We start from the raw sequence: 144179 nt of genomic DNA, 5'->3' as shown, positions 1-144179 counted from the left end.
CTTATTTAACAAACGTTTAGGCCCTGGGGCATAGGCTAGGCGATGAACAGCTAGGATTGTCTCTGTACAACGCAGGGAATGAGGAGACACAGCCCCGGTCAACTTATCACGGTACTGATTTAATTCCAATCACATTAACAGTCAAACTGCTGTTAACCGCTTGATAATGCCATGCTTTTAAACAGCCAGCTGCTTGTTTTAAGACCTATAGTAAACGTTCCATGTTCAGTTACAGTAGATTGGAAAACACCACAGGTCAGTGAAGACACTTCATTTAGACTGGACCAGAGAAGTCAATAGACCATTTAATATCCGAATACCCGTTTAGCGTTGGCACATTTCAGATCCACCAAACTGTGTGCCAGGTTGGGGTTAAACTGGATAGTCTGTGTGCCAGGTAGAGGGTTAAACTGGATAGTCTGTGTGCCAGGTTGGGGGTTAAACTGGATAGTCTGTGTGCCAGGTAGAGGGTTAAACTGGATAGTCTGTGTGCCAGGTAGGGGGTTATACTGGATAGTCTGTGTGCCAGGTAGAGGGTTAAACTGGATAGTCTGTGTGCCAGGTAGAGGGTTAAACTGGATAGTCTGTGTGCAAGGTAGAGGGTTAAACTGGATAGTCTGTGTGCCAGGTAGAGGGTTAAACTGGATAGTCTGTGTGCCAGGTAGAGGGTTATACTGGATAGTCTGTGTGCAAGGTAGAGGGTTAAACTGGATAGTCTGTGTGCCAGGTAGAGGGTTAAACTGGATAGTCTGTGTGCCAGGTAGAGGGTTAAACTGGATAGTCTGTGTGCAAGGTAGAGGGTTAAACTGGATAGTCTGTGTGCCAGGTAGAGGTTTAAACTGGATAGTCTGTGTGCCAGGTAGAGGTTTAAACTGGATAGTCTGTGTGCCAGGTAGAGGGTTAAACTGGATAGTCTGTGTGCCAGGTAGAGGTTTAAACTGGATAGTCTGTGTGCCAGGTAGAGGGTTAAACTGGATAGTCTGTGTGCCAGGTAGAGGGTTAAACTGGATAGTCTGTGTGCCAGGTAGAGGGTTAAACTGGATAGTCTGTGTGCCAGGTAGAGGGTTAAACTGGATAGTCTGTGTGCAAGGTAGAGGGTTAAACTGGATAGTCTGTGTGCCAGGTAGAGGTTTAAACTGGATAGTCTGTGTGCCAGGTAGAGGGTTAAACTGGATAGTCTGTGTGCCAGGTAGAGGGTTAAACTGGATAGTCTGTGTGCCAGGTAGAGGGTTAAACTGGATAGTCTGTGTGCAAGGTAGAGGGTTAAACTGGATAGTCTGTGTGCCAGGTAGAGGTTTAAACTGGATAGTCTGTGTGCCAGGTAGAGGGTTAAACTGGATAGTCTGTGTGCCAGGTAGAGGGTTATACTGGATAGTCTGTGTGCCAGGTAGAGGTTTAAACTGGATAGTCTGTGTGCCAGGTAGAGGGTTAAACTGGATAGTCTGTGTGCCAGGTAGAGGTTTAAACTGGATAGTCTGTGTGCCAGGTAGAGGGTTATACTGGATAGTCTGTGTGCCAGGTAGAGGTTTAAACTGGATAGTCTGTGGCCAGGTAGAGGGTTAAACTGGATAGTCTGTGTGCCAGGTAGAGGTTTAAACTGATAGTCTGTGTGCCAGGTAGAGGGTTAAACTGGATAGTCTGTGTGCCAGGTAGAGGGTTAAACTGGATAGTCTGTGTGCCAGGTAGAGGGTTAAACTGGATAGTCTGTGTGCCAGGTAGAGGGTTAAACTGGATAGTCTGTGTGCAAGGTAGAGGGTTAAACTGGATAGTCTGTGTGCCAGGTAGAGGTTTAAACTGGATAGTCTGTGTGCCAGGTAGAGGGTTAAACTGGATAGTCTGTGTGCCAGGTAGAGGGTTATACTGGATAGTCTGTGTGCCAGGTAGAGGTTTAAACTGGATAGTCTGTGTGCCAGGTAGAGGGTTAAACTGGATAGTCTGTGTGCCAGGTAGAGGTTTAAACTGGATAGTCTGTGTGCCAGGTAGAGGTTTAAACTGGATAGTCTGTGTGCCAGGTAGAGGTTTAAACTGGATAGTCTGTGTGCCAGGTAGAGGGTTAAACTGGATAGTCTGTGTGCCATGTAGAGGGTTAAACTGGATAGTTTGTGTGCCAGGTAGAGGGTTAAACTGGATAGTCTGTGTGCCAGGTAGAGGGTTAAACTGGATAGTCTGTGTGCCAGGTAGAGGGTTAAACTGGATAGTCTGTGTGCCAGGTAGAGGGTTAAACTGGATAGTCTGTGTGCCAGGTAGAGGGTTATACTTGATATGGTTCACTGGCTGGTACATTGAGCAGAATGGTATAAATTCAACTCATACCAGGTGTATTTGATAGCTATAATAACGTGCCTGGAATAGTTATGGTTAATATACATTCAAACCTGGGTTTGAGCATGATGTCTGCTTCCCATTTAGTGGGAAGCCTTTACAGTGTGGCTGGTTTTCCTGGATTTTTATTTTAAATAGATCTAAGTACATATATATATACACTTCCGGACAAAAGTTTTAGAACAGCTGCTCATTCAAGGGTTTTTCTTTATTTTACTATTTTCTACATTGTAGAATAATAGTGAAGACATCAAAACTATGAAATAACACATATGGAATAATGTAGTAACCAAAAAAGTGTTAAGCAAATCATAATATATGTTATATTTGAGGTTCTTCAAATAGCCACCCTTTGCCTTGATGACAGCTTTGCACACTCTTGGCATTCTCTCAACCAGCTTCACCTGGAATGCTTTTCCAACAGTCTTGAAGGAGTTCCCACATATGCTGAGCACTTGTTGGCTGCTTTTTCCTTCACTCTGTGGTCCAACTCATCCCAAACCATTTCAATTGGGTTGAGGTCGGGGGATTGTGGAGGCCAGGTCATCTGATGCAGCACTCCATCACTCTCCTTCTTGGTAGCAGCACAACATGATAGCAGCACAACACATGGTAGCAGCACAACACATGGTAGCAGCACAACACATGGTACAAACATAACTGGGCACAGACAACAGCACAAAGGGCAAGAAGGTAGAGACAACGATGCATCACGCGAAGCAGCCACCACTGGCAGTAAGAGTGTCCATGATGGAGTCTTTGAATGAAGAGATGGAGATAGAACTGCTGGTTAGTAGATCACAACGGTAATATAAAGACAGCACTGGAGGGGAGGGAGAGAGAGAGAGGGGGAGAGAGAGAGGGAGGAGAGAGAGAGAGGGTGAGAGAGAGAGAGGAGGGAGAGAGAGAGAGGGGAGAGAGAGAGAGGGAGGGGAGAGAGAGAGAGAGAGAGAGAGAGAGAGAGAGAGAGAGAGAGAGAGAGAGAGAGAGAGAGAGAGAGAGGGGAGAGAGAGAGAGAGGGTGAGAGAGAGAGGGGAGGGAGAGAGAGAGAGGGGGAGAGAGAGAGGGGAGGGAGAGAGAGAGAGGGGGAGAGAGAGAGAGAGAGAGAGGGGGAGAGAGAAGGCAGGTTGCAAGAGGAGACACACAGCACTAGAGGGGTCAAATGACCTGTTAGGAAGGCAGGTTGCAAGAGGAGAGGTATTACATTAACATTTACATTTACGTCATTTAGCAGACGCTCTTATCCAGAGCGACTTACAAATAGGTGCATTCACCTTATGATAGCCAGTGGGACAACCACTTTACAATTTTTTTATATATATATATATATATATATTTTTTTTTATCATTTTTGAGATTTCTTTCAAACATTTTTTTTTTTAGAGTATGTTTTTAATTTTAATTTGTTTTATATATATATATTGTTGTTTATTTTTTATTTTTGTGGTTTATTTATTTTTATATGTTTATTTTTTTGTAATTATTATTATTATTACAAATGCGTTGTCTGATTTTAAATTAAAAAAAATTCCCAACAACGTTTTCATCAGAGGAAGCACTTCGGAGGGGGAAATTAGAAGGGGCAGGGGGGGATCATGTAAGCATAATATTGTTGGTGATATAAAACACTAGATTGTTCCATCACTTTTTTATAATCTCTCCCTCTTTGCTAAACACAGGAAGAGGTATATTAGACCCTACAGTGGTTTATTTGAATATCTGTGAAAGTCCAGAAAAGGAGAGCGAGAGAGAGATAGAGGAGAGAGAGAGAGAGAGAGAGAGAGAGAGAGAGAGAGAGAGAGAGAGAGAGAGAGAGAGAGAGAGAGAGAGAGGAGAGAGAGAGAGAGAGAGAGAGAGAGAGAGAGAGAGAGAGAGAGAGAGTAAGAGAGAGAGAGAGAGAGAGAGAGAGAGAGAGAGAGAGAGAGAGAGAGAGAGTAAGAGACTGTTAACATAGTCAAGAAACAGAGGTAATAATGAGTATCTGGTGGTTCTGTCCCTCCCTCCCCCTCGTGTGATGTTATAATTGGGTCAGACCCAACATCTCCACCTCCATGAGAATAGAGGTGATTCATTCACTAACCTATCACCACCCCCTTAGCCAACCAACCCCCTGATAACTAACCTATCACCACCCCCTTAGCCAACCAACCCCCTGATAACTAACCTATCACCACCCCCTTAGCCAACCAACTCCCTGATAACTAACCTATCACCACCCCCTTAGCCAACCAACCCCCTGATAACTAACCTATCACCACCCCCTTAGCCAACCAACCCCCTGATAACTAACCTATCACCACCCCCTTAGCCAACCAACCCCCTGATAACTAACCTATCACCACCCCCTTAGCCAACCAACCCCCTGATAACCAACCTATCACCACCCCCCTTAGCCAACCAACCCCCTGATAACTAACCTATCACCACCCCCTTAGCCAACCAACCCCTGATAACCAACCTATCACCACCCCCTTAGCCAACCAACCCCTGATCAACCAACCTCATCACCACCCCCTTAGCCAACCAACCCCCTGATAACCAACCTATCACCACCCCCTTAGCCAACCAACCCCTGATAACCAACCTATCACCACCCCCTTAGCCAACCAACCCCCTGATAACCAACCTATCACCACCCCCCTTAGCCAACCAACCCCCTGATAACTAACCTATCACCACCCCCCTTAGCCAACCAACCCCCTGATAACTAACCTATCACCACCCCCTTAGCCAACCAACTCCCTGATAACTAACCTATCACCACCCCCTTAGCCAACCAACCCCCTGATAACTAACCTATCACCACCCCCTTAGCCAACCAACTCCCTGATAACTAACCTATCACCACCCCCTTAGCCAACCAACTCCCCTGATAACTAACCTATCACCACCCCCTTAGCCAACCAACCCCCTGATAACTAACCTTTCACCACCCCCTTAGCCAACCAACCCCCTGATAACTAACCTATCACCACCCCCTTAGCCAACCAACCTATCACCACCCCCTTAGCCAACCAACCCCCTGATAACTAACCTATCACCACCCCTTAGCCAACCAACCCCTGATAACTAACCTATCACCACCCCCTTAGCCAACCAACCTATCACCACCCCCTTAGCCAAGCAACCCCCTGATAACTAACCTATCACCACCCCCTTAGCCAACCAACCCCCCTGATAACTAACCTATCACCACCCCCTTAGCCAACCAACTCCCTGATAACTAACCTATCACCACCCACTTAGCCAACCAACCCCCTGATTACTAACCTATCACCACCCCCTTAGCCAACCAACCCCCTGATAACTAACCTATCACCACCCCCTTAGCCAACCAACCCCCTGACAACTAACCTATCTCCACCCCCTTAGCCAACCAACTCCCTGATAACTAACCTATCACCACCCACTTAGCCAACCAACCCCCTGATTACTAACCTATCACCACCCCCTTAGCCAACCAACCCCTGATAACTAACCTTTATCACCCCCCTTAGCCAACCAACCCCTGATAACTAACCTATCACCACCCCCTTAGCCAACCAACCCCCCTATAACTAACCTATCACCACCCCCTTAGCCAACCAACCCCCTGATAACTAACCTATCACCACCCCCTTAGCCAACCAACTCCCTGATAACTAACCTATCACCACCCCCCTTAGCCAACCAACCCCTGACAACTAACCTATCACCACCCCCTTAGCCAACCAACCCCCTGATAACTAACCTATCACCACCCCCTTAGCCAACCAACCCCCCTATAACTAACCTATCACCACCCCCCTTAGCCAACCAACCCCCCTGATAACTAACCTATCACCACCCCCTTAGCCAACCAACCCCTGATAACTAACCTATCACCACCCACTTAGCCAACCAACCCCCTGATTACTAACCTTTCACCACCCCCTTAGCCAACCAACCCCCTGATAACTAACCTATCACCACCCCCCTTAGCCAACCAACCCCTGATAACTAACCTATCACCACCCCCTTAGCCAACCAACCCCCTGATAACTAACCTATCACCACCCCTTAGCCAACCAACCCCCTGATAACTAACCTATCACCACCCCCTTAGCCAACCAACCCCCTGATAACCAACCTATCACCACCCCCTTAGCCAACCAACCCCCTGATAACTAACCTATCACCACCCCCTTAGCCAACCAACCTATCACCGCCCCTTAGCCAACCAACCCCCTGATAACTAACCTATCACCACCCCCTTAGCCAACCAACCCCTGATAACTAACCTATCACCACCCCCTTAGCCAACCAACCCCTGATAACTAACCTTTCACCACCCCCTTAGCCAACCAACCCCCTGATAACTAACCTATCACCACCCCCTTAGCCAACCAACCTATCACCACCCCCTTAGCCAACCAACCCCCTGATAACTAACCTATCACCACCCCCTTAGCCAACCAACCCCCTGATAACTAACCTATCACCACCCCCCTTAGCCAACCAACCCCCTGATAACTAACCTTTCACCACCCCCCTTAGCCAACCAACCCCCTGATAACTAACCTATCACCACCCCCTTAGCCAACCAACCCCTGATAACTAACCTATCACCACCCCCTTAGCCAACCAACCCCCTGATAACTAACCTATCACCACCCCCTTAGCCAACCAACCCCCTGATAACTAACCTATCACCACCCCCTTAGCCAACCAACCCCCTGATAACTAACCTATCACCACCCCCTTAGCCAACCAACCCCCTGATAACTAACCTATCACCCCCCCCCTTAGCCAACCAACCCCCTGATAACTAACCTATCACCACCCCCTTAGCCAACCAACCCCCTGATAACTAACCTATCACCACCCCCTTAGCCAACCAACCCCCTGATAACTAACCTATCACCACCCCTTAGCCAACCAACCCCCTGATAACTAACCTATCACCACCCCCTTAGCCAACCAACCCCTGATAACTAACCTATCACCACCCCCTTAGCCAACCAACCCCTGATAACTAACCTATCACCACCCCCTTAGCCAACCAACCCCCTGATAACTAACCTATCACCACCCCCTTAGCCAACCAACCCCTGATAACTAACCTATCACCACCCCCTTAGCCAACCAACCCCCTGATAACTAACCTATCACCACCCCCTTAGCCAACCAACCCTATCTCACCACCCCCTTAGCCAACCAACCCCCTGATAACTAACCTATCACCACCCCTTAGCCAACCAACCCCCTGATAACTAACCTATCATCACCCCCCTTAGCCAACCAACCCCCTGATAACTAACCTATCACCACCCCCCTTAGCCAACCAACCCCCTGATAACTAACCTATCATCACCCCCCTTAGCCAACCAACCCCCTGATAACTAACCTACTCACCACCCCCTTAGCCAACCAACCCCTGATAACTAACCTATCATCACCCCTTAGCCAACCAACCCCCTGATAACTAACCTATCATCACCCCCTTAGCCAACCAACCCCTGATAACTAACCTATCATCACCCCCTTAGCCAACCAACCCCCTGATAACTAACCTATCATCACCCCCTTAGCCAACCAACCCCCTGATAACTAACCTATCACCACCCCCTTAGCCAACCAACCCCTATCACCACCCCCTTAGCCAACCAACCCCTGACATCTAACCTATCATCACCCCCTTAGCCAACCAACCCCCTGATAACTAACCTATCATCACCCCTTAGCCAACCAACCCCCTGATAACTAACCTATCATCACCCCCTTAGCCAACCAACCCCCTGATAACTAACCTATCACCACCCCCTTAGCCAACCAACCCCCTGATAACTAACCTATCACCACCCCCTTAGCCAACCAACCCCCTGATAACTAACCTATCATCACCCCCCTTAGCCAACCAACCCCCTGATAACTAACCTATCATCACCCCCTTAGCCAACCAACCCCCCTGATAACTAACCTATCATCACCCCCCTTAGCCAACCAACCCCCTGATAACTAACCTATCACCACCCCCTTAGCCAACCAACCTCCTGATAACTAACCTATCACCACCCCTTAGCCAACCAACCTATCACCACCCCCTTAGCCAACCAACCCCTGACAACTAACCTATCATCACCCCTTAGCCAACCAACCCCCTGATAACTAACCTATCATCACCCCCTTAGCCAACCAACCCCCTGATAACTAACCTATCATCACCCCCTTAGCCAACCAACCCCCTGATAACTAACCTATCATCACCCCTTAGCCAACCAACCCCCTGATAACTAACCTATCATCACCCCCTTAGCCAACCAACCCCCTGATAACTAACCTATCATCACCCCCTTAGCCAACCAACCCCCTGATAACTAACCTATCATCACCCCCTTAGCCAACCAACCCCTGATAACTAACCTATCATCACCCCCTTAGCCAACCAACCCCCTGATAACTAACCTATCATCACCCCCTTAGCCAACCAACCCCTGATAACTAACCTATCACCACCCCCTTAGCCAACCAACCTATCACCACCCCCTTAGCCAACCAACCCCCTGACAACTAACCTATCATCACCCCCTTAGCCAACCAACCCCCTGATAACTAACCTATCATCACCCCCTTAGCCAACCAACCCCCTGATAACTAACCTATCATCACCCCCTTAGCCAACCAACCCCCTGATAACTAACCTATCATCACCCCCTTAGCCAACCAACCCCCTGATAACTAACCTATCATCACCCCCTTAGCCAACCAACCCCCTGATAACTAACCTATCATCACCCCCTTAGCCAACCAACCCCCTGATAACTAACCTATCACCCCCTAGCCACCCAACTAACCTATCATCACCCCCTTAGCCAACCAACCCCTGATAACTAACCTATCATCACCCCCTTAGCCAACCAACCCCCTGATAACTAACCTATCATCACCCCCTTAGCCAACCAACCCCCTGATAACTAACCTATCACCACCCCCTTAGCCAACCAACCTATCACCACCCCCTTAGCCAACCAACCCCCTGATAACTAACCTATCATCACCCCCTTAGCCAACCAACCCCCTGATAACTAACCTATCATCACCCCCTTAGCCAACCAACCCCCTGACAACTAACCTATCATCACCCCCTTAGCCAACCAACCCCCTGATAACTAACCTATCATCACCCCCTTAGCCAACCAACCCCCTGATAACTAACCTATCATCACCCCCCTTAGCCAACCAACCCCCTGATAACTAACCTATCACCACCCCCTTAGCCAACCAACCTATCACCACCCCCTTAGCCAACCAACCCCCTGATAACTAACCTATCACCACCCCCTTAGCCAACCAACCCCCTGATAACTAACCTATCACCACCCCCTTAGCCAACCAACCCCCTGATAACTAACCTATCATCACCCCCTTAGCCAACCAACCCCCTGATAACTAACCTATCACCACCCACTTAGCCAACCAACCCCCCTATAACTAACCTATCACCACCCCCCTTAGCCAACCAACCCCCTGATAACTAACCTATCACCACCCCCTTAGCCAACCAACCCCCTGATAACTAACCTATCACACCCCCTTAGCCAACCAACCCCTGATAACTAACCTATCACCACCCCCTTAGCCAACCAACCCCTGACAACTAACCTATCATCACCCCCTTAGCCAACCAACCCCTGATAACTAACCTATCATCACCCCCTTAGCCAACCAACCCCCTGATAACTAACCTATCACCACCCCCTTAGCCAACCAACCTATCACCACCCCCTTTAGCCAACCAACCCCTGACAACTAACCTATCACCACCCCCTTAGCCAACCAACCCCCTGATAACTAACCTATCATCACCCCCTTAGCCAACCAACCCCTGATAACTAACCTATCACCACCCCCTTAGCCAACCAACCCCCTGATAACTAACCTATCACCACCCCCTTAGCCAACCAACCCCCTGATAACTAACCTATCACCACCCCCTTAGCCAACCAACCCCTGATAACTAACCTATCACCACCCCCCTTAGCCAACCAACCCCCTGATAACCAACCTATCACCACCCCCCTTAGCCAACCAACCCCCTGATAACTAACCTATCACCACCCCCTTAGCCAACCAACCCCCTGATAACTAACCTATCACCACCCCTTAGCCAACCAACCCCCTGATAACTAACCTATCACCACCCACTTAGCCAACCAACCCCTGATAACTAACCTATCACCACCCCCTTAGCCAACCAACCCCCTGATAACTAACCTATCACCACCCCCTTAGCCAACCAACCCCCTGATAACTAACCTATCACCACCCCCTTAGCCAACCAACCCCTGATAACTAACCTATCACCACCCCCCTTAGCCAACCAACCCCCTGATAACTAACCTATCACCACCCCCTTAGCCAACCAACCCCCTGATAACTAACCTATCACCACCCCCTTAGCCAACCAACCCCCTGATAACTAACCTATCACCACCCCCTTAGCCAACCAACCCCCTGATAACTAACCTATCACCACCCCCTTAGCCAACCAACCCCCTGATAACTAACCTATCACCACCCCCTTAGCCAACCAACCCCCTGATAACTAACCTATCATCACCCCCTTAGCCAACCAACCCCCTGATAACTAACCTATCACCACCCCCTTAGCCAACCAACCCCCTGATAACTAACCTATCACCACCCCCTTAGCCAACCAACCCCCTGATAACTAACCTATCACCACCCCCTTAGCCAACCAACCCCCTGATAACTAACCTATCACCACCCCCTTAGCCAACCAACCCCCTGATAACTAACCTATCACCACCCACTTAGCCAACCAACCCCCTGATAACTAACCTATCACCACCCCCCTTAGCCAACCAACCTATCACCACCCCCCTTAGCCAACCAACTCCCTGATAACTAACCTATCACCACCCCCTTAGCCAACCAACCCCTGATAACTAACCTATCACCACCCCCTTAGCCAACCAACCCCCTGATAACTAACCTATCACCACCCCCTTAGCCAACCAACCCCCTGATAACTAACCTATCATCACCCCCCCTTAGCCAACCAACCCCCTGATAACTAACCTATCACCACCCCCTTAGCCAACCAACCTATCACCACCCCCTTAGCCAACCAACTCCCTGATAACTAACCTATCACCACCCCCTTAGCCAACCAACCCCCTGATAACTAACCTATCACCACCCCCTTAGCCAACCAACCTATCACCACCCCTTAGCCAACCAACTCCCTGATAACTAACCTATCACCACCCCCTTAGCCAACCAACCCCCTGATAACTAACCTATCACCACCCCCTTAGCCAACCAACCCCTGATAACTAACCTATCACCACCCCCTTAGCCAACCAACCCCCTGATAACTAACCTATCATCACCCCCTTAGCCAACCAACCCCCTGATAACTAACCTATCACCACCCCCTTAGCCAACCAACCCCCTGATAACTAACCTATCACCACCCCCTTAGCCAACCAACCCCTGATAACTAACCTATCACCACCCCCTTAGCCAACCAACCCCCTGATAACTAACCTATCACCACCCCCTTAGCCAACCAACCCCTGATAACTAACCTATCACCACCCCCTTAGCCAACCAACCCCCTGATAACTAACCTATCATCACCCCCTTAGCCAACCAACCCCCTGATAACTAACCTATCATCACCCCCTTAGCCAACCAACCCCCTGATAACTAACCTATCATCACCCCCCTTAGCCAACCAACCCGATAACCCTATCACCACCCCCTTAGCCAACCAACCCCCTGATAACTAACCTATCATCACCCCCTTAGCCAACCAACCCCCTGATAACTAACCTATCATCACCCCCTTAGCCAACCAACCCCCTGATAACTAACCTATCATCACCCCCTTAGCCAACCAACCCCCTGATAACTAACCTATCACCACCCCCTTAGCCAACCAACCCCCTGATAACTAACCTATCACCACCCCCTTAGCCAACCAACCCCCTGATAACTAACCTATCACCACCCCCTTAGCCAACCAACCCCCTGATAACTAACCTATCACCACCCCTTAGCCAACCAACCCCCTGATAACTAACCTATCACCACCCCCTTAGCCAACCAACCCCCTGATAACTAACCTATCACCACCCCCTTAGCCAACCAACCCCTGATAACTAACCTATCACCACCCCCTTAGCCAACCAACCCCCTGATAACTAACCTATCACCACCCCCCTTAGCCAACCAACCCCTGATAACTAACCTATCACCACCCCCTTAGCCAACCAACCCCCTGATAACTAACCTATCACCACCCCCTTAGCCAACCAACCCCTGATAACCAACCTATCACCACCCCCTTAGCCAACCAACCCCCTGATTACTAACCTATCACCACCCCCTTAGCCAACCAACCCCCTGATAACTAACCTATCACCACCCCCTTAGCCAACCAACCCCTGATAACTAACCTATCATCACCCCTTAGCCAACCAACCCCTGATAACTAACCTATCACCACCCCCTTAGCCAACCAACCCCCTGATAACTAACCTATCACCACCCCCTTAGCCAACCAACCCCCCTGATAACTAACCTATCACCACCCCTTAGCCAACCAACCCCTGATAACTAACCTATCACCACCCCCTTAGCCAACCAACCCCCTGATAACTAACCTATCACCACCCCCTTAGCCAACCAACCCCCTGATAACTAACCTATCACCACCCCCTTAGCCAACCAACCCCCTGATAACAACCTATCACCACCCCCTTAGCCAACCAACCCCCTGATAACTAACCTATCACCACCCCCTTAGCCAACCAACCCCCTGATAACTAACCTATCATCACCCCCCTTAGCCAACCAACCCCCTGATAACTAACCTATCATCACCCCCTTAGCCAACCAACCCCCTGATAACTAACCTATCACCACCCCTTTAGCCAACCAACCCCCTGATAACTAACCTATCACCACCCCCTTAGCCAACCAACCCCCTGATAACTAACCTATCACCACCCCCTTAGCCAACCAACACGGATCAGTCGTCCTGGTCCCTTTGCAGAAAAACAGCCCCAAAGCATGATGCTTCCACCCCCATGCTTCACAGTAGGTATGGTGTTCTTTGGATGCAACTCAGCATTCTTTGTCCTCCAAACACGACGAGTTGAGTTTTTACCAAAAAGTTATATTTTGGTTTCATCTGACCATATGACATTCTCCCAATCCTCTTCTGGATCATCCAAATGCACTCTAGCAAACTTCAGACGGGCCTGGACATGTACTGGCTTAAGCAGGGGGACACGTCTGGCACTGCAGGATTTGAGTCCCTGGCGGCGTAGTGTGTTACTGATGGTAGGCTTTGTTACTTTGGTCCCAGCTCTCTGCAGGTCATTCACTAGGTCCCCCCGTGTGGTTCTGGGATTTTTGCTCACCGTTCTTGTGATCATTTTGACCCCACGGGGGTGAGATCTTGCGTGGAGCCCCAGATCGAGGGAGATTATCAGTGGTCTTGTATGTCTTCCATTTCCTAATAATTGCTCCCACAGTTGATTTCTTCAAACCAAGCTGCTTACCTATTGCAGATTCAGTCTTCCCAGCCTGGTGCAGGTCTACAATTTTGTTTCTGGTGTCCTTTGACAGCTCTTTGGTCTTGGCCATAGTGGAGTTTGGAGTGTGACTGTTTGAGGTTGTGAACAGCTGTCTTTTATACTGATAACAAGTTCAAACAGGTGCCATTAATACAGGTAACGAGTGGAGGACAGAGGAGCCTCTTAAAGAAGAAGTTACAGGTCTGTGAGAGCCAGAAATCTTGCTTGTTTGTAGGTGACCAAATACTTATTTTCCACCATAATTTGCAAATAAATTCATAAAAAATCCTACAATGTGATTTTCTGGATTTTCTTTTCTCAATTTGTCTGTCATAGTTGACGTGTAACTATGATGAAAATTACAGGCCTCTCTCATCTTTTTAAGTGGGAGAACTTGCACAATTGGTGGCTGACTAAATACTTTTTTTCCCCACTGTACGTCTCGTGTATGAGCCGTTGAATTGGGACTCCACTTTGTCTCTGTACTGACATTTTGCCTTCCGGGGGGCATAACTGGACTGTTTGTATTCGACCATATTCCCAGTCACCTTGCCGTGGTTAAATGCGGTGGTTCGTGTTTTCAGTATTGGGCAAATGCTGCCATCTATCCACGGTTTTTGGTTTGGCTAGGTTTTAATCGTCACAGTGGGAACAACATCCACTATACACTTCCTGATGATCTCAGTCACCGTGTCAGTGTATACATCAATGTTATTCTCAGAGGCAACCCGGGAACATGTCCCAGTCCACGTGATCAAAACAGTCTTGAAGCATGGATTCCGATTGGTCAGACCAGCGTTGAATAGACTTACTAGCATGGGTACTTCCTGTTTGAGTTTCTGCCTAGGGGAAGGGAGGAGCAGAATGGAGTCGTGATCTGATTTGCCGAAGGGAGGGCGGGGAGGGCCTTGTAGCCATCCCAAAAAGGAGAGTAACAATAGTTGAGAGTTTTTGAAGCAGGCGATGTGTTGATAGAACTCCGTTAGCGTCTTTATTCCTATCCACACGATCTACTGAGAACCCAGCTGGCTGTATGGACGGGGTCAGTATATCCGGAGAGAGCCATGATTCAGTGTTACAGTCACTGATGTCTCTTTGGAAGGAGATCTGAGCTCGTCTACTTTATTGTCCAGGGACTGAACATTAGAAGGAAGCGGTGGATGATGTGCATGCCTCCTGAGACGGACTAAATGTCCATTCCGAATACCTTTTCTTCGCCGGCGGCGTCTTGGAGCAGCCTCTGGGATAAGTTCACATTTTAGAGGCCCCCATCTTGGCAGTGTAGAGACATTGTAGCATTTTTAAAGCTGCAATATACATTTACATTTAAGTGATTTAGCAGACGCTCTTATCCAGAGCGACTTACAAATTGGTGCGTTCAACTTAGGATAGCCAGTGGGACAACCACATCTTGACCACAGTAAGAACACTTCTTCAAACAAGCAGCTGTGAGCAAAGTCAGTGCAATCAGGGACAACTACATTTCAATCACAATAAGTACATTTCTTTAAACAAGTCAGTGCTAGCAGGTGAAATAAGTCAGGTGTTAGTTTAGACAAAAGACAGTGGTAGTAAAGGGGGGGTAGAAGGATTACTATTACACTATTCCAGTTATTCCTTAAAGAGGTAGGGTTTCAAGTGTCTCCGGAAGGTGGTCAGTGACTCCGCTGTCCTGGCGTCGTGGGGGTGCTTGTTCCACCATTGGGGTGCCAGAGTAGCGAATAGCTTTGACTGGGCTGAGCGGGAACTGAGCTTCCGTAGAGGTAGGGGGGTCAGCAGGCCAGAGGTGGATGAACGTAGTGCCCTCGTTTGGGTGTAGAGTCTGATCAGAGCCTGAAGGTATGGAGGTGCCGTTCCCCTCACAGCTCCGTAGGCAAGCGCCATGGTTTTGTAGTAGATGCGAGCTTCAACTGGAAGCCAGTGGAGTGTGCGGAGGAGCGGGGTGACATGAGATAACTTGGGAAGGTTGAATATGTTACTTTTGGGGCACCCCACCAAATTCATATAGCAATTGAGTTATAGATCTGTCATCCTCATTGAAAGCAAGTCTAAGAAGTGGTAGATCTGTTCTATGTGCGCTATTTCTATGCTTCACGTTCTTTTAAGTTTAGTTTTTTCCATCTTTTACTTTCAGTTTTGTACACCAGCTTCAAACAGCTGAAAATATAATATTTTTGGTTATGGAAAATATATTTCACAGCGTTTTAGATGGTTTCAATGATTCTCTACACAATGACAGCTTGTTTTGTCACATAAACTGAAATTAGGCGAACTATTAGAATTTTTGCAACCAGAGCGATTACTGCATATTGCACCTTTAAGCCAATTTCCTGCAATTCAAACATTTTCTCCATGGAGCTGAGAGAAATGTTTGCACTTTTAAAGGTAATTTCCTGCAATTCTATGTTTTTTGTCACTGTCTAGCTTTTATTTAGGTGATTGTTAGTTCTCAAGATTATGTGATGTAAAAAATATATAGGTCTATTATCTTTTATACATATGTTATATCTGGTTATAGTCGTTTAAGTTTATTTGGAGGACTGCTTGACTAGGGTTTAAACTATGTAGGCCTACTCGACTAGGGTTTAAACTATGTAGGCCTACTTGACTAGGTTTTACACCATGTATAACTACTTGACTAGGTTGTACACTATGTAGGACTAGTTTACTAGGTTGTACACTATGTAGGTCTACATGACTAGGGTTTAAAATATGTAGGCCTGCTTGACTAGGTTTTACACTATGTAGGCCTACTTGACTAGGTTGTACACAATGTATAACTACTTGACTAGGTTGTACACTATGTAGGACTACTTGACTAGGTTTTACACTATGTAGGACTACTTGACTAGGTTTTACACTATGTAGGACTACTTGACTAGGTTGTACACAATGTAGGACTCCTTGACTAGGTTGTACACCATGTAGGACTACTTGACTAGGTTTTACACCATGTAGGACTACTTTACTAGGTTTTACACTATGTAGGACTACTTGACTAGGTTTCACACTATGTATGACTATTTGACTAGGTTTTACACCATGTAGGCCTGCTTGACTAGGTTTTACACTATGTAGGGCTACTTGACTAGGTTTTTACACCATGTAGGACTACTCAACTAGGGTTTAAACTATGTAGGTCTACTTGTAAATGTTTTACACTATGTAGGACTACTTGACTAGGTTGTACACAATGTAGGACTACTTGACTAGGTTGTAAACCATGTAGGACTACTTGACTAGGTTTAACACCATATAGGACTAATTGACTAGGTTTTACACTATGTAGGACTACTTGACTAGGTTGTACACTATGTAGGACTACTTGACTAGGTTGTACACCATGTAGGACTACTTGACTAAGTTTTACACCATATAGGCCTACTTGACTAGGTTTTACATGATGTAGGACTACTTGAGTAGGTTTTACACTATGTAGTCCTACTTGAGTAGGTTTCACACTATGTATGACTACTTGACTAGGTTTTAGACCATGTAGGCCAGCTTGACTAGGTTCTACACTATGCAGGACTACTTGACTAGGTTTTGCACTATGTAGGGCTACTTGACTAGGTTTTTACACCATGTAGGACTACTCGACTAAGGCTTAAACTATGTAGGTCTACTTGACTAGGTTTTACACTATGTAGAACTAGTTGACTAGGTTTAACACCATGTAGGACTACTTGACTAGGTTGTACACATGTATAACTACTTGACTAGGTTTAACACTATGTAGGACTACTTGACTAGGTTTCACACTATGAATGACTACTTGACTAGGTTTTACACTATGTAGTCCTACTTGAGTAGGTTTCACACTATGTATGACTACTTGACTAGGTTTCACACTATGAATGACTACTTGACTAGGTTTTACACTATGTATGACTACTTGACTAGGTTTTACACTATGTAGAACTAGTTGACTAGGTTTATCACTATGTAGGACTACTTGACTAGGTTTTACACTATGTAGAACTAGTTGACTAGGTTTATCACTATGTATGACTACTTGACTAGGTTTTACACTATGTAGAACTAGTTGACTAGGTTTATCACTATGTAGGACTACTTGACTAGGTTGTACACCATGTACCACCATCACCACTGGTGTCCCCCAGGGCTCAGTTCTAGGCCCTCTCCTTTTCTCCCTATACACCAAGTCACTTGGCTCTGTCATATCCTCACATGGCCTCTCCTATCATTGCTACGCTGACGATACACAACTAATCTTCTCCTTTCCCCCTTCTGATAACCAGGTGGCGAATCGCATCTCTGCATGTCTGGCAGACATATCAGTATGGATGACGGATCACCACCTCAAGCTGAACCCTGGCAAGACGGAGCTGCTCTTCCTCCCGGGGAAGGACTGCCCGTTCCATGATCTTGCCATCACGGTTGACAACTCCGTTGTGTCCTCCTCCCAGAGTGCAAAGAGCCTTGGCGTGACCCTGGACAACACCCTGTCGTTCTCCGCTAACATCAAGGCGGTGACCCGCTCCTGCAGGTTCATGCTCTACAACATTCGGAGAGTACGACCCTGCCTTACACAGGAAGCGGCACAGGTCCTAATCCAGGCACTTGTCATCTCCCGTCTGGATTACTGCAACTCGCTGTTGGCTGGCCTCCCTGCCTGTGCCATTAAACCCCTACAACTCATCCAGAATGCCGCAGCCCGTCTGGTGTTCAACCTTCCCAAGTTCTCTCACGTCACCCCCCTCCTCCGCACACTCCACTGGCTTCCAGTTGAAGCTCGCATCCGTTACAAGACCATGGTGCTTGCCTATGGAGCAGTGAGGGGAACGGCACCTCTGTACCTTCGGGCTCTGATCAGTCCCTACACCCAAACGAGGGCATTGCGTTCATCCACCTCTGGCCTGGGTTTAACACTATGTATGACTACTTGACTAGGTTGTACACCATGTAGAACTATTTGACTAGGTTTAACACTATGTAGTCCTACTTGAGTAGGTTTCACACTATGTATGACTACTTGACTAGGTTTTACACCATGTAGGCCTCAGAGCTGGGTTCAAATACATACACATTTGAATATCTGGTATTTTCTGTGTAGTTTTATTTGAGTATTTGAATGGTTATTTGTAAAAACCAAATACTCTACAAAATTGCATTTGAGAGTATTTTCACATATTTCTTTGAGCAGCTGAGGCCATGTCATCACAGTGCTAAAGGATGGCCTTGTTATTATCCTGTGATAGATGTGTGTTGATGTTCACGAAGACCGGTCAGATTATTTACATTCAATTGGAGGGTGTTTGGGACGTGAGCCATGCTTCAGAGGACCAATCCTTATTGTTGTTGAAGAGCTTCCTGATGATGATGTAAAGACCCAGGGTTATGAGGTTGGGGGGAGGGAGGGGATGAGTGGATGAGTGGAGGGGTAGGGAGGGAGGGGTGGAGGGAGGGGGAGGGAGGGAGGGGAGGGGTAGGGAGGGGAGGAGTGGAGTGGTTATGAGGTTGGGGGTAGGGAGGTAGGGAGGGAGGAGTGGAGTGGTTATGAGGTTGGGGGGTAGGGAGGGGAGGAGTGGAGTGGAGGGGTAGGGGGGTATGGAGGGGAGGAGTGGAGGGGGTAGGGAGGGAGTGGAGGGAGGGGAGTGGAGGGTTATGAGGTTGGGGGTAGGGAGGGAGGAGTGGAGGGGTAGGGAGGTAGGGAGGGAGGAGGAGTGGAGTGGAGGGGGTAGGAGGGGGGGGTATGGAGGGAGGAGTGGAAGGGGTAGGGAGGGGAGGAGTGGAGTGGAGGGGTAGGGGGGGAGTGGAGGGGAGGGGAGTGGAGGGGTTGGGGGTAGGGAGGGGAGGAGTGGAGGGGTTGGGGGGTAGGGAGGGGAGGAGTGGAGGGGTTATGAGATGAGGGGTTTAGAGAGTAAACATATACCTCATTACGTTCTTCTGGTGGAGATTTGAACTGTTATTCTCGGCTCAACACACTAACGTTGTTATTCTGAGAAGACGCTCTCTTTGAAATGCATCGATGTCACTAATAGTGGAGCTATCTGCTATTTTAATCAAATGAATTATTGTTTCATTGTTCCTTCCTTCCTTGTCAGACAGCAAAGCAACACTATTAAAAGGAGAGATCGCGGTTGTTTGATCTTTCATTTATCTTTTAGAATGAGAGACAAATAGGTTATGTTTGAGAAGCCAGTCAAGCCTGTGTGTGTGTGTGTGTGTGTGTGTGTCCACACTGTATTAGTGAACATGACTCCTCTGACCACAACAGAGAGGGATCATTGGGAGCCTCTAGCTGCTAACCCAGAGCAGAGCCGAGCCCACAGCAGTAAGTAATCACAGAAGGGGGGGTAGTAAAGAACAGCTTTTATAAGAATGGCTCTTACAGCCGTTAAACTGCCCCCCACAGTCTGACTCCCAATTGGCACTCTGTTCCCTATATACAGCTGAAGTCGGAAGTTTACATACATTCAGGTTGGAGTCATTAAAACTCATTTTTCAACCACTCCACACATTTCTTGTTAACAAACTATAGTTTTGGTAAGTCGGTTAGGACATCTACTTTGTGCATGACACAAGTCATTTTTCCAACAATTGTTTACAGACACAGATTATTTCACTTATAATTCACTGTATCACAATTCCAGTGGGTCAGAAGTTTACATACACTAAATTGACTGTGCCTTTAAACAGCTTGGAAAATTCCAGAAAATGATGTCATGGCTTTAGAAGCTTCTGATAGGTTAATTGACATCATTTGAGTCAATTGGAGGTGTACCTGTGGATGTATTTCAAGGCCTATCTTCAAACTCAGTGCCTCTTTGCTTGACATCATGGGAAAATCAAAAGAAATCAGCCAAGACCTCAGAAAATATATTGTAGACCTCCACAAGTCTGGTTCATCCTTGGGAGCAATTTCCAAACGTCTGAAGGTACCACGTTCATCTGTACAAACAATAGTATGCAAGTATAAACCTCATGGGACCACGCAGCTGTCATACCGCTCAGGAAGGAGACGCGTTCTATCTCCTACAGATTACATTTACGTCATTTAGCAGACGCTCTTATCCAGAGTGACTTACAAATTGGTGCATTCACCTTATAGCCAGTGGGATAACCACTTTACAATGTTTTTCTTTTTTTTTGGGGGAGGTGGGGGGTAGAAGGATTACTTTATCCTATCCCAGGTATTCCTTAAAGAGGTGGGGTTTCAAATGTCTCCGGAAGGTGGTGACTGACTCCGCTGTCCTGGCGTCGTGAGGGAGCTTGTTCCACCATTGGGGTGCCAGAGCAGCGAACAGTTTTGACTGGGCTGAGCGGGAACTGTGCTTCCGCAGAGGTAGGGGAGCCAGCAGGCCAGAGGTGGATGAACGCAATGCCCTCGTTTGGGTGTAGGGACTGATCAGAGCCTGAAGGTACGGAGGTGCCGTTCCCCTCACAGCTCCGTAGGCAAGCACCATGGTCTTGTAGCAGATGCGAGCTTCAACTGGAAGCCAGTGGAGTGTGGGGAGGAGCGGGGTGATGTGAGAGAACTTGGGAAGGTTGAACACCAGACGGGCTGCAGCATTCTGGATGAGTTGTAGGGGTTTAATGGCACAGGCAGGGAGCCCAGCCAACAGCGAGTTGCAGTAATCCAGACGGGAGATGACAAGTGCCTGGATTAGGACCTGTGCCGCTTCCTGTGTAAGGCAGGGTCGTACTCTCCGAATGTTGTAGAGCATGAACCTACAGGATCGGGTCACCGCCTTGATGTTAGCGGAGAACTACAGGGTGTTGTCCAGGGTCACGCCAAGGCTCTTCGCACTCTGGGAGGAGGACACAATGGAGTTGTCAACCGTGATGGCGAGATCATGGAACGGGCAGTCCTTCCCCGGGAGGAAGAGCAGCTCCGTCTTGCCAAGGTTCAGCTTGAGGTGGTGATCCGTCATCCATACTGATATGTCTGCCAGACATGCAGAGATGCGATTCGCCACCTGGTTATCAGAAGGATGAAAGGAGAAGATTAGTTGTGTGTCGTCTGCGTAGCAATGATAGGAGAGGCCATGTGAGGATATGACAGAGCCAAGTGACTTGGTGTATAGCGAGAATAGGAGAGGGCCTAGAACTGAGCCCTGGGGGACACCAGTGGTGAGAGCACGTGGTGCGGAGACAGCTTCTCGCCACACCACTTGGTAGGAGCGACCGGTCAGGTAGGACGCAATACAAGAGTGAGCCGCGCCGGAGATGCCCAGCTCGGAGAGGGTGGAGAGGAGGATCTGATGGGTCACAGTATCAAAGGGAGCAGACAGGTCTAGATGGACAAGAGCAGAGGAGAGAGAGTTAGCTTTAGCAGTGCAGAGAGCCTCCGTGACACAGAGAAGAGCAGTCTCAGTTAAATGACCAGTCTTGAAACCTGACTGGTTTGGATCAAGAAGGTCATTCTGAGAGAGATAGCAAGAGAGTTGGCTACAGACGGCAAGCTCAATAGTTTTGGAGAAAAAAGAAAGAAGGGATACTGGTCTGTAGTTGTTGACATCAGAGGGATCGAGTGTTGGTTTTTTGAGAAGGGGTGCAACTCTCGCTCTCTTGAAGACGGAAGGGACATAGCCAGCGGTCAAGGATGAGTTGATCAGCGAGGTGAGGTAGGGGAGAAGGTCACCGGAGATGGTCTGGAGAAGAGAGGAGGGGATAGGGTCAAGCGGGCAGGTTGTTGGGCGGCCGGCCGTCACAAGTCGCCAGATTTCATCTGGAGAGAGAGGGGAGAAAGAAGTCAAAGCATAGGGTAGGGCATTGTGTGAGCAGGACCAGCAGTGTCATATGACTTAACAAACGAGGATCGGATGTCGTCAACCTTCTTTTCAAAATGGTTGACGAAGTCATCCACAGAGAGGGAGGAGGGGGGAGGGGGAGGAGGATTCAGCAGGGAGGAGAAGGTGGCAAAGAGCTTCCTAGGGTTAGAGGCAGATGCTTGGAATTTAGAGTGGTAGAAAGTGGCCTTAGCAGCAGAAACAGATGAAGAAAATGTAGAGAGGGGGGAGTGAAAAGATGCCAGGTCCGCAGGGAGTCTAGTTTTCCTCCATTTCTGCTCGGCTGCCCGGAGCCCTGTTCTGTGAGCTCGCAATGAGTCATCAAGCCACGGAGCTGGAGGGGAGGACCGAGCCGGCCGGGAGGATAGGGGACATAGAGAGTCAAAGGATGCAGAAAGGGAGGAGAGGAGGGTTGAGGAGGCAGAATCAGGAGATTGGAGGGAGAAGGATTGAGCAGAGGGAAGAGATGATAGGATGGAAGAGGAGAGAGAAGCGAGAGAGAGAGCGAAGGTTGCGACGGCGCATTACCATCTGAGTAGGGGCAGAGTGAGTAGTGTTGGAGGAGAGCGAAAGAGAAAAGGATACACAGTAGTGGTCGGAGACATGGAGGGGAGTTGCAGTGAGATTAGTAGAAGAACAGCATCTAGTAAAGATGAGGTCAAGCGTATTGCCTGCCTTGTGAGTAGGGGGGGACGGTGAGAGGGTGAGGTCAAAAGAGGAGAGGAGTGGAAAGAAGGAGGCAGAGAGAAATGAGTCAAAGGTAGACGTAGGGAGGTTGAAGTCCCCCAGAACAGCCATCCTCAGGAAAGGAACTTATCAAGGCGTCAAGCTCATTGATGAACTCTCCAAGGGAACATGGAGGGCGATAAATGACGAGGATGTTAAGTTTAAATGGGCTAGTGACTGTGACAGCATGGAATTCAAATGAGGAGATAGACAGATGGGTCAGGGGAAAAATAGAGAATGTCCACTTAGGAGAGATGAGGATTCCTGTGCCACCACCCCGCTGACCAGATGCTCTCGGGGTATGCGAGAACACATGGTCAGACGAGGAGAGAGCAGTAGGAGTAGCAGTGTTTTCAGTGGTAATCCATGTTTCCGTCAGCGCCAAGAAGTCGAGGGACTGGAGGGTAGCATAGGCTGAGATGAACTCTGCCTTGTTGGTAGCAGAACGGCAGTTCCAGAGGCTGCCTGAGACCTGGAACTCCACGTGGGTTTTGCGCGCAGGGACCACCAGGTTAGAGAGGCAGCAGCCACGCGGTGTGAGGCGTTTGTATAGCCTGTGCGGAGAGGAGAGAACAGGGATAGACAGATGCATAGTTGACAGGCTGCAGAAAATGGCTACAATAATGCAAAAGAGATCGGAATGAAATGAACTAAACATCTGGGAAAGGAGAGAGGGGGGCCTCCCTCACCATAACACCCAAATATAACTCTCCCAACTTCCACCTCAGAAACTATAATTGTTGTAAACTACAGCGGTTCAATGTTTTCTAGGAATAGACTAACTTAGTTTATTCAGCTAGCTAACTTGGTACAGTATTATTCCGTGAAAATCGTCCAGGGCACCTAGTCATAAGACGCCACAGCCAGCTAGCATGCCGGACTCCAACAACACGGTTTAGCACCAATACTCGGCCAAAACAAACCACCAGTGTGTCAACATGCCAAGCAGATCGTTCGTGTCCGTGTCTAACGTTGTGGGTTAGTCCCGACAGCTTGGGCGAGTCCGTCGTCAACTTATTCAGCCAGTTAGTTAGCTAGAATAGTTAGCATACTAGCTAGCCATTGCTTTCAGACAAAGAAGAAACCCCTCCTTTCACGGCACGAACACACAGAGAGAGCCAAGCTAACGTTAACTAGTCACCCATGTCCCGAATTCCTTGAACAACTCTGGCTACCAATATGTAAAAACAAAACACAAATGTAGGTTATGACTTACCCCTAGCAGCTACTGTTAGCTAGTCAAGTGCAAAGCTAGCCACTGAGTTGACTCAGCCAGTTCGCGTCTGTTCGCTAGGTCGTTCCAGCTATTGTTTACTAGTAGCTATCCAGGTAGCAACAAGCTAGCTAAATTTCAAGCACAGTAGCCACTTACTACCTAACGTTAACGGTTCAGACAATCAGGTTAGAAAACAGCTGAATGGTAGGCATTATTGTATGTAATTATTGTAGGCAGCCAGCTGGCGTAATTACAGGCACTCTTATGCGTGAAACAACTATACCGTTGCTAATAGTTGCCAGTAGCTACCCGCCAGCTAGTCCAGGTAGTGGGTTAGCTAGCTAGCTTCGTGCTTCACCGGGCTCAGCCAAATACAATACTAACCTACAATAATTACATACAACAACCCACGATAACTACCTACAATACCGAACTACAATCTAAATACATAGTTTAAGCTTTACTCGACAAAGCCCAAACTATGTTTAAAGCCAAGCATACCCGACGACCTCCTCCTGCTTGCACCCGTACGATGAACAAATCAATCCCAGAACAACAGCAAAGGACCTTGTGAAGATGCTGGAGGAAACAGGTATAAAAGTATCTATATCCACAGTAAAACAAGTCCTATATCGACATAACCTCGGCAAGGAAGAAGCCACTGCTCCAAAACCGCCATAAAAAAGCCAGACTTCGGTTTGCAACTGCACATGGGGACAAAGATCGTACCTTTTGGAGAAATGTCCTCTGGTTTGATGAAACAAAAACAGAACTGTTGGCCATAATGACCATCGTTATGTTTGGAGGAAAAAGGGGGTTCTTGCAAGCCGAAGAACACTTCCAACCGTGAAGCACGGGGGTGGCAGAATCATGCTGTGGGGGTGCTTTGCTGCAGGAGGGACTGGTGCACTTCACAAAATAGATTGGCATCATGAGGAAGGAAAATTATGTGGATATATTGAAGCAACATCTCAAGACATCAGTCAGGAAGTTAAAGCTTGGTCCCAAATGGGTCTTCCAAATGGACAATGACCCCAAGCATACTTCCAAAGCTGTGGCAAAATGGCTTAAGGACAACAAAGTCAAGGTATTGGAGTGTCCATCACAAATCCCTGACCTCAATCCTATAGAACATTTGTTGGCAGAATTGAAAAAGCGTGTGCGACCAAGGAGTCCTACAAACCTGACTCAGGTACACCAGCTCTGTCAGGAGGAATGGGCCAAAATTCACCCAACTTATTGTGGGAAGCTTGTGGAAGGCTACCCGAAACATTTGACCCAAGTTAAACAATTTAAAGGCAATGCTACCAAATACTAATTTAGTATATGTAAACTTCTGACCCACTGGGAATGTGATGAAAGAAATAAAAGCTTAAATAAATAATTCTCTCTACTATTATTCTGACATTTCACATTCTTAAAATAAAGTGGTAATCCTAACTGACCTAAAACAGATTAAATGTAAGGAATTGTTAAAAACTGAGTTTAAATATATTTGGCTAAGGTGTATGTAAACTTCCGACTTCAACTGTAGGTGACTCCCAAATAGCACTCTGTTCCCTATGTAGAGCACTATGCAGGGCCCTGGTCTAAAGAAGTACAGAGAATAGGGTGCCATTTGGGATGCAGAAACCGAGTCCACAAAGTCTCCATCAGACAAGCTGAAAGAAACAATAACAGCAGCACTAGCAGCCTGGGGTTCTTCTTGTTGTCTAAGGCACTGCATCGCAGCGCTAGCTGTGCCACTAGAGATCCTGGTTCGAATCCAGGCTCTGTCGTAGCCGGCCGCGACCGGGAGACCCATGGGGGTGGCGCACAATTGGCCCAGCGTCGTCCAGGGTAGGGGAGGGAATGGCCGGCAGGGATGTAGCTCAGTTGGTAGAGCATGGCGTTTGCAACGCCAGGGTTGTGGGTTCGATTCCCACGGGGGGCCAGAATGAAAAAAATATATATAATAATGTATGCACTCACTAACTGTAAGTCGCTCTGGATAAGAGCGTCTGCTAAATGACTAAAATGTAAATGTAAAATGTTGATTCCACTAATGGTTGCAATTTTCCTAATTCCCTCTTTGTGCGTGCGACAAAACTATGGCCTGTAGGACCTGCCTTGTTGATAGTGCTGTTAAGAAGGCAGAGCAGCGCTTTATTATGGACAGACTTCTCCCCATCTTAGCTACTGTTGTATCAATATGTTTTGACCATGACAGTTTACAATCCAGGGTTACTCCAAGCAGTTTAGTCACCTCAACTTGCTCAATTTCCACATCATTTATTATAAGATTTAGTTGAGGTTTAGGGTCTAGTGAATGATTTGTCCCAAATACAATGCTTTTAGTTTTTGAAATATTTAGGACTAATTTATTCCTTGCCACCCACTCTGAAACTAACTGCAGTTCTTTGTTAAGTGTTGCAGTCATTTCAGTCGCTGTAGTAGCTGACGTGTATAGTGTTGAGTCATCCGCATACATAGACACACTGGCTTTACTCAAAGCCAGTGGCATGTCGTTAGTAAAGATGGAAAAAAGTAAGGGGCCTAGACAGCTGCCCTGGGGAATTCCTGATTCTACCTGGATTATTTTGGAGAGGCTTCCATTAAAGAACATCCTCTGTGTTCTGTTAGACAAGTAACTCTTTATCCACAATATAGCAGGGGGTGTAAAGCCATAACACATACGTACAGTACTACACAGAGCCATGACTACATGGAACTATATTCCACATCAAGTAACTGATGCAAGCAGTAAAATAAGATTTAAAAACAGATAAAAATACGGAACAACGGGGACTGTGAAGCAACACAAACATAGACACAGACACATGCATACAAACACACGATAACATACACACTATACACACACGTACACATAGATTTTGTACTGTAGATATGTGGTAGTGGTGGAGTAGGGGCCTGAGGGCTCACAGTGTGTTGTGAAATCTGTGAATGTATTGTAATGTTTTTAAAAATGTATAACTGCCTTAATTTTGCTGGACCCCAGGAAGAGTAGCTGCCTTGGCAGGAACTAATGGGGATCCATAATAAATACAAATACAAATACAAATTCTCTGCACCAGGCCCAGTCAGCACAGTACCAGGCCCAGTCAGCACAGTACCAGGCCCAGTCAGCACAGTACCAGGCCCAGTCAGCACAGTACCAGGCCCAGTCAGAACAGTACACCCAGTCAGCACAGTACCAGGCCCAGTCAGCACAGTACCAGGCCCAGTCAGCACAGTACCAGGCCCAGTCAGCACAGTACTAGGCCCAGTCAGCACAGTACCAGGCCCAGTCAGCACAGTACCAGGCCCAGTCAGCCCAGTACCAGGCCCAGTCAGCACAGTACCAGGCCCAGCTACTGCTGCTGCTGTAAAATCAACCCTCCTTTTATTCCCACTCCTTACTTTGCAATAACAGACAACAGGATCTATCTTCTCTCTCCCCCATGTTCAAATATACTAGAATTTGGAAAGAGGAATGTCATTTATACTGGTGTTTTGGCCCGTGCCCCATAATAAAAGTCTTGCAGGAATCGCACAGTGGTGAAAGTGCAGTACATATTTGGAGGCTGGGAGGGAACTCACGGTGAAGGATTGCTGCTGGGTCATGGCCTCAAAGTAAACACAGGTGTTGAGGAGGCAAGTGACTGGGGTTAACCCCATCCAGTAGCTAAAGAAACACTCAGTCACACTTGGAGGGGGGAGTAATACCTCGGACAAATTACACAGAGAGATGAGCGTGTTTAAGTTTCCCTCCGTCGACAAATCTCTTATCAAGGCTCATTTGAGAGGATGAACAAGCCCTCTGCCATTAGGTAGGGCTGTGGGTTAGGTAGGGCTGTGGGTTAGGTAGGGCTGTGGGTTAGGTAGGGCTGTGGGTTAGGTAGGGCTGTGGGTTAGGTAGGGCTGTGGGTTAGGTAGGGCTGTGGGTTAGGTAGGGCTGTGGGTTAGGTAGGGCTGTGGGTTAGGTAGGGCTGTGGGTTAGGTAGGGCTGTGGGTTAGGTAGGGCTGTGGGTTAGGTAGGGCTGTGGGTATTAGGACTAATGACAGGGCCTCAAACTACACTCTTAGAACAGAAAGGTGCTATCTAGAACATAAAAGGGTTGTTCGGCTGTCCCCATAGGAGAACCATTTGAGTAAACCTTTTTGGTTCAAGGTAAAAATCATTTTGGTTCCAGGTAGAACCCTTTTGAGTTCCATGTAGAGCCATTTCTAAGGGTTCTACATGGAACCCAAAAGGGTTCTGCCTAGGGATGGGCATTTGAAATGTTTTGACTGCTTGAGTACTCGCACTGGAGAAAAAAAACAGTTTACCATTACAGATAACAAATCCTACTTGTTAAATTGCTCCATATATATTTAATGTGCGGCCTACTTTTTTTTATAGACATTATAGGCATTTATTTCTGTCTTGTGTTGGTCTGATGCAGAGCTCTACAGCCTCCAAACAGAGCTGGGGGTGAAGCAGAGCTGGGGATGAAGCAGAGCTGGGGGTGAAGCAGAGCTGGGGGTGAAGCAGAGCTGGGGGTGAAGCAGAGCGAAACAGAGCTGGGGGTGAAGCAGAGCTGGGGGTGAAGCAGAGCTGGGGTGAAGCAGAGCTGGGGGTGAAGCAGAGCTGGGGGTGAAGCAGAGCGAAACAGAGCTGGGGTGAAGCAGAGCTGGGGATGAAACAGAGCTGGGGGTGAAACAGAGCTGGGGGTGAAGCAGAGCTGGGGATGAAGCAGAGTGAAACAGAGCTGGGGGTGAAGCAGAGCGAAACAGAGCTGAGGGTGAAACAGAGCCTGGGGTGAAGCAGAGTGAAACAGAGCTGGGGGTGAAGCAGAGCGAAACAGAGCTGAGGGTGAAACAGAGCCTGGGGTGAAGCAGAGTGAAACAGAGCTGGGGATGAAGCAGAGCGAAACAGAGCTGGGGGTGAAGCAGAGCGAAACAGAACTGGGGGTGAAGCAGAGCGAACCAGAACTGGGGGTGAAGCAGAGTGAAACAGAGCTGGGGATGAAGCAGAGCGAAACATAGCTGGGGGTGAAGCAGAGTGAAACAGAGCTGGGGGTAAATCAGAGCGAAACAGAGCTGAGGGTGAAGCAGAGTGAAACAGAGCTGGGGATAAAGCAGAGTGAAACAGAGCTGGGGGGGAAGCAGAGTGAAACAGAGCTGGGGGTGAAGCAGAGTGAAACAGAGCTGGGGGTGAAACAGAGTGAAACAGAGCTGGGGATAAAGCAGAGTGAAACAGAGCTGGGGGGGAAGCAGAGTGAAACAGAGCTGGGGGTGAAGCAGAGCGAAACAGAGCTGGGGGTGAAACAGAGCTGGGGATAAAGCAGAGTGAAACAGAGCTGGGGGTGAAGCAGACTGAAACAGAGCCTGGGGTGAAGCAGACTGAAACAGAGCCTGGGGTGAAGCAGCGTGAAACAGAGCTGGGGGTGAAGCAGAGTGAAACAGAGCTGGGGTGAAGCAGAGTGAAACAGAGCTGGGGCTGAAGCAGGGTGAAACAGAGCTGGGGCTGAAGCAGAGCTGGGGGTGAAGCAGAGCGAAACAGAGCTGGGGGTGAAGCAGAGCTGGGGTGAAGCAGAGCGAAACAGAGCTGGGGGTGAAGCAGAGTGAAACAGAGCTGGGGTGAAGCAGAGCTGGGGATGAAACAGAGCTGGGGGTGAAACAGAGCTGGGGGTGAAGCAGAGATGGGGATGAAGCAGAGTGAAACAGAGCTGGGGGTGAAACAGAGCGAAACAGAGCTGAGGGTGAAACAGAGCCTGGGGTGAAGCAGAGTGAACAGAGCTGGGGGTGAAGCAGAGCGAAACAGAGCTGAGGGTGAAACAGAGCCTGGGGTGAAGCAGAGTGAAACAGAGCTGGGGATGAAGCAGAGCAAAACAGAGCTGGGGGTGAAGCAGAGCGAAACAGAACTGGGGGTGAAGCAGAGTGAAACAGAGCTGGGGATGAAGCAGAGCGAAACAGAGCTGGGGGTGAAGCAGAGCGAAACAGAGCTGAGGGTGAAGCAGAGCTGGGGATAAAGCAGAGTGAAACAGAGCTGGGGGTGAAGCAGAGTGAAACAGAGCTGGGGGTGAAGCAGAGTGAAACAGAGCTGAGGTGAAGCAGAGTGATACAGAGCTGGGGGTGAAACAGACTGAAACAGAGCCTGGGGTGAAGCAGACTGAAACAGAGCCTGGGGTGAAGCAGAGTGAAACAGAGCTGGGGGTGAAGCAGAGTGAAACAGAGCTGGGGGTGAAGCAGAGTGAAACAGAGCTGGGGGTGGAGCAGAGTGAAACAGAGCCTGGGGTGAAGCAGACTGAAACAGAGCCTGGGGTGAAGCAGAGTGAAACAGAGCTGGGGGTGAAGCAGAGTGAAACAGAGCTGGGGGTGAAGCAGAGTGAAACAGAGCTGGGGTGGAAGCAGCGTGAAACAGAGCTGGGGGTGAAGCAGAGTGAAACAGAGCTGGGGCTGAAGCAGAGTGAAACAGAGCTGGGGGTGAAGCAGAGTGAAACAGAGCTGGGGGTGAAACAGAGCTGGGGGTGAAGCAGAGTGAAACAGAGCTGGGGCTGAAGCAGGGTGAAACAGAGCTGGGGCTGAAGCAGGGTGAAACAGCTGTCAGTGCTGAGTCTCTCTCTCCTTCAGTGTGTTTACAGCCATTATAAACACTGCATTAGAATGAAGGATGCTCAGTTCTCACCACCACCCGATCCAAGAGGACCCAGTCGGTCGTTGGACCTTCTCTCACCCTTCCGGAACGAACTTCTGTCAAACAATTTATTTAGCAAATGGCTTCAGCATCTCTCTGGTGACACATAGCCTACACTCCGCTAAGACTCGACAACCCCGTGGCAGTTGTTTTGAAGAGCCAGCCACATGTCTTCATCTTCTGTCTTGGCACCCATTTGTTTCACCGCAGAAGTTTGTAGCCCATGAAAATAAACAGAGAAGTTTTAATAAAGAATAAAGAAAATGTTCTGCAGAGAGAGAAGCATCTGATGAATGGGGGAATGTGTGACAAATTGAATGTTATTTCAGGTAAGTGTACCTTTTAATAAGCCCACCAAAATCAACATTTTTTTATAAGATATTTAAATATTTGATAAAATATGTGAATAGTCCGGACTGGGTTTAATGTAGTACCCTTTAAGCCCATAGGTGTTCCAAATAAGCCCACCTCTTAAATAATCAATTTTAATTCATTTCTAAATGTTCAAAAGTTACAATCTGACATTTCTTATGTAAAATGTAATTATATGAAATTATACTAAAGATTATTTAAAAAATAAACGTATCATTACTATTCATCATGAAAATAGCACTCACTACAGGGGAGTGTCCAATCAGAGATCAACACGGTCAATCCGGACCCTTGCATTGGGCCGTACAGCATTAACAGCAATATGGTCTCTTCAGAAGTCAGGGCATTCATACTTGTTGCACTTAGCAGAGCAGCGCAGAGCTGTTGCACTTAGCAGAGCAGCGCAGAGCTGTTGCACTTAGCAGAGCAGCGCAGAGCTGTTGCACTTAGCAGAGCAGCGCAGAGCTGTTGCACTTAGCTGAGCAGCGCAGAGCTGTTGCACTTAGCAGAGCAGCGCAGAGCTGTTGCACTTAGCTGAGCAGCGCAGAGCTGTTGCACTTGGCAGAGCAGCGCAGAGCTGTTGCACTTAGCAGAGCAGCGCAGAGCTGTTGCATTTAGCAGAGCAGCGCAGAGCTGTTGCACTTAGCAGAGCAGCGCAGAGCTGTTGTGAAGGAACTTGTCAAGGAAGTGAGTTTGTGTTTATACAGGACCTCCCGCTCCCCACCTACAGTCAACCAATCATGTCAATGCGGAGCTATACAGAGCTGGGGTGAAGCAGAGCTGGGGATGAAACAGAGCTGGGGGTGAAACAGAGCTGGGGGTGAAGCAGAGCTGGGGATGAAGCAGAGTGAAACAGAGCTGGGGGTGAAGCAGAGCGAAACAGAGCTGAGGGTGAAACAGAGCCTGGGGTGAAGCAGAGTGAAACAGAGCTGGGGGTGAAGCAGAGCGAAACAGAGCTGAGGGTGAAACAGAGCCTGGGGTGAAGCAGAGTGAAACAGAGCTGGGGATGAAGCAGAGCGAAACAGAGCTGGGGGGTGAAGCAGAGCGAAACAGAACTGGGGGTGAAGCAGAGCGAACCAGAACTGGGGGTGAAGCAGAGTGAAACAGAGCTGGGGATGAAGCAGAGCGAAACATAGCTGGGGGGTGAAGCAGAGTGAAACAGAGCTGGGGGTAAATCAGAGCGAAACAGAGCTGAGGGTGAAGCAGAGTGAAACAGAGCTGGGGATAAAGCAGAGTGAAACAGAGCTGGGGGGGAAGCAGAGTGAAACAGAGCTGGGGGTGAAGCAGAGTGAAACAGAGCTGGGGGTGAAACAGAGTGAAACAGAGCTGGGGATAAAGCAGAGTGAAACAGAGCTGGGGGGGAAGCAGAGTGAAACAGAGCTGGGGGTGAAGCAGAGTGAAACAGAGCTGGGGGGTGAAACAGAGCTGGGGATAAAGCAGAGTGAAACAGAGCTGGGGGTGAAGCAGACTGAAACAGAGCCTGGGGTGAAGCAGACTGAAACAGAGCCTGGGGTGAAGCAGCGTGAAACAGAGCTGGGGGGTGAAGCAGAGTGAAACAGAGCTGGGGTGAAGCAGAGTGAAACAGAGCTGGGGCTGAAGCAGGGTGAAACAGAGCTGGGGCTGAAGCAGAGCTGGGGGTGAAGCAGAGCGAAACAGAGCTGGGGGGTGAAGCAGAGCTGGGGTGAAGCAGAGCGAAACAGAGCTGGGGGTGAAGCAGAGTGAAACAGAGCTGGGGGTGAAGCAGAGCTGGGGATGAAACAGAGCTGGGGGTGAAACAGAGCTGGGGGTGAAGCAGAGATGGGGATGAAGCAGAGTGAAACAGAGCTGGGGGGTGAAACAGAGCGAAACAGAGCTGAGGGTGAAACAGAGCCTGGGGTGAAGCAGAGTGAACAGAGCTGGGGGTGAAGCAGAGCGAAACAGAGCTGAGGGTGAAACAGAGCCTGGGGTGAAGCAGAGTGAAACAGAGCTGGGGATGAAGCAGAGCAAAACAGAGCTGGGGGTGAAGCAGAGCGAAACAGAACTGGGGGTGAAGCAGAGTGAAACAGAGCTGGGGATGAAGCAGAGCGAAACAGAGCTGGGGGTGAAGCAGAGCGAAACAGAGCTGAGGGTGAAGCAGAGCTGGGGATAAAGCAGAGTGAAACAGAGCTGGGGGTGAAGCAGAGTGAAACAGAGCTGGGGGTGAAGCAGAGTGAAACAGAGCTGAGGTGAAGCAGAGTGATACAGAGCTGGGGGTGAAACAGACTGAAACAGAGCCTGGGGGTGAAGCAGACTGAAACAGAGCCTGGGGGTGAAGCAGAGTGAAACAGAGCTGGGGTGAAGCAGAGTGAAACAGAGCTGGGGGTGAAGCAGAGTGAAACAGAGCTGGGGGTGGAGCAGAGTGAAACAGAGCCTGGGGGTGAAGCAGACTGAAACAGAGCCTGGGGTGAAGCAGAGTGAAACAGAGCTGGGGGTGAAGCAGAGTGAAACAGAGCTGGGGGTGAAGCAGAGTGAAACAGAGCTGGGGGTGGAAGCAGCGTGAAACAGAGCTGGGGGTGAAGCAGAGTGAAACAGAGCTGGGGCTGAAGCAGAGTGAAACAGAGCTGGGGGGTGAAGCAGAGTGAAACAGAGCTGGGGGTGAAACAGAGCTGGGGGTGAAGCAGAGTGAAACAGAGCTGGGGCTGAAGCAGGGTGAAACAGAGCTGGGGCTGAAGCAGGGTGAAACAGCTGTCAGTGCTGAGTCTCTCTCCCTTCAGTGTGTTTACAGCCATTATAAACACTGCATTAGAATGAAGGATGCTCAGTTCTCACCACCACCCGATCCAAGAGGACCCAGTCGGTCGTTGGACCTTCTCTCACCCTTCGGAACGAACTTCTGTCAAACAATTTATTTAGCAAATGGCTTCAGCATCTCTCTGGTGACACATAGCCTACACTCCGCTAAGACTCGACAACCCCGGTGGCAGTTGTTTTGAAGAGCCAGCCACATGTCTTCATCTTCTGTCTTGGCACCCATTTGTTTCACCGCAGAAGTTTGTAGCCCATGAAAATAAACAGAGAAGTTTTAATAAAGAATAAAGAAAATGTTCTGCAGAGAGAGAAGCATCTGATGAATGGGGGAATGTGTGACAAATTGAATGTTATTTCAGGTAAGTGTACCTTTTAATAAGCCCACCAAAATCAACATTTTTTATAAGATATTTAAATATTTGATAAAATATGTGAATAGTCCGGACTGGGTTTAATGTAGTACCCTTTAAGCCCATAGGTGTTCCAAATAAGCCCACCTCTTAAATAATCAATTTTAATTCATTTCTAAATGTTCAAAAGTTACAATCTGACATTTCTTATGTAAAATGTAATTATATGAAATTATACTAAAGATTATTTAAAAAATAAACGTATCATTACTATTCATCATGAAAATAGCACTCACTACAGGGGAGTGTCCAATCAGAGATCAACACGGTCAATCCGGACCCTTGCATTGGGCCGTACAGCATTAACAGCAATATGGTCTCTTCAGAAGTCAGGGCATTCATACTTGTTGCACTTAGCAGAGCAGCGCAGAGCTGTTGCACTTAGCAGAGCAGCGCAGAGCTGTTGCACTTAGCAGAGCAGCGCAGAGCTGTTGCACTTAGCAGAGCAGCGCAGAGCTGTTGCACTTAGCTGAGCAGCGCAGAGCTGTTGCACTTAGCAGAGCAGCGCAGAGCTGTTGCACTTAGCTGAGCAGCGCAGAGCTGTTGCACTTGGCAGAGCAGCGCAGAGCTGTTGCACTTAGCAGAGCAGCGCAGAGCTGTTGCACTTAGCAGAGCAGCGCAGAGCTGTTGCACTTAGCAGAGCAGCGCAGAGCTGTTGTGAAGGAACTTGTCAAGGAAGTGAGTTTGTGTTTATACAGGACCTCCCGCTCCCCACCTACAGTCAACCAATCATGTCAATGCGGAGCTATACAGAGCTATACGGCGCCCTCCGCATTGTTACAAATTTGGGAGGCACACGGCGATGCGGTACGGAGCTCGATTTGGCCTCCACAAGCCTACAGAGGCCCTCTGTATAGAGCCCTCTGTATGGAGCCCTCTGTATGGAGCCTCCGCACCACATTTACGGATCAAGCATAAATCGTCTTTTAGGCTTTTGTTCTTGTCAACCCGTACACACCTGATTCAACTTATCATAGACGTCAATCAAGACATGATTAGTTGAATCGTGTGTGTTATTGCTTGGTTAGAACATAAACCTGCACCCACACCCTCCTGTGTATAAGATGTCATGCACAAAGACCATAACAGACAGACACAACTTTCTGTGAATTATCTGAAAGCTGATTCCCATTTACTGTACTGCTGTTCTTGTTAATTAGGCTTAATTAGGAAGACCAGTTCAATGATCTGAAGACCGTTTCAAATCTCCCTCTCTACGGTTGTATTACAAAGGTACAGGTGGGTGGACAAAAACACGGAATAACCTGAATGAATGAAGGACAACAATATGGGCGATCCTCTGTAGCTCAGCTGGTAGAGCATGGCGATCGTAATGCCAGGGAAGTGGGTTCGATCCCCAGGACCATCCATACGTAAAAATGTATGCACACATGACTGTAAGTCGCTTTGGATAAAAGCGTCTGCTAAATGGTATATTATTATTAACAATATGACAACGCCCCCACCCAAAAGAGCATGAGTAGTTGCCCAATAGTCATCATCTTCTTGTCCCTCATTTGTTAGCGTCTTGTCCACCATTTGTTAGCGTCTTGTCCACCATTTGTTAACGTCTTGTCCACCATTTGTTAGCGTCTTGTCCACCATTTGTTAGCGTCTTGTCCACCATTTGTTAGCGTCTTGTCCACCATTTGTTAGCGTCTTGTCCACCATTTGTTAGCGTCTTGTCCACCATTTGTTAACGTCTTGTCCACCATTTGGTCTTCTATCCCTGATGTCCTTCAACCCCCTGGTCTTGGTCTTCTTCTGACTCTCTCTGCATCAGTGACTTCTCAACCCTGGTCTTGGTCTTCTTCTGACTCTCTCTGCATCAGTGACTTCTCAACCCTGGTCTTCTTCTGACTCTCTCTGCATCAGTGACTTCTCAACCCTGGTCTTGGTCTTCTTCTGACTCTCTCTGCATCAGTGACTTCTCAACCCTGGTCTTCTTCTGACTCTCTCTGCATCAGTGACTTCTCAACCCTGGTCTTGTTCTACTCTCTCTGCATCAGTGACTTCTCAACCCTGGTCTTCTTCTGACTCTCTCTGCATCAGTGACTTCTCAACCCTGGTCTTCTTCTGACTCTCTCTGCATCAGTGACTTCTTGTCCCACTCCAGATGTCTTGGAGACAGTCCAGAGGTTTCTAATTGATTGTTTCAAACCTTGGTCAAGGCACCATGGCTGGATGCACAATATGCAGAACTGTAGTTTTTGTATGTTTTAATCAACTTAAATCTGAACATAAAACATATTAATGCTCATGTTCATTGAATATTAGGGATATCAACACACTATCCCCATGTGTTTCAATGCATCCTGGGTCTTAATAGGACCATACTGGGTCTTAATAGGACCATACTGGGTCTTAATAGGACCATACTGGGTCTTAATAGGACCATCCTGGGTCTTAATAGGACCATACTGGGTCTTAATAGGACCATACTGGGGCTTAATAGGACCATACTGGGTCTTAATAGGACCATACTGGGTCTTAATAGGACCATACTGGGTCTTAATAGGACCATACTGGGTCTTAATAGGACCATCCTGGGTCTTAATAGGACCATCATGGGTCTTAATAGGACCATACTGGGTCTTAATAGGACCATAATGGGTCTTAATAGGACCATACTGGGGCTTAATAGGACCATACTGGGTCTTAATAGGACCATCCTGGGGATTAATAGGACCATCCTGGGTCTTAATAGGACCATCCTGGGTCTTAATAGGACCATACTGGGTCTTAATAGGACCATACTGGGTCTTAATAGGACCATACTGGGGCTTAATAGGACCATACTGGGTCTTAATAGGACCATCCTGGGGATTAATAGGACCATCCTGGGTCTTAATAGGACCATCCTGGGTCTTAATAGGACCATCCTAGGTCTTAATAGGACCATACTGGGTCTTAATAGGACCATCCTGGGTCTTAATAGGACCATACTGGGTCTTAATAGGACCATACTGGGTATTAATAGGACCATACTGGGTCTTAATAGGACCATACTGGGTCTTAATAGGACCATACTGGGTCTTAATAGGACCATCCTGGGTCTTAATAGGACCATACTGGGTCTTAATAGGACCATACTGGGTCTTAATAGGACCATCCTGGGTCTTAATAGGACCATCCTGGGTCTTAATAGGACCATCCTGGGTCTTAATAGGACCATCCTGGGTCTTAATAGGACCATACTGGGTCTTAATAGGACCATCCTGGGTCTTAATAGGACCATACTGGGTCTTAATAGGACCATACTGGGTCTTAATAGGACCATCCTGGGTCTTAATAGGACCATACTGGGTCTTAATAGGACCATACTGGGTCTTAATAGGACCATACTGGGTCTTAATAGGACCATACTGGGTCTTAATAGGACCATACTGGGTCTTAATAGGACCATACTGGGTCTTAATAGGACCATCCTGGGTCTTAATAGGACCATCATGGGTCTTAATAGGACCATACTGGGTCTTAATAGGACCATACTGGGTCTTAATAGGACCATACTGGGGCTTAATAGGACCATACTGGGTCTTAATAGGACCATCCTGGGGATTAATAGGACCATCCTGGGTCTTAATAGGACCATCCTGGGTCTTAATAGGACCATACTGGGTCTTAATAGGACCATACTGGGGTCTTAATAGGACCATACTGGGTCTTAATAGGACCATCCTGGGTTTAAATAGGACCATCCTGGGTCTTAATAGGACCATCCTGGGTCTTAATAGGACCATACTGGGTCTTAATAGGACCATACTGGGTCTTAATAGGACCATACTGGGTCTTAATAGGACCATACTGGGTCTTAATAGGACCATCCTGGGTCTTAATAGGACCATCCTGGGTCTTAATAGGACCATACTGGGTCTTAATAGGACCATACTGGGTCTTAATAGGACCATCCTGGGTCTTAATAGGACCATACTGGGTCTTAATAGGACCATACTGGGTCTTAATAGGACCATCCTGGGTCTTAATAGGACCATACTGGGTCTTAATAGGACCATACTGGGTCTTAATAGGACCATCCTGGGTCTTAATAGGACCATACTGGGTCTTAATAGGACCATACTGGGGCTTAATAGGACCATCCTGGGTCTTAATAGGACCATACTGGGTCTTAATAGGACCATAGTGGGTCTTAATAGGACCATCATGGGTCTTAATAGGACCATACTGGGTCTTAATAGGACCATACTGGGTCTTAATAGGACCATACTGGGGCTTAATAGGACCATACTGGGTCTTAATAGGACCATCCTGGGGATTAATAGGACCATCCTGGGTCTTAATAGGACCATCCTGGGTCTTAATAGGACCATCCTGGGTCTTAATAGGACCATACTGGGTCTTAATAGGACCATACTGGGTCTTAATAGGACCATACTGGGGCTTAATAGGACCATACTGGGTCTTAATAGGACCATCCTGGGGATTAATAGGACCATCCTGGGTCTTAATAGGACCATCCTGGGTCTTAATAGGACCATACTGGGTCTTAATAGGACCATCCTGGGTCTTAATAGGACCATACTGGGTCTTAATAGGACCATACTGGGTATTAATAGGACCATACTGGGTCTTAATAGGACCATACTGGGTCTTAATAGGACCATCCTGGGTCTTAATAGGACCATACTGGGTCTTAATAGGACCATACTGGGTCTTAATAGGACCATACTGGGTCTTAATAGGACCATACTGGGTCTTAATAGGACCATCCTGGGTCTTAATAGGACCATCCTGGGTCTTAATAGGACCATCCTGGGTCTTAATAGGACCATCCTGGGTCTTAATAGGACCATACTGGGTCTTAATATGACCATACTGGGTCTTAATAGGACCATACTGGGGCTTAATAGGACCATCCTGGGTCTTAATAGGACCATACTGGGTCTTAATAGGACCATACTGGGTCTTAATAGGACCATCCTGGGTCTTAATAGGACCATGCTGGGTCTTAATAGGACCATACTGGGGATTAATAGGACCATCCTGGGTCTTAATAGGACCATACTGGGTATTAATAGGACCATACTGGGTCTTAATAGGACCATACTGGGTCTTAATAGGACCATACTGGGGCTTAATAGGACCATACTGGGGCTTAATAGGACCATACTGGGTCTTAATAGGACCATACTGGGTCTTAATAGGACCATACTGGGGCTTAATAGGACCATCCTGGGTCTTAATAGGACCATCCTGGGTCTTAATAGGACCATCCTGGGGCTTAATAGGGCCATACTGGGTATTAATAGGACCATACTGGGTCTTAATAGGACCATACTGGGTCTTAATAGGACCATACTGGGGCTTAATAGGACCATACTGGGGCTTAATAGGACCATACTGGGGCTTAATAGGACCATACTGGGGCTTAATAGGACCATCCTGGGTCTTAATAGGACCATACTGGGTCTTAATAGGACCATACTGGGTCTTAATAGGACCATACTGGGTCTTAATAGGACCATACTGGGTCTTAATAGGACCATCCTGGGTCTTAATAGGACCATACTGGGGCTTAATAGGACCATCCTGGGTCTTAATAGGACCATACTGGGTCTTAATAGGACCATACTGGGGCTTAATAGGACCATACTGGGGCTTAATAGGACCATACTGGGTCTTAATAGGACCATACTGGGTCTTAATAGGACCATAGTGGGGCTTAATAGGACCATACTGGGTCTTAATAGGACCGTACTGGGGCTTAATAGGACCATACTGGGTCTTAATAGGAGCATACTGGGGCTTAATAGGACCATACTGGGTCTTAATAGGACCATCCTGGGTCTTAATAGGACCGTACTGGGGCTTAATAGGACCATACTGGGTCTTAATAGGAGCATACTGGGGCTTAATAGGACCATACTGGGTCTTAATAGGACCATCCTGGGTCTTAATAGGACCATACTGGGGCTTAATAGGACCATCCTGGGTCTTAATAGGACCATCCTGGGTCTTAATAGGACCATACTGGGGCTTAATAGGACCATACTGGGGCTTAATAGGACCATACTGGGTCTTAATAGGACCATCCTGGGTCTTAATAGGACCATACTGGGTCTTAATAGGACCATACTGGGTCTTAATAGGACCATCCTGGGTCTTAATAGGACCATCCTGGGTCTTAATAGGACCATCCTGGGTATTAATAGGACCATACTGGGGCTTAATAGGACCATCCTGGGTATTAATAGGACCATACTGGGGCTTAATAGGACCATACTGGGTCTTAATAGGACCATACTGGGTCTTAATAGGACCATACTGGGTCTTAATAGGACCATACTGGGTATTAATAGGACCATACTGGGGCTTAATAGGACCATACTGGGGCTTAATAGGACCATACTGGGTCTTAATAGGACCATACTGGGTCTTAATAGGACCATACTGGGTCTTAATAGGACCATACTGGGGCTTAATAGGACCATACTGGGTCTTAATAGCAAAGTCTACTCATTAAATATTCGGAAACCAATGGTTTGGGGTTTAAATATACACTATAGATTACAATATTATGCAAAGTTAGTATTGATCAATATTTACTTATTTACATTTAGATTCTGTATAGAGGGAGTGCTTTTTGTGCTACTGTACCCTTCAAGCCCACCTGAGAGAAATTTCACATACATTTATATATAACAATGCAAGGTTCAATTAAACTGTAAAATAAGACAAAATGCATTTAGAAATGTAAGCCTGAAATCTATTCTTTTTTTGTGGTTCACCAAGTTATGTTGTTACTGTGAGACTGTGTCATTAAGGCACGACTGCTAGCAGGAAAAACCCATATTTTCAATTGGCAAGAAATAGTCATTGATGCCCATCATGTGCATTTATCAGAACATCAATTTATTAATTTGACAAAGTATGATCACTTCTCTGAGAAGGTAAAAAAAATCATTTTACAGGGTTACTAAAACTGGTTTCTAACCCTAACCCTTTTACAGGGTTACTAAAACTGGTTTCTAACCCTAACCCTTTTACAGGGTTACTAAAACTGGCAGTAGTCACTGTATTCCTCTCCTCTCAGCTTCAGTCAGAGCTGTCAGGGAGGGCAGGACTAGCAGAAGGAGCTGAATGTTATTCTCCGTGGCAGGGCAACATCTGATTAACGTTGGCAGTGCTATCTCCCCTCCCCTTGGTATTTTATTACCACAGGTGCAGGGGCAGCCATTGATCCGATGCACGCTAGGGCTGCAGGGTAGAGGCAGGGTTCGAGGTTACAGAGAAACCTGGAGGATCTAAAGGTCTCAGACAGCAGAGGGAGGATGAAAAGAGCCCTGACTAAGGAAGTGACACAGAGCAGTGTGCTTTTAGAGGCCAACAGAGAGGGTGCCAAACATCCTCCTCACACCAAGCCTTCAGGCCAGGCCAGGTCGCTCCATTGGGGAGGGGGGGGGGGGGGCGGGGGGTAGAGACAAGAGGCCATCAAAAGACGTTAAGTTGTCAACAAATACAGGGTTACAGTGCATTAGTAGGCCTACATGGTTATTAGATCACTCAAATGTATCTGTGTCAGTATCGTCCTACAGCCTATAACCAGCTGATCAGGCCTGCTTCACAGAACAAGTCAGTCAGTCAGCCATGTTGTTGACTCGACAGCAGAACAAGTCAGCCATGTTTGTTGACTCGACAGCAGCCAATTGTAAAGGCAACGCACTCTGCAACTGGCTCTGTAGAACAGTAGTGTGATTGTGCGTGAGCCCGCCGCAGGTGGCACATTGCATCTTGGGGCTGTGTTTTCTCAGCGTGACCACAACAGCAGGTCAAGGGGGTCGCACTGGTTGGGATCCAATCAGAAAACCAAACCGCAGAGGGAGAGGAGCGACCAGTCAGTCAGCAGGCAGTTTAAAACAGGCAGCTAGCTAGAACCAGGAACGACGGAAACTGTGGGTGTTGCCGTTTCACTGATGTCGTGTCTATTGACATGCAGACTCTTGATCCTTTAAATTAGCCAGCCTAAACCCCAATGGGAATTGACCATGCATATCCTACAGTAGCTTACTGTGGCTTTGGTAGCATCCCAAATGGCACCCTATTCATGATGTGCCATAAGGGCCCTGGTCAAATGTAGTGCACTCTATAGGGAACAGGGTGCCATTTGGGACGGACTGTATAGGATCTTTATACTTTATGCAACAGACCAGCCTAATCCATGCAAGCTTGGAGTACGGATATTGAATATAAGATCTAGCTTAACCACCATACGTCTATTCTCTCAGGTGACAAAACAAATGGCTTAACCACCATACGTCTATTCTCCCATGTGACAAAACAAATGGCTTAACCACCATACGTCTATTCTCTCAGGTGACAAAACAAATGGCTTAACCACCATACGTCTATTCTCTCAGGTGACAAAACAAATGGCTTAACCACCATACGTCTATTCTCTCAGGTGACAAAACAAATGGCTTAACCACCATACGTCTATTCTCTCATGTGACAAAACAAATGGCTTAACCACCATACGTCTATTCTCTCAGGTGACAAAACAAATGGCTTAACCACCATACGTCTATTCTCTCAGGTGACAAAACAAATGGCTTAACCACCATACGTCTATTCTCTCAGGTGACAAAACATTAGATGAAAGTGTGGTGAGAAGAGAAACGCTGGCAGCACATCGTATCCCATCACAGAAGCACTTTCCTTAAAGGAGGGAATTTGGATTGAACTCAATCCAACAACATTAAAATAGATGTCATTACAGTCAAATAATGTTTTATTTCCTGCCAAGTGTCTCTCTTGAAACAACTCATCCTAAAGACTGCAGGTAATCACCTTGGTGAGGGTTCAAAAAGCAGTAGCTAATGGGTCTTCTCAACTGCACTGGAGACACGGGGTAGGAGCAACACGGGGTAGAAGCAACACGGGGTAGTAGCAACAAGGGGTAGTAGCAACACGGTGTAGTAGCAACACGGGGTAGTAGAAACACAGGGTAGTAGCAACACAGGGTAGTAGTAACACAGGGTAGTAGAAACACAGGGTAGTAGCAACACAGGGTGGTAGTAACACAGGGTAGTAGTGGGAGGGTAGTAGATACACAGGGTAGTAGCAACACAGGGTAGTAGCTACACAGGGTAGTAGCTACACAGGGTAGTAACTACACAGGGTAGTAGCAACACAGGGTAGTAGCAACACAGGGTGGTAGTAACACAGGGTAGTAGTGGGAGGGTAGTAGCTACACAGGGTAGTAGCAACACAGGGTAGTAGCTACACAGGGTAGTAGCAACACAGGGTAGTAGCTACACAGGGTAGTAGCTACACAGGGTAGTAGCAACACAGGGTAGTAGCAACACAGGGTGGTAGTAACACAGGGTAGTAGTGGGAGGGTAGTAGCTACACAGGGTAGTAGCAACACAGGGTAGTAGCAACACAGGGTAGTAGTAGCACAGGGTAGTAGTAACACAGGGTAGCAACACAAGGTAGTAGTAGCACAGGGTAGTAGTAACACAGGGTAGCAACACAGGGTAGTAGCAACACAGGGTAGTAGTAACACAGGGTAGTAGCAACACAGGGTAGTAGTAGCACAGGGTAGTAGTAACACAGGGTAGCAACACAGGGTAGTAGCAACACAGGGTAGTAGTACCACAGGGTAGTAGCAACACAGGGTAGTAGTAACACAGGGTAGTAGCTACACAAGGTAGTAGTAACACAGGGTAGTAGTGGGAGGGTAGTAGTACCACAGGGTAGTAGTAACACAGGGTAGTAGTAACACAGGGTAGTAGCTACACAAGGTAGTAGTAACACAGGGTAGTAGTAACACAGGGTAGTAGTAACACAGGGTAGTAGTGGGAGGGTAGTAGTAACACTGGGTAGTAGTAACACAGGGTAGTAGCAACACAGGGTAGTAGTAACACAGGGTAGGAGTAACACAGGGTAGTAGCAACACAGGGTAGTAGTACCACAGGGTAGTAGTAACACAGGGTAGTAGTAACACAGGGTAGTAGTAAGACAGGGTAGTAGCAACACAGGGTAGTAGTGGGAGGGTAGTAGCAACACAGGGTAGCAGTAACACAGGGTAGTAGTACCACAGGGTAGTAGCAACACAGGGTAGTAGTAACACAGGGTAGTAGAAACACAGGGTAGTAGTGGGAGGGTAGCAGTAACACAGGGTAGTAGTAACACAGGGTAGCAGTAACACAGGGTAGTAGCACCACAGGGTAGTAGTAACACAGGGTAGTAGCAACACAGGGTAGTAGCAACACAGGGTAGTAGTAACACAGGTCAGTAGCAACACAGGGTAGTAGCAACACAGGGTAGTAGCAACACAGGGTAGTAGTAGCACAGGGTAGTAGTAACACAGGGTAGTAGTAACACAGGGTAGTAGCAACACAGGGTAGCAACACAGGGTAGTAGTAACACAGGGTAGTAGTAACACAGGGTAGTAGTAACACTGGGTAGTAGCAACACAGGGTAGTAGTAACACAGGGTAGTAGCAACACAGGGTAGTAGTAACACAGGGTAGTAGCAACACAGGGTAGCAACACAGGGTAGTAGTAACACAGGGTAGTAGTAACACTGGGTAGTAGCAACACAGGGTAGTAGTAACACAGGGTAGTAGTAACACAGGGTAGTAGTAACACAGGGTAGTAGTACCACAGGGTAGTAGTAACACAGGGTAGTAGTACCACAGGGTAGTAGTAACACAGGGTAGTAGTAACACAGGGTAGTAGTAACACAGGGTAGTAGTAACACAGGGTAGTAGTAACACAGGGTAGTAGTAACACAGGGTGGTGGTACCACAGGGTAGTAGCAACACAGGGTAGTAGTAACACAGGGTAGTAGTAACACAGGGTAGTAGTAACACAGGGTAGTAGTACCACAGGGTAGTAGCAACACAGGGTAGTAGTAACACAGGGTAGTAGCAACACAGGGTAGTAGCAACACAGGGTAGTAGTAACACAGGGTAGTAGTACCACAGGGTAGTAGTACCACAGGGTAGTAGCAACACAGGGTAGTAGTACCACAGGGTAGTAGCAACACAGGGTAGTAGTACCACAGGGTAGTAGTACCACAGGGTAGTAGTAACACAGGGTAGTAGCAACACAGGGTAGTAGTAACACAGGGTAGTAGTAACACAGGGTAGCAACACAGGGTAGTAGTAACACAGGGTAGTAGCAACACAGGGTAGTAGCAACACAGGGTAGTAGTAACACAGGGTAGTAGCTACACAGGGTAGTAGTAACACAGGGTAGTAGCAACACAGGGTAGTAGTAACACAGGGTAGTAGCAACACAGGGTAGTAGCTACACAGGGTAGTAGCAACACAGGGTAGTAGCAACACAGGGTAGTAGTAACACAGGGTAGTAGCAACACAGGGTAGTAGTAACACAGGGTAGTAGCAACACAGGGTAGTAGCAACACAGGGTAGTAGCAACACAGGGTAGTAGTAACACAGGTCAGTAGCTACACAGGGTAGTAGTAACACAGGGTAGTAGCTACACAGGGTAGTAGTAACACAGGGTAGCAACACAGGGTAGTAGCAACACAGGGTAGTAGCAACACAGGGTAGTAGTGGGAGGGTAGTAGTAACACAGGGTAGTAGCTACACAGGGTAGTAGCTACACAGGGTAGTAGTAGCACAGGTTAGTAGTAGCACAGGGTAGTAGCTACACAGGGTAGTAGTAACACAGGGTAGTAGTAACACAGGGTAGTAGCAACACAGGGTAGTAGCTACACAGGGTAGTAGTAACACAGGGTAGTAGTAACACAGGGTAGTAGTAGCACAGGGTAGTAGTAACACAGGGTAGTAGCAACACAGGGTAGTAGTAACACAGGGTAGTAGCTACACAGGGTAGTAGCTACACAGGGTAGTAGTAGCACAGGGTAGTAGTAGCACAGGGTAGTAGCAACACAGGGTAGTAGCAACACAGGGTAGTAGTAACAAAGGGTAGTAGCTACACAGGGTAGTAGCTACACAGGGTAGTAGTAACACAGGGTAGTAGTAACACAGGGTAGTAGCAACACAGGGTAGTAGCTACACAGGGTAGTAGCAACACAGGGTAGTAGTAGCACAGGGTAGTAGCAACACAGGGTAGTAGTAGCACAGGGTAGTAGTAACACAGGGTAGTAGCAACACAGGGTAGTAGTAGCAACACAGGGTAGTAGTAACACAGGGTAGTAGCAACACAGGGTAGTAGCTACACAAGGTAGTAGTAACACAGGGTAGTAGCAACACAGGGTAGTAGTAGCAACACAGGGTAGTAGTAGCACAGGGTAGTAGTAACACAGGGTAGTAGCAACACAGGGTAGTAGTAGCACAGGGTAGTAGTAACACAGGGTAGTAGCAACACAGGGTAGTAGTGGGAGGGTAGTAGTACCACAGGGTAGTAGTACCACAGGGTAGTAGCAACACAGGGTAGTAGTAACACTGGGTAGTAGTAGCACAGGGTAGTAGTAACACAGGGTAGTAGTAACACAGGGTAGTAGCAACACAGGGTAGTAGCAACACAGGGTAGTAGCTACACAGGGTAGTAGTAACACAGGGTAGTAGTGGGAGGGTAGTAGTACCACAGGGTAGTAGTACCACAGGGTAGTAGAAACACAGGGTAGTAGTAACACTGGGTAGTAGTAGCACAGGGTAGTAGCAACACAGGGTAGTAGCTACACAGGGTAGTAGCAACACAGGGTAGTAGTAACACAGGGTAGTAGTAGCACAGGGTAGTAGTAACACAGGGTAGTAGTAACACAGGGTAGTAGTAACACAGGGTAGTAGCAACACAGGGTAGTAGTAACACAGGGTAGTAGTAACACAGGGTAGTAGTAACACAGGGTAGTAGTACCACAGGGTAGTAGTAACACAGGGTAGTAGTAACACAGGGTAGTAGTAACACAGGGTAGTAGCAACACAGGGTAGTAGTAACACAGGGTAGTAGTAACACAGGGTAGTAGTAACACAGGGTAGTAGTAACACAGGGTAGTAGTAACACAGGGTAGTAGTAACACAGGGTAGTAGTAACACAGGGTAGTAGTAACACAGGGTAGTAACACAGGGTAGTAGTAACACAGGGTAGTAGCAACACAGGGTAGTATTACCACAGGGTAGTAGTAACACAGGGTAGTAGCAACACAGGGTAGTAGTAACACAGGGTAGTAGTAACACAGGGTAGTAGTAACACTGGGTAGTAGTAACACAGGGTAGTAGTAACACAGGGTAGTAGCAACACAGGGTAGTAGTGGGAGGGTAGTAGTACCACAGGGTAGTAGTACCACAGGGTAGTAGTACCACAGGGTAGTAGTACCACAGGGTAGTAGTACCACAGGGTAGTAGTAACACAGGGTAGTAACACAGGGTAGTAGCAACACAGGGTAGTAGTAACACAGGGTAGTAGTTACACAGGGTAGTAACACAGGGTAGTAGTACCACAGGGTAGTAGTGGGAGGGTAGTAGTACCACAGGGTAGTAGTAACACAGGGTAGTAGTAACACAGGGTAGTAGTAACACTGGGTAGTAGTACCACAGGGTAGTAGTACCACAGGGTAGTAGTACCACAGGGTAGTAGTACCACAGGGTAGTAGTAACACAGGGTAGTAGTACCACAGGGTAGTAGTACCACAGGGTAGTAGTACCACAGGGTAGTAGTACCACAGGGTAGTAGTACCACAGGGTAGTAGTACCACAGGGTAGTAGTAACACAGGGTAGTAGTACCACTGGGTAGTAGTACCACAGGGTAGTAGTACCACAGGGTAGTAGTACCACAGGGTAGTAGTACCACAGGGTAGTAGTAACACAGGGTAGTAGTACCACAGGGTAGTAGTAACACAGGGTAGTAGTACCACAGGGTAGTAGTAACACAGGGTAGTAGTACCACTGGGTAGTAGTACCACAGGGTAGTAGTACCACAGGGTAGTAGTAACACAGGGTAGTAGTACCACAGGGTAGTAGTAACACAGGGTAGTAGTACCACAGGGTAGTAGTACCACAGGGTAGTAGTACCACAGGGTAGTAGTACCACAGGGTAGTAGTACCACAGGGTAGTAGTACCACAGGGTAGTAGTACCACAGGGTAGTAGTAATAAAAATAAAAATAATATGCCATTTAGCAGACGCTTTTATCCAAAGCGACTTACAGTCATGCGTGCATACATTTTTTTTGTGTATGGGTGGTCCCGGGGATCGAACCCACTACCTTGGCGTTACAAGCGCCGTGCTCTACCAGCTGAGCTACAGAGGACCACAGGGTAGTAGTACCACAGGGTAGTAGTACCACAGGGTAGTAGTACCACAGGGTAGTAGTAACACAGGGTAGTAGTACCACAGGGTAGTAGTACCACAGGGTAGTAGTACCACAGGGTAGTAGTACCACAGGGTAGTAGTACCACAGGGTAGTAGTACCACAGGGTAGTAGTAACACAGGGTAGTAGTACCACAGGGTAGTAGTACCACAGGGTAGTAGTTACACAGGGTAGTAACACAGGGTAGTAGCAACACAGGGTAGTAGTGGGAGGGTAGTAGTACCACAGGGTAGTAGTAACACAGGGTAGTAGTAACACAGGGTAGTAGTAACACAGGGTAGTAGTAACACAGGGTAGTAGTAACACAGGGTAGTAGCAACACAGGGTAGTAGTAGCACAGGGTAGCAGTAACACAGGGTAGTAGCAACACAGGGTAGTAGTAGCACAGGGTAGCAGTAACACAGGGTAGTAGCAACACAGGGTAGTAGCAACACAGGGTAGTAGTAGCACAGGGTAGTAGCAACACAGGGTAGTAGCAACACAGGGTAGTAGTACCACAGGGTAGTAGCAACACAGGGTAGTAGTGGGACGGTAGTAGTACCACAGGGTAGTAGTAACACAGGGTAGTAGTAACACAGGGTAGTAGCAACACAGGGTAGTAGTGGGAGGGTATTAGTACCACAGGGTAGTAGTAACACAGGGTAGTAGTAACACAGGGTAGTAGCAACACAGGGTAGTAGTACCACAGGGTAGTAGCAACACAGGGTAGTAGTGGGAGGGTATTAGTACCACAGGGTAGTAGTAACACAGGGTAGTAGTAACACAGGGTAGTAGCAACACAGGGTAGTAGTACCACAGGGTAGTAGCAACACAGGGTAGTAGTGGGAGGGTAGTAGTACCACAGGGTAGTAGTAACACAGGGTAGTAGTAACACAGGGTAGTAGCAACACAGGGTAGTAGTACCACAGGGTAGTAGTAACACAGGGTAGTAGTACCACAGGGTAGTAGTAGCACAGGGTAGCAGTAACACAGGGTAGTAGCAACACAGGGTAGTAGTAACACAGGGTAGTAGCAACACAGGGTAGTAACACAGGGTAGTAGCAACACAGGGTAGTAACACAGGGTAGTAGCAACACAGGGTAGTAGCAACACAGGGTAGTAGTAGCACAGGGTAGTAGTACCACAGGGTAGTAGTGGGAGGGTAGTAGTAACACAGGGTAGTAGTGGGAGGGTAGTAGTAACACAGGGTAGTAGTAACACAGGGTAGTAGTACCACAGGGTAGTAGTAACACAGGGTAGTAGCTACACAGGGTACTAGTAGCACAGGGTAGTAGTACCACAGGGTAGTAGCAACACAGGGTAGTTGGAAGCAGCATGTGTACAAGGAGCAGAGGGGGTAGGATGACATTTAGGAACTATTCAGGTAGGATGACATTTAGGAACTATTCAGGTAGGATGACATTTAGGAACTATTATTATTTTTATTTTTTCGTATTTATAATAATTCGTTTTATCATGATTATTATAGTATATCACTGTTATTATTGTAGGCCTATTTATTCATCTAAACCAGTTCTTTAAATATGCTAAACGTGTTTTGTTTAATTCTATTGAGACATTTTCGTAGGCTAAATTAAGTTTGATCAGTCTTTTTAACTTTGTGCTTCGTATTTACTATCATTTAAGATAGATTATAAGTAAATGCCTGTTGTAAAATCAACATAATTAGCCTTTTGCTGTCCTTTGTTGGGTATGGTAGGCACTAGCTTTTCTTGGTAATTGCTGCAGTATTTGCTGCAACTTTTGTAAAAAGTTCAAACCAGTTCGGAAGTGTTTTGTTTCATTCTGTTGAGCCATTTTCTTTGGCCAAATTAAGTTCCAACTGTAATGTTTTGTTTGCCGCAGTATAATATCCTGCTCGTATTTTCCATATAAACAATGGCTTTATAAAAAATAAATCTGATATAAAATGTACCTCATTCTGTATCTGCATAGCAGTAGTAGCCTATAAGTCAAGTATAAAGAAATGCAGGTACAGATATGGCTACTCTTGGCCGTATCATGAAGCTAGCTAGCGTTAGCCACTAAGGCTATCGCTAGTAGCTACATTGAGGGGGAAAAGTATTTGATCCCCTGCTGATTTTGTACGTTTGCCCACTGACAAAGACATGATCAGTCTATCATTTTAATGGTAGGTTTATTTGAACAGTGAGAGACAGAATAACAAAAAAATGCATGTCAAAAATGTTATAAATTGATTTGCATTTTGATGAGGGACATAAGTATTTGACCCCCTCTGCAAAACATGACTTAGTACTTGGTGGCAAAACCCTTGTTGGCAATCACAGAGGTCAGACGTTTCTTGTAGTTGGCCACCAGGTTTGCACACATCTCAGGAGGGATTTTGTCCCACTCCTCTTTGCAGATCTTCTCCAAGTCATTAAGGTTTCGAGGCTGACGTTTGGCAACTCAAACCTTCAGCTCCCTCCACAGATTGTCTATGGGATTAAAGTCTGGAGACTGGCTAGGCCACTCCAGGACCTTAATGTGCTTCTACTTGAGCCAGTCCTTTGTTGCCTTGGCCGTGTGTTTTGGGTCATTGTCATGCTGGAATACCCATCCACGACCCATTTTCAATGCCCTGGCTGAGGGAAGGAGGTTCTCACCCAAGATTTGACGGTACATGGCCCCGTCCATCGTCCCTTTGATGCGGTGAAGTTGTCCTGTCCCCTTGGCAGAAAAACACCCCCAAAGCATAATGTTTCCACCTCCATGTTTGACGATGGGGATGGTGTTCTTGGGGTCATAGGCAGCACCCAGTTCTCCTCTGAATCATTCAGATGTTCATTGGCAAACTTCAGACGGGCCTGTATATGTGCTTTCTTGAGCAGGGGGACCTTGCGGGCGCTGCAGTATTTCAGTCCTTCACGGCGTAGTGTGTTACCAATTGTTTTCTTGGTGACTATGGTCCCAGCTGCCTTGAGATCATTGACAAGATCCTCCCGTGTAGTTCTGGGCTGATTCCTCACCGTTCTCATGATCATTGCAACTCCACGATGTGAGATCTTGCATGGAGCCCCAGGCCGAGGGAGATTGACAGTTATTTTGTGTTTCTTCCATTTCCCAATAATCGCACCAACTGTTGTCACCTTCTCACCAAGCTGCTTGGCGATGGTCTTGTAGCCCATTCCAGCCTTGTGTAGGTCTACAATCTTGTCCCTGACATCCTTGGAGAGCTCTTTGGTCTTGGCCATGGTGGAGAGTTTGGAATCTGATTGATTGATTGCTTCTGTGGACAGGTGTCTTTTATACAGGTAACAAACTGAGATTAGGAGCACTCCCTTTAAGAGTGTGCTCCTAATCTCAGCTCGTTACCTGTATAAAATACACCTGGGAGCCAGAAATCTTTCTGATTGAGTGGGGGTCAAATACTTATTTCCCTCATTAAAATGCAAATCAATTTATAACATTTTTGACATGCGTTTTTCTGGATTTTGTTGTTATTCTGTCTCTCACTGTTCAAATAAACCTACCATTAAAATTATAGACTGATCATGTCTTTGTCAGTGGGCAAACGTACAAAATCAGCAGGGGATCAAATACTTTTTCCCCTCACTGTAGGCGTTTCTCTCTCTTTCAGATTCTCTAGGGCTAGGCCTAAGCTTGTCTTCCTTTATATTGATTTGTTTTATATTCATATCATACAGTGATAAGCCTATAGTCTCATGCATGCAATGCCCCTGATGCATTTAGTGCTCAACTCTTCGACAGCTGAACTGTGAGGTGGAAGTCTTAGATGGTTATCCAACCGGAAAGTTAAAAAAAACATTAAAACAAAAAGGCTATAAAGTCGTGCTACACATCGAAACACAAATTGTAATTTGTTCATTTGTTTTTAAGGACACCTAAATGTGGCTCATTTGGCCAATATCCCTTGTTTATTGATGGTGTTGGCTGCATGTCTGGGTGCAATAATGGGTTACATACCCAATGCATATGGATGACCGGTACATTTCTCAAATGTCAGATGAATTTCAATCTTCCAGGTCACTTGTCTGGTGCCAAAGTTAACTAACGCAAATTCTGACACACACACACACACACACACACACACACCCCACACCTAGACATCTGCCGGTTGGATAACCATCTAAGACTTCAATCAAACTCGACACCGAGCAAGTAAATGTTTAGATATACAGTCAGGTCCATAAGTGTTTGGACAGTGACACAATCTGCATCGTTTTGTCTCTGTACGCCGCCACAATGGATTTGAAAGGAAACAATCAAGATGTGCTTTAAGTGTAGACTTACAGTGGGGAAAAAAAGTATTTAGTCAGCCACCAATTGTGCAAGTTCTCCCACTTAAAAAGATGAGAGAGGCCTGTAATTTTCATCATAGGTACATGTCAACTATGACAGAGAAAATGAGAAAAAAAAATCCAGAAAATCACATTGTAGGATTTTTTATGAATTTATTTGCAAAGTATGGTGGAAAATAAGTATTTGGTCAATAACAAAAGTTTCTCAATACTTTGTTATATACCCTTTGTTGGCAATGACACAGGTCAAACGTTTTCTGTAAGTCATCACAAGGTTTTCACACACTGTTGCTGGTATTTTGGCCCATTCCTCCATGCAGATCTCCTCTAGAGCAGTGATGTTTTGGGGCTGTCGCTGGGCAACACAGACTTTCAACTCCCTCCAAAGATTTTCTATGGGGTTGAGATCTGGAGACTGGCTAGGCCACTCCAGGACCTTGAAATGCTTCTTACGAAGCCACTCCTTCGTTGCCCGGGCGGTGTGTTTGGGATCATTGTCATGCTGAAAGACCCAGCCACGTTTCATCTTCAATGCCCTTGCTTATGGAAGGAGGTTTTCACTCAAAATCTCACGATACATGGCCCCATTCATTCTTTCCTTTACACGGATCAGTCGTCCTGGTCCCTTTGCAGAAAAACAGCCCCAAAGCATGATGTTTCCACCCCCATGCTTCACAGTAGGTATGGTGTTCTTTGGATGCAACTCAGCATTCTTTGTCCTCCAAACACGACGAGTTGAGTTTTTACCAAAAAGTTATATTTTGGTTTCATCTGACATTCTCCCAATCCTCATCTGGATCATCCAAATGCACTCTAGCAAATTTCAGATGGGCCTGGACATGTACTGGCTTAAGCAGGGGGACACGTCTGGCAATGCAGGATTTGAGTCCCTGGCGGCGTAGTGTGTTACTGATGGTAGGCTTTGTTACTTTGGTCCCAGCTCTCTGCAGGTCATTCACTAGGTCCCCCTGTGTGGTTCTGGGATTTTTGCTCACCGTTCTTGTGATCATTTTGACCCCACGGGGTGAGATCTTGCGTGGAGCTCCAGATCGAGGGAGATTATCAGTGGTCTTGTATGTCTTCCATTTCCTAATAATTGCTCCCACAGTTGATTTCTTCAAACCAAGCTGCTTACCTATTGCAGATTCACTCTTCCCAGCCTGGTGCAGGTCTACAATTTTGTTTCTGGTGTCCTTTGACAGCTCTTTGGTCTTGGCCATAGTGGAGTTTGGAGTGTGACTGTTTGAGGTTGTGGACAGGTGTCTTTTATACTGATAACAAGTTCAAACAGGTGCCATTAATACAGGTAACGAGTGGAGGACAGAGGAGCCTCTTAAAGAAGAAGTTACAGGTCTGTGAGAGCCAGAACTCTTGCTTGTTTGTAGGTGACCAAATACTTATTTTCCACCATAATTTGCAAATAAATTCATAAAAAATCCTACAATGTGATTTTCAGGATTTTTCTTTCTCATTTTGTCTGTCATAGTTGACGTGTACCTATGATGAAAATTACAGGCCTCTCTCATCTTTTTAAGTGGGAGAACTTGCACAATTGGTGGCTGACTAAATACTATTTTTCCCCACTGTACATCTTTATTTTAAGGGTTTTGTCAAAATTATTGTACGAACCGTGTAGGAATTACAACCATTTTCATAAATAGCCCCCCAATTTTAGTGGCTTAAAAGTAAATTGGACAAACTAACACAATCATAAATTAAATTGTGAGTTTTAATACTTGGTTGCAAATCCTTTGCAGTCAATGACTGCCTGAAGTCTGGAACCCATAGGCATCACCTGATGCTGGGTTTATTCCCTGGTGATGCTCTGCCAGGCCTTCTACTGCAGCTGTCTTCAGTTCCTGCCTTCAGCAAGTGAAATGCATGCTCAATTGGATTCAGGTCAGGTGGTTGACTTGGCCATTGCAGAACATTCCACTTCTTTGCCTTAAAAAAATATTGGGATGCTTTCGCAGTATGCTTCGGGTCATTGTCCATCTGCACTGTGAAGCGCCGTCCAATGAGTTTTAAAGCATTTGGCTCAATCTGAGCAGGTAATATAGCCCTTAACACTTCAGAATTCATCCTGCTGCTTTTGTCGTCACATCATCAATAAATACAAGGGAACCAGTTCCATCCACCACGGTTGTTTTCCGTGGTCTTCCGGGCCTTTTGGTGTTCCTGAGCTCACCAGTGTGTTCTTTCTTTTTAAGAATGTACCAAATAGTTGATTTGGCCACCTAATGTTTTTGCTTTCTCTCTGATGGGTTTGTTTTGACTTTTCAGCCTAATGATGGCTTGCTTCACAGGCAGTGACATAGTCTTTGGACTTCATATTGAGGGTTAACAGCAACAGATTCCAAATGCAAATGCCACACTTGAAATCAACTCTAGACCTTTTATCTGCTTCCTTGTAAATGGACTGATGAGGGAATAACACACACCTGGTCATGGAACAGCTGAGCAGCCAAACACACACCTGGTCATGGAACAGCTGAGCAGCCACACACACCTGTATAAATAACAAACACACTGGTCATGGAACAGCTGAGCAGCCAAAACACCCTGGCCATGAAACAGAGAACCCGTAGCAGCCAAACACACACCTGGTCTGGAACAGCTGAGCAGCCAAACACACACCTGGCCATGGAACAGCTGAGCAGCCAAACACACACCTGGTCATGGAACAGCTGAGCAGCCAATCACACACCTGGTCAAACAGCGAGCAGCCAAACACACACCTGGTCATGGAACAGCTGAGCAGCCAAACACACACCTGGCCATGGAACAGCTACAGCCAAAATCATAACCACACCCCTGGCCATGGAACAGCGAGCAGCCAAACACACACCTGGTCACGGAGCAGCTAGCAGCCAACCTGTAACAGCTGAGCAGCCAAACACACACCTGTCATGGAACAGCTGAGCAGCCAAACACACACCTGGTCATGGAACAGCTGAGCAGCCAATTGTCCAATTACTTTTAGTCCCTTAAAAAGGGGGGGGAGCACATATAAAAAGTGCTGTAATTCCTACACAGTTCACCCCATCTGGATGTAAATACCCTCAAACTAAAGCTGAAAGTCTGCACTTTCTGACTGACTGATTGTGTGTGTGTGTGTGTGTGTGTGTGTGTGTGTGTGTGTGTGTGTGTGTGTGTGTGTGTGAGACCTTGACATCAAACAATGGGATGTAGCTCAATTGGTAGAGCATGGCGTTTGTGGGTTCGATTCCCACGGGGGGCCAGTATGAAAAAATACAAAAATAATGTATGCACTCACTAACTGTAAATCGCTCTGGATAAGAGCGTCTGCTAAATGACTAAATTAATTAATTTTAAAAAAACAAGGCATAACCACCACGCTTTATCTAGGATTACCTCAGTACCCTAGTGAGAATGTTCTCAGGGGTAGCCTATGTTGGAGTTTATCTAGGATTACCTAGAGTTTATCTAGGAACTTTTAGCCTAGAGAGGGGGCAAAGCCAGGGCACAGACTACATTACATTTTAGTCATTTAGCAGACGCTCTTATCCAGAGCGATTTACAGGAGCAATTAGGGTTAAGTGCCTTGCTCAAGGGCACATCGACAGATTTTCACCTAGTTGGCTCTGGGATTAGAACCAGCGACCTTTCGGTTACTGGCACAACGCTCTTAACCACTAAGCTACCTGCCGCCCCCATTAAAGAGATAGTTTGTCATCGAACAGCTGAATCAAGTATAAACACGTTTCAGCAACGCCTAATAAAACTCATGGGGAAAAGAAGTTCAGCTCCTCAGAGCTTTAGATGGTTTCAGTTCATCTCCGGGGGAGACTCTTCTAGCCTGGTCCTACATCTGGAGTTGGCAAGAAATAGAGCCCGACCAATGTTTTTTTGGGGGGGGTCTGATAAAAATAATTTACTGATACCGATAACGCTGCCGATATACTGTTTTACAGTGGGGAGATGAACAAGCGGAAATTTCCCACACAGTTCTCAGAAACACACATGAGCAGTTGGTCCAAGAAATAAGCTTCAAATGTTGATTTCTTACATTGTGACAATAATGACATCATGAGAATGGCTGCTAGTTCACAGAGAGGTTGTGACCACCGTAAACGCTGCGGATGTCGGCTCAAGTTGAAATCACCTTAAAAAAAAACATTTTCCTTTCTACAATAAAGTCAGTCAACTCTGTGGCTGTAGACACAAAGCACACCCCAGACAGACAATGCCTTCCCCTTGGAGGGAGAGCACCATGACCACTCGTTGACAGACAATGCCTTCCCCTTGGAGGGAGAGTACCATGACCACACCCCAGACAGACAATGCCTTCCCCTTGGAGGGAGAGCACCATGACCACTCGTTGACAGACAATGCCTTCCCCTTGGAGGGAGAGTACCATGACCACTCGTTGACAGACAATGCCTTCCCCTTGGAGGGAGAGCACCATGATCACTCGTTGACAGACAATGCCTTCCCCTTGGACAATGCCTTCCACTCGTTGACAGACAATGCCTTCCCCTTGGAGGGAGAGTACCATGACCACACCCCAGACAGACAATGCCTTCCCCTTGGAGGGAGAGTACCATGACCACTCGTTGACAGACAATACCTTCCCCTTGGAAGGAGAGTACCATGACCACACCCCAGACAGACAATGCCTTCCCCTTGGAGGGAGAGTACCATGACCACTCGTTGACAGACAATACCTTCCCCTTGGAGGGAGAGTACCATGACCACTCGTTGACAGACAATACCTTCCCCCTTGGAGGGAGAGTACCATGACCACTTCGTTGACAGACAATACCTTCCCCTTGGAGGGAGAGTACCATGACCACACCCCAGACAGACAATGCCTTCCCCTTGGAGGGAGAGCACCATGACCACACCCCAGACAGACAATGCCTTCCCCTTGGAGGGAGAGCACCATGACCACTCGTTGACAGACAGACAATGCCTTCCCCTTGGAGGGAGAGTACCATGACCACTCGTTGACAGACAATGCCTTCCCCTTGGAGGGAGAGTACCATGACCACTCGTTGACAGACAATGCCTTCCCCTTGGAGGGAGAGTACCATGACCACTCGTTGACAGACAATGCCTTCCCCTTGGACAATGCCTTCCACTCGTTGACAGACAATGCCTTCCCCTTGGAGGGAGAGTACCATGACCACTCGTTGACAGACAATACCTTCCCCTTGGAAGGAGAGTACCATGACCACACCCCAGACAGACAATGCCTTCCCCTTGGAGGGAGAGTACCATGACCACTCGTTGACAGACAATACCTTCCCCTTGGAGGGAGAGTACCATGACCACTCGTTGACAGACAATACCTTCCCCTTGGAGGGAGAGTACCATGACCACACCCCAGACAGACAATGCCTTCCCCTTGGAGGGAGAGCACCATGACCACACCCCAGACAGACAATGCCTTCCCCTTGAAGGGAGAGTACCATGACCACTCGATGACAGACAGACAGGTAGTGAAGCTAACTGACTAACTCCTGCTGGTTCCTCTTGGAGAGCCTGGAGGCCTCTGCGGCTGCTTTCCTGGACCTCTCCGCTGGCCCTGTAGCACAGCACCACCAACTGGCGAGCCAACTCCTCATCCTGGTGGAGCAACGAAGAGAGATCTGCTCAGACAGACAAAACCATCCCAACTCCTCATCCTGGTGGAGCAACGAAGAGAGATCTGCTCAGACAGACAAAACCATCCCAACTCCTCATCCTGGTGGAGCAACGAAGAGAGATCTGCTCAGACAGACAAAACCATCCCAACTCCTCATCCTGGTGGAGCGACGAAGAGAGATCTGCTCAGACAGACAAAACCACCCCAACTCCTCATCCTGGTGGAGCAACGAAGAGAGATCTGCTCAGACAGACAAAACCACCCCAACTCCTCATCCTGGTGGAGCAACGAAGAGAGATCTGCTCAGACAGACAAAACCATCCCAACTCCTTATACTGCAGAAATAATGAAGAGAGATCTCTGAGCTGTTTCCCAAAACCATCCCAACTCCTTATACTGCAGAAATAATGAAGAGAGATCTCTGAGCTGTTTCCCAAAACCATCCCAACTCCTTATACTGCAGAAATAATGAAGAGAGATCTCTGAGCTGTTTCCCAAAACCATCCCAACTCCTTATACTGCAGAAATAATGAAGAGAGATCTCTGAGCTGTTTCCCAAAACCATCCCAACTCCTTATACTGCAGAAATAATGAAGAGAGATCTCTGAGCTGTTTCCCAAAACCATCCCAACTCCTTATACTGCAGAAATAATGAAGAGAGATCTCTGAGCTGTTTCCCAACACCATCCCAACTCCTCATACTGCAGAAATAATGAAGAGAGATCTCTGAGCTGTTTCCCAACACCATCCCAACTCCTCATACTGCAGAAATAATGAAGAGAGATCTCTGAGCTGTTTCCCAAAACCATCCCAACTCCTTACACTGCAGAAATAATGAAGAGAGATCTCTGAGCTGTTTCCCAAAACCATCCCAACTCCTTACACTGCAGAAATAATGAAGAGAGATCTCTGAGCTGTTTCCCAAAACCATCCCAACTCCTTACACTGCAGAAATAATGAAGAGAGATCTCTGAGCTGTTTCCCAGCACCATCCCAACTCCTTATACTGCAGAAATAATGAAGAGAGATCTCTGAGCTGTTTCCCAGCACCATCCCAACTCCTCATACTGCAGAAATAATGAAGAGAGATCTCTGAGCTGTTTCCCAAAACCATCCCAACTCCTTATACTGCAGAAATAATGAAGAGAGATCTCTGAGCTGTTTCCCAGCACCATCCCAACTCCTTATACTGCAGAAATAATGAAGAGAGATCTCTGAGCTGTTTCCCAAAACCATCCCAACTCCTTATACTGCAGAAATAATGAAGAGAGATCTCTGAGCTGTTTCCCAGCACCATCCCAACTCCTTATACTGCAGAAATAATGAAGAGAGATCTCTGAGCTGTTTCCCAAAACCATCCCAACTCCTTATACTGCAGAAATAATGAAGAGAGATCTCTGAGCTGTTTCCCAAAACCATCCCAACTCCTTATACTGCAGAAATAATGAAGAGAGATCTCTGAGCTGTTTCCCAAAACCATCCCAACTCCATATACTGCAGAAATAATGAAGAGAGATCTCTGAGCTGTTTCCCAAAACCATCCCAACTCCTTATACTGCAGAAATAATGAAGAGAGATCTCTGAGCTGTTTCCCAACACCATCCCAACTCCTCATACTGCAGAAATAATGAAGAGAGATCTCTGAGCTGTTTCCCAACACCATCCCAACTCCTCATACTGCAGAAATAATGAAGAGAGATCTCTGAGCTGTTTCCCAAAACCATCCCAACTCCTTACACTGCAGAAATAATGAAGAGAGATCTCTGAGCTGTTTCCCAAAACCATCCCAACTCCTTACACTGCAGAAATAATGAAGAGAGATCTCTGAGCTGTTTCCCAAAACCATCCCAACTCCTTACACTGCAGAAATAATGAAGAGAGATCTCTGAGCTGTTTCCTAGCACCATCCCAACTCCTTATACTGCAGAAATAATGAAGAGAGATCTCTGAGCTGTTTCCCAGCACCATCCCAACTCCTCATACTGCAGAAATAATGAAGAGAGATCTCTGAGCTGTTTCCCAAAACCATCCCAACTCCTTATACTGCAGAAATAATGAAGAGAGATCTCTGAGCTGTTTCCCAAAACCATCCCAACTCCTCATACTGCAGAAATAATGAAGAGAGATCTCTGAGCTGTTTCCCAAAACCATCCCAACTCCTTATACTGCAGAAATAATGAAGAGAGATCTCTGAGCTGTTTCCCAACACCATCCCAACTCCTTATAATGCAGAAATAATGAAGAGAGATCTCTGAGCTGTTTCCCAAAACCATCCCAACTCCTCATACTGCAGAAATAATGAAGAGAGATCTCTGAGCTGTTTCCCAAAACCATCCCAACTCCTCATACTGCATAAATAATGAAGAGAGATCTCTGAGCTGTTTCCCAAAACCATCCCAACTCCTTATACTGCAGAAATAATGAAGAGAGATCTCTGAGCTGTTTCCCAACACCATCCCAACTCCTCATACTGCAGAAATAATGAAGAGAGATCTCTGAGCTGTTTCCCAACACCATCGTAATCTAACGCCTGCCTCAGACCACTCGTAGAACAGTTAAATGCGCCGTTCAAAGATTTTTTTTGTGCCCTCCCGCGTCACTTTATACACAGAAGATATCCGCTAAACATGGATAAAGCATGTGATTCTCTCTCTGTGACCGCAATAACTACAGAACTAAGTTGACTACAAATACAAAGTTGCCAATGTCTTCGCAATGTATAAAAATAGGCTTCAGATGAAAACCGCGATGACCGCATTCAAATATAAACAGTGAGCTAGAGGCCTATTTCAATCCTATTGAAATACATTTCATGTTCAAACAATTGAGTTCTATTTTGCTAATTGTAGGCTACTGTCTGTAATTTGTTTCAACATATTCCGTGATCCTTGGTCCTCCGTAGCTCAGCTGGAAGAGCACGGCGCTCGTAACGCCAGGGTAGTGGGTTCGATCCCCGGGACCACCCCATACGTAAAAATGTATACACGCATGACTGTAAGTCGCTTTGGATAAAAGCGTCTGCTAAGTGGCATTTTATTATATTATGATGTGTAGCCTAACGTGCGCAATGATGTGCCAAATCAGTGATTTTCTGCATTTCTATTGGGTAAGCGTTATAACAAGCCGCCTCAATATTTGCAGCCGTCAGGTTGTAATCTCTCTCTACGAGCAGATCCATCGTCAGTATTGTGCAATAATTATAATGTTAAGGAAATATTAAAACTGAGATAGCTGACCCGAGAGTGCATACATTCTTTTTTATACTGGCCCCCCGTGGGAATCGAACCCACAACCCTAGCGTTGCAAACGCCATGCTCTACCAACTGAGCTACATCCCTGCCGGCCATTCCCTCCCCTACCCTGGACGACGCTGGGCCAATTGTGCGCCGCCCCATGGGTCTCCCGGTCGCGACAGCCTGGATTCGAACCAGGATCTCTAGTGGCCACTCGGGAGGTTAAGACTGCAGGGTGTCCACACCTGACCAGCCAGGTGAGGGAGGTGTCTGACCAGCCAGGTGAGGGAGGTGTCTGACCAGCCAGGTGAGGGAGGTGTCTGACCAGCCAGGTGAGGGAGGTGTCTGACCAGCCAGGTGAGGGAGGAGTCTGACCAGCCAGGTGAGGGAGATGTCTGACCAGCCAGGTGAGGGAGGTGTCTGACCAGCCAGGTGAGGGAGGTGTGTCTAACCAGCCAGGTGAGGGAGGAGTCTGACCAGCCAGGTGAGGGAGATGTCTGACCAGCCAGGTGAGGGAGGTGTCTGACCAGCCAGGTGAGGGAGGTGTCTGACCAGCCAGGTGAGGGAGGTGTGTCTAACCAGCCAGGTGAGGGAGGTGTCTGACCAGCCAGGTGAGGGAGGTGTCTGACCAGCCAGGTGAGGGAGGTGTCTGACCAGCCAGGTGAGGGAGGTGATAGAGTTTGATACTGTTTGTCCAGAGCTGATAACCAGGTGAGATACGTGTTGTGTTCTACCCTCTGTGGAAACAGGTGTTCCAGCACGGCCCGGCTATTCAGCTGAACGTTATGTAACTTCTCAGCAATAGTCAATAGTCCCATCTACTGGCCAAGCTGTTCAAAAAAAAATAGCCATATATTAATATTTATATTAATATATATATTAAGCCTTATTGTCTTATAGGCCTAGTGGCCTTCTGTGAACTGAATTTATGACATTTCTCATATTCACAGACAAATACCCCCTCCCCGACAGGTATGACAATAATGAAATTAGATTGGCTGAAATTGTTTGGACAGTCAATCTAATTTAGCCCTATTAAAATGACCACCATTTTTTTGTTGTTGGGGATTTTGTCCTATTTCTTTGTTGATTTGATTATCGATAGATATACAGAAGTCTTCTAAGAATGAACCCCTTCTCAGGAAATAAATGGTTTCCATGATGCTAATCACCGTCATTTAAAAAAGCATTTTCTGCCTAGGGATGGCCCAACTGTCCCTGGGAGGTGGTGCTGAATCAAGGCACACGTTAAAGTGAATATTATATTGTGGCTAATGACCTAAACTAGACCAATTTTTTTTTAATTTTTTTAATTTAACCTTTATTTAACCAGGTAAGCCAGTTGAGAACAAGTTCTCATTTACAACTGTGACCTGGCCAAGATAAAGCAAAGCAGTGCGATAAAAACAGCAACACAGAGTTACATATGGGGTAAAACAAAACGTACAATCAAAAACACAATAGATCTATATAGAGTGTGTGCAAATGTAGTAAGTTATGGAGGTAAGGCAATAAATAGGCCATAGTGCAAAATAATTACAATTAGTATTAACACTGGAATGATAGATGTGCAAAAGATGATGTGCAAATAGAGATACTGGGGTGTAAATGAGCAAAATAAATAACAATATGGGGATGAGGTAGTTGGGTGGGCTAATTACAGATGGGCCGTGTACAGGTGCAGTGATCGGTAAGGTGCTCTGACAACTGATGCTTAAAGTTAGTGAGGGAGATAAGAGTCTCCAGCTTCAGAGATTTTTGCAGTTCGTTCCAGTCATTGGCAGCAGAGAGCTGGAAGGAATGGCGGCCAAAGGAGGTGTTGGCTTTGGGGATGACCAGAGAGATATACCTGCTGGAGCGCATACTACGGGTGGGTGTTGCTATGGTGACCAATGATCTAAGATAAGACGGGGATTTGCCTAGCAGTGATTTATAGATGGCCTGCACATTTTTGTGCGATGACTTATTTATAAACCTAATCTCTTTAACACATCATTAACATGAACAAAAGTAAGCAAGTACACAGATAATAAAAGGTATAAGTTACTCTGGTCAGGGTCCATAAGGGGTCACACTGTTTGTTTATGGGAGTCAATCATCTTGGTTTGAATCCAACAGTGTTAGATTAGCGCAGTACTGCTTTTGGTGTCAGCTCTTTGACCTAAAACCTAGACGTTATTATCCTAGGTCTGGGATGAACCCACTTGGTTCAACACACTGCCTTAGGTGTGTCAGACAGTGCAGGGCTAGAACAAAAAAATGTGCACGTTTTACTTATTTCATTTGAGTATTTCTGGATGACATTAAAGCTCTGTCGAAGTTTTTTTTTTTTTTTTTTCTTTGACTCTGTTAGTAGCTACAACTCTGTTGCAACTGTCCCAATGATTCACTGAAGTAAAAAAGGCCCACACTGTCACCTACGGCCTGACGATTAATATTAACTACCACAACATGGTATGGAGCTTTTGTAAGGCACAAGGTGGCAGGAAACTGTCAACCCAGGTGGCACGAAACTGTCAACCCAGCCTGGTCTCATACACTAGGCATTGTACATGTAAATCCGGGACACTCACATTTGTATATGTTATAGTATGTTTGGTATGGAGAAAAAAAAAGACAGAAAGTTATTAAGGTGATTGATCGTATAACGCAAATGTCTAGCAAACCCAAAGGTTGCGTGTTTGAATCACATCACAGACATCTTCAGCATTTTAGCTGATTAGCAACTATTTACTACTTTTCTAGCTATTTTGCAACTACTTAGCATGCTAGCTAACCCTTCCCCTTTAACCGAACTCCTAACCCCTAGCCTAGCTAACTAGCCACCAGGGTTTGCATTAGGAAAATGTGGTGGCGGACATTTAACCGGCAACATTTTAATTTACAGGACATTTGAGAAATTACCCGGACCCATTGTTACGTTCCCCAGTTTATTTGTTGTGGTTTGTGTATTTTCATGTAGGTATTTCAGGAAATGGGTTCCTGAAATTCCCCAACAAGCAGCTGATTGATTGGATGAACATTGATGATTGGAGAGCTGACCCCGCGCCCTCGTCAGGACCCAGCTGTCTCCGATTACCAACTCCTTCTGAAGCTATATAAGCCCCAGTTGCTCAGAGGAGGGGACCCAGAATGGCTGAGAGTTACAGCATGTTGGTTGTATGCTAAGAGTTTGGTATGTACTGTGAAGTTGTTGCGGTGAGAACCAATTGTAATGTTTTGTGTTAGTTTGTGGCTCAGAGTTTCTTTAATGTCCTGAGTTAGTTTTTCTCAGGTTTTGTTGTGAACCAGTTTGTGCAATTTTGTTTCATTTGTTCCCAAGGGGGGAAGGGGAAGGCACCTAGGGAGTGCTTAGGCAAGAGGCCCGCGGGCATACATTACCGGTAGAGGTATACTGTCTATGCACCCTAGGAAATAACTGGGCGGACCTTCCCCTGTATTTTGGTTAGTGCACCAGGTGGTGCTAGTTCAGTAAGTAGTGGGTTGGCAGGTAAGGTAGGAGAGGGGGCTTTGATATTTACTTTCTTTGCTTTGGTTCCGTCCAGCCCCTTTTCCCCAAACTTACCGTGCGAAGGAATAAATTCCCTGTAAACGGTATTCTCTGCCTTTTGTCATCCTTACTCAACACCTACAGTCCCATACCTCTTTCACACCGCGGAGAGTTGAGTTGGAGCAGGGTGTTGCGTTCCCTCTTCCGAGAGGAGTGCGTAACACCCATATGCATTGGGTGCGTGACCTGATTAGGGCGTCCACCCCATGGTGCTCAGAATGACAGAAATCACATTTAGAATATGGTCATTCAAATTAACAAAACATGCAAGTGGAGGACGCAATGACGTGGTCCTTCTTACCCAATTCTGATGTGCACTTTGAAGATGTTAAAATAACTGTCCACGTTTACTCTTCCTCAGCCAACAGGACCAGTACCTAACAGCCAAATCACTAGCCTGTGTCAATCTACTATCTGCCGGAGTAGAAAAGTTGACCTATTCTATTGGTCAGCTTGTTGAGAAAGAAATAGCCTATTCCGAACAGACAGTTGTGAGATGATAGATCCCAAATTCATACAACCAGTAGGCCTAGGCGACATTAAAAAATACAACTTTAAAAAGCAATGAGTCTGATGCCACAGATCAGAACGTTTAGCTTAAAACGTTGATGAACTATTTATTTCTACACATTACAAGCACAGCAAGCAGTAGGCTACGCGAGAATGTTCGTTCCATAATGTAATTTGCAGGATAACACCTTTGTCAAAAGGCCACTTTCGAGTTTCATGTGACGGAGATTTCCTTTAGAAAGAGATCTAATAGGCTACTTTGAAGCAAGGTAAGACATGCTTCATAATATGTATTAAAACGTTCAGCTTTCAAACAATTTAAGTATGTTTTCTAAAAGCATACTGCCTCCCAGCTCATTGCAAAGTGGTGTTTGACTCGCCTGATGCAGCCTGCCTTCCAGTTGCCGTTTGATGCCACGTTCAAAACAACTGGGAATTGGTGGAAAAAAACGACCTCCGACTGGGAAAATTATTTTGAACAGTTATCCAACTCGGAATTACAACTCCGGAACTCGGGCCTCTCTCTAGATCTCCGACCTGAAGATCACTGATAAAATTAGACTTCATCCTATTTTTCAGGGGCCCCAGTTGTCTTGAAAGCACCACAAGATTTGGCAGCAGCAGCTCTTGCGCTGTCTGACATATTTTCGTCTCAAAGGCTCTGTATGCTGTACATGTGTGATAAGATACATAACGAATATACTGTACACAAGTGCCAATTTAATTCCACTAAATTATGCAAATTAACCTATAGACCGATAAGCATGACCAGTCAAATGTATTTACAGCGACTGTTATTCACATAATTATTTATCAGCTTTTCCATTTTTGTATCAGACAAAAGCTGGCTATTACCGGCCAACAGAAACCCTGCTAGCCACCTAGCTAACGTTAGCCACATATTGTACGAATTGCAATTCATAACATATCATACGAAATGGATGATGGATTTCCACAAATTAATAAATACCATACGAAACGTAACATATCATATACTAATTGCTATGTCTTACTGTGGAATGCAGAGTTTGGTTTTCGCCAGGCATTACTGGAACCATCTCTTCCAAAAAGTTATACTTTTGAATCATCTGTCCATAGAACGTTCTTCCAAGAGTCTTGATGATCATCCAGGTGCTTTTTGGCAAACTTGAGTCAACTTTTTGGACGAGATGGGTCCCATTTTGCCTGGCGAAAACCAAACACTGGAGTAAGAACATCATACCAAAGGTCAAGCATGGTGGTGGTGGTGTGATGGTTTGGGGATGCTTTGCTGCCTCAGGACCTGGACGACTTGCCTTAATAGAAGGAACCATGAAAGATAATTCTACAGGAGAACGTCAGACCATCCGTCTGTGAGCTGAAGCTGAAGAGCAGCTGGGTCATGCAACAAGACAATGATCCAAAACACACAATCAAGTCTACATGAAAATTGCTAAAAAGCAACAAATTGGAAGTTTTGGAATGGCCTAGTCAAAGTCCAGACCTAATCCCAATTGAGATGTTGTGGCAGGACTTGAAACGAGCAGTTCATGCTTGAAAACCCACACGTCACTGAGTTAAAGCAGTTCTGCATGGAAGAGTGGGCCAAAATTCCTCCACAACGACGTGAGAGACTGATCAACAACTACAGGAAGCATTTGGTTGGAGTCATTGCAGCTAAAGGTGGCACAACCAGTTATTGAGTGTAAGGGGGCAATTACTTTTTCACACAGGGGAATTTGGGTGTTGAATAACTTTGTTTATGAAATAAATTAAATAAATATGTAATTGTTGTGTTATTTGTTCACTTATGTTCCCTTTATCTAATATTAGGTTTTGGTTGAAGACCTGATAACATTCAGTATCACAAATATGCAAAAGTAGAGAAAATTAGAAAGGGGGCAAATACTTTTTCATAGCACTGTATCTGGGATCTTTTATTTCAGCTCATGAAACATGGGACCAACACTATACGTTCCTCTCCTCTCCCTGCTTCAGTCCCTGCACATCTCTGAGAGACTAACATGCTGCATCGCCTACATTTGTGACGACGCAGGATCGGCTATAGAAATTCTCTGCTATATCCCTTTTAATTTAAGTTCGGTCCATATGACACTTCATGACACTTCGTGACATTTCCACATGACTTCCAGAGTGCCGGCTGTCGCAGCATTTAACCAAGATCAGTGCGTCATAGTCTCTCTTTTCTCCTCTAGTCCCCCGAAAGAGAAGAACAACCGGCTGAGGCTGGGGATATAACGAACCGCTATCATGGTAAGATTAGGCTATAGCCTGTTTTGACAAATTACAGCTGTTAACAATGCGTGAAATGTCTTCCTTTCTTCTAAAAGCGACGGTTTCCAAATTAATATCCCTTTAATATTATTTTCGATGACGTATGCAGAATTTTAGCAAATGATTATCAAACGAACAGAAATACAATATATCCATTGCTTATTAGCCTAATAAGAATGCTCTGATTATCGAAAGCAGGTCACACTGTTAACAAAATATGTTATTCGTTTTACAAATCGAAGTAAAGCATAACCTATGTAATGTGACTAGGCAATTTATCAACAAGCCAATAAAGGAATATGTGCGCCAATACCCTGTGGAGCTTGAGTTAGTTGCTGCAGGCTAACTGAATGCATTTGTTGTAAACAACTCCTTATCCCGTAGTGTTTCGTTTGAATTTAAATAGTGTTATTTTCGGTGGGCCTAGTGTGCGTGCCTGTGCAGGGGTACGGTCAGATAGAATACCATTACCCCCGGCCCGGGTTATAAATAGTACAAGCACGCAGTTCGCTGAGATGGCCGTATTAAAGTTTCACCGTCCTCACATTGGGCAACGCTGCCTGCCTCTGTAGCATTTTAGCCTAGACCCAGTTAACTACATGGGACTACAGTTTAGAAACGGTGTTGTCATTGTAAACAAATGCACCTGTTACAATGACACCATGCAGGTGTTCAAGCTGGGGTTACAGTGTCCTCTCTTAGATGCGTCATAGCCTATAGTCTACTGCAGCAAATGATTAGGCTATTTGATTTGGAGCTATAGGCAGTGTTCTCTGATTGGGAGACACACACACACACACAGTATACATAATGTATGCACACACACAGAGAAAGCGAGAGAGAGAGAGAGAGATGTAGAGAATTAAGTCGACAGCACTTTAAAAAGACAATCATCAACAATGAATTCAACAATTCATCAATCTCCGCTCCACTCACCTCCCCAGGTGAATTTTACAGTAGACCAGATCTCACCTCCCCAGTTGAATTTTACAGTAGACCAGATCTCACCTCCCCAGTTGAATTTTACAGTAGACCAGATCTCACCTCCCCAGGTGAATTTTACAGTAGACCAGATGAATCTCCTCCCCTCCCAAGGTGAATTTTACAATAGACCAGATCAATCTCCTCCCCTCTTCAGATGAATTTTACAGTAGACCAGATCTCACCTCCCCTCTCCAGGTGAATTTTACAATAGACCCGATCTCACCTCCCCTTTCCAGGTGAATTTTACAGTAGACCAGATCCGTGCGATCATGGACAAGAAGTCCAACATCAGGAACATGTCTGTGATCGCCCACGTGGACCACGGGAAGTCCACGCTCACAGACTCCCTGGTGTGCAAGGCTGGCATCATCGCTGGCGCCCGGGCCGGCGAGACGCGTTTCACAGACACCAGGAAAGATGAGCAGGAGAGGTGCATCACCATCAAGTCAACGTAGGTGTTCCTGCAAGACAATATACCTCGTCATCCTCAGAGTGTACTATACAATGTTTTTTTTTTTTTACAACAATATGTCTCTCCTTCCTATTCTGGTGATTCTACTATCAGTGTGGAACCTTTGTGAGTGTAATATCCTCTATGGGAATCTGAGGTAGACCTACTAAACTAAGAGTAGTTCAACCATGAACCTGCATTTGAATGTATTGACCACATCACCATACGACCTAAAATATTATTCATTATGAACCTAAAAGACAAAAACCTGATCCTAGATCAGCACTCCTGCTCTGAGATGTTTGACCTACGACCCCGGGTATCCTGTACCCTAATATACCACTACAGTGATTGAGAGACAGACATAAAAAAATGTACAATGGTCACGATTGTTACATGTCGCACCTCCCTCCCTCCCTCCCTCCCTCCCTGCAGAGCCATCTCTCTGTACTATGAACTGGCTGAGAATGACTTGGCCTTCATCAAACAGTGCAAGGATGGCTCTGGCTTCCTCATTAACCTGATAGACTCTCCCGGTCACGTGGACTTCTCCTCCGAGGTGACCGCTGCTCTCCGTGTCACAGACGGGGCTCTAGTAGTAGTAGACTGTGTTTCAGGTACGACAAGGAAGGGCTTCATGTTGTGTCCGCGTCCCAAATGACACCCTATTCCCTTTATAGTGCACTACTATAGACCAGATTCCCCCCCCCAAAAAAAAAAACCCTGGAAGAACTCATGAGGCTCTGATCAGAAGTAGTGACCTATGATATGGGGACTAGGGTGCTGTTTTGGACACAGCCTGTGTGTTTGTGTAGCAAGTGTAGTGTCCTGGCTGCGATGCATCCAATGCTTGGCTCCTCACAGCCCCAATAACAGCCCCATGATGCTTCATGTTCAAGGTTATTTGACCTTTGTTATAAAGTACATTGGAAAAATGTTACTCACAAGGACTCTCACCGTTGACACATTATAATGAAGAACTATACAAATACTGTGCGACTACTGTAGCTGTATAAAACGAAAGAACTACATATACATCAGGAATGGAGGTCGCTCCGAACACTTAACATTTTTCTAACTTTGAAATGTACTTCAAAAACGCACATGTATTTTCTAACCACATGTATTGTCTAACCACATGTATTGTCTAACCATTTAGCCAGATATTGTCGGATGTGTTTTCAGATTATAGAAACTACATCTATGTTGCTAGTTATTCTGGGAGGCAAAAGGATTGCGCCAGATTTGGCAAAACACACCAATGACCTTTTATTTCACCCTTTATATAGTACGACTTCGCTTATAAATGGTTTGTGACACATCTTAACGTACTGTGCTTATGAAGACTTTACAAATGCCCTACTAAGCCTTTATAAGTTGTAGTTTGTTTAGTCGAGGATCCGTATTAGTAAACAACAATAGGTAGTACAACAGGGAACCACGATGGCCCTTAGGCCTTTATGCATCATACTGTGGGTCCAATAACCATGATGGCCCTTAGGCCTTTATGCATCACACTGTGGGTCCAATAACCATGATGGCCCTTAGGCCTTTATGCATCACACTGTGGGTCCAATAACCATGATGGCCCTTAGGCCTTTATGCATCATACTGTGGGTCCAATAACCATGATGGCCCTTAGGCCTTTATGCATCATACTGTGGGTCCAATAACCATGATGGCCCTTAGGCCTTTATGCATCATACTGTGAGTCCAATAACCATGATGGCCCTTAGGCCTTTATGCATCATACTGTGGGTCCAATAACCATGATGGCCTTTATACATCATACTGTGGGTCCAATAACCATGATGGCCCTTAGGCCTTTATGCATCATACTGTGGGTCCAATAACCATGATGGCCTTTATACATCATACTGTGGGTCCAATAACCATGATGGCCCTTAGGCCTTTATGCATCATACTGTGGGTCCAATAACCATGATGGCCCTTAGGCCTTTATGCATCATACTGTGGGTCCAATAACCATGATGGCCCTTAGGCCTTTATGCATCATACTGTGGGTCCAATAACCATGATGGCCCTTAGGCCTTTATGCATCATACTGTGGGTCCAATAACCATGATGGCCCTTAGGCCTTTATGCATCATACTGTGGGTCCAATAACCATGATGGCCCTTAGGCCTTTATGCATCATACTGTGGGTCCAATAACCATGATGGCCCTTAGGCCTTTATGCATCACACTGTGGGTCCAATAACCATGATGGCCCTTAGGCCTTTATGCATCACACTGTGGGTCCAATAACCATGATGGCCCTTAGGCCTTTATGCATCACACTGTGGGTCCAATAACCATGATGGCCCTTAGGCCTTTATGCATCATACTGTGGGTCCAATAACCATGATGGCCCTTAGGCCTTTATGCATCATACTGTGGGTCCAATAACCATGATGGCCTTTATACATCATACTGTGAGTCCAATAACCATGATGGCCCTTAGGCCTTTATGCATCACACTGTGGGTCCAATAACCATGATGGCCCTTAGGCCTTTATGCATCATACTGTGAGTCCAATAACCATGATGGCCCTTAGGCCTTTATGCATCATACTGTGGGTCCAATAACCATGATGGCCCTTAGGCCTTTATGCATCATACTGTGGGTCCAATAACCATGATGGCCCTTAGGCCTTTATGCATCATACTGTGGATCCAATAACCATGATGGCCCTTAGGCCTTTATGCATCATACTGTGGGTCCAATAACCATGATGGCCTTTATACATCATACTGTGGGTCCAATAACCATGATGGCCCTTAGGCCTTTATACATCATACTGTGGGTCCAATAACCATGATGGCCCTTAGGCCTTTATACATCATACTGTGGGTCCAATAACCATGATGGCCCTTAGGCCTTTATACATCATACTGTGGGTCCAATAACCATGATGGCCTTTATACATCATACTGTGGGTCCAATAACCATGATGGCCTTTATACATCATACTGTGGGTCCAATAACCATGATGGCCTTTATACATCATACTGTGGGTCCAATAACCATGATGGCCTTTATGCATCATACTGTGGGTCCAATAACCATGATAGCCCTTCTAAGGTGGTTCTATACCAACCTCCCCCTGTAGGTGTGTGTGTCCAGACTGAGACGGTGCTGCGACAGGCCATCGCAGAACGGATCAAGCCGGTTCTGATGATGAACAAGATGGACCGGGCGCTGTTGGAGCTGCAGCTGAAGCCCGACGCACTCTTCGCCACCTTCCAGCGCATCGTAGAGAACGTCAACGTCATCATCGCCACCTACGGAGAGGACGAGAGCGGACCCATGGGCAGCATCATGGTCAGTGTGTTACAGGGTTAGGGTGGTACCGTAAGATCCCTCCACAGTGTTAAGATGGTACCGTAAGATCCCTCCACAGTGTTAAGATGGTACCGTAAGATCCCTCCACAGAGTTAAGATGGTACCATAAGATCCCTCCACAGAGTTAAGATGGTACCATAAGAGCCCTCCACAGTGTTAAGATGGTACCATAAGATCCCTCCACAGTGTTAAGATGGTACCGTAAGATCCCTCCACAGACTTAAGATGGTACCATAAGATCCCTCCACAGAGTTAAGATGGGACCATAAGATCCCTCCACAGTGTTAAGATGGTACCGTAAGATCCCTCCACAGAGTTAAGATGGTACCATAAGATCCCTCCACAGAGTTAAGATGGTACCATAAGAGCCCTACACAGTGTTAAGATGGTACCATAAGATCCCTCCACAGAGTTAAGATGGTACCATAAGAGCCCTACACAGTGTTAAGATGGTACCGTAAGATCCCTCCACAGTGTTAAGATGGTACCGTAAGATCCCTCCACAGAGTTAAGATGGTACCATAAGATCCCTCCACAGAGTTAAGATGGTACCATAAGAGCCCTCCACAGTGTTAAGATGGTACCATAAGATCCCTCCACAGTGTTAAGATGGTACCGTAAGATCCCTCCACAGACTTAAGATGGTACCATAAGATCCCTCCACAGAGTTAAGATGGGACCATAAGATCCCTCCACAGTGTTAAGATGGTACCGTAAGATCCCTCCACAGAGTTAAGATGGTACCATAAGATCCCTCCACAGAGTTAAGATGGTACCATAAGAGCCCTACACAGTGTTAAGATGGTACCATAAGATCCCTCCACAGAGTTAAGATGGTACCATAAGATCCCTCCACAGAGTTAAGATGGTACCGTAAGATCCCTCCACAGTGTTAAGATGGTACCGTAAGATCCCTCCACAGAGTTAAGATGGGACCATAAGATCCCTCCACAGAGTTAAGATGGTACCATAAGATCCCTCCACAGAGTTAAGATGGGACCATAAGATCCCTCCACAGTGTTAAGATGGTACCGTAAGATCCCTCCACAGTGTTAAGATGGTACCATAAGATCCCTCCACAGAGTTAAGATGGGACCATAAGATCCCTCCACAGTGTTAAGATGGTACCGTAAGATCCCTCCACAGAGTTAAGATGGTACCATAAGATCCCTCCACAGAGTTAAGATGGTACCATAAGAGCCCTACACAGTGTTAAGATGGTACCATAAGATCCCTCCACAGAGTTAAGATGGTACCATAAGATCCCTCCACAGAGTTAAGATGGTACCGTAAGATCCCTCCACAGTGTTAAGATGGTACCGTAAGATCCCTCCACAGAGTTAAGATGGGACCATAAGATCCCTCCACAGAGTTAAGATGGTACCGTAAGATCCCTCCAGTGTTAAGATGGTACCGTAAGATCCCTCCACAGAGTTAAGATGGGACCATAAGATCCCTCCACAGTGTTAAGATGGTACCATGAGATCACTCCAGGGTTAAGATGGTACCATAAGATCCCTCCAGGGTTAAGATGGTACCATAAGATCCCTCCACAGTGTTAAGATGGTACCGTAAGATCCCTCCAGTGTTAAGATGGTACCGTAAGATCCCTCCAGTGTTAAGATGGTACCATAAGATCCCTCCAGAGTTAAGATGGTACCATAAGATCCCTCCACAGTGTTAAGATCGTACCATAAGATCCCTCCAGAGTTAAGATGGGACCATAAGATCCCTCCAGTGTTAAGATGGTACCGTAAGATCCCTCCAGTGTTAAGATGGTACCGTAAGATCCCTCCAGTGTTAAGATGGTACCGTAAGATCCCTCCAGTGTTAAGATGGTATCGTAAGATCACTTCAGAGGGTTAAGATGGTACCATTAGATCACTCCAGAGGGTTAAGATGGTACCATTAGATCCCTCCAGGGTTAAGATGGTACCATTAGATCACTCCACAGCTCGAAATTGTTTCACGTGGTCCCTGAAATGCAAAATAAATATTTGGTGGCGCAACTGGCTAGTATGTTACGTGCATGTTTGCATGTATGTTAGTTAGTATGTTAAAAGCGGGCAGTCAAGTGTGTTTGCAAAGCAGAGGATCACTAGTTCAATCCCCTTGATGCGTCTGTTCCGTGTGTCCCTGTGTAGGTGGACCCAATGGTGGGCACAGTGGGTTTCGGCTCAGGCCTCCACGGCTGGGCCTTCACTCTGAAGCAGTTTGCTGAGATGTACGTGACCAAGTTCACAGCCAAGGGAGACAAAAAGACGGAGATGAACCCAGAGGAGCGCTGCAAGAAGGTGGAGGACATGATGAAGAAACTGTGGGGAGAAAAGTGAGTGGAGAGGAGAGAAAAGAGAGAAGAGAGAGAGAGAAGAGAGAGAACAGAGAGAGAAGAGAGAGAGAGAAGAGAGAGAACAGAGAGAACAGAGAGAAGAGAGAGAGAGAGAGAGGAAGGGAGATAGAGAACAGTTCAGTGGATGATTCTGGGTCAGTTTTCCAGACACAGATTAAACCTGGACTAAAAAGCAAACTCAATGGAGAATCGTTTTAGTCTAGGACCAGGCTTAATCGGTGTCCAGCAATGACTCCAGAGTACAGTTCAGTTAATGATAATGTGTTTTACTCCAGGTTCTTCGACCCTTCATGTGGAAAATTCAGCAAATCAGCCACCAACGCTGCGGGGGAAAAGCTCCCACGCACATTCTGCCAACTCGTCCTGGATCCCATCTTTAAGGTTTGTTTATGCCAAGGATCTGAGATTGATTATAGTCAAATGACTGGAGGTTTTTCAGTTAAGAAATATATAGAGAGGTAGCACGCACATCTGAACTAAATAATGTGACATTCACATTCATCTGGTTTTGCCAAAGGTGTTTGATGCCATCATGAACTTTAACAAAGAGACCGCCGACAAGCTGATTAAGAAACTGGATGTGAAGCTAGATGCTGATGACAAGGAGAAGGAGGGGAAACCACTGCTGAAGGTATGTCACCGCTTCAGAAATATGTAATAAGAAATGCTATTTATTAATTTTTTAAGCCGTTTTGTACCAGTATACTCTACTGAACATACTGGTATACCCTACTGAACATACTGGTATACCCTACTGAACATACTGGTATACTCTACTGAACATACTGGTATACTCTACTGAACATACTGGTATACTCTACTGAACATACTGGTATACTCTACTGAACATACTGGTATACTCTACTGAACATACTGGTATACTCTACTGAACATACTGGTATACCCTACTGAACATACTGGTATACTCTACTGAACATACTGGTATACTCTACTGAACATACTGGTATACTCTACTGAACATACTGGTATACTCTACTGAACATACTGGTATACTCTACTGAACATACTGGTATACCCTACTGAACATACTGGTATACTCTACTGAGCATACTGGTATACCCTACTGAACATACTGGTATACTCTACTGAGCATACTGGTATACTCTACTGAACATACTGGTATACTCTACTGAACATACTGGTATACCCTACTGAACATACTGGTATACTCTACTGAGCATACTGGTATACTCTACTGAACATACTGGTATACTCTACTGAGCATACCCTACTGAACATACTGGTATACCCTACTGAACATACTGGTATACTCTACTGAACATACTGGTATACTCTACTGAGCATACCCTACTGAACATACTGGTATACCCTACTGAACATACTGGTATACCCTACTGAACATACTGGTATACCCTACTGAACATACTGGTATACCCTACTGAACATACTGGTATACCCTACTGAACATACTGGTATACCCTACTGAACATACTGGTATACCCTACTGAACATACTGGTCCATAGAGATACAGTATAATGTTGTATTTCATTGTCCCCCAGGCAGTGATGCGCCGCTGGCTGCCAGCAGGGGACGCTCTGCTCCAGATGATCACCATCCACCTGCCCTCCCCCGTCACGGCCCAGAGGTACCGCTGTGAGCTGCTCTACGAGGGGCCTGGCGACGATGAGGCCGCTATGGGTGAGTTTATAGACTGGTGCTCCTGTCCAGCCTGGTTGTAGTAGTAGTAGTATTAGTATTAGTAGTAGTAATGATAGTAAAAGTAGTAGTAGTAGTAGTAGTAGTAATAGTATTAGTAGTAGTAATGATAGTAACAGTAGTAGTAGTAATAGTATTAGTAGTAGTAATGATAGTAACAGTAGTAGTAGTAGTAGTAGTAATAGTATTAGTAGTAGTAATGATAGTAACAGTAGTAGTAGTAGTAGTAGTAGTAATAGTATTAGTAGTAGTAATGATAGTAACAGTAGTAGTAGTAGTAATAGTATTAGTAGTAGTAATGATAGTAACAGTAGTAGTAGTAGTAGTAGTAATAGTATTAGTAGTAGTAATGATAGTAACAGTAGTAGTAGTAGTAGCAGTAGTAGTAGTATTAGTAGTAGTAATGATAGTAACAGTAGTAGTAGTAGTAGTAATAGTATTAGTAGTAGTAATGATAGTAACAGTAGTAGTAGTAGTAGTAGTAGTAGTAATAGTATTAGTAGTAGTAATGATAGTAACAGTAGTAGTAGTAGTAGTAGTAGTAGTAGTAATAGTATTAGTAGTAGTAATGATAGTAACAGTAGTAGTAGCAGTAGTAGTAGTAGTAATAGTATTAGTAGTAGTAATGATAGTACAATTAGTAGTAGTAGTAATAGTATTAGTAGTAGTAATGATAGTAAAAGTAGTAGTAGTAGTAACAGTAGTAGTAGTAGCAGCAGTAAAATTTGTAGTAGTAGTAAAAGTATTATTATTAGTAGTAGTAGTAGCAGCAGTAAAATTAGTAGTAGTAGTAAAAGTATTATTATTAGTAGTAGTAGTAGCAGCAGTAAAATTAGTAGTAGTAGTAAAAGTATTAGTAGTAGTAGCAGCAGTAAAATTAGTAGTAGTAGTAAAAGTATTATTATTATTAGTAGTAGTAGTAGTAGTAGTAGTACTTCATTAGTACTGGTGCTTCAGTCTGTTTGTTGTACTGGTGCCTGAGAACGAGGAGTCTGTAGTGGGCGAGTCAGTCCAGCCTGGTAGTAGTTGTAGTAGTAGTTTATTAGTATGAAGGGCCCGGGGACGAAGATTCCACCATGGGTGAGTCGGAGTCTAGCCTGGTGCTCCAGTTCGTTCATTAGACGATTCTTCTGTCTGTCTGTTTGTTCTTCGTAATGCCAACAGTCAAACGATAGAAGAGCTGGCTACATCACCAGACTAGGGTGAATCGGGGGAAACGATTAACTACCCAGAGCCCAATTCAGATTAACTACCCAGAGCTCAATTCAGATTAACTACCCAGAGCTCAATTCAGATTAACTACCCAGAGCCCAATTCAGATTAACTACCCAGAGCCCAATTCAGATTAACTACCCAGAGCCCAATTCAGATTAACTACCCAGAGCCCAATTCAGATTAACTACCCAGAGCCCAATTCAGATTAACTACCCAGAGCCCAATTCAGATTAACTACCCAGAGCTCAATTCAGATTAACTACCCAGAGCCCAATTCAGATTAACTACCCAGAGCCCAATTCAGATTAACTACCCAGAGCCCAATTCAGATTAACTACCCAGAGCTCAATTCAGATTAACTACCCAGAGCCCAATTCAGATTAACTACCCAGAGCTCAGTTCAGATTCTCAATCTTCTCCCGAAAATCATACATTCCCTGATCGCCCTCCCTCTTAACCCTCCCAGGCATTAAGAACTGCGACCCCAAAGCTCCCTTGATGATGTATATCTCCAAAATGGTGCCCACCAGCGACAAGGGTCGCTTCTACGCCTTTGGCCGTGTGTTCTCCGGCATGGTGGCTACAGGGCAGAAGGTTCGCATCATGGGACCCAACTACACTCCTGGCAAGAAGGAGGACCTGTACCTCAAACCCATCCAGAGGTACATGGAGATCTAATACATTCATGTCCTATTTAACAGCTCAAAGACAGTAGGGTTGCTCAACCAAATGAGGATATGTTGCATCCCATTGATATTTTAAGTAGAAATAATTTTCTTTTATGAAGTGCCTTTTTAATATAGACCACATGACAAAATTCAATAAATCCGATTTTTTTATATGAATAAGCACTTGCTAAAGTGCCAAAATGCAGCTTTTTGGCATGTCCCTCTGTGACCTGTAGGAAGATTTTAAACCACTTAACCACCACGTTTCACCATCATTTTAAAGCCCTACGTATTGTGTTGCTTTGACAGTCATTTCTGAAGATAATTATTTATTTCATGTGATAAGTGATTAATCTAAATCACATTAAATGTCTGTCCCTCATTTTAAGCTCACAAGGGGATTTATGGCAGTGGGGTCAACCATGTTACTTTATTTGCCACGTAATAGACACCTACTATTTAAACATTTTTATTTAACCTCTTGAGAAGTGAAAACTAGTTTTTTTTTTTTTTATGAAGTGTGCTCTTTATGACATAATGTTCAAATGAGGTGAACTAAGTTACATTACCCGAAATGTCCTTATTGGGTGGATGACCCAGTACACGTCCTATGGAACATGACTCGAGTGGCGCAGTGGTCTAAGGCACTGCATCGCAGTGCTAGCTGTGCCACTAGAGATCCTGGTTCGAATCCTGGCTCTGTTGTAGCCGGCCGCGACCGGGAGACCCATGGGGGCGGCGCACAATTGGCCCAGCGTTGTCCAGGGTAGGGGAGGGAATGGCCGGCAGGGATGTAGCTCAGTTGGTAGAGCGTGGTGTTTGCAACGCCAGGGTTGTGGGTTCGATTCCAGTATAAAAAATAAAAATGTATGCACTAACTGTAAGTTGCTCTGGATAAGAGCGTCTGCTAAATGACTAAAATGTGTGAGTGTGTTCTACGCCAATGTTTTTATAAAAGGTGAGGTCCTCTGACAAATATAATATAACTGCTAGACTTCACTAAACTCTGCTGTGTTCCCCCCCCTGACTCCCAGGACCATCCTGATGATGGGGCGCTACACGGAGCCCATTGAGGACGTGCCGTGCGGCAACATCGTGGGTCTGGTGGGAGTGGACCAGTTCCTGGTGAAGACCGGGACCATCTCCACCTTCGAGCACGCCCACAACCTGAGGGTGATGAAGTTCAGCGTCAGCCCCGTGGTCAGGGTGGCCGTGGAGTGCAAGAACCCTGCTGACCTGCCCAAGCTAGTGGAGGGACTCAAACGCCTGGCCAAGTCTGACCCCATGGTCCAGGTACTATACTATACTAGTCTGACCCCATGGTCCAGGTACTATACTATACTAGTCTGACCCCATGGTCCAGGTACTATACTATACTAGTCTGACCCCATGGTCCAGGTACTATACTAGTCTGACCCCATGGTCCAGGTACTATACTATACTAGTCTGACCCCATGGTCCAGGTACTATACTAGTCTGACCCCATGGTCCAGGTACTATACTATACTAGTCTGACCCCATGGTCCAGGTACTATACTATACTAGTCTGACCCCATGGTCCAGGTACTATACTATACTAGTCTGACCCCATGGTCCAGGTACTATACTAGTCTGACCCCATGGTCCAGGTACTATACTAGTCTGACCCCATGGTCCAGGTACTATACTAGTCTGACCCCATGGTCCAGGTACTATACTAGTCTGACCCCATGGTCCAGGTACTATACTATACTAGTCTGACCCCATGGTCCAGGTACTATACTAGTCTGACCCCATGGTCCAGGTACTATACTATACTAGTCTGACCCCATGGTCCAGGTACTATACTAGTCTGACCCCATGGTCCAGGTACTATACTAGTCTGACCCCATGGTCCAGGTACTATACTATACTAGTCTGATCCCATGGTCCAGGTACTATACTATACTAGTCTGATCCCATGGTCCAGGTACTATACTATACTAGTCTGATCCCATGGTCCAGGTACTATACTAGTCTGACCCCATGATATAGATGTAGGGAAACAGTGTGGTTTATGATAGAGATGTAGGGAAACAGTGTCGTTTATGATAGAGATGTAGGAAACAGTGTGGTTTATGATAGAGATGTAGGGAAACAGTGTGGTTTATGATAGAGATGTAGGAAACAGTGTGGTTTATGATAGAGATGTAGGGAAACAGTGTAGTTTATGATAGAGATGTAGGGAAACAGTGTGGTTTATGATAGAGATGTTGGGAAACAGTGTAGTTTATGATAGAGATGTAGGGAAACAGTGTGGTTTATGATAGAGATGTAGGGAAACAGTGTAGTTTATGATAGAGATGTTGGGAAACAGTGTAGTTTATTATAGAGATGTAGGGAAACAGTATAGTTTATGATAGAGATGTAGGGAAACAGTGTGGTTTATGATAGAGATGTAGGGAAACAGTGTGGTTTATGATAGAGATGTAGGGAAACAGTGTAGTTTATGATAGAGATGTAGGAAACAGTGTGGTTTATGATAGATATGTAGGGAAACAGTGTGGTTTATGATAGAGATGTAGGGAAACAGTGTGGTTTATGATAAAGATGTAGGGAAACAGTGTAGTTTATGATAGAGATGTAGGGAAACAGTGTGGTTTATGATAGAGATGTAGGGAAACAGTGTGGTTTATGATAGAGATGTAGGGAAACAGTGTGGTTTATGATAGAGATGTAGGGAAACAGTGTAGTTTGATAGAGATGTAGGGAAACAGTGTAGTTTATGATAGAGATGTTGGGAAACAGTATGGTTTATGATAGAGATGTAGGGAAACAGTGTAGTTTATGATAGAGATGTTGGGAAACAGTGTGGTTTATGATAGAGATGTAGGGAAACAGTGTGGTTTATGATAGAGATGTAGGGAAACAGTGTAGTTTATGATAGAGATGTAGGGAAATAGTGTAGTTTATGATAGAGATGTAGGGAAACAGTGTGGTTTATGATAGAGATGTAGGGAAACAGTATGGTTTATGATAGAGATGTTGGGAAACAGTGTGGTTTATGATAGAGATGTAGGGAAACAGTGTGGTTTATGATAGAGATGTAGGGAAACAGTGTGGTTTATGATAGAGATGTAGGGAAACAGTGTAGTTTATGATATAGATGTAGGGAAACAGTGTTGTTTATGATAGAGATGTAGGGAAACAGTGTAGTTTATGATAGAGATGTTGGGAAACAGTGTCGTTTATGATAGAGATGTAGGGAAAAAGTGTGGTTTATGATAGAGATGTAGGGAAACAGTGTAGTTTATGATATAGATGTAGGGAAACAGTGTAGTTTATGATAGAGATGTAGGGAAACAGTGTGGTTTATGATAGAGATGTAGGGAAACAGTGTAGTTTATGATAGAGATGTAGGGAAACAGTGTAGTTTGATAGAGATGTAGGGAAACAGTGTGGTTTATGATAGAGATGTAGGGAAACAGTGTGGTTTATGATAGAGATGTAGGGAAACAGTGTAGTTTATGATAGAGATGTAGGGAAACAGTGTGGTTTATGATAGAGATGTAGGGAAACAGTGTGGTTTATGATAGAGATGTTGGGAAACAGTGTAGTTTATGATAGAGATGTTGGGAAACAGTGTGGTTTATGATAGAGATGTTGGGAAACAGTGTAGTTTATGATAGAGATGTAGGGAAACAGTGTGGTTTATGATAGAGATGTAGGGAAACAGTATGGTTTATGATAGAGATGTTGGGAAACAGTGTGGTTTATGAAAGAGATGTAGGGAAACAGTGTGGTTTATGATAGAGATGTAGGGAAACAGTGTGGTTTATGATAGAGATGTAGGGAAACAGTGTAGTTTATGATAGAGATGTAGGGAAACAGTGTGGTTTATGATAGAGATGTAGGGAAACAGTGTGGTTTATGATAGAGATGTAGGCAAACAGTGGTTTATGATAGAGATGTTGGGAAACAGTGTAGTTTATGATAGAGATGTAGGGAAACAGTGTAGTTTATGATAGAGATGTAGGGAAACAGTGTGGTTTATGATATAGATGTAGGGAAACAGTGTAGTTTATGATATAGATGTAGGGAAACAGTGTAGTTTATGATATAGATGTAGGGAAACAGTGTAGTTTATGTTAGAGATGTAGGGAAACAGTGTAGTTTATTATAGAGATGTAGGGAAACAGTGTAGTTTATGATTGAGATGTAGGGAAACAGTGTAGTTCAACTGTTTTCGTCCTCTCTCTGTGTGGCAGTGCATCATTGAGGAGTCTGGAGAACACATCGTAGCTGGAGCTGGAGAGCTGCATCTGGAGATCTGCCTGAAGGATCTGGAGGAGGATCACGCTGGTATCCCCTTGAAGGTTGGGACGATATTGACTTACTGCATTGTACAGGATATACATTGCACCTTTTCAAAAGGATGAAATTACCTTCTTTTGAATCACATCATAATTGTAACCTTTTAATAATGAGTGAAGATACTAAAAAGCTGAATCCTCTTCATACGTCTTCCTTTCTCCCAGAAATCTGACCCTGTGGTGTCTTACCGCGAGACCGTAGCCGAGGATTCTGACCAGGTCTGCCTGTCCAAGTCCCCCAACAAACACAACCGTCTGTACATGAAGGCCCGGCCCTTCCAGGACGGTCTGGCAGAGGACATCGATAAGGGGGAGGTTAGCTCCAGACAGGAACTGAAGACCAGGGCTCGCTACCTGACTGAGAAGTACGAGTGGGAGGTTACAGAGGCCCGCAAAATCTGGTGTTTCGGCCCCGACGGGACGGGACCCAACATCCTGACGGACGTCACCAAGGGGGTGCAGTACCTCAACGAGATCAAGGACAGCGTGGTGGCAGGGTTCCAGTGGGCGTCCAAGGAGGTGAGCAGACGCCAGCAGGGTCGGGGGTCAAGTCCCTTTAGCACTAACTTTTAGAACCAGATCCAAACCACCAGTCACAAACTAACTCTTGGAATTAGAGAACCACACCACCGACGGGCTCTTAGAACCAGAGAACCACACCACCAGTGACAAACTAACCCTTAGAACCAGAGAACCACACCACCAGTGACAAACTTCCTCTTTCCCAGGGTGTCCTGTGTGAGGAGAACATGAGGGGGATACGTTTCGACGTCCATGACGTGACGCTGCATGCGGACGCCATCCATAGAGGGGGCGGGCAGATCATCCCAACGGCACGCCGAGTCATCTACGCCTCTCAACTCACAGCTCAGCCACGCCTTATGGAACCAGTCTACCTGGTCGAGATCCAGGTGAGACATCTACGCCTCACAGCTCAGCCACACCTTATGGTGCCAGTCTACCTGGTCTAGATCTAGGCAAGTCAATGTGGAACTCAGGAGTGAGATTCAAAATCAGAATCACCTTTATACGCCAACACATTTACATATACCAGTAATTTGACCTGATGAAAAGCTTATTTTTCTGAAATTGTTTACAAATGGATTACATATGTTAGTGAGCATTTCTCCTTTGCCAAGATAATCCATCCACCTGACAGCATATCAAGAAGTTGATTAAACAGCATGATTATTACACAGGTGCACCTTGTGCTGGGGACAATAAAAGGCCACTCTAAAATGTGCAGTTTTGTCACACAACACAATGCCACAGATGAAGTTTTGAGGGAGTGTACAATTGGAATGCAGACTGCAGGAATGTCCACCAGAGCTGTTGCCAGAGAATTGAATGTTCATTTCTCTACCATAAGCCACCTCCAACGTCGTTTTAGAGAATTTGGCAGTACGTCCATCCCGCCTCATAACCGCAGACCACGTGTAACCACGCCAGCCCAGGACCTCCACATCCGGCTTCTTCACCTGCGGGATCATCTGAGACCAGCCACCGGACAGCTGATGAAACTGTGGGTTTGCACAACTGAAGAATTTCTGCACAAACTGTCAGAAAACGTCTCTGGGAAGCTCATCTGCGTGCTTGTCGTCCTCACCAGGGTCTTGACCTGACTGCAGTCCGGTGTCGTAGCGAACTTCAGTGGGAAGATGTTCACCTTCGATGGCCACTGGCATGCTGGAGAAGTGTGCTCTTCACAGATGAATCCCGGTTTCAACTGTACCGGGCAAATGGCAGACAGTGTGTATGGCATCGTGTGTGCGAGCGGTTTGCTGATGTCAACATTGTGAACAGAGTGCCCCATGGTGGGGTTATGGTATGGGCAGGTATAGGCTACAGACAACAAACACAATTGCATTTTATCGATGGCAATTTGAACGCACAGAGATACCGTGACGAGATCCTGAGGCCCATTGTCGTGCCATTCAGCCACCGCCATCACCTCATGTTTCAGCATGATAACGCACAGCCCCATTTCGCAAGGATCTGTACACAATTCCTGTAAGCTGAAAATGTCCCAGTTCTTCCATGGCCTGCATACTCACCAGACGTCACCCATTGAGCATGTTTGGGATGCTCTGGATCGACGTGTACGACAGCATGTTCCAGTTCCCACCAATATCCAGCAACTTCGCACAGCCATTGAAGAGGAGTGAGACAACATTCCACAGGTCACAATCAACAGCCTGATCAACTCTATGCAAAGGAGATGTGTCACGCTGCATGAGGCAAATGGTGGTCACACCAGATACTGACTGGTTCTCTGATCCACGCCCCTACCTTTCTTTAAGGTATCTGTGCCCAACAGATGCATATCTGTATTCCCAGTCATGTGAAATCCATAGATTAGAGCCAAATGAATTTATTTCAATTGACTGATTTCCTTATATGAACTGTAACTCAGTAAAATCTTTGAAATTGTTGCATGTTGTGTTTATATTTTTTGTTCAGTGTATTTCAACTTACCTAAACGTTCTTCCACAGTGTCCAGAGCACGTTGTTGGAGGGATCTACGGTGTGCTAAACAGAAAGAGAGGCATGGTATTTGAGGAGTCCCAGGTCGCTGGAACACCTATCTTCATCGTTAAGGCTTTCCTTCCAGTCAATGAATCATTTGGTGAGTTTCATCACACTTTCCAACTAAGCATTTCACCGTAACACTGAATGGAAACAGAACATTTAAAGGAACGCATTCAAATGTAACTTTTCTAAAACTTTTTCTATTCTATAACTAAAAATACTAATTTAGTAGGGCCAGGACAATACCACAGTACTTGTTAGTATCGTGGCAAGCAAACAAAACGGATTTAACTTCTTTAGGAAAACAGCCCTTATGTTGGAAATAAACACTATGTTGTCATGTATTTACTTTCCAAGCTATATCACAAAATATTTTACATACAGCAGGTTTTTAATGGACCAAAGAGTTTTCCATGGAAATAATATCACGATACTGGTATCGTCACAGCCATATCATAAAGGATTCGCCCTTTACCAAGCAATGGTTCATCAATGTAAAACATCATATCCATTAGACATCATATCCAGCCAGGATAGGTGCGAAACAATGGAAATAGGAGTCAACCAACCAACCAACTAGTTACAGATAAGCATGACAAAACAACACAGACCTCTTTGGTTGTTTATGAATATGTATTTTTATTTCCCCCGGTGTTTTTAGGTTTCACAGCGGACCTGAGGTCCAACACAGGCGGCCAGGCCTTCCCCCAGTGTGTGTTCGACCACTGGCAGATCCTGCCCGGGGACCCCTTCGACGAGACCAGTCGGCCATGGCAAGTAGTGGCAGACACCCGCAAACGCAAAGGCCTCAAAGAGGGCATCCCTGCCCTGGACAACTTCCTGGATAAGCTGTGATCAACTGTGATTGGATTGCTGCTTCCCAGTGCAATTTAATCATCGTAGCACCCTAATGTGGAAATGTAAAAAAAAATACAAAACATAACCAAACAACAATAATAACAACAATGCACTATATTATAACAGAAAGGGGTATGATGGGGGGGGAAAGTTGACTAATACAGGTATTAAAAAAGATACAGCTTTATTGTTTAAGTCTGTGAGATCCTGACAGCAAATAAAAAATGAGCACCTTGTTGTTTGTCTGTTTGCGTCATGATGGCATCCTTTACCCATAGCGAAACAAGAGGATTCTTTACCCATAGTGAAACAAGAGGAGCATCCTTTACCCATAGCGAAACAAGAGGAGCATCCTTTACCCATAGCAAAACAAGAGGATCATCCTTTACCCATAGCAAAACAAGAGGAGCATCCTTTACCCATAGCGAAACAAGAGGAGCATCCTTTACCCATAGCAAAACAAGAGGATCATCCTTTACCCATAGCAAAACAAGAGGAGCATCCTTTACCCATAGCAAAACAAGAGGAGCATCCTTTACCCATAGCGAAACAAGGGGAGCATCCTTTACCCATAGCGAAACAAGAGGATCATCCTTTACCCATAGCAAAACAAGAGGAGCATCCTTTACCCATAGCGAAACAAGAGGAGGATTCTTTACCCATAGCGAAACAAGAGGAGCATCCTTTACCCATAGCAAAACAAGAGGATAATCCTTTACCCATAGCGAAACAAGAGGAGCATCCTTTACCCATAGCGAAACAAGAGGAGCATCCTTTACCCATAGCAAAACAAGAGGAGCATCCTTTACCCATAGCGAAACAAGGGGAGCATCCTTTATCCATAGCGAAACAAGAGGAGCATCCGTAACCCATAGCGAAACAAGAGGAGCATCCTTTACCTACATTTTTAAATTTCTACTCACATAGTATTTTAAGTTACCGTAACTTAACCAGCTAAGTAGGGCTACATTTCCCATAACATATTAAATATCTATTCCCTTAAATTCAAGTTCGCATAAGACTTCTGGTTCCATTTTAAAACATTAACCTAACTTCATCTAATGTAAGTCCTAACGTTTTAGTGGGTAGGTCCCCTTTCCCTAAACAACTCATACAAGGCTGTGGGCCAACATATCATTTCTACACTTTAAAACTGCAGCACTAATTGCCTTAGCTAATTTATCTATTGAGTTTTGTTCATTAAATACAATTCACCATTTCAGGCCCTGATTGCGTTTTGCTACGTTCAACAAAAGAATGCTCAATTGACAACTTCTCTCTACACAGCTATGTTGTGGTGTTAAAATATCCTGCTTAACCTTCTACTCAACAAACGAAAGGTTCAAAATGTGGGACGGAAACCATTTGGGGATTTGGGGACATTAACTCATATACAATTTTACACATACAACAAAAAGGGGATGCTCCAAGACCGCAAAAAAAAGAATTAGATGGTACATACACACAAGGTCAAACTAAATACAAAACCATTTTTCAAAACGCTGGGAAAGTTGGCAGCATTTTATAAACACTCAACACTCTAGTTTGTTTCATTTTTGATAATTTGTACAAAAAACGAATTGTACCGCCAATTCATGGATTCCCCCCCAAAGAACTAAGTTGTAATGCAGTCATGTTTTAGATACACTTTCAACCATGTTCAATGTACAGATCTGGAAAACTCAGTATTATTGCTGTGACTGAAGGGGAACACACATCCACTGTTAATGAGTTAGTAGAACAGTGAGCTGCCTTGGGATAAATCCTCCTCGGTACTGACAAAGATACGTTTTTAACCAATCAACAGTCACCCCCCCCTCCCCACACATTGTCTCACTTCCTGCGGAATGCTTCCATATCAACTCATCCAATAGAAAACTTCCACATAATGTGAAGACAGACAGACTGGTAAAATTCCCTCCCCTTCTCTTCCACTTCAGGTCAGAGGTCAGGGGTGTGTGTGTGTGGGGTGAGGCCAGCTCAGTTAACGTGGGCCTTTTCTATTTGGGAAACATCCATCCTCCGTCCTCTCCTCTGTGATCCGGGAAACCGATAAGTGGTCGAGTGGTCAAGGGAGATGTCAATTCGTTAGTAGGCGAACCAAAGAGTTTCCTCCTCTCCTCGAAAGCCACCTTTCCTCGTGGATAGTCATGTGTATCCTACCGGAGTCCTTCACGGAAGAGTTTTGAAATCTGCCGTGTTTTGTGGGAGGAGCTGTTGTTTTGTGGGAGGAGCTGTTGTTTTGTGGGAGGAGAAAAGCATACAGACGTTTATAATCTACATGCTACTTATCGTTGTAGCTATAAAATGTCTTGCACAACTAACTTCATTCGGTAAAAAAAAAAAAAATCACTACACATTTTGGGATCCACCCCTGTCAATGTCATTTTCGTCCACGTTCATTCACCTCGATTACCTTTGACCTTTTTCAAAAGGAGGCGAGAGAGGATGCAGGAGTTGAGCAAATCCAATTGAGAAAAGGCTTTGGAGTCAATGGGTCCAACAGTCTCAACTATCTAAAATGGCTTCCTCTCCTAGTTTCCTTTCATCGGCACTGATCTAACAAAGCAGGGGGCATGGTGAAAGAAAGCAATGTTTCCTAACTTCATTAGCAGACAGACAACTCTGTCATCTGTTCCAATTGTTCATAGACCGATAAAAGGAAAGGAACCCAGGGAAGCAGACCACTTAGCCTAGCTCTGGGATCTCCCTGTCCCACGGTGGCCTGTGGACATGGTGTGCGTCCAAAATGGCACGATATTCCCTATATAGCGCACTACCTCAGTCCTCGAAGGCTTTGTGTCTGATAGGAGGCTTAGTCCAATGAGCTCTCAGGGACCAGAGGATCAGTCCAATGAGATGATGTCTGAGATGCTGTTTGACCCTGCCCCCCCGGTGATAACCCCAGTCTCATGGGAGGATGAGGAGGTGGTGGTGGTGTGGTGGTGGGAGCTGGGCTCGTACTGGCTAGAAGAGGACACCAGGGCGGCGCTAGTGGTGGCACCCTGCAGGCTGCTGGTCAGGTTATCCAGGAACATGGGAGCTCTGTAATGCTGTGAGTCACCTTGGATCAGCGAGAACAGATCCAGACCTAGTTGAGAGGGGAAAAGATTGTTTCACTCTCCTCCTCTGAACTCAAAGCTACATCACAGACATGGCTATTACCAGACATTTAAACAAAACATGTCATTGTTTGATTGGCAGGACAAGCAGGTCGAAGCACCAACTAGGGTTGCAAAGTTCCGGAAATTCACAGGTTTTCCAGAACTCCTGTTTGGAGGACTTCCTCACTCTCTCCTGATTCCCCACACATCTGAGAACTAGCTCCACTGGTAATAGGGTGACTTCCTGTTCCTGTCTGTAGGGATGGTGACAGGGTGACTTCCTGTTCCTGTCTGTAAGGATTGTGACAGGGTAACTTCCTGTTCCTGTCTATAGGGATGGTGACAGGGTAACTTCCTGTTCCTGTCTGTAGGGATGGTGACAGGGTGACTTCCTGTTCCTGTCTATAGGGATGGTGACAGGGTAACTTCCTGTTCCTGTCTGTAGGGATGGTGACAGGGTGACTTCCTGTTCCTGTCTATTGGGATGGTGACAGGGTGACTTACTGTTCCTGTCTGTAGGGATTGTGACAGGGTGACTTCCTGTTCCTGTCTATAGGGATGGTGACAGGGTGACTTCCTGTTCCTGTCTGTAGGGATGGTGACAGGGTTACTTCCTGTTCCTGTCTATAGGGATGGTGACAGGGTAACTTCCTGTTCCTGTCTGTAGGGATGGTGACAGGGTGACTTCCTGTTCCTGTCTATAGGGATGGTGACAGGGTAACTTCCTGTTCCTGTCTGTGGGGATGGTGACAGGGTGACTTCCTGTTCCTGTCTATAGGGATGGTGACAGGGTGACTTACTGTTCCTGTCTGTAGGGATTGTGACAGGGTGACTTCCTGTTCCTGTCTATAGGGATGGTGACAGGGTGACTTCCTGTTCCTGTCTGTAGGGATGGTGACAGGGTGACTTCCTCTACATGTCTGTAGGGATGGTGACAGGGTGACTTCCTGTTCCTGTCTATAGGGATGGTGACAGGGTTACTTCCTGTTCCTGTCTGTAGGGATGGTGACAGGGTGACTTCCTGTTCCTGTCTATAGGGATGGTGACAGGGTGACTTCCTGTTCCTGTCTGTAGGGATGGTGACAGGGTGACTTCCTGTTACTGTCTATAGGGATGGTGACAGGGTGACTTCCTGTTCCTGTCTGTAGGGATGGTGACAGGGTGACTTCCTCTACATGTCTGTAGGGATGGTGACAGGGTGACTTCCTCTACATGTCTGTAGGGATGGTGACAGGGTGACTTCCTGTTCCTGTCTATAGGGATGGTGACAGGGTTACTTCCTGTTCCTGTCTGTAGGGATGGTGACAGGGTGACTTACTCTGCATGTCTGTAGGGATGGTGACAGGGTGACTTCCTGTCCCTGTCTATAGGGATGGTGACAGGGTGACTTCCTCTACATGTCTGTAGGGATGGTGACAGGGTGACTTCCTCTACATGTCTGTAGGGATGGTGACAGGGTGACTTCCTGTTCCTGTCTATAGGGATGGTGACAGGGTTACTTCCTGTTCCTGTCTGTAGGGATGGTGACAGGGTTACTTCCTGTTCCTGTCTGTAGGGATGGTGACAGGGTAACTTCCTCTACACGTCTGTAGGGATGGTGACAGGGTGACTTCCTGTTCCTGTCTATAGGGATGGTGACAGGGTTACTTCCTGTTCCTGTCTATAGGGATGGTGACAGGGTGACTTCCTCTACATGTCTGTAGGGATGGTGACAGGGTGACTTCCTGTTCCTGTCTATAGGGATGGTGACAGGGTTACTTCCTGTTCCTGTCTATAGGGATGGTGACAGGGTGACTTCCTCTACATGTCTGTAGGGATGGTGACAGGGTGACTTCCTGTTCCTGCCTATAGGGATGGTGACAGGGTGACTTCCTCTACATGTCTGTAGGGATGGTGACAGGGTGACTTCCTGTTCCTGTCTATAGGGATGGTGACAGGGTGACTTCCTGTCCCTGTCTGTAGGGATGGTGACAGGGTGACTTCCTGTCCCTGTCTGTAGGGATGGTGACAGGGTGACTTCCTGTCCCTGTCTATAGGGATGGTGACAGGGTGACTTCCTGTCCCTGTCTGTAGGGATGGTGACAGGGTGACTTTCTCTGCATGTCTGTAGGGATGGTGACAGGGTGACTTCCTGTTCCTGTCTATAGGGATGGTGACAGGGTTACTTCCTGTCCCTGTCTATAGGGATGGTGACAGGGTGACTTCCTGTCCCTGTCTGTAGGGATGGTGACAGGGTGACTTCCTGTCCCTGTCTGTAGGGATGGTGACAGGGTGACTTCCTGTCCCTGTCTATAGGGATGGTGACAGGGTGACTTCCTGTCCCTGTCTGTAGGGATGGTGACAGGGTGACTTTCTCTGCATGTCTGTAGGGATGGTGACAGGGTGACTTCCTGTTCCTGTCTGTAGGGATGGTGACAGGGTGACTTCCTGTCCCTGTCTATAGGGATGGTGACAGGGTGACTTCCTGTCCCTGTCTGTAGGGATGGTGACAGGGTGACTTTCTCTGCATGTCTGTAGGGATGGTGACAGGGTGACTTCCTGTCCCTGTCTATAGGGATGGTGACAGGGTGACTTCCTGTCCCTGTCTGTAGGGATGGTGACAGGGTGACTTTCTCTGCATGTCTGTAGGGATGGTGACAGGGTGACTTCCTGTCCCTGTCTGTAGGGATGGTGACAGGGTGACTTTCTCTGCATGTCTGTAGGGATGGTGACAGGGTGACTTCCTGTTCCTGTCTATAGGGATGGTGACAGGGTTACTTACTCTGCATGTCTGTAGGGATGGTGGACAGGGTAGAGTGGTGGAAGGGGACTGCATAGTCTGCTAGTGAAGACATCAGGTAAGGCGTGTCCAGGGCCTGTACATTTGGCAGGCGCACCGTCGACGGCTGGTACGTCAACACTCTGAAGGTTAGAAACACAGGGTAGATTCAGCGATACACAAAGTTAAACATCGTCAACGGGCCAACAACAAATAGCACAGAGCTAGAGTTTACTCTTTTTAGGAGTTGTTACACAGCTATCACATTGGTGGTCCTCTGTAGCTCAACTGGTAGAGCACGGCGCTTTAAACGCCAAGGTAGTGGGTTCGAGCCCCGGGACCACCCATACACAAAAATGTATGCATGCATGACTGTAAGTCGCTTTGGATAAAAGCGTCTGCTAAATGGCATTATATTATATATATTATATACATTACAGCCGAGTGAAGCGGACGCCCTGTGCGGGTGCTCACAGGTTCAGCCTCCGGCATTACTCTACGTCGCAATACGTTATTCACACTGCTGCTTGTGGTCATGTCATTTCGCTGAGTTAAGTGAAGATGACACCTTGCCTGTCTTTGACATGTAGAAGCAGACTAGTTAAGTTAGAGACTAGTTAAGTTAGAGACTAGTTAAGTTAGAGACTAGTTAAGTTAGAGACTAGTTAAGTTAGAGACTAGTTAAGTTAGAGACTAGTTAAGTTAGAGACTAGTTAAGGTAGAGACTAGTTAAGGTAGAGACTAGTTAAGTTAGAGACTAGTTAAGTTAGAGACTAGTTGTTAGAGACCAGTTGCTAGAGACTAGTTAAGGTAGAGACTAGTTAAGTCAGAGACTAGTTAAGTTAGAGACTAGTTAAGTTAGAGACTAGTTAAGTTAGAGACTAGTTAGGTTAGAGACTAGTTGGGTTAGAGACTAGTTAAGTTAGAGACTAGTTAAGTTAGAGACTAGTTAAGTTAGAGACTAGTTAAGTTAGAGACTAGTTAAGTTAGAGACTAGTTAAGTTAGAGACTAGTTAAGTTAGAGACTAGTTAAGTTAGAGACTAGTTAAGTTAGAGACTAGTTAAGTTAGAGACTAGTTAAGGTAGAGACTAGTTAAGTTAGAGACTAGTTAAGTTAGAGACTAGTTAAGTTAGAGACTAGTTAAGGTAGAGACTAGTTAAGTTAGAGACTAGTTAAGTTAGAGACTAGTTAAGTTAGAGACTAGTTAAGTTAGAGACTAGTTAAGTTAGAGACTAGTTAAGTTAGAGACTAGTTAAGTTAGAGACTAGTTAAGTTAGAGACTAGTTAAGGTAGAGACTAGTTGAGTTAGAGACTAGTTAAGTTAGAGACTAGTTGGTTAGAGACTAGTTAAGTTAGAGACTAGTTAAGTTAGAGACTAGTTGGTAGAGACTAGTTAAGTTAGAGACTAGTTAAGTTAGAGACTAGTTAAGTTAGAGACTAGTTAAGCTAGAGACTAGTTGCAGAGACCAGTTGGTAGAGACTAGTTAAGTTAGAGACTAGTTAAGTTAGAGACTAGTTAAGTTAGAGACTAGTTAAGTTAGAGACTAGTTAGAGACTATAGAGACTAGTTAAGTTAGAGACTAGTTGGTAGAGACTAGTTAAGTTAGAGACTAGTTAAGTTAGAGACTAGTTAAGGTAGAGACTAGTTGCTAGAGACCAGTTGGCTAGAGACTAGTTAAGGTAGAGACTAGTTAAGTTAGAGACTAGTTAAGTTAGAGACTAGTTAAGTTAGAGACTAGTTAAGTTAGAGACTAGTTAAGTTAGAGACTAGTTAAGTTAGAGACTAGTTAAGTTAGAGACTAGTTAAGTTAGAGACTAGTTAAGTTAGAGACTAGTTAAGTTAGAGACTAGTTAAGTTAGAGACTAGTTAAGGTAGAGACTAGTTAAGACTAGGGTCATTGCACCTCAAAAAGCACAAGAAAGATGACTGACACCCACCATCTCAGATTGTGCTGAAATCGTTTCTATAGTTAGAAACAGATAAGATTAACTTTCCTGAAACATTGTTTAAATATAATTTGAACTCTGAGAAATTAAGCTAATTGATTACACCCAAATTTGCTATTTTAATTTTAAAAGGTTTAATTTCGATCTTCAAGAAATATAGTACCAAACAACAGAGTTTGATCATAATTCTTCCTAACAATGAGTAATAAATAAAAGCCACCTATGGACACACCAATCCCACCCCAACAACCAGTATACAGGATCAGTTCTCTACACTGCATTCGGAAAGTATTCAGACCCCTTCACTTTTTCCACATTGTTACATTAAAGCCTTATTCTAAAATTGATAAAAATATATTTTTTCCTCATCATTCTACACACAATACCCCATAATGACAAAGCGAAAACAGTTTGTGTGCAAATGTATTACAAATAAAAAAGGAATTGTCCATAGAGCTCCTAGACAGGATTGTGTCGAGGCACATATCTGGGGAAGGGTACCAAAACATTTCTGCAGCATTGAAGGTCCCCAAGAACACAGTGGCCTCCATCATTCTTAAATGGAAGAAGTTTGGAACCACCAAGCCTCTTCCTAGAGCTGGCCGCCCGGCCAAACTGAGCAATCGGGGGAGAAGGGCCTTGGTCAGGGAGGTGACCAAGAACCCAATGGTCACTCTGACAGAGCTCTAGAGTTCCTCTGTGGCGATGGGAGAACCTTCCAGAAGGACAATCATCTCTGCAGCTCCACCAATCAGGCCTTTATGGTTGAGTGGCAAGACGGAAGCCACTCCTCAGTAAAAGGCACATGACAGCCCGCTTGGAGTTTGCCAAAAGGCACTTAAAGGAATCTCTGACCATGAGAAACAAGATTCTCTGGTCTAATGAAACCATGATTGAACTTTTTTGCCTGAATGCCAAGCTTCACGTCCGGAGGAAACCTGGCACCATCCCTACGGTGAAGCATGGTGGCAGCATCATGCTGTGGGGATGTTTTTCAGCGGCAGGGACTGGGAGACTAGTCAGGATCGAGGGAAAGATGAACGGAGCAAAGTACAGAGAGATCCTTGATGAAAAGCTGCTCCAGAGCGTTCAGGACCTCAGACTGGGGCGAAGTTTCACCTTCCAACAGGACAACGACCCTAAGCACACAGCCAAGACAACAACACAGGAGTGGCTTCTTGACAAGTCTCTGAATGTCCTTGAGTGGCTCAGCCAGAGCCCGGACTTGAACCTAATCGAACATCTCTGGAGAGACCTGATAATAGCTGTGCAGCAACGCTCCCCATCCAACCTGACAGAGCTTGAGAGGATCTGCAGAGAAGAATGGGAGAAACTCCCCAAATACAGGTGTGCCAAGCTTGTAGCGTCATACCCAAGAAGACTCAAGGCTGTAATCGCTGCCAAAGGTGCTTCAACAAAGCACTGAGTAAAGGGTCTTAATACTTATGTAAATGTGATATTTCAGTTTTATATATTTCCGAAAACCTGTTTTTGCTTTGTCATTATGGACTTTTGTGTGTAGATTGAGGGAAAAAACGATGTAATACATTTTAGAATAAGGCTGTAACATAACAAAATGTGGAAAAAGTCAAGGGGTCTGAATACTTTCCGAATGCGCTGTATTTGTACAGCTGTCACTGCCATCTTGTTTTTTGGAGTCTCGTTGCCCTAGCAACACACATACATGTAGACATGCTGCTGGAGAGCCAGTCCTGCATGCTCCCGTTGCCCTAGCAACACACATACATGTAGACATGCTGCTGGAGAGCCAGTCCTGCATGCTCCCGTTGCCCTAGCAACACACATACATGTAGACATGCTGCTGGAGAGCCAGTCCTGCATGCTCCCGTTGCCCTAGCAACACACATCCATGTAGACATGCTGCTGGAGAGCCAGTACTACATGCTGCTGGAGAGCCAGTACTACATGCTGCTGGAGAGCCAGTACTACATGCTGCTGGAGAGCCAGTCCTGCATGCGTCAAAACTTTGTTCATTTGCACAATGTCTCTCGTTCACATCCGCTTGTAAAATGTCCAAACTCAGCAAAAATGACATTCAGTAGCTCCTACCTATATATGTATAACTTTATGAGCTGGATTGCCTGTCTTTGTCATTTGTTTATTTTGATTTGTACTCGTTAGCATATTTAGCTAGCAGCCTCCATGGAAATGCATTATTACTTGTCCTAATTTTGTTAGCATTCTAGTATTAGACACCCAATGGGCTTTTTAGCATTTTTGGGGGGGGGCGGCCCCTTGTGTACTAAACCGGTAATACCATCTACCCCGGGTGAGAGAAGGACGGTATGACGATATGAAAATCTGGATACGGCCCACCCTAGGTGGTTGTGCAAAATAGTGTGTATGTCTGACATTGGTACCAGTTGTATCTGAGTTGGTCATACTTTTTTAGGTTTTACTTAGTGGGTAATGTTAGTGTAAGAGGCCATAATAGTGTAGTTTAGATTGGCTACTCTTGGCCGTATCATGAAGCTAGCTAGCGTTAGCCACTAAGGCTATCGCTAGTAGCTACAGTGAGGGGGAAAAGTATTTGATCCCCTGCTGATTTTGTACGTTTGCCCACTGACAAAGACATGATCAGTCTATAATTTTAATGGTAGGTTTATTTGAACAGTGAGAGACAGAATATTAAAAAAAAAAAAAAAATCAGAAAAACGCATGTCAAAAATGTTAGAAATTGATTTGCATTTTAATGAGGGAAGTAAGTATTTGACCCCCTCTCAATCAGAAAGATTTCTGGCTCCCAGGTGTCTTTTATACAGGTAACGAGCTGAGATTAGGAGCACACTCTTAAAGGGAGTGCTCCTAATCTCAGTTTGTTACCTGTATAAAAGACACCTGTCCACAGAAGCAATCAATCAATCAGATTCCAAACTCTCCACCATGGCCAAGACCATGGTGGAGACACTGTTGAAGGTAATATATATTTTTAAACGCTGTTGAATATGCCAATAATACGGGGTTCTACGCTAACTAGCTAGCTAAGAAACAGTGTTGTACAACCAAACCAGTGGAGAAGTTGAGCCTCACGCTTCTGAACTCTTAGTTGCGGAAATTGACCCATTCGGCGATTTACTTTCTGCATCAACGTCACATCGCTGAGTCTATTTTGCAAGTGGTTTTATCTAAGTTATTTGATTGCTCCTAGTGTCAGACTGACAGTGCCACTTGAGCTCAATTGGTTAGGTGGTAGCTAACTTAATCTTAGCTGGCTAGCTAGCTACGTTTAAACATAGGTAGTAGCGTTAGCTGCCTAACGTTACTTTACGTTGCTTAGGCCTACAGTCTGTTTTAAGTGTATTTGACACAGACCACTAAACTTCCATGTCGGTATAGGGCACTTATCTAATTGAGGTTCGTTTTAGAAATAAGTGTACAGTTTCACTAAGGTTCAGATGACACAACATTTACAGTGGGTTAAAATAGGCTGCTGTTAGCATGTTGCTGTTATACGGAGAACTGACCTATGTGAAGCTAGCCACAATAACTATTAGCCAGCCACAATAGTTGATTTAGAGGTTTACCTTCCAATTATAAGTCCCTCAGTGAAACGGATGCAAACTGATTTAAAATTGTGGAAATTGTGCCATATTTCAGCCAAATAATCCCCAACACTGTCAAGACTAAACCTATGCAAGCACATTCAGATCGACCACACGGTGGCGCTATAAAAAGGCACATGCTTATATCTCTTGATCTGTTTGACTCAGAGTGATGACATTTGGCACACATGCTCAGGGATGTGAGTCCAGCTAACCTATAAAGTGTGGTTTAGTTTGGCCACATGGTGGCGCTGTTGGACAGGAATAACCATTCATGCAAGCTCATTGACTCATAGCGGCCATATTGTTTAAGTCCTGGGAAAAAAATGTTGCATTTAAAAACATGGGTACATGGATGCTATGTACCAAGATCGGTCCAGCAGTCCTGGAGAAGACGATGTTTAAAGTAGTCAACATCACTGAAAATGGTCCCAAAAATGATCCGTTTTATTTTGAGTTCTGATATTTGGCAAGTATGGCAAACAGTACAGAAGTAACTCCTCCTAGGGAAACGTGTCCAATTTTTCCTGACGGTGGCACAATGGGCACGCAGCTGAACCCCGGCAACGCTGCTTGCAGCTTTAATTATTATTCATTTTCTTCCGTAACGCAAAAAAAATCTAATGCAAATTCCCGTGAGATGGTAAGGCTTAGGTTGCAGCAACCTGGCATGATGGTAAAGGGACAAGGGCCACACCCTCTCGTACAATCAAATGCCAATTAGCCACAAGGTGGTGCTATAACAAACTTTGAAAGCATGAGTTAGAGCCCTAGATGTGGTCCCTCTCCTCACAAGGAACACATTTTGCCTCAATAACCCATAAAGTCCCCACGTGATACATTTTCCACCATTTTACATTTTGTGAAAAGCAATCAAAACGCTGCTCCTCTGGCACCGAATTACCGATCTACACAAAACTTGATAAATGGCATCTATGTCTCCCAACGCAACATTGTCTAGGCTAGTATGTCAAACAACATGGCTGCTGCTGACCAATAAACATTCACGTGGGCGTGGTCTGTCACATAAATTCATACAGATCAGAAAATAATATTAACATTGTAACAAAACTTGGAGTACATGTTTCAAACACTGTCAAGACAGCATATGCAAGCACACTTCTGATCGACCACACGGTGGCGCTATAACGGGCACATGTTTATATCTCTTGATCTGTTTGACTCAGAGATGAAATTTGGTACACACACTCAGGGAGGTGAGTCTAGCTAACCTGTAGAGTATGGTTGAGTATGGCCGTATGGTGGCGCTGTTCATGCAAGCTCATTGAATCATAGCAGCCATGTGGTTTTAGCTAGACTCTTGGAAAATGTTGTGTTTAAAGACGTGCATCCATAGACGCTATATACCAAATTTGGTTCCGATCGATCCGGAGGTGCAGGAGAAGAAGTTTACAGTAGAGGTTCAGGAGAAGAAGTTTTACAGTAGTCAATATCATACAAAATTGTCCAAGATACATCTAAAGTATATTGCATTGATTTTGAGTTGTGATATTTGCCAAGCACGGTAAACAGTACTGAAGTAGCTCATCCTAGAGTGATGTGTACATTCAGTCCTGATGGTGGCAGAGTGGGCCCACAGCTTGAACCCCGGCAATGCTGCTTGCACCTTTAATTATAATTACGCCGGTTCTTCTTGCCAGGAAAATTAACATGCAAATTCCTGTGAGACGGTAAGGCAGAGGAGGGTGCAACTGGACATGGTTAATGACATGGCGTCAGGAAGCCTAGTGGTTAAGAGCGTAGTGCCAGTAACCGAAAGGTCGCTGGTTCTAATCCCCGAGCCGACTAGGTGAAAAAATCTGTCGATGTGCCCTTGAGCAAGGCACTTAAACCTAATTGCTCATGTAAGTCGGTCTGGATAAGAGCGTCTGCTAAATTACTAAAATGTAAATGTAAAATGGTTAAGGCCCATAGTCCAGACCCTCTCATGCAATTTTGTGAAAAAATACTTTAAAAAGCTACTCCTCTGGCACCGAATGACCGTTCTGCATGAAACTTGATAAGTTGCATCTATGGATCAGACACAGACAAACTGAGCTGCTTTCATGGAGGACTGGCTTGACTTGTGAGGATGACCAAACTATTTATTTTCACCATGAGCAAAAGCTATTTTGCAGGTAGCTTAGTGGGTAAGAGCGTAGTGCCAGTTACCGAAAGGTCGCTGGTTCTAATCCCCGAGCCGACTAGGTGAAAAATCTGTCGATGTGCCCTTAAGCAAGGCACTTAACCCTAATTTCTCCTGTAAGTTGCTCTGGATAAGAAAAAGAAAATTGTTTTTTCTTTTTATTTTATTTATTTATTTATTTTTTTTATTTTTTATTTTTCACCTTTATTTAACCAGGTAAGCCAGTTGAGAACAGGTTCTCATTTACAACTGCGACCTGGCCAAGATAAAGCAAAGTAGTGCAATAAAAACAACACAGAGTTACATATGGGGTAAAAAAATAAATAAAAATAGCAATCGACCTGACCCTGGAGAGCTCGTCAGAGGAGGAGGAGGAGGATCCTGACCCAAAGTAGCAAAGAAAATGTTGTGATCCATTTAATAAACTCAAGCCTACCCAACGGCCCTCGCTATAGTCCCTCTAATCACTCTAAAAAACTTAATGAATACATTTTAATAATCTGAATGATGAGTACAAATGGTGATGGGAGTTAGAGGTCCCGTTCCGAAATGGACATAGGAAAGCCCCGGACCCAATATGCAAAAATATATTTTTTAAAACCCGTTCCCAACGGACCTAAGGACAACCAGACCCGTCACCGTATGGACCAGGTCGGGTCCATGTCCGGTCCGAGTAAGGGAAGCAGCAGATCATTTTGCTTCTTTATTAACCGGACCTACGGAGAAACAGGAGAGAGAAGCACATCCGGGGGAGGAGCCACAGCTGTAGGCTTCTAGGGAGCGGGGGAGGAGCCAGAGCTGTAGTCTACTAGGGAGCGGGGGAGGAGCCAGAGCTGTAGGCTACTAGGGAGAGGGGGAGGAGCCAGAGCTGTAGGCTACTAGGGAGAGGGGGAGGAGCCAGAGCTGTAGGCTACTAGGGGAGCGGGGAGGAGCCAGAGCTGTAGGCTACTAGGGAGAGGGGGAGGAGCCAGAGCTGTAGTCTACTAGGGGGAGGGGGAGGAGCCAGAGCTGTAGTCTACTAGGGAGCGGGGGAGGAGCCAGAGCTGTAGGCTACTAGGGAGAGGGGGAGGAGCCAGAGCTGTAGGCTACTAGGGAGAGGGGGAGGAGCCAGAGCTGTAGTCTACTAGGGAGAGGGGGAGGAGCCAGAGCTGTAGTCTACTAGGGAGAGGGGGAGGAGCCAGAGCTGTAGGCTACTAGGGAGAGGGGAGGAGCCAGAGCTGTAGTCTACTAGGGAGCGGGGGAGGAGCCACAGCTGTAGGCTACTAGGGAGCGGGGGAGGAGCCAGAGCTGTAGGCTACTAGGGAGCGGGGGAGGAGCCAGAGCTGTAGGCTACTAGGGGGAGGGGAGGAGCCAGAGCTGTAGGCTACTAGGGAGCGGGGGAGGAGCCAGAGTTGTAGGTTACTAGGGAGCGGGGGAGGAGCCGTGCGGGGCGTAAATGTAAAAGTAAGTTGTGGGAGGCTTTGAGCAGGCACGGTGGGGGAGAGAGAGACACACGGTGGGGGAGAGAGAGACACGGGGGGAGAGAGAGAGAGACACGGTGGGGGAGAGAGAGACACGGGGGGGAGAGAGAGAGAGACACACGGTGGGGGAGAGAGAGAGAGACACGGTGGGGGAGAGAGAGAGACACGGTGGGGGAAAGAGGGCTGGTATCTCCCGCTAGACTAAGGTCTTGCTAGTTATTTATCAGAGTAAATACTACCTGTCTTGACTGCATCACACCGAGAGAAGCTAGCTAACTAGGCTAATTGAGGCTAGCCATAACATTACTGTGTTTGTCACCATCCTAAAGTTAGCCAAACACATAACAACATTATAAATGGCTGCCTACCTGTTGGCTTTTGGTCATTCCTTCCTTCTAGCCTTTCCTTCTCATTTCACTTTGAATTCTGCCATTTTAATTCCATCTTCCATTGATTAAATATCTCCTAACTTGCTTTGCCACACAAGCAGAGCAGCAATGATATTCTCTCTCTCCCTCGGCGGGAAGAAAGGATCAGAACCTATGCCTTTTCCAAATCATCAATAGCGTTACATCATGCAGCCAGCCCATAGGTTTAGCTTTCTAAGACATTCTAAGGTTTGTAGGCCCATCACAACAACAACAAAAAAAACTTGCATTATTATTATTGTGATGTGTATATTTAATTGATTTATTCTACTTTTTTTATGTAGATGTTCTAAAAAAAAAAGGTCCGCATCAGTGGCTTGTATGCGTGGAAGCCCGGAGACGCCGAAAGTGTTTATATTAATTAACGGTCAATTACCGTGAGACCGGCAGTTATTTGCATGACAGTTACCGGCTGACGGAATGCAAGGACCAACACAGCCCTAGGAGAGACCCGTGAAGGCCAGTCAACCCACCCCTTGGCGTGCACCTCCTCCGTCTTGGACATGTAGAGGCATCTCTTCTTCAGCGGCGGGTCAGGATCCTCCTCCTCCTCCTCCTCCTCCTCTGACGAGCTCTCCAGGGTCAGGTCGATCACGTCTGCCTTCTTATTGGCCGAGCTGGGCTCGCTGTGGGAGGGGACCACGGCACACAGACGCGCTTTGGGGGGTAAAGATTTGGAAAGTATCAAGTAACAGATCGACCAGTAGGTATATTGTGGATACAGTATTTATAGCAGTGACGGCTGACGTCTATAGGGGGACTTACGTTCTATTTTTGGGATACAGGTTGAGGACACATTGAGGGCCTCTTTCTTTGGTCTCATGGGGCACCAGGTCCCATCCTCCTGGAACTTGATCTCATCCACATCAGAGCAGTCGTTCAGAATCTCCATGAACAACCTGACAGACAGACGGACAGAGACTCCCGTGTTCCAATGACGTTCCTTTGACATTCCATTCATGTTCTAAAAGTTCATTATAAACTGGGTGGTTCAAGCCCTGAATGCTGATTGGCTGACAGCCGTGGTATACCACGGGTATGACAAAACATTTATTTTTTACTGCTCTAATTACATTGGTAACCAGTTTATAATAGCAATAAGGCACCTCGGGGATTTGGGGTATATGGCGATGCGTCGTGCTAAAGAACAGCCCTTAGCCGTGGTATATTGGCCATATACCACACCCCCTCTGGCCTTATTGCTTAAATAGAACACTACAGTATTCAGTTCTGCTATTTATACCATTCAGGGCTCTATTTAACCTCAGCTAATACAGTGCCTTGCAAAAGTATTCATCTCCCTTGGCGTTTTTCCTATTTTGTTGCATTACAACCTGTAATTTAAATCGATTTTTATTTGGATTTCATGTAATGGACATACACAAAATAGTCCAAATTGGTGAAGTGAAATGAAAAAAATTACTTGTTTCAAAAAATGTGTACAAATAAATAACGGCAAAGTGGTGCGTGCATATGTATTCACTCCCTTTGCTATGAAGCCCCTAAATAAGATCTGGTGCAACCAATTACCTTCAGAAGTCACATAATTAGTTAAATAAAGTCCACCTGTGTGCAATCTATGTGTCACATGATCTGTCACATGATCTCAGTATATATACACCTGTTCTGAAAGGTCCCAGAGTCTGCAACACCACTAAGCAAGGAGCACCACCAAGCAAGCGGCACCATGAAGACCAAGGAGCTCTCCAGACAGGTCAGGGACAAAGTTGTGGAGAAGTACAGATCAGGGTTGGGTTATAAAAAAATATCAGAAACTTTGAACATCCCACGGAGCACCATTAAATCTATTATTAAAATATTGAAAGAATATGGCACCACAACAAACCTGCCAAGAGAGGGCCGTCCACCAAAACTCACAGACCAGGCAAGGAGGGCATTAATCAGAGGCAACAAAGAGACCAAAGATAACCCTGAAGGAGCTGCAAAGCACCACATCGGAGATTGGAGTATCTGTCCATAGGACCACTTTAAGCCGTACACTCCACAGAGCTGGGCTTTACGGAAGAGTGGCCAGAAAAAAGCCCTTGCTTATAGAACAAAATAAGCAAACACGTTTAGTGTTCGCCAAAAGGCACGTGGAAGACTCCCCAAACCTATGGAAGAAGGTACTCTGGTCAGATGAAACTAACATTTTCCATCGGCAGGGACTGGGAAACTGGTCAGAATTGAAGGAACGATGGATGGCGCTAAATACAGGGAAATTCTTGAAGGAAACCTGTCTCAGTCTTCCAGAGATTTGAGACTGGGACGGAGGTTCACCTTCCAGCAGGACAATGACCCTAAGCACACTGCTAAAGCAACACTCGAGTGGTTTAAAGGGAAACATTTAAATGTCTTGGAATGGCCTAGTCAAAGCCCAGACCTCAATCCAATTGAGAATCTGTGGTATGACTTAAAGATTGCTGTACACCAGTGGAACCCATCCAACTTGAAGGAGCTGGAGCAGTTTTGCCTTGAAGAATGGGCAAAAATCCCAGTGGCTAGATGTGCCAAGCTAATAGAGACACCCCAAGAGACTTGCAGCTGTAATTGCTGCAAAAGGTGGCTATACAAAGTATTGACTTTGGGGGGGGTGAATAGTTATGCACGCTCAAGTTCTGTTTTTTTGTCTTATTTCTTGTTTGTTTCAGAATAAAAAAATATTTTGCATCTTCAAAGTGGTAGGCATGTTGTGTAAATCAAATGATACAAACCCCCCCAAAAAATCAATTTTAATTCGAGGTTGTAAGGCAACAAAATAGGAAAAATGCCAAGGGGGGGTGAATACTTTCGCAAGCCACTAATACACTCGTAGTTACATAGTTACAAGATCTATTTATACCATTCAGCTCTATTTAACCTCAGCTAATACAGTCTAACATAGTTACAAGATCATTGCCGCGGCAACAACCGGGATGTAAAATAAAACGTTACTAATAAAAATAAAAATGGAATGAGAAGTCTAACAGTAGATTCCCCCCCCTCACTGACCCGTCGATGATGTCACACACAGGACATATCCAGGTGTTATTATTATTATTAAGGGTTCAGCAGCGAAACCCTGAGGTCAGAGGTTACCAGGGTAACACCTTGTATTCGTTGCCATTGTTTATTATTTTCCTTCTGCTGATTATTTTTATTTTTTTTTAAATAAAGCACATTTCCGTGAGATGGTAAGGCCTAGGAGGTAGTAACCTTGCTTGAGGCCACACCCTCTCATCCAACACCATGGTAACATGGTGGCGCTTTAACAAGCGATTAAAAAAGCTAACTTTGAAAAGGTCACGCCCCTCACCCCATGGCCTAGAGTCCTGCAATTCAGTACATAGGTCCCGTTCCTCACAAAATAATACATTTCCCTCAAGGACCCATAAAGTCCACCACGATGGATTTTCTGCCATTTTTAAATTTAGTTTAAAAACCACTTTAAAACGCTACTCCTCTGGCACCAAATGACCGAAACTGGATATGTGGCATCTACGGACCAAGCGCTCACAAATTATGTTTTCGCACGATAGTATATCAAACATGGCCGCTAGTGACCAATAAACATTCATGTGGGCGTGGTCTGGAAAATAAATGGAATACAACTCCCACACGGATATTCGCATTCTAACAAAACTTGGTACAAATGTTCCAAACATTGTCAAGACTCAACATACGCGAGCACATTCATATTGACCACACGACATTCATATTGACCACACGACATTCATATTGACCACACGGTGGCGCTTTAAAGGGCACTTGTTAAAAACCTCTTGATCTGTTTGTCTCAAAGTGATGGAATTTGGCACACATGCTCAGGGATGAGTCTAGCTAACCTGTAAAGTATGTTTCAGTTTGGCCGCTTGGTGGCGGCTTATAGTAGAGAAATGAACAAATTGTCTGGCAACATCTCTGGTGGACATTCCTGCAGTCAGCATGCCAATTGCACGCTCCCTCAAAACTTCAGACATCTGCGGCATTGTGTTGTGTGACAAAACTGCACATTTTAGAGTGGCCTTTTATTGTCCCCAGCACAAGGTGCACCTGTGTAATGACCATGCCGTTTAATCCGCTTCTTGATCTGCCACAACTGTCAAATGGATGGATTATCTTGGCAAAATTAGAAATGCTCACAAACAGGGGACGTAAACAAATTTGTGCGCAAAATGTGAGAGAAATTAAAAATGTTGTGCGTATGGAACATTTCTGGGTTCTTTTATTTCCAGCTCATGAAACCAACACTTTACATGTTGCGTTTCTATTTTTGTTCGGTGTAGTTATAGAAAGGTACCAACCCGTCGATAATGAGGCTCTCATAGGGGGCCTTCTTGTCACAGACAGGACAGACCCAGGTGGGTTTCTTCTCGTTCATCTGCAGGTAGAGCGCTGCGTCGAAACACTGCAGGTGGGAACAGGTGACAGCTCGACACGGCACTGTCAGACGCATCTTACCCAGCTGGAGAGGAGAGAGACAAGAGTGAGTTTCACCACACTTTACATATTTGTAACACCCTATATATATATATATCTATCTTTGTCTGTCAGTAAAAGTGTAGCAGCATGATTGTATGAAATGTAGGTTTTCTTCCCCAGCGTGTTTTACTCACGGGGCACATGAGCGACACTCTCAGACTGGTTGTGGCAATCTCACTGTCAGGGTCTGCGGTCAGCTTCTCTTTTACTGCAAGAGGACAGGGAAGATATGAAGGACATTACAGATTAAACACATAAACGGGTGTATGAGTGTGATTCAGTGGGAATCAATTACAATGAGCCTGTCTTCCAATTTATGTTTATGTGTGTGTGTGTGTGAGTGAGAGAGACTGTGTGTGTATGCTTGTGTGTGTGTGTGTGTGTATGAGTGTGACCACACAAGTGTGTGTGTGCTCACTCAGTGCTCTGGAGTGGTCAGGGTTTCTGATGCCCTTCATCCTGAGCCTCTGCAGCAGTAGAGGTGATGTGAGCTGTCTCACCAGGTACACCGACATGGAGTACGTCTGGGAACAACAGTCAGAAATAGAATTATCTGTCAGCTTGAACAACACACGGAGTACGTCTGGAACAACAGTCAGAAATATAATTATCTGTCCGCTTGAACAACACACGGAGTCCGTCTGGAACAACAGTCAGAAATATAATTATCTGTCCGCTTGAACAACACACGGAGTCCGTCTGGGACAACAGTCAGAAATATAATTATCTGTCCGCTTGAACAACACACAGAGTACGTCTGGGACAACAGTCAGAAATATAATTATCTGTCCGCTTGAACAACACACGGAGTACGTCCGGAACAACATATCAGCTTGAAAGGCTGATGAAGTCTATGATGCAGAAAGGCATCTTTACAGTTTCCACTACTACAAATGAAGTTCCCAATCACAGAGTGAAGAATGCCTTGCTCCTCAAGGTTAGTGCTTACAGTACCTTTCCGATTTCGGCTGCCCACGTTACAGAGATCTGATTGGGTACGGCAGAGGACAATCTAACCAATGAGGTGATGTTTAGAGGTCTTCCAGGTCTCTTCTGTTCCACTCCATTTTTAGGGGGCGGGGCATAACCCTGAAAAACAACACACGTATTAGAGCATGCTTGTTATCAACTTCACCATCACGTTATATTACAAATAGTCTCACTTTAGTCTGTGCTGATCTAGGATCACTTGAGCCTTTTGGATCATAATGAATAAGATTACATGGACAGGTGGGACCTGATCCCAGATCAGCCGAGAAACGTACCGGCAGGGGGAAGAGCTTCCCATTAACTTTAATGCAGAGACTGTTGGGGTAGTTGTCTTCTTGGGGACAACTGGTTTCTGACAGACAGAACCTACAAGAAAAAAAAAATCAAGAAAAAATCAAAATGTGGAGAAGCGATAAACAAGCTGTTTGAAATAAATCCCCTCAGAGGCTCCAGGTGTCTGAATAGGTCCTGGAATTACGACCGCATTCGATCTACTCTCACCTCAGTTGTATCTGAACCATGTAGTCTCTTCTGCCACCTGGTAGGAAGTCCCTTTAAAGAAAGAACAAGAACACATGATAATTAGAAACAGAACTATTCCGGAACACGTCAGGAGTAAGTAAGGCGCTGTGAGAGTAGAGAGCAGCCCCCATACCTGGAGATGCACACCTCCCTGACTTGTTGAGGCGTCAAGGCGAAGATGAAGTATTTCTCTTGGTGGTATCTCTGAACAGTGCTGGCTCCTAATAGAACAAGGATGTCGGATTGTGACGTGACGCAAATACAAAACATTCAGACACTTCATTGCAGTCTTTGGTCAGTAACGTCAAGCCTGGCCAGTGGACAGGTAATATGATGGAAGGTACACGTCAGCAGAGAGATATTGACAACACCCATCATTTGGATCTATGAGAACTTGAGAAGTGTCTAAAAATTAGAGCCAACAGGCTGGTTTAAGGCTCTACAGTGGAATGGCCAACAAGACATGGACATCAGATTATGACCAGAATGAACAAACATTCAGGCACTTCATCACAGACTCCTTCATCAGTAATGTCAAGTCTGACCAGTAACATGAAGGAACCTAGATGAGGAGAGGGGACCAGTAACATGAAGGAACCTAGATGAGGAGAGGGGACCAGTGATATGAAGGAACCAGTGATATGAAGGGACCTAGATGAGGAGAGGGGACCAGTGATATGAAGGAACCTAGATGAGGAGAGGGGACCAGTGATATGAAGGAACCAGTGATATGAAGGGACCTAGATGAGGAGAGGGGACCAGTGATATGAAGGAACCTAGATGAGGAGAGGGGACCAGTGATATGAAGGAACCAGTGATATGAAGGGACCTAGATGAGGAGAGGGGACCAGTGATATGAAGGAACCAGTGATATGAAGGGACCTAGATGAGGAGAGGGGACCAGTGATATGAAGGAACCTAGATGAGGAGAGGGGACCAGTGATATGAAGGAACCTAGATGAGGAGAGGGGACCAGTGATATGAAGGAACCTAGATGAGGAGAGAGATAGGCAGAGCTTAAGCCTGCCTTATAACACCCATCCAAACCATTCAGAACTAGGACAACTTGAAGTGTCTAAAGTTAGGGTGGCCTACAGGTTGGTTTCAGGACAACAGGAAGGAACATCAGTTTGTGACCAGGAAGAACAATCGTTCACACACCTAATCTGAGTCGATCAGTAATCATTCTGTAGCTCAATTGGTAGAGCATGGCGCTTGTAACGCCAGGGTAGTGGGGTTCGATCCCCGGGGACCACCCATTCGTAAAAATGTATGCACGCATGACTGTAAGTCGCTTTGGATAAAAGCGTCTGCTAAATGGCATATTATTATTATTATTATTATCAATGTAAAGCCTGCCCAGTAATAGTGGTCCATCTAGATTTCCTAGAGACACTGACCTAGGCTGGAGGGTTTGATGAGGATGTCCAACACGTCGTAGAATGGCAGAGACTTCATCTGGACGTCTGGGTGGACAGGGGGGATGAGAGGGGCGGGCTGCTGGAGGTTCATCCTCAGCTCCTTATAGGTCTCCTCGTGGAGCTGCAGCGAATCACCAGACAGGACCAGAGAATCACCGGAGAGGAGCAGCGAATCGGAGACCTGGTCAGAGTCCCGGGAGACACCGGCGCCGTCAGGGGACAGGTCACTGAGGTCAGAGGTTACCAGGGTAACACCACAACCTACTTCCGCTGCCGTGGAGAACGCAGACTTAATGGCAGCCAAGTCGGTATGACTAGTGTCTATCGTCCTGGGATAGCGGCGTCGATAAAGTTCCTTGATTTTGATCTGGACGGCTGGACTGCAGGAGGCGTTCTTCAGGAGGTGCAAGACCCTCAGAAGGAGCTCATGCTTGCGACCACTCTTGTTTCGCCCAGCGAAGCCCAGTAACACTTGTAGCTCTGACACTCTGAAACTTGATACCATGCTCTGGAGAGACAAGGGGAGACATGAGGACACAGACAGGCTACCATGTCATTGCCATGTCATTGCAAGTATGGGAAAATTGTATGCACTCACTAACTGTAAGTCGCTCTGGATAAGAGCGTCTGCTAAATGACTAAAAATGTAAATGTAGAATTGTCAATGTAATGCAGCAATTAAGACATTGATAAAACATGATTAGGAATGATTAGGCTAATCATTTTGCCACTTGAGGAAAATTCAAGTTTTCATGCCATGTTTTCTTTAGTTCAAAATCAAGTTACAGTTGATTAGCCCCATTTTTAAGAAGTCAAAAGTGTAAAAGTATGTAACTAGGATGCTGTATATTCTGATATCCTAACAAAATAATGACTCAAATGTCACATTATCCTTACATGGCACAGCCAGGTTAGCAATATTGTCTTTCAAAGCAAAAACACCAAACATGTCAATGGCAGGTAAAACTACCCAGAGTAGAGCTTTTCCAACACAATTATTATTACACATTTTATGACCCCCACCCCCCACCCCCAGAACAGGAAAGGAATAAAACCCCAACTGACCCTTCATTATATGGTCCATGCTCGATCGCTCTTACGTGTGCATTTCCTTTGTTCTTAGAAATCCTTATTATATGTGACCGTTAAGCATCTAAAAAATGTTGAATGGGAATAACGCCAGAGCCATTAGATCAGATCAAACACCAAACACGGGGAGAGCATGGCATTGGGCAAGGCAGACAAATGATGGATGGAGAGCAGTGAGGCCGAGCGTTGACTTTAGAAAGGAAAAAACCACAACATTTGCTAGCTATATGGTTAGGTAGGCAAAGGAAAACTGTGGGACTGCAGAATCATGCTCGTGGTAAGAATTTGTTAAGCTATACAATAATGCTGTACACAAATAGGTATTGTTATGGGGCATTCATTTGATCATTTGAATAGCAACAGAAAAAACGTATCAAAATATCAATAATTCCTGCAAATGATGAACATGAGCATGGTTCCATATGTGAACATAACATTATCCGATCTTCTGATCTGGTTTTCAATCTTCACCAGCTCTTGCATGACTATGAAAATTATATATTCTGAATCAGGGGAGGGTGGAGAAAAATTCCACAGCTTTTTTATGAGTATTTTTTCTCTCCAGAATATATCATTTTTCAGTCATGGCACGCTTTGTTTAAACCGGTTAAATGTAACTAAATGTAATCGAAAATCTAAATCTACATAATCCGCAAAAGTAATTATTTATCATGAGGGCCATAAACAATAACTAGTAATGCTTAATACTCCAAGAAAAGGTTAAAATCTCACCTTTCTGGTAAAAATAGTTATAAATTGCTGAGGTGTAGTTAATTTTGAGGACACAAGCTCAAGTAAACAGCACAAATATGCAAAAAAATATGAACATTTTAAATATTGTATATGATGCATTTCCTATTCAACAAAACTGCATGAATAAGGCTTGAAATGACATATGCTTTCTAAATATAGTATAATAAAATTATAAAACGATTAACTATAAGATTTCACCTTCCTTATAAATGTAAAATACATATTTCTATGTTTAGTGTTAGAGAAAATGTGCATCTTTTCTAAAGGTCTCTCTTGATCAAAACGTCTGCCCCCATCGCTGTGAACGTCTCACAGAGCTCTAGCCTGGCTTCCTGAACTCGTTAGGAACTCGCCTTTCATCTCATATTAATTGTGTCCGTCTATGACAAACAGAAAGTGTTTTTTTTTGTTTAAAATCTATTAATTATTTTAGATTAATGGCTATAAATGGATCTCTGAATGTGCTACAGTGCTGAAACCAAGCTACGATATAAGGATTGCAGGCATGTGCTTTGACAGGGGCTGTGACATAGGGCTCAGCCAGGAGTTGATGGACAGTCGGAAGAGCGAATGAAATGGTAGGAGGGACATCCCAGCTTCAAATTTCACATCCTATGTCACACCGGCTCAGAAAATATACTACTGTGTCCATGGGAACCAGGGCTATCACTCAACCCAAGCCATTTCGATCTAAGGTGTCCACAGATCGATTTATAAGCAGAAACGTTGGTCGGAACCGGTACCAGAACCACGCAGGTCCCCTAAAACAGGGGTCTTTACATTTAAGAAAAGTATTAATTAAGCGATATTGAAGATTGAAAGTTGGGGGAAAAAAACGATTTAAACAACAAAAAAGCTGTGCATTTTTCTCCATCCACCCCTAATTCAGAATATACCATCTTCATAGTCATGGCATGCACGAGCTAGTGAGATCCTATTGACGTGTTGTAGCATGTATCTGTGAAGAGCACGTGCGCACACAAAAAAAACACTTTAGCAAAGTGTCAAGTCTATAAAACTTAGTGCATTGAGTTTGTAACAAATTCTGGTTTTGGGAACAGAACATTTTATTGATATTAGATGTTTTATCGATGAGAAAAATGTGCAGAATGCAGGTCCAGTTTCACCTAGTTCCATCTTCTCCCACTACCCCCGACTGGACTTCCTGTCGTTACCATATTTGGTGGTGAGAAAACGTTCTAAACGGATGCTTCAGCTTTATATTAAACTAATTTAGCCTCGGTCTCATCTTATGTAGATGGCAGATGGCTAACTATCATTTGACTGATTAATAAAGTCGCTATCATTTTACTGAAATCTTACATTACAGTTAGTTACAGTAATGTTTATAGCGGTCCAGTCTAGATAACCTTATCTAGAATGTCAAACCTGAAAATTACTCTTATTTTTAGATAACAGTTAACAGCAGTCCAGCTAGTTAGCAACACTGAAAACAACAATAGTCGCTAGCTGGATAGCTAGTTATGTTAGCACAGCCTATTTGACTGTAAATAGAGTAGCTACCTACTGTAGTCAACTAACAGTATTTACATGCAACAGGTAACACAGATTTTGTTAGATAAAGTAAATTAACGTGAAGCAACATTACAAAACAATTTCGCATTGATAAGCCAATGGCTACATGTGGATAATTGTTGTTAGCTAGCTCGCGGCATGCTAATGTCGAGAGCAGCACCGGTTGTTAGCTATGTAAAACAACAGACATGCAGTATTTTTTGCCTTTATAAAGCAGAATTCTAATTTATTGCCTTATCCGACAACGCAAATGTATTAAATGGAAGGATTAGCCGTAGTACAGCTTTCTACCTAGTGGCTATGCTTTTTATTTTATTTTAGCCTACCCGTAGCTCCTCAAATTCCGCCATTTTCTTGTCAGGATCATTGACCTCCCCGTCATATGACATGGGTGCCTGGCTGCGGAATGACGTGTCTTGGTGGGTGTTGATTGTTGTGAGGAACGCCCACAGGAAGTTGTGGGTGTTGATTGTTGTGAGGTTCGCCCACAGGAAGGGCCCCTTTCATGGGATGTCATGGTGACCAAGAGACAGTCAGTATTGCCGCGTTCAAAACAACTTGGCATACGCTTCCCGGCCGAAAACAGTTCTAAGCATATATTATGACGACATTTTGTGACGTTTTTGTTCGTTTTGGACTTCAGCGAGGGTTTTTTCGGCTGTTCGGAAAACAATTTTTTTTTAAATTATCGAGGCAAGCCGAAATCGGTAGCCGAAGTCTACGCCCCCTCGTCAGCGTTTGGTCAAGAGTAGGGATTCGTCTAGACAACTCCTTCTCATGCAAATTTTTTCACTTGAGAAATACTGCATCAAACGTCCTAGCCTAGTCAGATACAAAATTGCGCGACTAAGATCTTCTTGGCAAAAACGTCTAAATGAATGACAGAATTCTTGATATATCTTAGCTTAATTCTGACTATTTTGAGGAAGCTTATACTGGCTACGCCGTCTCAAAATGGACAAACAGTACTATTGGCGCTTTTTTTTTTTTTTAAGTGAAGGTCTTTTAAGGGAGTATTCGTGCAAGGTCGGGTTGCCTAGCTGTCTAGGCGCCAGCAGAACTGAAGCAGTCTGACACATACATTCAGTTGTTCCGAACTCACTTCCCTGGTGCAAGCACATGCGCAGATCAGATACACCGCTGGGTTGCTGATTAAGGCGTTCATATGTCCTAATCATTTGAAAGATTGCTCAGAAAACCAGGTGTTTTAGTCAGTTTATGCTTACTTCGATTTTGACCATACGCCAATTAAAATAAACAGTGTATGGTGTTTACATGACTATTGCAACAATCTGCCTACTTCCATAATCAGTTTAATATCGAATTATTACTGTGCATGTAAACATACTTTTTTTTTCTTTCTTTTCTTAGCAAAAGACAGAACTACAATACATGGCCTGGCCATCTTTTGGCCTATTCTGAGACCACATTTTTTGAAATTGGACATAGCCTACACCAGGGGTTTCAAACATACTGCCTGTGAGGGGGTCCAATCCGGCCCGCGGGTAGTTTGAGTAAAAAAAAAGAAGATATATATGTGGAGAGGTGGGTGGGGAAATAACAAACTCAATAATACTTTAAAATGACTTAATCCAAATCGAAATTGTGTAGAAATGATAATGGACCTATATTCAGAGTTTCTTGACTGTCCCGCTTGCTAATAATCACTACACAGTCAGGGAGCATAGCACATTCCAAATATGATGGGATAGAGGACTATTTTTAGCAAATTCTGAGGGCAAGAAAATATAACACATTTTCAAAAATGTAAATCTAAAAATCTAAAAATGAAAATGAAGATCGAATGCGGCCCCAGGGGCATAATGAGCTCGACACCCTTGGCCTACACATTACCGACTTGACACACGATGGCATGAAAACTCGTGGGCTAGCCAGTTGGTTTGAAAAACATGTAGGCCTAGCTAATGCCGCGTTCACGTCATGTCGGGAACTCGTAAATACGACCTTCCTACTGGGAAATCCATAATTATGACTAGGAAACTCTGATATTATTATTATTATTTCTTCTGTAGTCGGAATGGTGCTATGCCAAAATGTGGACAGCCAGAGCTGGGAAAATGGCTGGGAGAATGGAAGGTGAATCCCTGTAGGGTGAATCCCTGTAGGGTGAATCCCTGTAAGGTGAATCCCTGTAGGGTGAATCCCTGTAGGGTGAATCCCTGTAAGGTGAATCCCTGTAGGGTGAATCCCTGTAGGGTGAATCCCTGTAAGGTGAATCCCTGTAAGGTGAATCCCTGTAGGGTGAATCCCTGTAAGGTGAATCCCTGTAGGGTGAATCCCTGTAAGGTGAATCCCTGTAGGGTGAATCCCTGTAAGGTGAATCCCTGTAGGGTGAATCCCTGTAGGGTGAATCCCTGTAAGGTGAATCCCTGTAGGGTGAATCCCTGTAGGGTGAATCCCTGTAAGGTGAATCCCTGTAAGGTGAATCCCTGTAGGGTGAATCCCTGTAAGGTGAATCCCTGTAGGGTGAATCCCTGTAGGGTGAATCCCTGTAAGGTGAATCCCTGTAGGGTGAATCCCTGTAGGGTGAATCCCTGTAGGGTGAATCCCTGTAAGGTGAATCCCTGTAGGGTGAATCCCTGTAGGGTGAATCCCTGTAGGGTGAATCCCTGTAAGGTGAATCCCTGTAGGGTGAATCCCTGTAGGGTGAATCCCTGTAGGGTGAATCCCTGTAGGGTGAATTCAGAATAAGTTGGACACTTTTAGCATTTCCATCTTCTTTAACCTCTTCAGACGTCTGTCCAACGTATTAGTCCAACACATGATACATTTCAGAAATCCTCAGATGTTTCCTAATCACGATCATTGACCTCCCCATAATGCACCACTAAAAATGGCAACAAACATGACCACGATTTCAGCTGTCAATGGTGAGAATGTTTCTTGCGTTCCTTCTGAGCTCCGAGCACGGGAACGCTCCCTCCGATCAAAATTGCAGACTGAAAAAATCACTTTGAATCTCAAACCTTCTCATCTAGACTTTGCTAAATGTATCGTGAGAATGAAATAGCAAAATCACTTACAGTTGTACTGTTTCAGTTAAGAATAGTCATGAGAGCTAACATCAGGTTTGGTTTTGCTGTTGCGGTCGACGGCATAGCACCCATGCCGTCATTGTCTCATTGAAAACAATGACATCCGGTTTGGTTCTGCCATTGTAGCCGGCGTGCCTATGTCAGATGGTGTGTTGCGTTGTGTTCTGGCGCCTTCCAAGAGGAGTCGTGCTGAGGGTTGGCTTTATTGACAGCTCTGGATCACAGGGCAACAGGAAATGGGGACGTCAAGGCTGGACAGGCTATATATTTGCTGTGCCTCCCCTCGTTCAGATGGAAACAGCTCTGCCATACATGCTCAATGTATCACATAATAAATAACAATAAGATATCACACTACAATTTAGAAGAGGCTTTAAGGTCAATAGCTTATAGAATAAGGCACCAATGTTGAAATATGAATAAAATATAAATAGATTAATTAGATGAATGAGCAGGAATTAGTGATATAAAAAGACTTCCAATATGATACAAACATTTCACAATATAATAGAATACAGAATAGGACAAATAGACAGTGTTCCACAATAACAAAGCCCCTCAATACAATTTAAATTACCCACAACCTGATTAAAAAGAGCTATGAAATCACAGATACAAATATGAACCAGGTTCTCAATTAATACCATCAATAGAATATCAAAATCCTATATTAAAAAATGATTTTCAATGAAAGAACCTTGTAACCTAGGCTCAATGAATGAGCCAAATGGCTATTGAATCTGACACAGAACTGAATCATGAAATGACAAAAACCCACCCACACATATTTCGTACAGAATCTCCATAACTGGATCACAGGGCTAAAGGAAAGGGGACATCAGGGCTGGACATCATACAGGCTAACGTTATACACTGAACACAAATATAGATGCAACATGTAAAGTGTTGGTCCCATGTTTCATGAGCTGAAATAAAAGATCCCAGAAAAGTTCCATGCGCAGAAAAGCTTATTTATCTCAAATTTTGTCCACAAATTTGTTTACATCCCTGTTAGTTAGCATTTCTCCTTTGCCAAGATAATCCATCCACCTGACAGGTGTGGCATATCAAGAAGCTGATTAAAGAGCATGATCATTACACATGTGCACCTTGTGCTGGGGACAATAAAAGGCCACTCTAAAATGTGCTGTTTTGTCACACAACACAATGCCGCAGATGTCTGAAGTTTTGAGGGAGCGTGCAATTGGCATGCTGACTGCAGGAATGTCCACCAGAGCTTTTGACAGAGAATTGAATGTTAATTTCTCTACCATAAGCCGCCTCCAATGTCATTTTAGAGAATTTGGCAGTACGTCCAACCGGCCCCACAACCGCAGACCACGTGTATGGCGTTGTGTGGGCGAGCGGTTTGCTGATGTCAACGTTGTGAACAGAGCCCATGGTGGCGGTGGGGTTATGGTATGGGTAGGCATAAGCTACGGACAACGAACACAATTGCATTTTATCGATTGGCAATTTGAATGCACAAAAATACCACAACGAGTTCCTGAGGGCTGAGGTCCATTGTGAGGCCCATTTTTTAAAAAGGTATCTGTAACCAACAGATGCATATCCGTAATCCCAGTCATGTGAAATCCATAAATTAGGGCCTAATGAATTTATTTCAATTGACTGATTTCCTCATATGAACTGTAACTCAGTAATATCGTTGAAAATATTTTTACACATTAGACACTGGCACAGGTCATTGCTATCTCGGTAATTTGTGATACAGGCCTTGCAGAAGTTGTGTTCACATGTTGTTCTGACTGGCTCAGTGAAAACAGCTAGACAGAAAGAGCACCCCCAAAAACTGATCCAATCAACTTCTAAAAAGTGGAGATTTTTTTTTTTGAAAATGTAGCAAACACACTGTGGAACACAGTTCAACTCTGAGCACCAGAGAAACACACTGTGGAACACAGTTCAACTCTGAGCACCACTCTTGAACATAACTTTGACACACGTTTCTTAAACTCAGACTGCACCAGGTCAGCAGAGTATTTTGTTCTCCAATAGCTGTAATGTGTGTCACCAGTTGGTGCAGGTTATGCTGTGTGAAAATATTGCCAGAGGGGTTTTCAATCTTCAGTTAATAAATTGGACATTCATTCAACATGCATACATAATGGAACCTCTAAAATGTGTGTTGTTAGCACAACAGTACTTTACTTTCACATGCTGCTGTCAAAAGGGTGTGACAATAATTTGTCTGATTCTCTGTAATAATGGTATGGGAATAATAATGCATGTTATTTTGTAAAGTGGTTTCTTGTATCAAACAACACAACAACATTTTCAGTCCCCTCCTTGTCTGATGGACAAGTGGATAAACAGGTTAATGCCAAGCCCTGCATGTTTTTATCAAAGGTCTCATGGAATGTAGGTCGACATTGAACACCACACATTGGCTGCTACTGTAGGCTGAACGATAGAACAGCTATTTCCATGTTAAAATGTTATGGGATGCATTTTCTCCATTGTTTTTGATGGTAGGCCACTCTGGTAGGCCTACATTATGATCCAATAGCCACAGTAGCCTACTTGACCACTGTTAAAACTCTAACTTAAAGCGGGTACAGCCTCAGTGTTCACAGTAAACGCACGCACATAATTTTCACAATGTTCAGTGGTGTAAAGTACTTAAGTAAAAATACTTGAAAGTACTACTGAAGTACTTTACTTTACTATTTATACAGTACATCCCTGGTCATCCCTACTGCCTCTGATCTGGCAGACTCATACTTTCGCAAGTCACTGTATACAACTTTTTTGATATATTTTGATACTTTTCAAAGGATTATACTTTTTGCCCTACTTTTTACCCATCCTTATTCACTTTCATGGGACTTTTTTCAACATTCTAAATGTCCCCATTCCTTCCAACATTTCACTGTAAATGCAACAATGCAGCTTTTGACACAAATCAGCAACTTTGACCACTTTGCCAACAACTGAGACAAAAAGTTAGAGCGTATGAAATCTTCCTCTACTGCTTTTCAAATCTGAACTCGGAACAAAAATATCTCATACCAATCAAAGGATACAGCTCTTTAACTAACAGCATCAAATACATTTCCTCTAACTTTTTCCAGAAATGTTTACCACTCTCCCAAAAAGTTAGAGGGTATGACGTCTTCGTCTACTTCTCTGCTATTTCAACTGCTTTAATAAGAAATCCCAACTTTAGTCAAACAACTGCCATTTTGACCACTCCCCCAACAAGTCAGTAAAAAAACGTCCTTTACTTCTCTGCTTTTAAAATCTGAAAGCGGATTAGGAATAGCTTTTACCAATCAAAAGGTAGAGCTGTTTTAGTAACCCATCAACTGCTTTCTTTATAGATGCAGTAACTCATGTCAGAAACTAGCAGATTCAATACTTACCAACAGCTGCAAATTCAAATAAAACGACATCATGTTTTGAAGTTCACTTTCCTTGCTTTGTCTAACAAGACTATCATGAATCGAGCAAATCAGTTTTGTGGGTCAGAGTGCAGTTAATTATTTTAATTGTTTTGGGGGGGGGGATATTTTACCCCCTTTTTCTTGGTATCCAATTGGTAGTTACAGTCTTGTCCCATCGCTGCAACTCCCGTACAGACACGGGAGAGGCGAAGGTCGAGAGTCGTGTGTTCTCCGAAACACAACCCAACCGAGCCCCACTGCTTCTTGACACAGTGCCCGTTTAACCCGGAAGCCAGCCGCACCAATGTGTAGGAGGAAACACCGTACACCTGGCGACCGAGTCAGCGTGCACTGCGCCCGGCCGCCACAGGAGTCGCTAGTGCGCAATGGGACAAGAACATCCCTGCCGGCCAAACCCTCCCCTAACCTGGATGACGCTGGGCCAATTGTGCGCCGCCCCATGGGTCTCCCGGTCGAGCCTGGACTCAAACCAGGATCTCTAGTGGCACAGCTAGCACTGCGATGCAGTGCCTTAGACCACTGCACCACTCGGGAGGCCCAGAGTGCACCAGAGAAACACACCGTGGAACACAGTTAAACTCTGAGTACCAGAGAAACACACCGTGGAACACAGTTAAACTCTGAGTACCAGAGAAACACACCGTGGAATACAGTTCAACTCTGAGTACCAAAGAAACTCACTGTGGAACACAGTTCAACTCTGAGTACCAGAGAAACACACCGTGGAACACAGTTCAACTCTGAGTACCACTCTTGAACATAACTTTGACACACGTTTCTTAAACTCAGACTGCACCAGGTCAGCAGAGTTGTTTTTTTCTCCAATAGCTGTAATGTGTGTCACCAGTTGGTGCAGGTTATGCTGTGTGAAAATATTGCCAGAGGGGTTTTCAATCTTCAGTTAATAAATTGGACATTCATTCAACATGCATACATAATGGAACCTCTAAAATGTGTGTTGTTAGCACAACAGTACTTTACTTTCACTTGCTGCTGTCAAAAGGGTGTGACAATAATTTGTCTGATTCTCTGTAATAATGGTATGGGAATAATAATGCATGTTATTTTGTAAAGTGGTTTCTTGTATCAAACAACACAACAACATTTCCAGTCACCTCCTTATCTGAAGGACAAGTGGATAAACTGGTTAATGCCAAGTCCTGCATGTTTTTATCAAAGGTCTCATGGAATGTAGGTCGACATTGAACACCACACATTGGCTGCTACTGTAGGCTGAACGATAGAACAGCTATTTCCATGTTAAAATGTTATGGGATGCATTTTCTCCATTGTTTTTGATGGTAGGCCACTCTGGTAGGCCTACATTATGATCCAATAGCCACAGTATCCTACTTGGCCACTGTTAAAACTGTGACTTAAAGCGGGTACCGCCTCAGTGATCACAGTAAACGCACGCACAGAATTTTCACAATGTTCAGTGGTGTAAAGTACTTAAGTAAAAATACTTGAAAGTACTACTGAAGTACTTTACTATTTATACAGAACATCCCTGGTCATCCCTACTGCCTCTGATCTGGCGGACTCATACTTTCGCAAGTCACTGTATACAACTTTTTTGATATATTTGATACTTTTCAAAGGATTATACTTTTTGCCCTTCTTTTTACCCATCCTTATTCACTTTCATGGGACTTTTTTCAACATTCTAAATCTCCCCATTCCTTCCAACATTTCACTGTAAATGCAACAATGCAGCTTTTGACACAAATCAGCTACTTTGACCACTTTGCCAACAACTGAGACAAAAAGTTAGAGCGTATGAAATCTTCCTCTACTTCTCTGCTTTTCAAATCTGAACTCGGAACAAAAATATCTCATACCAATCAAAGGATACAGCTCTTTAACTAACAGCATCAAATACATTTCCTCTAACTTTTTCCAGAAATGTTTAGCACTCTCCCAAAAAGTTAGAGGGTATAACGTCTTCGTCTACTTCTCTGCTATTCCAACTGCTTTAAAAAGAAATCCCAACTTTATTCAAACAACTGCTATTTTGACCACTCCCCCAACAAGTCAGTAAAAAAACATCCTTTACTTCTCTGCTTTTAAAATCTGAAAGCGGATTAGGAATAGCTTTTACCAATCAATAGGTAGAGCTGTTTTAGTAACCCATCAACTGCTTTCTTTATAGATGCAGTAACTCATGTCAGAAACTAGCAGATTCAAATCAAATCAAATCAAATTTTATTGGCCACATGCGCCGAATACAACAGGTGCAGACATTACAGTGAAATGCTTACTTACAGCCCTTAACCAACAGTGCATTTATTTTTAACAAAAAAGTTAAAATAAAACAACAACAAAAAAAGTGTTGAGAAAAAAAGAGCAGAAGTAAAATAAAATAACAGTAGGGAAGCTATATATACAGGGGGGTACCGGTGCAGAGTCAATGTGCGGGGGCACCGGCTAGTTGAGGTAGTTGAAGTAATATGTACATGTGGGTAGAGTTAAAGTGACTATACATAAATAATTAACAGAGTAGCAGCAGCGTAAAAGGATGGGGTGGGGGGGCAGTGCAAATAGTCCGGGTAGCCATGATTAGCTGTTCAGGAGTCTTATGGCTTGGGGGTAGAAGCTGTTGAGAAGTCTTTTGGACCTAGACTTGGCGCTCCGGTACCGCTTGCCGTGCGGTAGCAGAGAGAACAGTCTATGACTAGGGTGGCTGGAGTCTTTGACAATTTTGAGGGCCTTCCTCTGACACCGCCTGGTATAGAGGTCCTGGATGGCAGGAAGCTTGGCCCCAGTGATGTACTGGGCCGTACGCAGTATCCTCTGTAGTGCCTTGCGGTCGGAGGCCAAGCAGTTGCCATACCAGGCGGTGATGCAACCAGTCAGGATGCTCTCGATGGTGCAGCTGTATAATTTTTTGAGGATCTGAGGACCCATGCCAAATCTTTTCAGTCTCCTGAGGGGGAATAGGCTTTGTTGTGCCCTCTTCACGACTGTCTTGGTGTGTTTGGACCATGATAGTTCGTTGGTGATGTGGACACCAAGGAACTTGAAGCTCTCGACCTGTTCCACTACAGCCCCGTCGATGAGAATGGGGGCTAGAATACTTACCAACAGCTGCAAATTCAAATAAAACGACATCATGTTTTGAAGTTCACTTTCCTTGCTTTGTCTAACAAGACTATCATGAATCGAGCAAATCAGTTGTGTGGGTCAGAGTGCAGTTAAAAAAAAATAAAAAATTATGGGGGGGGGGTATTTTACCCCCTTTTTCTTGGTATCCAATTGGTAGTTACAGTCTTGTCCCATCGCTGCAACTCCCGTACAGACACGGGAGAGGCGAAGGTTGAGAGTCGTGTTTTCTCCGAAACACAACCCAACCGAGCCCCACTGCTTCTTGACACAGTGCCCGTTTAACCCGGAAGCCAGCCGCACCAATGTGTTGGAGGAAACACCGTACACCTGGCGACCGAGTCAGCGTGCACTGCGCCCGGCCGCCACAGGAGTCGCTAGTGCGCAATGGGACAAGAACATCCCTGCCGGCCAAACCCTCCCCTAACCTGGATGACGCTGGGCCAATTGTGCGCCGCCCCATGGGTCTCCCGGTCGAGCCTGGACTCAAACCAGGATCTCTAGTGGCACAGCTAGCACTGCGATGCAGTGCCTTAGACCACTGCGCCACTCGGGAGGCCCAGAGTGCAGTTTTTATTTAGTTTCATAGCTCAAACATTTGTTAGCATGTTTCTCACACTGGTTTTAGCCATGGAGGGAGCAGGGTTGCCAAGGTAACTGTTGCCTAGCAACACATGCCTCAGCGGGAGAAATCTTCATAGGCGACAAATTCCCATGATTTGTGAATCTGTTTTGTACCGAACAGCTAGTGCTAAGATTTCAAATTACTAAATTGGCTAGTTTGTCTGTCTGTAAAGAGAAGGGCGGGCTGTACGTTAATCCTGCTGCTCTGATTGGATAGAGCGGAGCTGTCTTTGTTCAGTCGCTAAATATTTCACCCTATCACTTATCATTGCATTTCTTTTAGTTTTCACTTTAGTTTAGGTACTGACCACAACCACACAGCTACTGAACCACAACTACTGCATCACACAACTACTGACCACAACCACACAACTACTGACCACAACTACTGACCACAACAACACAACTACAGAACATAACTACTGACCACAACTACACAACAACTGCCCAGAACTACTGACCACAATCACACAACTACTGACCACAATCACACAACTACTGACCACAACTCCTGACACAACTACACAACAACTGCCCAGAACTACTGACCACAATCACACAACTACTGACCACAACTACTGACCACTACTGACCACAACTACTGACCACAACTGACCACACCCTCTGACCACTAATGACCATGACTACTGACCACATCTGCTGACCAAAACCACACAACTACTGACCATATACTACTGAATCACACAGCTACTGACCACAACTGCTGATCAAAACTACTGACCGCACTCACTGACCACAATTACTACCACATCTACTGACCACAAGCAAACAACTACTGACCACAACAACATAACTACAGACCATAACTACAGACCACACTACGGACCACAACCACATAACTACTGACCACAACTACCGACCACAACAACTGTCCACAAGCACACAACTACTGACCACAACTACTGACCACAACCACACAGCTGCTGATCACAACCAATGACCACAACTACTGATCACAATGACACATCTACTGACCACAATTACTGACTACAACCACATAGCTACTGACCGCAATGATACAACTACTGACCACACAACTACTGACCACAACTACTGACCAAAACAACACAAACACAGACCATAACTCCTGAACACAACTACTGACCACAACCGCAAAATTACTGACCACAACTAATGACCACAACCACTAAACTACTGACCACAGCTACTGACCACACAAAAACGGAACCACAAAACTACTGACCACAACCACAAAACTACTGACCACAATTATTGACTACAACCACATAGCTACTGACCGCAATGACACAACTACTGACCACAAACTACTGACCACAGCAACACAACTACAGACCACAACTACTGACCACAACCACACAACTACTGTCCACACAACTACTGACCACAACTACTGACCAAAACAACACAAACACAGGCCATAACTCCTGAACACAACTACTGACCACAACCGCAAAATTACTGACCACAACTAATGACCACAACCACTAAACTGCTGAACACAGCTACTGACCACACATAAACGGAACCACAAAATACTGACCACAACCACAAAACTACTGACCACAATTATTGACAACAACAACACAACTACTGACCACACAACTACTTACCACAACTATTGACCACACAAATACTGACCTAACCTACTGACAACAACCACACGACTGATGACCACAACTACTGACCACAACTACTGACCACAGCTACACAGCTACTGACCACACAACTACTGACCACAACTACTGACCACTACTGACCACAACACGACTACAGACCATAACTACTGACCACAACTGCTGACCACAACTACAAACAATTGATCACATATACTGACCACTAATGACCACAACTACTGACCACATCTACTGACCACAACCACACAACTACTGACCACAACTATTGACCACAACTACTGACTACAACAACACAACTACAGACCATAACTACTGACCACAACTACTGACCACAATTACTGACCACAACTACTGCCCAAAACTACTGACCAAAACTACTGACCAAAACTACTGACCACAACTACTGACCACAATTACTGACCACAACTACTGACCACAACTACTGACCAAAACTACTGGCCAAAACTACTGGCCACAACCATGCAACTACTCTGACCACACAACTACTGACCACAACTACTGACCAAAACTGCTGACCACAACTACTGCCCAAAACTACTGACCAAAACTACTGACCAAAACTACTGACCACAACTACTGACCACAACTACTGACCAAAACGACTGGCCAAAACTACTGGCCACAACCATGCAACTACTCTGACCACACAACTACTGACCACAACTACTGACCAAAACTGCTGACCACAACCACACAACTACTGACCACACAACTACTGACCACAACAACACAACTTCTGACCACAACTACTGACCACAACAACACAACTTCTGGGGGTTAGAAGGATTATTTTATCCTATCCCAGGTGTTCCTAAAAGAGGTGGGATTTCAAATGTCTCCGGAAGGTGGTGAGTGACTCTGCTGTCCTGGCGTCGTGAGGGAGCTTGTTCCACCATTGGGGTGCCAGAGCAGCGAACAGTTTTGACTGGGCTGAGCGGGAACTGTGCTTCAGCAGAGGTAGGGGAGCCAGCAGGCCAGAGGTGGATGAACGCAATGCCCTCGTTTGGGTGTAGGGACTGATCAGAGCCTGAAGGTACGGAGGTGCCGTTCCCCTCACAGCTCCGTAGGCAAGCACCAGTGACCATGCACCATGGTCACTATTGACCACATGTACTGACTATAACTACTGACCACAACTACTGACCACAATTACCGACCACAATTACTGACCACAACGACTGACCACAGCCACACAACCACTGACCATAACTACTGACCACAACTGCTGAACACAGCTACTGACCAAAAATACTTGCCACAATCACTGACCACAGCTTCTGACCACATCTACTGACCACAACCACACAACTACTAACCACAATTGCTAACCACAATTACTGACCACAACCAGACAACTACTGACCACAACCACACAACTACTGACAACAATTACTGACCACAACCACAACTACTGACCCCTATTGACCACATATACTGACTATAACTACTGACCACATCTACTGACCACATACTATTGACCACACAATTACTGACCACAAGTACTGACCACAATTACTGACCTGAATTACTGACCACAACCAGACAACTACTGACCACAACCACACAACTACTGACCACAACTACTGACTACAACAACACAACTACAGACCACAACTAGAGACCACAACTACTGACCACAACTACTGACCAAAACTACTGACCACAGCCACACAACTACTGACCACACAACTACTGACTACAACAACACAACTACAGACCACAACTAGAGACCACAACTACTGACCACAACTACTGACCACACAACTACTGACCACAACTACTGACCACAACAACACAGCTACAGACCACAATTACTGACCACAACTAATGACCACAACCAAACAACTACTGACCACAACTAATGCCCACAACTTCTGACCACAACCACCCAACTACTGACCACAACCACATAACTACTGACCACAACCACCCAACTACTGACCACAACCACCCAACTACTGACCACAACCACCCAACTACTGACCACAACCACACAACTACTGACCACAACCACACAACTACTGACCACAACCACATAACTACTGACCACAACCACCCAACTACTGACCACAACCACACAACTACTGACCACAACCACACAACTACTCACCACAACCACACAACTACTGACCACAACTACTGACCACAACTACTGACCACAACAACACAACTACAGACCATAACTACTGACCCCAACTACTGAAAATAACTTCTGACCACGACTACTGACCACAGCTACTGATTGCTTTTGATAAAAACGCTTTATCTGCCTTCCCCCCCCGCTTTCGCCCAGTGGTGTGATGGGCCATGGCCCGGTGTACCCTGGGCCAGATTAATCAAACTCCCTCTCTGCTTGCTTAAGTTCTGCACCATGCTGTGTGCAGTCAGATGAAAACGACACGCTCGCTAACTTGGTTAGCTATGTGATTAAATTAGTCTGTTTTTAACAAATCAACTGGTTTTAGGCAATTGTATTTTAACCAAGCAAGATGAATAAACGTTCAATGCGTACTGAGTGAATTAACAAAATCATTTTGAAATGAACGCTTCCACGCTGTCCATTTAAATGGTCTGTCGAAGTCAATGTTTTAAGAACAGGATTTGTAGTGTAATGGTTAGAGTACGTGCCTGTGGATCTGAAGATTGTGTGTTTGTCTCACGAAGGATACATTTTGACCATTATTTAGTTTATAGTTTTGACAGACCCCTCCCGACACACTCACACACACACTTATTTGTATTCATTAGGTAGCTCTTAAAAGAGCCTTTGGGTTTGTGGAGTGGCAGGCAAGAGGCAGTGAGTGTGGTGGTGGAGGAGAGACCAACTCTCAGACTCTCAAGGGAGAGGTTGTTTCCCTCATCCGTGAGATGACCAGGATCTCTAGTGGCACAGCCAGCACTGCGATGCAGTGCCTTAGACCACTGCGCCACTCGGGAGTACACGGAGCAGTTTGACCCACTTCATTCCTCGCTCTCCGAGCCACCTAATGTGACAGTAGTCAAGGGAGAGGTGGAATTATAATTTTGTATAATCACCTTCCAGTGTAAAATTCTTTGTTAAAACTACGTTATAAGTGAGAATTAGGCATTGGTATGAAGCCGAAAGAGAAAGGAAATTCACATGAGCACCCCAGTGTCTCCTCCACCCATGCTCTACCAAGGTTTTTCCAGCACACCGCTTTGACCTACTGCAGTGGCTATGTTGGTATTGTACTTCAAACTATGTGTAGGCAGGTTGCTTAGGATTCACACCTTCTCAAACTGCCTAATTAATACTCTTCAGAGTGGTAATGGGCTTTACAGTGTCCTGCTATTAATTGTTTTTATATTTATCATTAGGATGTATGTATTTTTAGATATAGGCCTATTTTAGGCCTAAATGTGTTTTACTGCAAAAAAATAAATACAAATACAAGCATAACTTTAAGCTACATATTCATTTGACAGAGGTAATGAACTGTCCATTAATCAGCACAGCAATTGATTAAACAGGACCATGTTTGCAAAACAAGTGGTTCTGAGCTTATCTCAATATTACACATATTAGCTAATGGTTACAGAAGTCAGGAATGGAGACAGGTTCTATAGACCTCTCTGTCTATATGAGTGACTGTGTCCAACTGTCACACCCTGGCTCTGGGACTCATTATGTTGAGCCAGGGTGTGTGCATTCTATGTGTTTATTTCTATGTTGGTAGTTCTGTTGTGTCTATTTCTAGGTTGTTGTATTTGGTTGTTCAAATGACTCCCAATCGGAGGTAACGAGTGTCAGCTGTCGGCTCGTTGTCTCTGATTGGGAGCCATATTTAAACTGTGTGTTTTCACCTTGTGGTTGTGGGTTTTTGTTCCATGTTCTGTCAGTGTCACAGAGGACTTCACGTATCGTCATTTGTTTTGTTGTTTCGTGGTTGCTTTAATTGAATAAAGTCAACATGTTCGCTCAACACGCTGCGCCTTGGTCCGCTTCCTTAGACGATCGTGACAGAAAAACCCACCGTACCAGGACCAAGCAGCGTGTCCAGGAGCCAAGGGTATGGACATGGGAGGTGATTTTGGACGATAAAGGGTCCTGGACTTGGGAGGAAATCCTGGCCGGGATGGATCGCCGGCCATGGAGTGAGGCAGTGGAGAGGCGACGGAGAGAGGAGCAACGGCGTCAGCAGGGCCATCGTCGGAAGGACGAGAGGCAACCCCAAAAAGTTTTTTGGGGGGGGCACATGGCTTGGGCGGCTGGGCAGCAGGAGGCTGCCACAGGGAGACGTGGAGAGAAGGCTACCGGATTACGGGAGCCATTGGCGAGTAGAGGGAGGGAAGCAGTTGAGGCACGGCGTGAGAGACTGAGGTGTGTTACCAGTCCGGTCCGGCCCGTTCCTGATCCCCGGTTAAGGCCAGTGGTGTGTGTTCCCAGTACGGACCGGCCTGTTCCTACTCCACGCACCAAGCCCACGGTGTGCGTCGCCAGTCCAGCCCGGCCGGTTCCTGCTCCACGTACTAAGCCTACGGTGTACGTCGCCAGCCCAGCCCGGCCTGTTCCTGCTTCACGCATCAAGTCTACGGTGTGCGTCGACAGCCCTGCCCGGCCTGTTCCTGCTCCACGCACAGAACCTACGGTGTGCGTCGCCAGCCCAGCCCGGCCTGTTCCTGCTCCACGCACTTAACCTACGGTGTGCGTCGCCAGTCCAGCCCGGCCGGTTCCTGCTCCACGTACTAAGCCTACGGTGTACGCCGCCAGCCCAGCCCGGCCTGTTCCTGCTTCACGCATCAAGTCTACGGTGTGCGTCGACAGCCCTGCCCGGCCTGTTCCTGCTCCACGCACAGAACCTACGGTGTGCGTCGCCAGCCCAGCCCGGCCTGTTCCTGCTCCACGCACTAAACCTACGGTGTGCGTCGCCAGTCCAGCCCGGCCGGTTCCTGCTCCACGTACTAAGCCTACGGTGTACGTCGCCAGCCCAGCCCGGCCTGTTCCTGCTTCTCGCATCAAGCCTACGGTGTGCGTCGCCAGCCCAACCCGGCCTGTTCCTGCTCCACGCACAGAACCTACGGTGTGCGTCGCCAGCCCGGCCCGGCCTGTTCCTGCTCCACGCACTAAGCCTACGGTGTGCGTCGCCAGCCCGGCCCGGCCTGTTCCTGCCACTCGCACCAAACCTACGGTGCGCGTCGCCAGCCCGGTCCGGCCTGTTCCTGCCACCCGCACCAAGTCTACGGTGCGCGTCGCCAGCCCGACCCGGCCTGTTCCTGCCACTCGCACCAAACCTACGGTGCGGCGTCGCCAGGCCCGGTCCGGCCTGTTCCTGCCACCCGCACCAAGTCTACGGTGCGCGTCGCCAGCCCGACCCGGCCTGTTCCTGCCACTCGCACCAAACCTACGGTGCGCGTCGCCAGCCCGGTCCGGCCTGTTCCTGCCACTCGCACCAAGCCAAGGGTGCGAGTCGTCAGCCTGGTCCAGCCCGTTCCTGCTACTCGCACTCAAGCCAGGGGTACGAGTCGTCGGCCTGGTCCAGCCCGTTCCTGCTACTCGCACTCGAGCCAAGGGTGCGAGTCGTCAGCCTGGGGAGGCCCGTTCCGGCTCCACGCATCAAGCCTAGGGTGCGTTTCGTCGGCCCTGTCCGGCCCGTTCCTGCTCCCCGCACCAAGTCTGTGGTGCGTTTCGTCAGCCCTGTCCGGCCCGGTCCCGCTCTCCGCACCAAGTCAAGGGTGCGCCGTCAGCCCGGTCCGGCCCATTCCTGCTCCCCGCGCCAAGGCAGTGGTGCGGCGTCGTCAGCCTGGTAAGGCCTGTTCGTCCTCCACGCACCAAGCCAGGGGCGCGTGTCGTCAGTCCGGCTCCGGCCAGCGGGGCTAGACAGGACCAGGGTACTTTGGGGGGTTGCAGAGGAGGTGGGGATCAAGGCCGGAGCCAGAGCCACCGCCGAGGAGGTATGCCCGCCCAGCCCTCCCTTGTTTAGCCCGTATTGAGGCGCGGTCGCAGTCCGCGCCTTTAGGGGGGGGTACTGTCACACCCTGGCTCTGGGACTCATTATGTTGAGCCAGGGTGTGTGCATTCTATGTGTTTATTTCTATGTTGGTAGTTCTGTTGTGTCTATTTCTAGGTTGTTGTATTTGGTTGTTCAAATGACTCCCAATCGGAGGTAACGAGTGTCAGCTGTCGGCTCGTTGTCTCTGATTGGGAGCCATATTTAAACTGTGTGTTTTCACCTTGTGGTTGTGGGTTTTTGTTCCATGTTCTGTCAGTGTCACAGAGGACTTCACGTATCGTCATTTGTTTTGTTGTTTCGTGGTTGCTTTAATTGAATAAAGTCAACATGTTCGCTCAACACGCTGCGCCTTGGTCCGCTTCCTTAGACGATCGTGACACCAACACCACCACCACCTATTGCACACCTACTGACCAAATAAGGATGTGATTATGAAATATATACTTTTCTCAGTGACATATATTGCTAAAATAAAGGTTTAAATAAATTACAATTTAAACGACAAGGAACAACCATTGCAGGTACCACATAAATTACTACAAGACAAAACAGCTCACTCAATCAGGCCTGATGGTCTTGTAAGTGTAAAAACAAAGCTTGCTTTCATATAATACAAAAAAAAAGCTTGAAAAAGTAGGGGAATGTCTTAGTGTGGTGTGTAAAGAATCAAATACTTTACATTGTATGCAGTACAATTCACATTGTTGTGGGACCACCTTCTCTAAGAGTATGAATTAGGCTGTTTGAGAAGGATTGAATCCTAAGCAACCTGCCTACCCATTGTTTGAAGTACAATAGAGCCCCACAGTGGAGGTGTCATAATACCCATAAACCCTAGCGGTCAAACAGGGAAATGGATTTTAGAAACACTTACAGTTTTTTCTGATTGGTTAAGCACATTTTTTGTAACTATTGGCTATTTTTGCAAAACTCTACACACAAATAAGAACCTTTCACCCAATTATCAAAACATTGTAGTTCTCTTGCAAAAGCGAACACAGCTAGATTAACTCTTCACACCTTCTTAAAAATTGTGTTTTCGTATCAAACAGTAAACACAAGCCATCATCTACTAAGCACACAATGTGCCAACTACATACTGATGGTATGAATACAAAACACATCTGGCTTTTGCTTTCTCTGTGTACAGATGTCAATTTGAGGTCATACTTTTGTCATAGTGTCATGTAAACATACAAGGATCCAAACTTCAAGTATTGGTGTTTATTCACACTCATCAAAACCAAGACAAAGTCAGAACACAAAATAGTAATTTCACAAAAAAAGAAAAACAATCAGCCTACATCATGTCGTCTTTCTGGGTCCGGCCACAAAATGTTGTCCACATCGCATGCGATATCCTCCAGTCCAAGGCACCGGGAAAATATCTCCTTGAATGCCGTATCCAGGCCTGACATGATGCCTGGTCAATATCTCCACATGCCTCCTCCATTGCCTGTAAAAGGGCTACCTGTTGATGAGGATGACGGTCGTACACTTTCCAGCGCCGGGCAGAGAAGAACTCCTCGATGGGATTTAAGAATGGAGAGTATGGAGGGAGGTTGAGTGCCATGAAGAATGGGTGGTCTGTAAACCAGTTGCGGACCAAAGCAGCCCTATGGAAACTAACATTGTCCCATATGATGACATATCGGGTATGCTCTGGTCTCTGAACAGTGAGCATGTCATGTAAGGTGTCCAGGAATGCAATAATGTGTGCAGTGTTATATGGGCCTAAGGTTGCATGATGGTGAACAACACCATTTTGGCTTATAGCTGCACACATGGTTATGTTACCACCACGTTGTCCTGGGACATTGATGATGGCACGGTGTCCAATAATGTTCCTGCCACGTCTCCTGGTTTTACTGAGGTTAAATCCGGCCTCATCTACAAAAAGTAGCTCATGTCCCATGGCATCTGCTTCTAGTTCCATCACTCTCTGGACAAGACAAAACAAATGCAACACATCAGGCCCATGCACAGCACTACAGTATGCACTTCCAAATTCTGAACCAATGACACTATAGCTTACCTGCACATAGTCATATCGCAGTTGCTTTACACGTTCTGTGTTTCTCTCGAAAGGAACTCTGTAAATTTGCTTCATTCTTATTCTGTGGCGCGCAAGTACACGACTTAGTGCAGAAATACTTACACTGTGTATATTTTGAAAGATGGTGTCATTATCAATTATGCGCTGCTGTATTTCGCGCAGTCTTATTGCATTATTGGCAATCACCATGTTCACTATATGGGTCTCTTGCTCTGGAGTGAACATTCTTCCTCTGCCCCCAACATCTGGACGTCTAGCAATTCTGTAAAGTAACAATTTCAGTATTTTTGCATGTATGGTACTGTTGTGTTTCTCATTAGAGTATGGCAGTGCTACAAAGTAGTTACCGATTCTCATTTCGAAATGTCCTAATGATGCTTGCCACAGTGTAGCGGCTCAAATTAGGCTGAACCCGTTGGCCAGCTTCCCTCAGGGTCATCCCATGGTTGATGACATGGTCCACTATTGTAGCTCTGATGTCATCAGTTATTCTATTTCTTACTCTTCTTACCCTTCCTCTTTCCCCTCCTCGTCCTCTTCTTGCTCCTCCTTGTCCTCTTCCTCTAACTTCCTCTAACCCTCTCGCTTCTTCAACTCCACGTCCTCTTCCTCCAACTTCTTCAACTCCACGTCCTCTCCCTCGGCCTCCTCGGTCTCCTCTGATTCTCACTCTTCTCCCTCTTACTGCTCCTTCCACTGTACTCCACACAGACAGCTTACCTGTGGCTTATTTATAGTGCTTAGGCTGATTGCAAAGTGAACTAATTATCTACAACAGTTTTCACATGTGCAAGTGTGCCAGACAGTTGGCAAAATAGTGTTAATGATAGCCATACATGTGTATAATTTTGCTAGGAGTGTGTTGGAAATTTGGTAATTGAGTGTAAGCAGTGAGTTGTGTTTAAAGTTCTGCAAAAAGAGTGTTGTGCAGTTAATTGTGCCTACAGTTTTGCAAAGTGTGTGTTACAAAATTGTAAACTGAGTGCAAAGCAGTGTTTGTGCTTTTAGTTTTGCAAACTCAGTGAGTGGTTTTGCTATACGTATTAATAGTTTTAGAAATTGTGCTACAAGAATCACGATTAGCGCTTAAGCATTCAGAAAAAACTGTAAAATAAGGGCTGTGTTGTGTGTAGTCTTACCCTGGCGTGATGTTTTGATAACCATGTTAATCTCTCTCGAAACAAGGTGACTTTTATCAATATATTCAGCTCTATTTACTCTCAGATTCGAAAAATGCTAATTAGCATCAACGTAGACGTCATTCAAAACTACAAATCCCTGCAAGCTCCTGCGCGTCATCTCTAGTTGACACATTTGCTAACAGGTATTGCGTCAATTTAAAACTTGCACAAGACAGTTCACAGAATTATCAAGTTCAAGAAATGTAGGCTATTTATTAATTACAAACATTTAGCTAACGTTAGATAGTTAATCCAGAGATTCTTACCTTTGCATCGATTTGGCAGTCTCGTCCAGATCATAATGGCATTTGTAGTTCTTTGTAATAGCCACATTATCAGCTAATTAGTATTTCATTTTTGGGGGGGTATATACAGGCAAATATATTGATAAAAGTCACCTTGTCCTAGAGATATTTACATGGTTATCAAAACGTCATGCCACGGTAAGCCTACACGAAACACAGCCCTTATTTTAAGTGTTTCTAAAATCCCTTATGGGAAATGAATGGTGGAAAAATGATTGGAACCATTTCCCTGTTTGACCTCTAGGTTTTATGGGTATTACTCATACTGTGGCACTCTATGGACTGTAGTAGGGCAGAGCTGTGTTCTGGAAAACCTTGGTGGAGCATGGGTGGAGGAGGCATTGTGGTGCTCATGTGAATTTCCTTTATCTTTAGGCTTCAGACCAATGCCTACTTCTCCCTTAAAACATAGTTTGTTGTTTCTAATAGTTCTCAAACAAATAAATAAGACCAAGGAAAAAAACGTAAATCCATCAGATGAACAGTTTTTAATTAAACCAGCAACACTGATACCAAATTATTTATAACAAATAAAATAAAACGTTTTCACATTGGGAAAGAGAGAGAGAGAGAGAGATGTTCACACACATTCAGCTTATAGCTAGGGTCTCCTACTGTACAACTCACCATATCATACAGCTTATAGCTAGGGTCTCCTACTGTACAACTAACCATATCATACAGCTTATAGCTAGGGTCTCCTACTGTACAACTCACCACATCATACAGCTTATAGCTAGGGTCTCCTACTGTACAACTAACCATATCATACAGCTTATAGCTAGGGTCTCCTACTGTACAACTAACCACATCATACAGCTTATAGCTAGGGTCTCCTACTGTACAACTAACCATATCATACAGCTGATAGCTAGGGTCTCCTACTGTACAACTAACCATATCATACAGCTTATAGCTAGGGTCTCCTACTGTACAACTCACCACATCATACAGCTTATAGCTAGGGTCTCCTACTGTACAACTAACCATATCATACAGCTTATAGCTAGGGTCTCCTACTGTACAACTAACCATATCATACAGCTTATAGCTAGGGTCTCCTACTGTACAACTCACCATATCATACAGCTTATAGCTAGGGTCTCCTACTGTACAACTAACCATATCATACAGCTTATAGCTAGGGTCTCCTACTGTACAACTCACCACATCATACAGCTTATAGCTAGGGTCTCCTACTGTACAACTAACCACATCATACAGCTGATAGCTAGGGTCTCCTACTGTACAACTAACCACATCATACAGCTTATAGCTAGGGTCTCCTACTGTACAACTAACCACATCATACAGCTTATAGCTAGGGTCTCCTACTGTACAACTCACCATATCATACAGCTTATAGCTAGGGTCTCCTACTGTACAACTAACCACATCATACAGCTTATAGCTAGGGTCTCCTACTGTACAACTCACCATATCATACAGCTTATAGCTAGGGTCTCCTACTGTACAACTAACCATATCATACAGCTTATAGCTAGGGTCTCCTACTGTACAACTCACCACATCATACAGCTTATAGCTAGGGTCTCCTACTGTACAACTAACCATATCATACAGCTTATAGCTAGGGTCTCCTACTGTACAACTCACCATATCATACAGCTTATAGCTAGGGTCTCCTACTGTACAACTCACCACATCATACAGCTTATAGCTAGGGTCTCCTACTGTACAACTCACCATATCATACAGCTTATAGCTAGGGTCTCCTACTGTACAACTCACCACATCATACAGCTGATAGCTAGGGTCTCCTACTGTACAACTAACCACATCATACAGCTTATAGCTAGGGTCTCCTACTGTACAACTAACCACATCATACAGCTTATAGCTAGGGTCTCCTACTGTACAACTCACCACATCATACAGCTTATAGCTAGGGTCTCCTACTGTACAACTCACCACATCATACAGCTGATAGCTAGGGTCTCCTACTGTACAACTAACCACATCATACAGCTTATAGCTAGGGTCTCCTACTGTACAACTAACCATATCATACAGCTTATAGCTAGGGTCTCCTACTGTACAACTCACCATATCATACAGCTTATAGCTAGGGTCTCCTACTGTACAACTAACCATATCATACAGCTTATAGCTAGGGTCTCCTACTGTACAACTAACCACATCATACAGCTGATAGCTAGGGTCTCCTACTGTACAACTCACCATATCATACAGCTTATAGCTAGGGTCTCCTACTGTACAACTCACCATATCATACAGCTTATAGCTAGGGTCTCCTACTGTACAACTAACCATATCATACAGCTTATAGCTAGGGTCTCCTACTGTACAACTCACCACATAATACAGCTTATAGCTAGGGTCTCCTACTGTACAACTAACCATATCATACAGCTTATAGCTAGGGTCTCCTACTGTACAACTAACCACATCATACAGCTTATAGCTAGGGTCTCCTACTGTACAACTAACCATATCATACAGCTTATAGCTAGGGTCTCCTACTGTACAACTAACCATATCATACAGCTTATAGCTAGGGTCTCCTACTGTACAACTAACCATATCATACAGCTTATAGCTAGGGCTCCTACTGTACAACTCACCATATCATACAGCTTATAGCTAGGGTCTCCTACTGTACAACTAACCACATCATACAGCTTATAGCTAGGGTCTCCTACTGTACAACTAACCATATCATACAGCTGATAGCTAGGGTCTCCTACTGTACAACTAACCATATCATACAGCTTATAGCTAGGGTCTCCTACTGTACAACTCACCACATCATACAGCTTATAGCTAGGGTCTCCTACTGTACAACTAACCATATCATACAGCTTATAGCTAGGGTCTCCTACTGTACAACTAACCATATCATACAGCTTATAGCTAGGGTCTCCTACTGTACAACTCACCATATCATACAGCTTATAGCTAGGGTCTCCTACTGTACAACTAACCATATCATACAGCTTATAGCTAGGGTCTCCTACTGTACAACTAACCACATCATACAGCTGATAGCTAGGGTCTCCTACTGTACAACTAACCACATCATACAGCTTATAGCTAGGGTCTCCTACTGTACAACTAACCACATCATACAGCTTATAGCTAGGGTCTCCTACTGTACAACTCACCATATCATACAGCTTATAGCTAGGGTCTCCTACTGTACAACTAACCACATCATACAGCTGATAGCTAGGGTCTCCTACTGTACAACTAACCACATCATACAGCTTATAGCTAGGGTCTCCTACTGTACAACTAACCATATCATACAGCTTATAGCTAGGGTCTCCTACTGTACAACTCACCATATCATACAGCTTATAGCTAGGGTCTCCTACTGTACAACTAACCACATCATACAGCTTATAGCTAGGGTCTCCTACTGTACAACTCACCATATCATACAGCTTATAGCTAGGGTCTCCTACTGTACAACTAACCACATCATACAGCTTATAGCTAGGGTCTCCTACTGTACAACTCACCACATCATACAGCTTATAGCTAGGGTCTCCTACTGTACAACTAACCATATCATACAGCTTATAGCTAGGGTCTCCTACTGTACAACTCACCATATCATACAGCTTATAGCTAGGGTCTCCTACTGTACAACTCACCACATCATACAGCTTATAGCTAGGGTCTCCTACTGTACAACTCACCACATCATACAGCTGATAGCTAGGGTCTCCTACTGTACAACTAACTACATCATACAGCTTATAGCTAGGGTCTCCTACTGTACAACTAACCACATCCTACAGCTTATAGCTAGGGTCTCCTACTGTACAACTCACCACATCATACAGCTTATAGCTAGGGTCTCCTACTGTACAACTCACTACATCATACAGCTGATAGCTAGGGTCTCCTACTGTACAACTAACCACATCATACAGCTTATAGCTAGGGTCTCCTACTGTACAACTAACCATATCATACAGCTTATAGCTAGGGTCTCCTACTGTACAACTCACCATATCATACAGCTTATAGCCAGGGTCTCCTACTGTACAACTAACCATATCATACAGCTTATAGCTAGGGTCTCCTACTGTACAACTAACCACATCATACAGCTGATAGCTAGGGTCTCCTACTGTACAACTCACCATATCATACAGCTTATAGCTAGGGTCTCCTACTGTACAACTAACCATATCATACAGCTTATAGCTAGGGTCTCCTACTGTACAACTAACCACATCATACAGCTTATAGCTAGGGTCTCCTACTGTACAACTCACCACATAATACAGCTTATAGCTAGGGTCTCCTACTGTACAACTAACCACATCATACAGCTTATAGCTAGGGTCTCCTACTGTACAACTAACCACATCATACAGCTTATAGCTAGGGTCTCCTACTGTACAACTAACCATATCATACAGCTTATAGCTAGGGTCTCCTACTGTACAACTAACCATATCATACAGCTTATAGCTAGGGTCTCCTACTGTACAACTAACCATATCATACAGCTTATAGCTAGGCTCCTACTGTACAACTCACCATATCATACAGCTTATAGCTAGGGTCTCCTACTGTACAACTAACCACATCATACAGCTTATAGCTAGGGTCTCCTACTGTACAACTAACCATATCATACAGCTGATAGCTAGGGTCTCCTACTGTACAACTAACCATATCATACAGCTTATAGCTAGGGTCTCCTACTGTACAACTCACCACATCATACAGCTTATAGCTAGGGTCTCCTACTGTACAACTAACCATATCATACAGCTTATAAGCTAGGGTCTCCTACTGTACAACTAACCATATCATACAGCTTATAGCTAGGGTCTCCTACTGTACAACTCACCATATCATACAGCTTATAGCTAGGGTCTCCTACTGTACAACTAACCATATCATACAGCTTATAGCTAGGGTCTCCTACTGTACAACTAACCACATCATACAGCTGATAGCTAGGGTCTCCTACTGTACAACTAACCACATCATACAGCTTATAGCTAGGGTCTCCTACTGTACAACTAACCACATCATACAGCTTATAGCTAGGGTCTCCTACTGTACAACTCACCATATCATACAGCTTATAGCTAGGGTCTCCTACTGTACAACTAACCACATCATACAGCTTATAGCTAGGGTCTCCTACTGTACAACTCACCATATCATACAGCTTATAGCTAGGGTCTCCTACTGTACAACTAACCATATCATACAGCTTATAGCTAGGGTCTCCTACTGTACAACTCACCACATCATACAGCTTATAGATAGGGTCTCCTACTGTACAACTAACCATATCATACAGCTTATAGCTAGGCTCTCCTACTGTACAACTCACCATATCATACAGCTTATAGCTAGGGTCTCCCTACTGTACAACTCACCACATCATACAGCTTATAGCTAGGGTCTCCTACTGTACAACTCACTATATCATACAGCTTATAGCTAGGGTCTCCTACTGTACAACTCACCACATCATACAGCTGATAGCTAGGGTCTCCTACTGTACAACTAACCACATCATACAGCTTATAGCTAGGGTCTCCTACTGTACAACTAACCACATCATGCAGCTTATAGCTAGGGTCTCCTACTGTACAACTCACCACATCATACAGCTTATAGCTAGGGTCTCATACTGTACAACTCACCACATCATACAGCTGATAGCTAGGGTCTCCTACTGTACAACTAACCACATCATACAGCTTATAGCTAGGGTCTCCCTACTGTACAACTAACCATATCATACAGCTTATAGCTAGGGTCTCCTACTGTACAACTCACCATATCATACAGCTTATAGCTAGGGTCTCCTACTGTACAACTAACCATATCATACAGCTTATAGCTAGGGTCTCCTACTGTACAACTAACCACATCATACAGCTGATAGCTAGGGTCTCCTACTGTACAACTCACCATATCATACAGCTTATAACTAGGGTCTCCTACTGTACAACTAACCACAACATACAGCTTATAGCTAGGGTCTCCTACTGTACAACTAACCACATCATACAGCTTATAGCTAGGGTCTCCTACTGTACAACTCACCACATCATACAGCTTATAGCTAGGGTCTCCTACTGTACAACTCACCACATCATACAGCTGATAGCTAGGGTCTCCTACTGTACAACTAACCACATCATACAGCTTATAGCTAGGGTCTCCCTACTGTACAACTAACCATATCATACAGCTTATAGCTAGGGTCTCCTACTGTACAACTCACCATATCATACAGCTTATAGCTAGGGTCTCCTACTGTACAACTAACCATATCATACAGCTTATAGCTAGGGTCTCCTACTGTACAACTAACCACATCATACAGCTGATAGCTAGGGTCTCCTACTGTACAACTCACCATATCATACAGCTTATAGCTAGGGTCTCCTACTGTACAACTAACCATATCATACAGCTTATAGCTAGGGTCTCCTACTGTACAACTAACCATATCATACAGCTTATAGCTAGGGTCTCCTACTGTACAACTCACCACATAATACAGCTTATAGCTAGGGTCTCCTACTGTACAACTAACCATATCATACAGCTTATAGCTAGGGTCTCCTACTGTACAACTAACCACATCATACAGCTTATAGCTAGGGTCTCCTACTGTACAACTAACCATATCATACAGCTTATAGCTAGGGTCTCCTACTGTACAACTCACCATATCATACAGCTTATAGCTAGGGTCTCCTACTGTACAACTCACCACATCATACAGCTTATAGCTAGGGTCTCCTACTGTACAACTCACTATATCATACAGCTTATAGCTAGGGTCTCCTACTGTACAACTCACCACATCATACAGCTGATAGCTAGGGTCTCCTACTGTACAACTAACCACATCATACAGCTTATAGCTAGGGTCTCCTACTGTACAACTAACCACATCATACAGCTTATAGCTAGGGTCTCCCTACTGTACAACTCACCACATCATACAGCTTATAGCTAGGGTCTCCTACTGTACAACTCACCACATCATACAGCTGATAGCTAGGGTCTCCTACTGTACAACTAACCACATCATACAGCTTATAGCTAGGGTCTCCTACTGTACAACTCACCACATCATACAGCTTATAGCTAGGGTATCCTACTGTACAACTAACCATATCATACAGCTTATAGCTAGGGTCTCCTACTGTACAACTAACCATATCATACAGCTTATAGCTAGGGTCTCCTACTGTACAACTCACCATATCATACAGCTTATAGCTAGGGTCTCCTACTGTACAACTAACCATATCATACAGCTTATAGCTAGGGTCTCCTACTGTACAACTAACCACATCATACAGCTTATAGCTAGGGTCTCCTACTGTACAACTCACCATATCATACAGCTTATAGCTAGGGTCTCCTACTGTACAACTAACCACATCATACAGCTTATAGCTAGGGTCTCCTACTGTACAACTCACCACATCATACAGCTTATAGCTAGGGTCTCCTACTGTACAACTAACCACATCATACAGCTGATAGCTAGGGTCTCCTACTGTACAACTAACCACATCATACAGCTTATAGCTAGGGTCTCCTACTGTACAACTAACCACATCATACAGCTTATAGCTAGGGTCTCCTACTGTACAACTCACCATATCATACAGCTTATAGCTAGGGTCTCCCTACTGTACAACTAACCACATCATACAGCTTATAGCTAGGGTCTCCTACTGTACAACTCACCATATCATACAGCTTATAGCTAGGGTCTCCTACTGTACAACTAACCATATCATACAGCTTATAGCTAGGGTCTCCTACTGTACAACTCACCACATCATACAGCTTATAGCTAGGGTCTCCTACTGTACAACTAACCATATCATACAGCTTATAGCTAGGGTCTCCTACTGTACAACTCACCATATCATACAGCTTATAGCTAGGGTCTCCTACTGTACAACTCACCACATCATACAGCTTATAGCTAGGGTCTCCTACTGTACAACTCACCATATCATACAGCTTATAGCTAGGGTCTCCTACTGTACAACTCACCACATCATACAGCTGATAGCTAGGGTCTCCTACTGTACAACTAACCACATCATACAGCTTATAGCTAGGGTCTCCTACTGTACAACTAACCACATCATACAGCTTATAGCTAGGGTCTCCTACTGTACAACTCACCACATCATACAGCTTATAGCTAGGGTCTCCTACTGTACAACTCACCACATCATACAGCTGATAGCTAGGGTCTCCTACTGTACAACTAACCACATCATACAGCTTATAGCTAGGGTCTCCTACTGTACAACTAACCATATCATACAGCTTATAGCTAGGGTCTCCTACTGTACAACTCACCATATCATACAGCTTATAGCTAGGGTCTCCTACTGTACAACTAACCATATCATACAGCTTATAGCTAGGGTCTCCTACTGTACAACTAACCACATCATACAGCTGATAGCTAGGGTCTCCTACTGTACAACTCACCATATCATACAGCTTATAGCTAGGGTCTCCTACTGTACAACTAACCATATCATACAGCTTATAGCTAGGGTCTCCTACTGTACAACTAACCATATCATACAGCTTATAGCTAGGGTCTCCTACTGTACAACTCACCACATAATACAGCTTATAGCTAGGGTCTCCTACTGTACAACTAACCATATCATACAGCTTATAGCTAGGGTCTCCTACTGTACAACTAACCACATCATACAGCTTATAGCTAGGGTCTCCTACTGTACAACTAACCATATCATACAGCTTATAGCTAGGGTCTCCTACTGTACAACTAACCATATCATACAGCTTATAGCTAGGGTCTCCTACTGTACAACTAACCATATCATACAGCTTATAGCTAGGGGCTCCTACTGTACAACTCACCATATCATACAGCTTATAGCTAGGGTCTCCTACTGTACAACTAACCACATCATACAGCTTATAGCTAGGGTCTCCTACTGTACAACTAACCATATCATACAGCTTATAGCTAGGGTCTCCTACTGTACAACTAACCATATCATACAGCTTATAGCTAGGGTCTCCTACTGTACAACTCACCACATCATACAGCTTATAGCTAGGGTCTCCTACTGTACAACTAACCATATCATACAGCTTATAGCTAGGGTCTCCTACTGTACAACTAACCATATCATACAGCTTATAGCTAGGGTCTCCCTACTGTACAACTCACCATATCATACAGCTTATAGCTAGGGTCTCCTACTGTACAACTAACCATATCATACAGCTTATAGCTAGGGTCTCCTACTGTACAACTAACCACATCATACAGCTTATAGCTAGGGTCTCCTACTGTACAACTAACCACATCATACAGCTTATAGCTAGGGTCTCCTACTGTACAACTAACCACATCATACAGCTTATAGCTAGGGTCTCCTACTGTACAACTCACCATATCATACAGCTTATAGCTAGGGTCTCCTACTGTACAACTAACCATATCATACAGCTTATAGCTAGGGTCTCCTACTGTACAACTCACCATATCATACAGCTTATAGCTAGGGTCTCCTACTGTACAACTAACCATATCATACAGCTTATAGCTAGGGTCTCCTACTGTACAACTCACCACATCATACAGCTTATAGCTAGGGTCTCCTACTGTACAACTAACCATATCATT

The 144179-nt window shown here is 45.3% G+C and overlaps 2 protein-coding genes across 3 annotated transcripts; one reads left to right on the top strand and one right to left on the bottom strand.

The window, feature by feature from the left end:
* Positions 1 to 68387: 68387 nt before the first annotated feature.
* Positions 68388 to 87169, top strand: LOC121530748 (elongation factor 2). Its single transcript, XM_041835961.2, has 15 exons — positions 68388 to 68481; positions 69723 to 69937; positions 70373 to 70554; positions 73051 to 73262; positions 75428 to 75612; positions 75909 to 76014; positions 76151 to 76264; positions 77176 to 77314; positions 79014 to 79209; positions 80250 to 80508; positions 83442 to 83549; positions 83712 to 84065; positions 84275 to 84457; positions 86040 to 86172; positions 86737 to 87169. Exons 1-15 carry the CDS (start codon positions 68479 to 68481, stop codon positions 86928 to 86930), a joined length of 2583 nt encoding a protein of 860 aa, XP_041691895.1. The 5' UTR covers positions 68388 to 68478; the 3' UTR covers positions 86931 to 87169.
* On the bottom strand, positions 87101 to 113608 carry pias2 (protein inhibitor of activated STAT, 2). Of its 2 annotated transcripts, XM_041835963.2 has the most exons (14): positions 113439 to 113604; positions 110800 to 110887; positions 109714 to 110242; positions 108447 to 108534; positions 108293 to 108343; positions 108067 to 108157; positions 107756 to 107890; positions 107220 to 107325; positions 106936 to 107009; positions 106624 to 106784; positions 103106 to 103239; positions 102814 to 102997; positions 92799 to 92938; positions 87101 to 90024 (listed from the first exon to the last, which is right to left on the bottom strand). In XM_041835963.2, the coding sequence occupies exons 3-14, from the start codon at positions 110237 to 110239 to the stop codon at positions 89780 to 89782; spliced, it is 1935 nt and encodes a 644-aa protein (XP_041691897.2). In that variant the 5' UTR covers positions 110240 to 110242; positions 110800 to 110887; positions 113439 to 113604; the 3' UTR covers positions 87101 to 89779. The 2 variants fall into 2 exon arrangements, with proteins under 2 accessions (XP_041691897.2, XP_041691896.2); XM_041835962.2 differs by lacking the exon at positions 110800 to 110887 and having other exon boundaries at positions 113439 to 113608.
* Between the last annotated feature and the right edge of the window lie 30571 nt (positions 113609 to 144179).

This window comes from Coregonus clupeaformis, unplaced genomic scaffold (genome assembly GCF_020615455.1).
Source record: "Coregonus clupeaformis isolate EN_2021a unplaced genomic scaffold, ASM2061545v1 scaf0002, whole genome shotgun sequence".
In the NCBI taxonomy this organism is placed as follows: Eukaryota; Metazoa; Chordata; class Actinopteri; order Salmoniformes; family Salmonidae; genus Coregonus; species Coregonus clupeaformis.
Note: the sequence above shows the minus strand (reverse complement) of the source record. Positions and strands in the feature narration are given on the sequence as shown.

Coding starts and splice junctions, on each gene's coding strand:
- LOC121530748 (XM_041835961.2), top strand. Junction 76,265..77,175: donor AGGGGAAACCACTGCTGAAG/GTATGTCACCGC, acceptor ATTGTCCCCCAG/GCAGTGATGCGCCGCTGGCT. Junction 86,173..86,736: donor TCCAGTCAATGAATCATTTG/GTGAGTTTCATC, acceptor CGGTGTTTTTAG/GTTTCACAGCGGACCTGAGG.
- pias2 (XM_041835962.2), bottom strand. CDS start 113,501: ATGTCATATGACGGGGAGGTCAATGATCCTGACAAGAAAATGGCGGAA. Junction 92,939..102,813: donor GAGGAGGTGCACGCCAAGGG/GTGGGTTGACTG, acceptor TCTAACCTTCAG/AGTGTTGACGTACCAGCCGT. Junction 90,025..92,798: donor CATCCCTACAGACATGCAGA/GTAAGTAACCCT, acceptor CCTCTCAACTAG/GTCTGGATCTGTTCTCGCTG.